Source organism: Elephas maximus, chromosome 2, assembly GCF_024166365.1.
Source record: "Elephas maximus indicus isolate mEleMax1 chromosome 2, mEleMax1 primary haplotype, whole genome shotgun sequence".
Taxonomy (NCBI): domain Eukaryota; kingdom Metazoa; phylum Chordata; class Mammalia; order Proboscidea; family Elephantidae; genus Elephas; species Elephas maximus.
The window spans coordinates 58,638,001-58,759,896 of NC_064820.1; the positions used below are offsets into that span (position 1 = coordinate 58,638,001).

At 40.4% G+C, this 121,896-nt stretch overlaps 5 protein-coding genes and 2 pseudogenes across 6 annotated transcripts in view; 6 read left to right on the forward strand and 1 right to left on the reverse strand.

Moving 5' to 3' along the window:
* Window positions 1-6,955, forward strand: part of LOC126061467 (granzyme A-like) — a 15,106-nt gene extending 8,151 nt beyond the window's left edge. Inside the window, exons 3-5 of the mRNA XM_049858027.1 lie at window positions 709-850; window positions 4,336-4,608; window positions 6,318-6,955. Of these exons, the coding sequence (XP_049713984.1) occupies window positions 709-850; window positions 4,336-4,608; window positions 6,318-6,470 (568 nt within the window). The 3' untranslated portion in view covers window positions 6,471-6,955. The remainder of the gene's footprint in view (window positions 1-708; window positions 851-4,335; window positions 4,609-6,317) is intronic.
* Window positions 6,956-13,820: 6,865 nt separating this feature from the next.
* LOC126064687 (granzyme A-like) lies at window positions 13,821-22,770 on the forward strand. Its single transcript, XM_049863880.1, has 5 exons — window positions 13,821-13,912; window positions 17,439-17,577; window positions 19,437-19,572; window positions 19,764-20,036; window positions 22,548-22,770. Exons 1-5 carry the CDS (start codon window positions 13,843-13,845, stop codon window positions 22,707-22,709), a joined length of 780 nt encoding a protein of 259 aa, XP_049719837.1. The 5' UTR covers window positions 13,821-13,842; the 3' UTR covers window positions 22,710-22,770.
* Window positions 14,853-15,651, forward strand: LOC126064676 (40S ribosomal protein S3a-like; annotated as a pseudogene).
* An 8,783-nt stretch (window positions 22,771-31,553) lies between the features above and the next one.
* On the forward strand, window positions 31,554-41,576 carry LOC126064666 (granzyme A-like). The gene is made up of 6 exons (XM_049863850.1): window positions 31,554-31,614; window positions 32,919-33,052; window positions 36,252-36,390; window positions 38,235-38,370; window positions 38,562-38,834; window positions 41,344-41,576. The coding sequence occupies exons 2-6, from the start codon at window positions 32,953-32,955 to the stop codon at window positions 41,503-41,505; spliced, it is 810 nt and encodes a 269-aa protein (XP_049719807.1). The 5' UTR covers window positions 31,554-31,614; window positions 32,919-32,952; the 3' UTR covers window positions 41,506-41,576.
* Window positions 33,994-34,726, forward strand: LOC126061540 (40S ribosomal protein S3a-like; annotated as a pseudogene).
* Window positions 41,577-49,004: 7,428 nt separating the features above from the next.
* CDC20B (cell division cycle 20B) lies at window positions 49,005-120,788 on the reverse strand. Its single transcript, XM_049867604.1, has 12 exons — window positions 120,576-120,788; window positions 120,235-120,297; window positions 88,291-88,519; window positions 85,892-86,022; window positions 83,919-84,012; window positions 82,013-82,129; window positions 80,759-80,952; window positions 79,039-79,133; window positions 75,940-76,165; window positions 72,292-72,417; window positions 71,673-71,790; window positions 49,005-49,105 (listed from the first exon to the last, which is right to left on the reverse strand). The coding sequence occupies exons 1-12, from the start codon at window positions 120,636-120,638 to the stop codon at window positions 49,005-49,007; spliced, it is 1,557 nt and encodes a 518-aa protein (XP_049723561.1). The 5' UTR covers window positions 120,639-120,788.
* On the forward strand, window positions 104,635-115,619 carry GPX8 (glutathione peroxidase 8 (putative)). Of its 2 annotated transcripts, XM_049863885.1 has the most exons (3): window positions 104,642-105,110; window positions 105,697-105,958; window positions 112,451-115,619. In XM_049863885.1, the coding sequence occupies exons 1-3, from the start codon at window positions 104,907-104,909 to the stop codon at window positions 112,612-112,614; spliced, it is 630 nt and encodes a 209-aa protein (XP_049719842.1). In that variant the 5' UTR covers window positions 104,642-104,906; the 3' UTR covers window positions 112,615-115,619. The 2 variants fall into 2 exon arrangements, with proteins under 2 accessions (XP_049719850.1, XP_049719842.1); XM_049863893.1 differs by lacking the exon at window positions 105,697-105,958 and having other exon boundaries at window positions 104,635-105,110; window positions 112,451-112,615.
* Window positions 120,789-121,896: the final 1,108 nt, after the last annotated feature.

Genomic DNA, 121,896 nt, shown 5'->3' on the forward strand with positions numbered 1-121,896 from the left:
TCACTTTAGCATAAATTGTATGAGCAAAAGAAGAAGCTTAAGACTAGTTTCCCATAGAGAAAATTCAAACAGTTTCACATTATAATGTTTTGTAAAATAAGAATTTGTCAGGTAGGAACTTCAGTACAATTTACCCTGGAAACGAAGTTAGCACGCTTAATTAATAGGCCTGCTTGGTGCAAAGTCTGCCCAGCCAGTCAGGAAATTCTTTTGTTCCCATGTCCATGAGGTGTCAACAACCTAGAAGGAAGGCCAAATTCTAAGCAGGTAGAGAAACTGGCGGCTCTTCGCTCCCTGCCTGCCCCCTACGCCTCTCCCCCACCCCCACCCCCACCCCTTGCCCATGCACTGCACGCCAGAGAGAAGCCCCAAATCCAGGCAAACCTCTTTGGGCAGCACGCAACCGTACTTCTCCAGACCATTATGACTCAATGCTCTTTCCTGTGCCAAAAAGCCTGGGATTCCCTCCTTGTTGCTTCTTCCTTGAAAAGATGTTGTGAAATTGAAGCAATTTGTGATAACAAACATCTTGGGGGTTTTAGGTAAAAGGTGCTAAAACACCAAAAGAGAAAAGCCCCATAAGTTCCTGTCTTCCTGTGCTCGTTTATAAACAGGAAACCTTTTGAAAGAACTGATCAGATATGAATGAAGTCCATAGTTCAATTTCATCCATTCTCTTACATAAAGTATATGTTATTGTTTTTTCAGGGAGAACAGAACTCAGATTTTTCTTGGGGCCGGCTCTATATTCCATAAAAAGAACCATAAGCAAATATTTTCCATTAAAAAGAATATTATCTATCCATGCTATGATTCGCTCACATCTGAAGGAGATCTTCAACTGCTTCAGGTAAACATGGGTTTATATTTATATATATATACATATATACATATGAAATTTAGCAATTTGGTCATTTTAATCTGAAACTAGAGGTTTAGCGCACCCAGCCTCACAGCCAAGATTGGCTAATGCCTGGGAGTATGGGGTAAGAAGCACAGCTGAGACCCAGCACTACGTTCCACAGATGTTCCTTCTTTTAGAATTCAGTTCAGTTCAACAGATGTTGACAAAAGTCCTGTGTTGTCGTAGGACCTGGAAATCCAAAGTACTGATGCCCAAAAATCGAAGACCACAAGGAACTCATCTATCGTCAAACAAAGTTGGGTTTATTGATGGGTACACCATGAGGAATCATGGGGTAGTTCAGTAAGAGCATGTTCCAGTATCAATTGTAGTCAAGTTGATTATGACTCATGGCAACCCCATGTGTATCAGAGGAGATCTGTGCTATATAGGGTTTTCAATGGTGACTTTTTGGAAGATCACCAGGCCTTTCTTCCAAAGCACCTCTGGGTGGACTCAAACCACCAACCTTTTCACTTAGCAGCCAAGCACATTAACCATTCGCACCACCCAAGAACAGCAAGAGGGTGTTAGATCAGCTTATAATAGGATTGGAAACCCTGGTGGCACAGTGGTTAAGTGCTACAGCTGCTAACCAAAAGGTTGGCAATTCGAATCCACCAGGCGTTTCTTGAAAACTCTGTGGGGCAGTTCTACCCTGTCCTATAGGGTCACTATGAGTCGGAATCAATTTGATGGCAGCAAGTTTATGATAGGATTTGAGCTTACAGTAAGTGATTTAGGGAAGGGTTTAAGGAAGTAGGGGCTTGCTCTGAACTGGGTGTTGTAAGGGAGTGGAGTAATTCAATAATTAGGCATCTTCATGAATCTTATTTGGGCAGTGGAAGAAATTGACAGTTGCTACAGCTGTGGTTGGTAAAGAAGTAGCAGTCACTCATTTTAGCCAGGAGCGGGGGTGTATGGACATTTTTGTGGTTTGCACAATGATCTTGTGTTTGCCTATACTCAAACGTAATTGCAGAGCAGCCTTATTTTGCTCTCTTCATTATGGTCACCTTGTCTGATGTTTGTGATCCATAAGATTGTTTATGATCTACAGGAAAAATCACACCCCAGCTGTGAGTGCCGGGCTGGAACTAACACATTAAGGCTTAGCAGTTAGTGCCATTCTTTCTTCTTTCTCAGAAGATCAATAATAATTAGGTCCTTCCCTGAAAGTACTCATGGTCTAGAGGAGGAGACGGCCAAATCAATCAACATCTCTGATCTAGTGGCATTTTACTCATCAATGACAGAGCTGAGAGCGCTATGGGAGCACATGCGAAGTAGGGGCCAGAGAAGTCTTCCTAAAGAAGGCGACTCTAAACTGAGGCTGGAAGATGAGAGAATGAGTGGAGGCCAGAAAGGAGAAAAGGAGGAAGGGGACTTCCAGGTAGGAAGAACAGCTGTACAAGAGGGAATTCTGGAAAATACAAATGAAGGAAGGGGGCAGAAAAGGGAGTTACCATGAGATTCAGGACACAGACCATGAAGCCTGCCTTGCAAACCTGCAGCCATATTCTAATCCCCAGTGAGGCAACTCTCCCCTCCCCCTACCTGCTCCCCACCCACCCCTTACCCCTTACCCCTACTCCCACGCAGCGGTTACTCCCTGGCTCACTTGCTTTCTCATTTTGCTCCATAGCACTTAACATCCCCTGAAATATTCTAGGTTTTATTTATTTGCTTGTCTGCCTCCCCCAATGTAATTTAATGTCCAAAGGATAGGCATTTGTATCGGTTTTATTTACTTTTATGTCCTCCATCATTAAAATATTGCCCAATTCCTAGTAAGCCCTCAAAAAATAGTTCTGGAATAATTTTGAGTAAGAGATGGAACCAAGTCAGGCAGTAGCAAATGCAACTGAGTGAAGGGAAGGGATTCTAGACTCAGGTTTAAGCAACTGGTAAAAGCAGTCAGGTCTACATCAGGGCCTAGAAATCTTACCATTACAGGATGGGTGGGGTGAGTAGGGGAGGTGAGAGCTCAATGCTGTTGGAGTAGGGTCAGGAAAATCCCCATCACCTCTGACACTGTGGCCGATAGTGTGATGCCGTTAGAAAAATCATAAAGAGGGTGTCAAGACTTCACCACGGGTAACCTTCCAGGGTTAAAACCTAATTGTGTGGTCATCACTCCCCTGTGTGCTTGACTATAAGGGAGTTTGAAAGGACCACTCCTTAAAAACGTATGCTTCCCAGAATTCAATTTTGATCAACTCTTTAAGACCCAAAGCCCCTTTCAGGGTTTCTCTTTCCTCCTTATTCATTTAACCAGATGGACAAGCATGAGGGCCATGAGAAAGCGTGAGTGGGAAGAAGGAGGGAAGGAGCACATGGGCATTTGCAGTCATGTTCTCTGTAAAGACCTTCATCTGTGGCCATTTCACCCTCTAAGTGTTAGCATGGTGGGAGTGGGGAACATCAGCCATGCAGAGGGGGCCCTACGTTAGCAGAACAATCTTACAGGATGGGCCTGAGAACAGTACAATGACAGGAATGTGACAGTTGCCATGGCTGCTGCACTCCTGTGATTTTAGAAGGTCCACAGAACCAAGACCCTCTGAGCTCCAAAATGAGCTTGAGGGAAGAAGATAGGAAATAACTGTAATTGTCTCCCTCTACTCTCTACTCAAGGAGCCCTGGGGGCACCATGGTTAAGCAGCCAGTGGGGTAACCAAAAAATCAGTTGTTCAAACTCACCAGCCACTCTGTGGGAGAAAAAACCTGGTGATTTGCTTCCATAAAGATTGCAGCCTGGGAAACTCTATGGAGCAGTTATACTTTGTCGTATAGGGTCACTATGAGTCGGAATCAACTTGACAGCATGCAACAACAATAACAACCCCCTACTCAAACTTGATCATACTCCCTACTCCCTTGCTTTCACTTTTTGGAAACAATGTGGTGAATGCAGAAGAGGGCTTAGGAAATGAAAGGAAAAGGGAGAGGGTGGGTGAACAAGTGAAGGCAAGTAGACCCTCGGGCTGGTTTGGACAAGTTCAGAAGTGGGGAATCCACACTAGAGTGGAAAATGAGGACACTGGGCACTTTCTCACCCTGTGCCACAGCAGGGCTATTTCCTTCGTTGGTCCCCATACCAGTCTATTCACAAACCTAAAAACACCTGAATTAAATAATGATTGATCTCACCACTATAACTTTTCAACCACAAAACTGCCAACCACCACCAATATAATGTTACCATTGACAGGTCAGCTGAACTGGTTTTGCCTAGAATAGCCTAGCAAGATATATCTGAAAAAGTGTGCTGTCATTTTTAAAAAATTAATTACTAAGTAGTCAATTAGGTTGAAATATCTCTTCAGTCATGTTCTTCATAAGCAGGATATATATTCCAATCGGAGATATCTTCTGGGTTTTGTTACTGTGTTCCTTGCCTAAAACTGCATCTCCTATCTACTTTCTAGCTTGACGGTAGGGCAACGATTACCAAAGATGTAGGAATCCTTCAGCTACCCAAAACAGGAGAAGATGTCAAACCCCACACCAAGTGTCATGTGGCAGAATGGAGAAGCACCAGAAAAAACCCAAAAGGAATTTTGGATACCTTGAGAGAAGTCAATGTCACTGTGACAGACCAAAAAATATGCAAAGATGAAAAGTATTATAATTTCAAGTCAGTTATTGACAAAACCAGGATCTGTGCTATTGGCAAAAAAGGTGAAAATGATGCATGTCGAGTAAGTAAATTAAAAATTCAAACCATTTTTTGGCTATAGAAAATAAAGTTAAAATAGAATGCCTAGGAAGAACAAGAGGAGCCCTGGTGGCACAGTGATTAAGCACTTGGCTGCTAACCGAAAGGTCAGCGATTGGAACCCACCAGCTGCTCAGCAGTAGAAAAATGTGGCAGTCTGCTTCCATAAGAATTACAGGCTTGGAAACTCTGTGACACAGTTCTACTCTGTCCTATAGGGTTGCTATGAGTCAGAATTGACTCGATGGCAGTGGGTTTGGGTTTTTTTGGTAGGAAGAACAGGGTAGACGATCGTTATTACTTTTTATGAAGAAGGCCTGCAAGGAATACCGTTTGGCACTGACGTGGTGGCGGTGGTATGTGCACCTTTGTTCAGTGTGAATTCTTCTGTGCAGAGAGAGAGCATTTCTTCTTTAGTAATGGCAATTTCAGTATACCATTTAACCACCATTCATGAATGCTCTCCATAATAATGACAGCTGGCATTTTTCAAGTTCCCGGAACTACCAAGTTCTTTATTATGCCATTTAATGCTCAAATAACCCTATGAGATAACCATTATTATCACCCCTCTTTTGAACTAATTAGTTGCCGTTGACTTGACTCCAACTTACGGCAACCCTGTGTGTGTCAGAGTAGAACTATGATCCATAGGGTTGTCAATGGCTGATTTTTCAGAAGTAGATCACTAGGCCTTTGTTTTGAGGTGCCCATTATGGGTGGACTCGAACTCCAACCTTTTGGTTATCAACCCAGCGAATTAACCATTTGCACCATCCAGGGACTTATAGATGAGGAAATTAAGGCACAGAAAGTTACTTTACTTTCTAAGTTAAATAACCTATCAGGGTGGTAGATCTGGATTTGGACCCAGGCTATCTGACTCTCAACTCCTATACTGTTTTGCCTCTTATGTGCCAAGGACAGGTTTGACTAGGGTGGAACTTATTTAGAGCTCATGGCCCAGAGGCAGTTTTACAAGGTCAGAGAGAACAAGAAATGAAGGCTGATGGATCTGGGAATGAATCTCCAAAGATTGTATGAAATAGCACCGAGTACTCCTTGGTCTGAGAGATGGCTTAGCTAGTGTCATTCATCAGAGCAGGGTATAGTTGAGATCCTACCTCAAGCGTTCTTGTAGCCCCAACATTCATTTCTTACCCTAATGTCTATTAACCAAGAAAAGAACATACAATCAGACTCAGGGAGACAATTATTTTTTCACAATCAAAGTTTTCCTATATTGTTCTTTCTTTGTTTTACTGAAATATAGCTATCTGATATATAGATATATTTGCACATCTTCTCCAGAATTGCCTTTTTTAGAAGGAAAATTATTTGGAAAGATAAATTAATGTGTTAATTGATGCTGAGGGCAGATGGTTATTAAAAGAGATTTTTAAATTAGCCTGTAAATAAGGAAGGAAACCCTGGTGGTGTAGTGGTTAAATGCTACAGCTGCTAACCTAAAGGTCGGCAGTTTGAATCCACCAGGCACTCCTTGGAAACTCAAAGGGGCAGTTCTACTCTGTCCTATAGGGTCTCTGCGAGTTGAAATCAACTCAACGGCAATGGGTTTGGTTTTGGTTAAATAAGGAAAGAAAGAATGAATGAGTGAGTGAATGAATGAATGTATAAATACATCATCTTTGGAAAGCACTCACATTTAAAATACATGACTTTCTGTTCCAGGTGAATGCTGGAAGTCCTCTGATATGTGGTAACATTTTCAGAGGTGTCACTTCCTTTGGGAAGTGTTGTAACCCCCAGAAACCTGGCGTTTATACTGCCCTTACAACAAATTATCTCAACTGGATAAGGAAAACCATTGGGGGTGCCATATGACATTCCTCCTTCCAAGTAGAGAGGTGAGGTAACCACCAGGAGATGTCAAGTAAAGGAGATTTTAACTTGGCCTATCTCAGAAGGACCTCATCAACCGTCTTAACTTGGTGAACAAATTACAGCTTCCCTGGAACAAAACCAGCCAATAAAAGAAATTGCTTTCTGCTTTCACACCTACATGATCGGCTAAAACTGTATCATCACACTTATTCTCTATCCATGGCAGGATGCCTCTTGAGGAAAATTTCCCAATTTAGTGACTCTTTGCTTTATTTAGAATTTTAGGACCGCCACTTTTATGTTTGTCCTCAAAAAAAAAAGTCAATCCGGGGAAAATTTAGAATATTCTTCATTTATCCAAAGGGTGCTTCAAAATATCTGTGGCTCCCTAAATTACAGCCGGATACTCTATTCGATGTCAATTTATACATGCAAGCACTAGCTTAAATCCATGTTTTTCTCAATAAATTGGGTACATAATAAAGAAAAATGGCTTATTTTACCGTGTACTATTTATATCTCGTCTTTTTGTGGTGCTTTTAAACTCCAAAGAGCTGATTTAAAATAAACTCCTCCTGTAATAATTCCAGAGCCTCTGAATGGAACAAACACTTAAACACTCAACTACTGACTGAAAGGTTGGCAGTTCAAACCCACCCAGAGGCACCTCAGAAGACAGTCATGGTCATCTGCTTCCAAAAGGTCACAGCGTTAAAAACCCACACATGCGGTTACCATGAGTCAGAATTGACTTGACGGCAACTAACAACAACAATGTAACAATTCTGACTTGGAAGTCCACTGTGTGCCAGGCATTATGCCTAGCAGTGTAAATTTGGAGGCAACGAAAATGTGATCACTGCTCTCAAAGTGCTCGAACAGTAGTAGAAGACAAGAAGAAAGCCATGAATAAGAGGACATCTACTTCAGGTTCTGAAGAACACATAACAGAATAAAGCTGTCTACTGTGTTAAGAAGTTGATAGAGGAAAAAATAGGTTTCGCACTTCGATCAGCCATCACAATTAGCCCCAATAGTCTTCTTCCTGAGATCTGCACTATATTTAGATTAAAAAAAAAAAAACCAAACTTGTTGCCATCAAGTCAATTCCAACGCATAGCGACCCTATAGGACAGAGTAGAACTGCCCCACAGAGTTTCCAAGGAGCGCCTGGTAGATTCAAACCGCCAGCCTTTTGGTTAGCAGCCATTGCTCTTAACAGCTATGCCACCAGGGTTTCCATATATTTAGATAGACCCATAAAAATTTCAGATTCCTGACTGAAATTGCCACAGACATCACAACAGCCTGGTGGAAAGAGCACTGGCCTAGAAGTCAGAAGCCAGCTTCATCACTACATAGTTTCCAGACTTTGAAGAGGGAATTAGCCTGTCTTTTCATTTTCATATCTGTAAACTGGGAATAATAACAAAAGCGTCTAAAACGAGATGTCCTTAGAATTTGAGGCCAAGAGTTGTCCATTCACAAGTTTTGGTGAGAATGTGGAGAAATTGGAATCCTCATTGCTGGTAGGAGTGTAAAATGGTACATCCATCATGGAAACAGATTCATGAGAATTCCTAAAAATATTAAACATAGAGTACTGTATGGTCCAGAAATCCCACTCCTAGGTATATACCCAAGAGAAATGAAAACACATCCACACAAAAGCTTATACATAAATGTTCATAGCAGCATTACTCATAATAGCCAAAAAGGAGAAACAAAAAAAATGCCTGGCAATTGATGAATAGATAAGTAAAACCTGGTATATCCTTATAATGGGATATTGTTTGGCACTAGAAAGGAATGAAGCACTGATACATACTACAGTACGGATGAATCACATTATGCTAAGTGAAGGAAGTCAGTCACAAAATATACTGTATGATTCTAGTTACACGAAATGTCAAGAATAGGAAAGTTTATAGAGACAGAAACTAGATTAGTGGTTGACTAGACCTGAAAGGGGGAGAGGGGGACGTGAGAGGGAGGATAATGGTGAGTGATTGCTAATGGGTATAAGGCTTCTTTTCGTGATGATGAAAATGTTCTAAAATTAAAATATGGAAATAGTTGCATAACTTTGAATTGCATTATATACTTTAAATGTTTGAAATTTATGGTATGTCAATTATATCTCAATAAAAGTTGACAAAATGGAGGAATAGCAATCACATTCATGTAAAAAGAAACAAAACTGTCAATGTTTCTCCTAAGATATTTTCGGTAGCTATAGTCAACCAAACCAAACTCACCAAACCAAAACCAGAAGCGGGGTATCCCATTTCCATTACTGAAAATGATTAACCTTTGACACAGTAGTAATATCTGGGAAAAGGAAACAATAGGGCTCTCTCCTGCCGGCATTGGATTTCTGAAGAAGCAACTACCAGGTCTGAAGTTGTCAGGGTGTTAACTGTGAGGTTGGTTGATTCAACGCTAAATGTCCTGACAGAATATGAAACCGCGTGTATTATAATGAATAAATAGCACATCCTTACCTCAAAAAAAGATCTCAACACATTTATAATAGAAAGCAAAATTTATACTGTTCCTTCAGCAGCTGGAATTGATACTTCTTAGAGGGAGACATTCCCCAATGTTACAGCAAAACAGCTGTGTCTGGCTCCTGTTTTTCTTTCCCAGCCGATTCTGGAAGGAAGGAATGAAGAAGCAAAGGAAGAAGGAAGAAAAGGAGATACTCTGATTTGTCTAAAGTTGTACTGAACTCTCCTACTATAATTGTGGAGGTTGTCTATCTCACTTTTCAATGCTGTTAGAGTTAGTTTTATGTATCTTGCACCCCTGTCATTGGGTGCATAAATATTTAATATGGTTATATCTTCCTGGTAAATTGTCCCTTTAATCATTAGATAGTGTCCTTCCTTATCCTTTGTGATGGAGTTAATTTTAAAGTCTATTTTGTCAGAAATTAATATTGCCACTCCTGCTCTTCTTTGATCGTTGTTTCCTTGATACATTTTTTTCCATCCTTTGAGTTTCAGTTTGTTTGTGTCTCTAAGTCTAAGATGTGTCTCTGTAGGCAGCATATAGCTGGGTTATCTTGTTTTATCCAATCTGCAACTCTCTGTCTCTTTATTGGTGCGTTTAGTCCGTTTATATTCAGCGTAATTATAGATAGGTATGAGTTTTTTTTATGAGTTTAGTGCTGTCATTTTGATGCCTTTTTTTTGCGTGTTGTTAATTTCATTCTTCCACTTTTTTGTGCTGAGAAGTTTTTCTTTGTAGATTGTGTGTTCTTTTTCATTGTAGTTGAATTTATTTTTGCTGAGTCCTTATGTTTATCTTGGTTTTTATTTTGAAGTATGGAATTGCTAGTCCTCTTTGTAGTTACCTTCATATTTACCCATATTTTTCTAGTTAAAACCTAACTTGTATCACCCTATATCGCCTTGATTTCCTCTCCATATGGAAGGTCTATGCCTCCTGTATTTAGTCCCTCTTTATTGATTATTGTCATCTTTTACATAATGACATCAATGATTCCCTGTTTTGAGCTTTTTTTTAAAAAATCCTATTTCGTTTTTGTGATTTCCCTATTTGAGTTGACATAAGGATGTTCTGTTCTGTGTCCTTGTGTTGTGTTGATATGTAATATTATTGATTTTCTGACCAAAGAATTTCCTTTAGTAATTCTTGTAGCTTTGGTTTGGTTTTCGCAAATTCTCTAAGCTTGTGTTTTATCTGTAAATGACTTAATTTCACCCTCATATTTGAGAGAGATTTTTGCTCGATAAATGATTCTTGGCTGGCAATTTTTCTCCTTCAGTGCTCTATATATGTCATCCCATTGCCTTCTTGCCTGCATAGTTTCTGCTGAGTAGTCTGAACTTATTCTTATTGATTCTCCTTTGTAGGTGGCTTATCGTTTATCCCTGGCTGCTTTTAAAATTTTCTCTTTATCTTTGGTTTTAGCAAGTTTGACGATAATATGTCTTGGTGATTTTCTTTTGGGATCTACCTTGTATGGGGTTCGATGAGCATCTTGGATAGATATCCTTTCATCTTTCACAATGTCAGGGAAGTTTTCTGCCAACAGATCTTCAACAATTCTCTCTGTATTTCCTGTTATCCCTCCCTGTTCTGAAATTCCAATCACACACAAGTTATTCTTCTTGATAGAGTCCCACATGATTCTTAGGGTTTCTTCATTTTTTTAATTCTTTTATCTGATTTTTCTTCAAATATATTGGTTCCATCTCCCCAATTCTGCATTCCAATTCCTCAATTCTTCTCCTCTGACTTCCTATTGCGTTGTCTAAGTCTATAATTTTATTGTTCTTTTGAATTTCTGAATGGTGTCTGTCTACGGATTCTTGCAGCTTATTAAATTTTTCCTTATGTTCTTGAATAATCTTTTTGATTTCTTCGACTGCTTTATCTGTGTGTTCCTTGGCTTTTTCTGTACATTTCCTTATTTCATTTCTGATGTCATCCCTGATGTCTTGAAGCATTCTGTATATTAGTCTTTTATATTCTACATCTGGCAATTCCAGGAATATATCTTCATCTGGGAAAGGTCTTGATCCTCTGATTTGGGGGTTTGTAGAAGCAATCATGGTCTGCTTCTTTATGTGATTTGATATCAACTGCTGTCTCCAAGCCATCTATAATTTATTGTAATGATTTATTTTATATTTGCTCACTAAGTCTGATCTTCTTGTTTTGATTTGTTTCAATATACCCAGATGGGCTGCTAGAGTGAACTACCTTGATTGCTGGAGCCTTTAAATCACTTATGTCCTGTTACCAGGTGGTTAGAGCTATTACCAGGTATATGAGCCTATGACCTCATTCACTGTTCTTGAACAGAATCAGCTCAGGTGTCCTGATAGTGGGTCACCTAGTGTGTGGTGTAGGCTCTCACCTGCTATCTTAGAGGAGTAGTGGTGATGCTTGTATGCACCGGTTTCTAGTAGCTGCAGGGGGTCAGGCTCCAAAGAGGGCAGGGTGCTGACAACCTTCCCCCAAGTGCCAGTGAGGAAGGAGCGTCTCTGTTCTCTAGAGCGCTCTGGTGGGTGGGCTCTGCAGCTGAACCTTAGGCACCCAGTGCTTGTATCTCTGAAGACTGGTAGGCACCACTATCCTCAGACCCCTTTAGGAGGTGGCTAGGTGGTGTGGATGGAGCCTCAGCCCTCAGTTCCCTGCTGTGGGTCAGTGAGGGCTCTGTTTAATAGGTAGAGTGGCATCAGACCTCCAAAACCTACCTGTCCTCTGCTCTGCTGAAACAAATACAGTCAGACCTCTAACAGAATTGCCTTTGCATTATAATAGCCACCTGGTTCCATGTAGGGGTGAAAGCCAAAGACTGTGGATCTCTTATGCCTGGATGGAGCTGCTTCTGTTCTGATCTTCCAGTTTAGGGAAGTCAGAAAAGAATTTTTCCTCTGATTCTTAGTTACTGCTTTTCCCAGGCCAGGAGAATGGGTTAGGGGGAAAAAAAAAAAAAAAAAAGCAGAGCACTTCTCTCTCTGACCCAAGGAATTCGAATGTTAATGAAGCCAGCTGGGGCAGGGAGGGGAGGGATCAGATAGATAGGAGAGAGTAGTGTGGTAGAATAAACAAAATCACTTATCTTGTGTGGTGAGGGCTGTTTTATCTGAGATTCCAAAGGGGTATGTAGCCTGTGTGGTGGGTTGGGTCCCCTCCAAGATTCCCCCCAGGGAGTTAGGGCTGTGTCCCTTATTTGCCTTGTCTCAGGAAGCTACCATCAGCTCCGCCGCACTCGCTCCAAAGCCCAGCACCAAGGGATCTGAGCTGGGGCACTGCACGCACCAGGCTCCAGAACTAGTTCCTGCTTCCGCACGGCCTCTTGTTCCCCTGTCAGTCAGGTCAGTGTGTAGCCTGTGTGCACTGGCTGGGTCCCTGCCGAGGCCGTCCCAGGGGGTTAAGGCTGCATCCTGTGCTTGCCTTGCCTCAGGAAGCCATCATCAGCCCCACCACACTGGCACCAAAGCACTGCACCAAGGGCTCAGGGGTAAGGTGCAGCGCACTGGGATCCGGAACTAGCCGCTGCTTCAGCACAGTCTCTCACTCCCCAGTCACTCAGGTCAATTCCTGAGTTCCGTGTTTTATGGTCAGGGTTTGTAGATTGTCATGTACGTAATTGATTCACTTGTTTTTTTGAGTCTTTGTTGCAAGAGCTTTCAGCAGAAGCTTCTGCCTAGTCAGTCATCTTGGCCCTGCCTCGCCTAAAGTTGTAAAATCAAACAATCAGAAGGCTGGGAAGGAGTAGTTACTACTACTGAACATATTGATCAAAGAGTCTATAGAATAATCATGATCAAAACGGGGAAAATGTGGCACATAATTTCAAATTCTCAAGGAATCCAGACTTTCTGGAGTCCTCGAGGCTGGATGAACCCCCCAAAGCTTTCACCCTGAGATAATCTTTAAACCTTAAATCATCGTTAAAAAATATCCCCTGAAGTCTTCTTTAAACCATAGTTTAGCTTAATTAGTAAAGAATGTTTGCCTTGAGCATTGTTGTCAAGAACTATCTATATGGTATCAAACAACTTTTAAAGAACTATCTATACAGTATCAAATTGACAACAGCAACTTGAAAGGTTATATAGGAAGCTTAGGGAGTAGTGAGTTTATTTCAATGGGGGAGAAACAATTTGGAAAAGGAGGGTAAGAATGGTGTACAGTTTGAAGAATGTAATAAATGTCACTGAATTCTACACATAGCAATTATTGAATTGGTATATGTTTTGCTGTGTATACAGTTGTTTCAACAGCAATAAAAAGAAAGTTGGGAAGGGGCCATACCAGCCTGTGACCCTATACCTGCCATACACTCCAGTCAGGAGCATTCTCCACAAAGCGGGGATGGAGAATCAAGGCAGGAACTTAATAGTAAATAAGGCTCCCTCCTGCTTCTCCACTCATGCTTGCCCTATTAATCCCAGGCGGAATCAATTCAATGGCACTGGGTTTGGTTTTTGGTTTTTTAACTCAAGAAGATAGCTAGAAAGAAATTTGGTTGGTGACCAATTTTTTGGACCTTTTTAAAGCTCTAATTTAAGTCTTAAAAGAGCTTCCCTTCATGGATACTCTTCTTGGGTACCATGTTCTGATGGCAACAAAGTCCCCATACCCCCACCAGCCTGTTGACTTACAAGATTCCACCTCTACCTCCTGGCAGAAGCAAGCTTGCTTGCTGGTAATGAGCGATTATTCACAGTTCTCACTTGTGTTTCGATTTTGAACGCTAACTATGAAACTGCAAAGAAAGAAGAAAGGAAAGGAAACCACATCTTCTGTGCTCTCTATATATAGGTTAGCAGCAGTCAAGAACAAAAAACAGATTTTCATGTTGACTGATGTGAGTACACCAGCCACAATGAGGAGCTCCTGCACATTTCTGGCATCCGTTCTTTCGATTGTCATTTTTCTCCTGCTAATTCCTGAAGGTAAGACTGCTTTTTGTCATTTCCATTATAACCATTGAGCAAACTGGAGCACAGTGTCAAAGAATATTTGGCAATATTAAGTCTACTAAGAGAAGATTCTTTTTTCCCCCGAGCCTTAATACGTTTAGGATTCTTTCTTGGCTTCTAAACATGTATCTTTATTTTCGAAGGAAAAACATTCTCCTTTCTTCCTTACAATTTCTTCTTTACAATGTCTTTGCAGTGGACCATAGAACCACCTGTGTTTATTGCTACCAATTTGTAGCTTGAAAATTGACCAAAAAGATTGTGTAAAAACACAAGCAAAGAAATTTAAAAGGGTCCTTTTGTTGAGAAAACGAATGGTACATTTAGGAAAGGAATAGCAGTGCATGACTCGGTTAAGCCTTTTTTGCAGCAGAAAATGCAGACACATTTTAAAGACAAGACAGACACGACCTCCACACTAAAATGAACCAGGAATGACTCAAATTTTTATAATGATCTCTCTAAGCTACAGTCTCTATGGGAATACATTAGGGAAAGTTCCCATAACAACTCTTTGGGAGCTCTATAGTATTTCTTTTATTAAGTTACATCTTTGTATACTAAATGGTTACTAACATTCCTGGTTTTATGTAAGCTCCGCATGCATTGATTTGAAATGCTGTAAAATTCATGGCATTATCACTGAAAGGGTAGTTCTATGTTTTCCTTGTTGAACCTCCTAAGAAATGAGGATCACTCTGGGACTAGGCTGAATTGGGTTGACAAGCAATGTGGAGCTAGCCATGGTTTTTCTCTGGGATCTGTCAGCTTGTGGAAGTGGGAAGGGTGAGCAGAGATTGACACAACAACCTGTCTTGCCAGAAATTACTGAGGAAGTTCACTGGGTTATCTTGTACCTGAATATGCGGGGAAAAAATCTAAAAATAGCCCTTTTGGCTCTCCAAGCAGCACCATGGCAGTCAGCAAGAATAAGTGCCTTACAAAAGGTGGTAAAAAAGGAGCCAAGAAAAAAGTGGTTGATTCATTTTCTCAGAAAGATTGATATGATGTGAAAGCACCAGCTATGTTCAATATAATATTGGGAGAACACTAGTCACAAGAACTCAGGGAACAAAAATTGCATCTGAGGGCCTCAAGGGTCATGTTTTCGAAGTGAGCCTTGCTGACCTGCAGAACAATGAAGTTCATTTAGAAAATTCAAGCTAATTACTGAAGCTGTTCAGGGCAAAAACTGCCTGACCAACTTCCATGGCATTGATCTTACCCATGACAAAATGTGCTCCATGGATGAAAAATGGCAGACCATGACTGAAGCTCATGTTGATGTCAGGACTACCGATGGTTATTTGCTTCATCTGCTCTGTGCTGGTTTTACTAAAAAATGCAACAATCAGATTCAGAAAACGTTTTATGCTCAGCATCGACAAGTCTGCCAAATCCAGAAGAAAATGATGGAAATCATGACCCGAGAGGTGCAGACAAATGACTTGAAAGAAGTGGTCAATAAATTGATTCAAGACAGCATTGGGAAAGACATAGAAAAGGCTTGCCAATCTATTTATCCTCTCCATGATGTGTTTGTTAGAAAAGTAAAAATGCTGAAGAAGCCCAAGTTTGAATTGGGAAAACTCATGGAGCTTCATAGTGAAGGTAGTAGTTCTGGAAAAGCTACTGGAGATGAGACAGGTGCTAAAGTTGAACGAGCTGATGGCTATGAGCCGCCTATTCTAGAATCTGTTTAAAATCCAGATTTTTAATGGTGACAAATAAAAGATCTTATTTGTGAAAGAAAAAAAAAACTAAAAATAACGAGATGGATATTTGGGCCAAAATCGTGGGCATCTTATAGGTGTGTCATAGTATGACCATGTTCAGGTGTGTTAAATTCTCCACAACAGTGACAACGGGGCAGATAAAAATTCCAATCATATCTTTTCTTCAAAGGGAACAAAAGTAACTTGCTCTGCTCCACTGTGCTTCCTATGGTCAAAGAGAGCACTGTGGGCCCATAAAGGAAACAGACACACAAATGCAAAGGCTGATACTCTGGCCCAGTGGTCTCAACCCTGCCACACATTAGAATAATCTGGAGAGTTTTAAGAGATGGTGACATCCCAGCCCCAGCCCTAGAGGGATTCTGATAGGCACTGGGAATTGTTAGTTTTTTAAAGGCTTCCCACATGCTCTAAACCCTGCCCCAGACCCTTCTAGGAGTGGTTGGTTACAGGAAAGATGGGCTTATTTCTGAAGCTGGTATATGTGCTCACCAAAGATAGGACTCTGCAAAAGAGAATATTCTATTGAAAACTGAGTTTATTGAGTTTATGGTTTCTGCAGAGAAGGTCCAAATATGCACCTTTGGGGTTATCTGTCTACACGTGATTCACCCAAGGAAAAATTGAGATTTGGGTGAAGTTCTCTTAGTTTCCTTGCCCCTTTTATTTCTAGAGCCTAGAATTTCGCCTTCCCAACTCCCTTCTGGAAATGAGATCCCATGTAGTCACTCTCTTCCCCCTTACCTCACCCTCATCAACCTCATGAAAGGTTTCTATATCTATATTGTTTACCTTTCCGAGAATTTGGTAGTGAGTTAGCTTTCATTATGGGATAGCAAGCACTGTGACTTATTCAAGGAACTATGAGCCTTGGCCTACAGTTAGATCTTTTAGGAGAACGCAGGACATTTGGTCTAGGAAGGAGAAGAGCTGAGATCATATCACAGTGGAACAAGGTTCTCTCAGCTGGCATGTATATCCTTTGCCTTGTGTTTGGGTCTTATTATTCTTTAATGATGGGCCTATACTCTTAGTGTATCATCAAGGAAATTTTTACTGAGGCAGAATTCTCTATAGCATCTTCCCCCTCCCCTACCTCATTGCAAAAGACCTTAGATTAAACCATGAGGTTCACTCTGGAGATTCAAAGGTAGCCTCAGGAGCAACAGATGTTATTCTCTCAATTTATGAATGAGGACAGTGTGAAGTTCAATAACCAGAAGTCTCATAATGACCAAAGAACTCATGGCTTGGGTCACAGCTAAAAGGTGCTATTATCAGCTCATAAGGTGTTTTTTGCAAGAACTTTGGTTGAAAAGGGAAGTTCTCAGGCTTCTTAAAGCACTCTCCTCCCCAGATTAATACTATGACACAAGACAGTGGTTGGGGTGCTCACGGTTTCCATCACCACCAGCATCTCCTGTAACAACCGTTACCGGTGTAGACCAAGGCACAGCTCTCTGTCCTTTGCCAGGCTTGAGGCCTGAAGATGGTGATTTGGGATAGATTTCCAGCCTAATAATCCTTGGGATGGCCATTGACACAGCTTCTGTAGGTTAAAGTGCAGGACTGTCTCAGAAAGTCCAACAGGAGTGGGATTTTCATTCAGGTGTCTAAGGTCTACATGAAGTAAAAACAGGAAAAAACGCTTTCACCCATGCTTCCTCTCCACCTGGGAGAATTGTGGCTGGCCTTGGAAACACAACTTTATGTAGAGCTCTTTGGGTGAGTACTGACCTGAATTGCTTTTTTCTATTTAACAGATTTCTGTGCTAAAATCATTGGAGGAAATGAAGTGCATCCTCATTCAAGACCCTACATGGTCTTCCTTAAAGGAAAAAAAATCTGTGGTGGGGCTTTGATTGCAAAAGACTGGGTGTTGACTGCAGCTCACTGTCCCTGGTAAGAGCTTTGGTTTTAAAAAATATTTGTGTATATATTCTAATTTTTGGTGATATTAATAAAAAGAGATAGGAATCAACTCGATGGCACTGGGTTTATTTATCCCACTAAAACCACAGGAGGCTCATGTGTGTTTTCACATCCCTTAAATCTCTGGGACTTTGCCCTACTCCCAAAGTGAACCAAAAACCCATTGCCACCGTGTTGATTCCAAATCATGGTGATCCCAAGTGTTAAGAGTAGAACTGTTCCATAGGTTTTCTTGGTTATAATCTTTACAGAAGTAGATTGACAAGACTTTCTTCCTTGGTGCCACTGAGTTGGTTTGAACTCCCAACCTTTAGGTTAGCAGTTGAGCACAAACCTTTTGCCTTAACTCAGCAGGGAGTTAAGCTCAGACTCTGTCCCAAAGAGGCCAGTGAGGAAGCAGCATCTACAACTCTTTCTGTTTGTCTCCGCGAGAGCCTCTGTATAGGTGCTGTGAGGTTTTACTTCTGGTCATGACTGCGTGACCCATAGAATTCACCACATCATGGTAGGCAAAGACTTTCAGTGCCCCCTCAGAGGCCTGGGCACAACTGTCAAGTTGCTTGTTTGGAATGCCTTCCTATCCCCTTAGGAAGTATCTCTTACTCCTTCAGCTATTTGTTAAGCCCTGTCAACCATTCCCATCGGCTCTCTTCCAGGCCTGGTCTTTTCTCCACCCACATTGGATGGCCCAGGATTAGAATCAAACCTCTAATCCTAGGCCATCCAATATCGTAGCCAACAGCCACATGTGACTGTATAAATGTACATGAATTTAAAGTTAAATAAAACTACAAATTTAGTTCCTCAGTCATCCTAATGCCATTTCAAGCACTCAGTAGCCATGTGTGGCAAGTGGCTGCCATGGTGGACAGTGCAGATTTATAGAATATTTCATCACCAAAGTATGCCCTACTGGAAAGCACAGTTCTAAAGTCTTAAGTGAGACTGAACTCAGCTGATGCTCTGGAAAAACAGAGCGTGAATAGCTGGTTGATGCATTTCATACTAGGATGTGAATCATGACAGCTTTAATTCTTCCCTGGTTTCCAAGAAACCCTGGTGGTGCAGTGGTTAAGTGCTACGGCTGCTAACCAAGGGATCAGCAGTTTGAATCTGCCAGGCACTCCTTGGAAACTCTATCGGGCAGTTTTACTCTGTCCTGTAGGGTTGCTATGAGTTGGAAACGACTCAACAGCAGTGGGTTTGGTTTAGTTTGGGTTTTTAATTTTCCCAGAGAGTATTTTGATTTTGTCTACCAAAATGAACCATTAGCATGGAATAAGATAAGGGGAAACTCCTGGGTCCCTACTTCAGGCCACCATCCCCCCAACATACACGACCTCAAGGCCATGCAACTAGAGTCTTTACTGGGCAGTCTCCTTCTGAAAGTTTTCCCTTTTAAGGTTAAGTTTGTTGCTCTCTTCCAACAATCCCTTTGGTCCATTACTCTACAAATATCATGCTTTCCCAGGTGTCTTTTTCTTCTGTCTCCAGACCACTGAGACCTTTGTTTTCCAGTAATCTGCAGCATAATTCTCTATCACAGCTAAAGGGGGACAGCCCTAAAACCCCAACAGAGACTCGCAACACTTGGCTTAGCTGCAATGGAGTTCAATTGTTTTTCAATGAACTTAGCTTGGTTTATTGTAAACAAACTGGTAATAATGATAAAATTTGTAAACATCTTACTCTCTTATTCTTTAAAGCACGTAGTTTTTGTTTTTTCTGAGCTACAAACAATTAACTTCACAACAATCGATCAGCACATAATATGTTCATCCCCCGGTTAAAACAGTAAGCTCAGTTAAGTGGTGCTGTATCTGTTTCAGTCCTTCTCAAGTCATTCTTGGAGCTCACACAATAAGCAAGAATGAGCCAGAAAAACAAATAATGTCCTGTAAGAGAGAGGTTCTCTATCCCTGCTATGACCCAGAAACACGTGAGGGTGATCTTAAACTTCTACAGGTATGTACCTTTTGATTGTCTTCTTAAAAACCAAGGATCTCCTACAATCTCACCACCTAAATGGAAATTTTCCTTGGTGCCCCTATTAGCTACAGACTCAAATAATGGGATCCCTGAGGGTGGGGCTAGAATGTAAGTAGAAATGTGGATATTTTATTTATTTCATTCTCTTTATTCTTGTCTCCCAACAGCTGAACAAAAAAGCAACACTTAATAAAAACGTGGCAATCCTTCACCTACCTAAAAATGGGGAGGATGTGAAGCCAGGAACAGTGTGTCGAGTTGCAGGGTGGGGGAGGACTCAGAATAATTCTCCTCAGTCTTCAGATACCCTAAGAGAAGTCAATATCACTGTCATAGACAGAAAAATCTGCAATGATGAAAAGCATTATAAATATAATCCCATGATTGGACTGAATATGATTTGTGCCGGAAACGCCCGAGGTGGAAAAGACACATGTAATGTAAGTAAAAGAAGATCTGATATTTTAGCTGCTGTGGGACTGAGTCATGCAGACACAGAAAACATAATGTAATGCTTTGTCTTTTTTTTTTTTTTGTCTTATCGTGGTGTTGGCTTATACAGGGTCCTAGTGCTTTTTGAAAGAGTTATTGATAAAACCCCAGTCAAATAACTTAATGTCCTCTGCTCAAGTGAATTGTTCATCAAAAATAAAAAGTTCACTGCTAATGTGTGGGTTGACCCACTACATCTTCTAGATTTTATACTAGAAACCACTGTTTTAGTTATCTAGTGCTGCTATAACAGAAATATAAGTGGATGGCTTCAACAAACAGAAGTTGATTCTCTCATAGTCTAGGAAGCTAGAAGTCTGAATGCAGGGTGCCAGCTCCAGGTGAAAGCTTTCTCTCTTTGTTGGCTCTGGGTGAAGGTTCTTGTCATCAATCTTCCAAGGAGCTTCTCAGTGCAGGGACCCTGGGTCCAAAGGACCCACTATTCTCCCGGCTCATGTTTCTTGGTGGTATGAGATCCCCATGTCTATCTCCTCACTTCTCTCTTTTATATCTCAAAAGAGGTTGGTTTAAGACACAACCTAATCTTGTAGATTGAATCCTGTCTCATTAACATAGCTGCCTCTAATCTTGCCTTATTAACATGGAAGGTAGGATTTACAACATATAGGATAATCACATCAGATGACAAAATGGTGGACAATCACACAATACTGGGAATCATGGCCTAGCCAAGTTGACACATATTTTGGGGGGACACAATTCAATCCATGACACCACTGAGAAGCAGTGTTTCTCTTTTTTTCTCATTTTTCTTATTAACATGCATAGATCTACACATGAAGATATGTAAGACTCAGGAGAACTAAAGTCAGGGCTCCTATAAGGCCTTCAGTGCCCTTTTTTCTATTCAAATCCCCACCCCCTATCAAATTTCTCCCCCGCTTAACTAGGGCAAGTCTGAAATGCTTGTCATCCCAAGCCTGGCTGAGAATCTGGAGCTGGATCCCATAGGTTTCCAGAGTCAAGCTTAACCCCCAAAAAACAACTTTCAGGGGTGGCCCACTCCATAGAATGTGCAAGCCTCCATATGAGTCCCCTGAAGAGGAGTGGGTAGGGACCTGCTTAAAGGCAGGAGTAGAAAAAATACTTTACACTGTTTTAAGCTATGAGTACTGGCATCTGATTTTTCACCCCTCTGGAGGACGATTTACAGCCTCACCTGAAGAGAAGGGATATGCAATGTGCATGGCTAGGAAGTTATCAGAGATTGAGGTCCTTCAGGATCAAGTCTTAGCAAATCCCAAGTAAAGAGGGAATCTGACTTCAGCACTCTCCCACTTTCTCTTCTTTGCCATCCCTTCTACTCCTCCACCACTCTGGGCAGCTAGGAATGCAGAAGCTTCATGTTCTTGGAACCACATGCAACATCTTAAGGCCACAGCAGCATCCCACAATGCTGGTCCCTCTCCTGCCAGCCACCTCTCTACCATCAAAGCTTAGCAATCCTTTTCCCTTTCTCTCAATGCCCAAGACTCCTTGGAATTGGCTGTTGATGAATTAAACCTAAAGGACTAATTCTGAAAATCCTGGGCACTCTAACAGGCAAGGGAAATACGCTTGTCCAGGGAGGACCCAGATTCTCACATGGTCCCTTACTTCATGCACTCATAAGGCCAACTTTTGTGTGAAACAGAAGGATCATTGGTGCCTTCCCACTGGTAAGGTGGAATTGGGTCCCTCAGAGTCTTGCATTTGAAGAGTTCTACATACATGCCTCTCCAGGGGCCTTCTAATATTGATAGTCTTCCCTGAAGCCATACAGAAGACTCTAGACTTCAAACTCATTTAAATATGCTGATTCTAGAGTTCCAGGAGGGAATACAAGGTCACACACTGGATGACCCAGTCAGCAACTTACCCCTAGCCAACACCTCAGTCCTATGAACTCAGTGAGAGCCTAAGTGTAACCCCTGGTTTCCTGGAGCTTCCATCTAACACCAGAGGCTCAGAGGCGATCTGGGGGAGCAATTTCTATCTACTTGAGATAGGTGAAGGGGAGGGAAAGGTTGCTTTGGTTTTGTTTCTTTGGGAGAAGGGAAGACAATTATCTGCTGGAGGAGCCAGAAAACAGTTTCATGGTTTTCGCCCTTTGCCTCAACATCCCATCTGCATTTGACTATTTTATCCTTTGAGTTATTAAGCATTTAACAGGAGTGTTTTCCTTCTGAAAGCAGAGGATCAGATAATCAGTCTCCAAATTAACTGACACCATAAGCTAGAGTAGAAGTCTCATTTCGATTTTCACTGGTTCATAAATCAACTGAGTGAGCCAATTAAAAATAATAAAATCTTTCCAAACATTTTGGTTTTTTTAAGCACTCATTTTCACTTCACTCAAGATTGGTCTTAACTCCATATTGAATGACATAGAATTTCTTTCATTTCATGAATGGTCATGTTCCACACTGATCCCTACCACCCTTCTTGTTTTCCCATAGGGAGATTCTGGAAGCCCTTTGATATGTGAAGGTATTTTCAGAGGCATCACTTCCTTTGGCCTTTCAAAGAAATGCGGAGACCCTCGAGGACCTGGCGTCTATACACTTCTCTCAAAGAAATACCTCACATGGATAACTAAGACAATCAAGGGGACAGCTTAGATAACTGTATCTCATTTGCTGTCATTTCTTTACTTTACTATAAATAAATAAAATCAATTTGTTTGGCTATATCCACTTCTCTCCTGTAACTTTAGTAAGCAAATCTCCACTTGCAAAGTGAAGCAGAATAATACAGCAAGCTCATGAATAATGCCAAGAAGAGATTAGGGGACCAATGTCACCAGTGTCATCCATGTGTCATCTAACATGGGAATTTTGCCCAAATTATTCATTTTACTTTCTCAGTGGGAGTCAGCAGATGTGACATTAAAATCAGGCCTGTCCAGCAACATGTACAGTGAAGGGCTCTGCAATTCTACAGGAAACAGAAACAACCCATCTGGAGTATTTGGGTTGAAAGAAAATAAGTCTGCCCTTCAAAGCCCATTGTTCTGTGTCAACACCTGCTGCTCATATTTATATCCAAGAACATGAGTTAATGGGAGAAATAGAAATGCTTTACAGTATTTCCCAAAGACAGGTGAGGAATAGAAATCAAAATTCTGAAAAATACAAATAAAACAGTTGGCCAGCCAAGAAAATCATACACCAAAAAGTCAGCCTCCTATATCAGTAGCTTGTACATAAGCCTTGGATTATCCAGGTGATTTCTTGGTTCTCCATGTCCCTGAGCCTGGATAGGTTCGATCAACACGTGGTTACAGTGGCTGCCATCCCACAGTAAGGAGTCTAAGTGCTGAATTGTGACCAGAAAGGTTTCTTTGGAAAAATCCCTACAGAGCTTATTCAGCATTTTGAACTTAGTGGATAATCATCAATGCAGCAGCCACTTCAAGGTGTCACTGTGTGAACTGATTCCTTCAATTTCCATCAGCTCTTTTAGAACACAAATGTATATATTGTCCCAAATGAAGAGCATACAGCAATGCTGTGAGAAAAAGACATTTTCTTTAAACAAAGAAAGAAGCATGGCTTAAAGACTGATCAAAATACCAGCATACTGGTTTTCAACTATGCCCGTCCATTAGACTTACCAGGCTCTTTAAAATTACCAAGACTAGGCCCCACCTCTAGAGATTCTTTTTAATTGGTGTTCGGTACAACCAGGCAGCAGTATTCTTTAATAAGCTTCCTAATAACGCTAACCAAAAGGTTGGCAGTTGGAATCCACCAGCTACTCCTTGGAAGCCCTATGGGGCAGTTCTGCTCTGTCCTGTAGCGTCGCTGTGAGTCAGAGTCGACTTGATGGCAAACAGGTTTGGTTTGGGTGATGATTCTACTGTGATTCCCTGCATTAGAAAATAAGGTCTGGCGCTCATATTTAAAAGAGAGGCTAAGAAGAGCGTGACTGGGATGATTTCTGGTTTTTCTTTTTTTCTTTTTCTATAACCCCTAATTCCAAGTTAGGATTTTAACTTGAATAGAAGGATGGCATATTCCCTGTTGGCAATGCTTATTACAGATTTTGAACTCCACTTAAAAATCAGTGGTATGCGTTCCTCATACATTGCTGATAGGAGTGTAAATTGGAACAACCTCTTTTGAAAGCTGGCAGTATATACACACATCCCATGGTCTGGGAGTTACACTCTTGGCTATATACCAAACAAAAATGGTTGTTTTTGTCCACCAAATACACGTTCAAGAATGTGCATAGCAGCTTTATTCCTAAAAGTCAAAATTGGAAATAGCTCAAATATCCATCCACAATAAAATGGGTAAGGAATTGTTGTACATTCATACAATGGAATACTACAGAGCAATGAAAAAGAACAACATGAATTAATCTTTCAAACTTAATGTTGAATGAAGGAAGCCAGGAACAAAAGAATATATATACTGTATGATTTCATTTATATGAAGGTCAGCATTAGACAAAATTAATCCATGGAGACAGAGGTCAGAAAGTGGAAGGATGTTGACTGGGAGGGGGCACAAGGGAGCCTTTTAGGTACCAGAAATTGTTTATATCAGAATGTGGATGCTGGTGACAGTTATCCATTCATAAATAAAAATTCATCAAACTATACATGTAAGACTCATGTGCTTTATTACATGTGAATTATTACATAACAAAAAAAAATTTAATTACAAAACTTAAAAATCAGTTTGACAAAGAATTCTGTTTTTTTGTATTATCTGGAAGTTCACTTGTTTCTTCTCTAAAACTATATCCCAGACTTCGCACCAAAACTAAAAGCAAGTGAAAGATATATTGCTCTCTTTTTAATGAAAGCTTCTTGTTCACACACCCGTATTAATTGAGAGCATTAATTGGTCTTTGGTCACAATATGGTGTCATGAAAATGAGAAGATACAGGTGCCCACAGAGTGGTGGGGTATAGAGGAAGTAGCCTAATCATCCAGCTTCCTGCTAAACATTTTCTTACAGTTTATACCTGGCTAATTAAGAAGATCAAATTTAAAAGCATTAGCTTAAAGAAGAGTGTACACTGCAGGAACGCATCACATTTGTAGCTTTTGGTGGCCTGAAAGTTTCTAAGAATTACTAGAACTATCAAGCAGATTTTCTATGTTAAAAAAATAAGGAAAGGCAAGGAAGAGAATGTGTTGACAAATGAACAGGGATTTGGACCTTGTATATCCAATTTGATTTTTCAATTAGCAAGGTTTTTGTTTTATGGATTTTTTTTCTTTTCCTTTTTTTGCAGAGTATGGGGGTGGCGTTATATTGGTAAAAGACATTGTTTTATGACAAGACAAACAAATCAATATTTGCTATCTAAAAAAAAGCATATGCAAAACATCCCAAGGAGCACCAAAAAGTATAAGGTGTGCTCACTCAGCTCCATGAGATCCCAATCTAATTGTTCATGGAAGAAATAAGTGTGTTAACCCTAAAATAATCAAATAATTACTATTTACATAGTAATAAAAGATCTCAAAAACAATTACAGTCGTATATGAATATCAAATAGGTGAAACCGACTAATGCTGAGAATCCAAACCCAGGTGACATAATTTCAAAACACTTCTTGGAGAGGTTAGGACTTGCTCAGATGTGCAAGGAAGAGGGGGAGAGGAGCAGGAATTCCAGGCCAGAAGAAAAACTCCAACAAAGGTACCAAAGCAGGAAGTCACAAGATGTAGATAAGCGTTAATGTAGGAGATGGGTGGGAAATAATATTAAGATGACAGAACAGTGGGAAAATGGAGTTTGAAGAAACCTTATTGAAGTTCCAAATTGACTAAATTCAAGTTCTTATTCTTGCAGGTATTGGGATGCACTCAAGGTCACAGAGTTTCTCACAGAGCCAGGGCAAGGACATCAAGTCCCCTAATTTCAGATCCTGGGCTCAGGACACAAGGTGGAGTCCAAGGGGTTTAGGTAATAGTGGGAGCCCTGATGGCTCAGTGGTTAAGAGTTCGGCTGCTAACCATAAAAGGTCTGCAGTTCAAATCCACCAGCCGTTCCTTGGAAACACTATGGGGCAGCTCTACTCTGTCCTACGGGGTCGCTAAGAGTCAGAATCAACTCGACAGCAACGGGTTTTGGGAGTTTATGAGCAGAAGACTGATGGGATCAGCACAGTGCAATCAGAAGTTGAACCTGGCAGTGGTGTAGAAACGAAGAAGACTAAACCAAGACTAAAGAACCAGTCAGAAACAAATTACACCAGACCAGTCATCAGGTATTCGGAAATGACCAGGATGTGGCACAAGGAAAGACAGCAAGGGGTGAACTGAGGAAACATTGGAACAGGATAATCCAGAGGCTCCCAAGTGACCAAATGGCCAGGATAAGGATGGAACCATTAAGAGGAAAAAGAGTCTTAGAGAAGAGCTCTCCCACTCATCTGTCAGTTTATTGTACTGTGGGGGCTTGTGTGTTGCTGAGATGCTGGAAGCTATGCCACTGGTATTCAAACACCTGCATGGTCACCCATGTAGGACAGGTTTCAGCTGAGCTTCCAGACTAAGACAGACTAGGAAGAAGGACCCAGCAGTCTACTTCTGAAAAGAATTAGTCAGTGAACATCCTATGAATAGCAGCAGAACATTGTCTAATATAGTGCCAGAAGATGACCCCTTCAGGTTGGAAAGCACTTAAAATACGACTGGGGAAGAGCTGCCTCCTCAAAATAGAGTCGACCTTAATGACACGGATGGAGTCAAGCTTTCAGGACCTTCACTTGCTCATGTGGTATGACTCAAAATGAGAAGAAACAGCTACAAAAATCCATTAATAATCAGAACCTGGAATGTAGGAAGTATGAATCTAGGAAAATTGGAAACCATCAAAAATGGAATAGAACACATAAAGATCAATATCCTAGGCATTAGAAAGCTGAAATGGCCCGGTAGTGGCCATTTTGAATAGGGTAATCATATGGTCTACTATGCCAGGAATGACAAAGAGGAATGGTATTGTATTTATCATCAAAAAGAACATTTCGAGATGTATCCTAAAGTATAATGCTGTCAGTGATAGGACAATAAGCATATGCCCATAAGGAAGAGCAGTTAGTACGACTATTATTCAAATTTACCCACCAACCACTAAGGTCAAAGATGAAGAAGTTGAAGATTTTTATCAACTTCTGCAGTCTGAAATGGATCAAACATGCAATCAGATGCATCAATGATTACTGGTGATTAGAATTACCCCCTGTGTCTTGGAAACTCTGATGGCATAGTGGTTAAGTGCCACAGCTGCTAACCAAAGGGTCGGCAGTTCAAATCCACCAGGTGCTCCTTGGAAACTCCATGGGGCAGTTCTACTCTGTCCTATAGGGTCGCTATGAGTCGGAATCGACTCGACGGCACTGGGTTTTTTTTTTTTTTTGGTTTGGGTGATTGAAATGCAAAAATTGGAAACAGAGAAGAAGGACCATAGTTGGAAAATATGGCCTTGGTAATACAAATGATGCTGGAGATCTCATGGTAGATTTTTTTTTTTAATTAACTTTTATTAAGCTTCAAGTGAACATTTACAATTCCAATCAGTCTGTCAGATGGAAGTTTACATACATCTTACTCCCTTCTCCCACTTGCTCTCCCCCTATTGAGTCAACCCTTTCAGTCTCTCGTTTCGTGCCAATTTTGCCATCTTCCCTCTCTCTCTATCTTCCCATCCCCCCTCCAGTCAAGAGTTGCCAACACACTCTCCAGTGTCCACCTGATTTAATTAGCTCACTCTTCATCAGCATCTCTCTCCCCCCCACTGACCAGTCCCTTTCATGTCTGATGAGTTGTCTTCGGGGATGGTTCCTGTCCTGTGCCAACAGAAGGTCTGGGGAGCATTGCCGCCGGGATTCCTCTAGTCGCAGTCAGACCATTAAGTATGGTCTTTTTATGAGATTTTGGGGTCTGTATCCCACTGATCTCCTGCTCCCTCAGGAGTTCTCTGTTGTGCTCCCTGACTGGGCAGTCATCGATTGTGGCCGGGCACCAACTAGTTCTTCTGGTCTCAGGATGATGTAGGTCTCTGGTTCATGTGGCCCTTTCTGTCTCTTGGGTTCTTAGCTGTTGTGTGACCTTGGTGTTCTTCATTTTCCTTTGCTCCAGGTGGGTTGAGACCAATTGATGTATCTTAGATGGCCGCTTGTTAGCATTTAAGACCCCAGACGCCACATTTCACATTGGGATGCAGAATGTTTTCATAATAGAATTATTTTGCCAATTGACTTAGAAGTCCCCTCAAACCATGTTCCCCAGACCCCAGCCCCTGCTCCGCTGACCTTTGAAGCATTCATTTTATCCCGGAAACCTCTTTGCTTTTAGTCCAGTCCAATTGGGCTGACCTTCCTTGTATTGAGTGTTGTCTTTCCCTTCACCCAAAGCAGTTCTTATCTACTGATTGATCAATAAAAAACCCTCTCCCTCCCTCCCTCCCTCCCCTCTTCGTAACCACAAAAGTATGTGTTGTTCTCAGTTTTTTCTATTTCTCAAGATCTTATAATAGTGGTCTTATACAATATTTGTCCTTTTGCCTCTGACTCATTTCGCTCAGCATAATGCCTTCCAGGTTCCTCCATGTTATGAAATGTTTCAGAGATTCGTCACTGTTCTTTATCGATGCGTAGTATTCCATTGTGTGAATATACCACAATTTATTTACCCATTCATCCGTTGATGGACACCTTGGTTGCTTCCAGCTTTTTGCTATTGTAAACAGAGCTGCAATAAACATGGGTGTGCATATATCTGTTTGTGTGAAGGCTCTTGTATCTCTGGGGTATATTCCGAGGAGTGGGATTTCTGGGTTGAATGGTAGTTCTATTCCTAACTGTTTAAGATGACGCTAGATAGATTTCCAAAGTGGTTGTACCATTTTACATTCCCACCAGCAGTGTATAAGAGTTCCAATCTCTCCGCAGCCTCTCCAACATTTATTATTTTGTGTTTTTTGGATTAATGCCAGCCTTGTTGGTGTGAGATGGAATCTCATCGTAGTTTTAATTTGCATTCCTCTAATGGCTAATGATCGAGAGCATTTTCTCATGTATCTGTTGGCTGCCTGAAGATCTTCTTTAGTGAAATGTGTGTTCATATCCTTTGCCCACTTCTTGATTGGGTTGTTTGTCTTTTTGTGGTTGATTTTTGACAGAATCACGTAGATTTTAGAGATCAGGCGCTGGTCGGAGATGTCATAGCTGAAAATTCTTTCCCAGTCTGTAGGTGGTCTTTTTACTCTTTTGGTGAAGTCTTTAGATGAGCATAGGTGTTTGATTTTTAGGAGCTCCCAGTTATCAGGTTTCTCTTCATCATTTTTGGTAATGTTTTGTGTTCTGTTTATGCCTTATATTAGGGCTCCTAGGGTTGTCCTGAACTTATTCTTATTGATTCTCCTTTGCAGGTGGCTTATCGTTTATCCCTGGCTGCTTTTAAAATTTTCTCTTTATCTTTGGTTTTAGCAAGTTTGACGATAATATGTCTTGGTGATTTTCTTTTGGGATCTACCTTGTATGGGGTTCGATGAGCATCTTGGATCGATATCCTTTCATCTTTCACAATGTCAGGGAAGTTTTCTGCCAACAGATCTTCAACAATTCTCTCTGTATTTCCTGTTATCCCTCCCTGTTCTGAAATTCCAATCACACACAAGTTATTCTTCTTGATAGAGTCCCACATGATTCTTAGGGTTTCTTCATTTTTTTTAATTCTTTTATCTGATTTTTCTTCAAATATATTGGTTCCATCTCCCCAATTCTGCATTCCAATTCCTCAATTCTTCTCCTCTGACTTCCTATTGCGTTGTCTAAGTCTGTAATTTTATTGTTAATCTTTTGAATTTCTGAATGGTGTCTGTCTACAGATTCTTGCAGCTTATTAAATTTTTCCTTATGTTCTTGAATAATCTTTTTGATTTCTTCGACTGCTTTATCTGTGTGTTCCTTGGCTTTTTCTGTACATTTCCTTATTTCATTTCTGATGTCATCCCTGATGTCTTGAAGCATTCTGTATATTAGTCTTTTATATTCTACATCTGGCAATTCCAGGAATATATCTTCATCTGGGAAAGGTCTTGATCCTCTGATTTGGGGGTTTGTAGAAGCAATCATGGTCTGCTTCCTTATGTGATTTGATATCAACTGCTGTCTCCAAGCCATCTATAATTTATTGTAATGATTTATTTTATATTTGCTCACTAAGTCTGATCTTCTTGTTTTGATTTGTTTCAATATACCCAGATGGGCTGCTAGAGTGAACTACCTTGATTGCTGGAGCCTTTAAATCACTTATGTCCTGTTACCAGGTGGTTAGAGCTATTACCAGGTATATGAGCCTATGACCCCATTCACTGTTCTTGAACAGAATCAGCTCAGGTGTCCTGATAGTGGGTCACCTAGTGTGTGGTGTAGGCTCTCACCTGCTATCTTAGAGGAGTAGTGGTGATGCTTGTATGCACCGGTTTCTAGTAGCTGCAGGGGGTCAGGCTCCAAAGAGGGCAGGGTGCTGACAACCTTCCCCCAAGTGCCAGTGAGGAAGGAGCGTCTCTGTTCTCTAGAGCGCTCTGGTGGGTGGGCTCTGCAGCTGAACCTTAGGCACCCAATGCTTGTATCTCTGAAGACTGGTAGGCACCACTATCCTCAGACCCCTTTAGGAGGTGGCTAGGTGGTGTGGATGGAGCCTCAGCCCTCAGTTCCCTGCTGTGGGTCAGTGAGGGCTCTGTTTAATAGGTAGAGTGGCATCAGACCTCCAAAACCTACCTGTCCTCTGCTCTGCTGAAACAAATACAGTCAGACCTCTAACAGAATTGCCTTTGCATTATAATACCCACCTGGTTCCATGTAGGGGTGAAAGCCAAAGACTGTGGATCTCTTATGCCTGGATGGAGCTGCTTCTGTTCTGATCTTCCAGTTTAGGGAAGTCAGAAAAGAATTTTTCCTCTGATTCTTAGTTACTGCTTTTCCCAGGCCAGGAGAATGGGTTAGGGGGAAAAAAAAAAAAAAAAAAGCAGAGCACTTCTCTCTCTGACCCAAGGAATTCGAATGTTAATGAAGCCAGCTGGGGCAGGGAGGGGAGGGATCAGATAGATAGGAGAGAGTAGTGTGGTAGAATAAACAAAATCACTTATCTTGTGTGGTGAGGGCTGTTTTATCTGAGATTCCAAAGGGGTATGTAGCCTGTGTGGCTGGTTGGGTCCCCTCCAAGATTCCCCCCAGGGGGTTAGGGCTGTGTCCCTTATTTGCCTTGTCTCAGGAAGCTACCATCAGCTCCGCCGCACTCGCTCCAAAGCCCAGCACCAAGGGATCTGAGCTGGGGCACTGCACGCACCAGGCTCCAGAACTAGTTCCTGTTTCCGCGTGGCCTCTTGTTCCCCTGTCAGTCAGGTCAGCGTGTAGCCTGTGTGCACTGGCTGGGTCCCTGCCGAGGCCGTCCCAGGGGGTTAAGGCTGCATCCTGTGCTTGCCTTGTCTCAGGAAGCCATCATCAGCCCCACCACACTGGCACCAAAGCACTGCACCAAGGGCTCTGGGGTAAGGTGCAGCGCACTGGGATCCGGAACTAGCCGCTGCTTCAGCACAGTCTCTCGCTCCCCAGTCACTCAGGTCAATTCCTGAGTTCCGTGTTTTATGGTCAGGGTTCGTAGATTGTCATGTACGTAATTGATTCACTTGTTTTTTTGAGTCTTTGTTGCAAGAGCTTTCAGCAGAAGCTTCTGCCTAGTCAGTCATCTTGGCCCTGCCTCGCCTAAAGTTGTAAAATCAAACAATCAGAAGGCTGGGAAGGAGTAGTTACTACTACTGAACATATTGATCAAAGAGTCTATAGAATAATCATGATCAAAACGGGGAAAATGTGGCACATAATTTCAAATTCTCAAGGAATCCAGACTTTCTGGAGTCCTTGAGGCTGGATGAACCCCCCAAAGCTTTCACCCTGAGATAATCTTTAAACCTTAAATCATCGTTAAAAAATATCCCCTGAAGTCTTCTTTAAACCATAGTTTAGCTTAATTAGTAAAGAATGTTTGCCTTGAGCATTGTTGTCAAGAACTATCTATATGGTATCAAACAACTTTTAAAGAACTATCTATACAGTATCAAATTGACAACAGCAACTTGAAAGGTTATATAGGAAGCTTAGGGAGTAGTGAGTTTATTTCAATGGGGGAGAAACAATTTGGAAAAGGAGGGTAAGAATGGTGTACAGTTTGAAGAATGTAATAAATGTCACTGAATTGTACACGTAGAAATTATTGAATTGGTATATGTTTTGCTGTGTATACAGTTGTTTCAACAGCAATAAAAAGAAAGTTGGGAAGGGGCCATACCAGCCTGTGACTCTATACCTGCCATACACTCCAGTCAGGAGCATTCTCCACAAAGCGGGGATGGAGAATCAAGGCAGGAACTTAATAGTAAATAAGGCTCCCTCCTGCTTCTCCACTCATGCTTGCCCTATTAATCCCAGGCGGAATCGATTCAATGGCACTGGGTTTGGTTTTTGGTTTTTTAACTCAAGAAGATAGCTAGAAAGAAATTTGGTTGGTGACCAATTTTTTGGACCTTTTTAAAGCTCTAATATAAGTCTTAAAAGAGCTTCCCTTCATGGATACTCTTCTTGGGTACCATGTTCTGATGGCAACAAAGTCCCCATACCCCCACCAGCCTGTTGACTTACAAGATTCCACCTCTACCTCCTGGCAGAAGCAAGCTTGCTTGCTGGTAATGAGCGATTATTCACAGTTCTCACTTGTGTTTCGATTTTGAACGCTAACTATGAAACTGCAAAGAAAGAAAGGAAAGGAAACCACATCTTCTGTGCTCTCTATATATAGGTTAGCAGCAGTCAAGAACAAAAAACAGATTTTCATGTTGACTGATGTGAGTACACCAGCCACAATGAGGAGCTCCTGCACATTTCTGGCATCCGTTCTTTCGATTGTCATTTTTCTCCTGCTAATTCCTGAAGGTAAGACTGCTTTTCGTCATTTCCATTATAACCATTGAGCAAACTGGAGCACAGTGTCAAAGAATATTCGGCAATATTAAGTCTACTAAGAGAAGATTCTTTTTTCCCCCGAGCCTTAATACGTTTAGGATTCTTTCTTGGCTTCTAAACATGTATCTTTATTTTCGAAGGAAAAACATTCTCCTTTCTTCCTTACAATTTCTTCTTTACAATGTCTTTGCAGTGGACCATAGAACCACCTGTGTTTATTGCCACCAATTTGTAGCTTGAAAATTGACCAAAAAGATTGTGTAAAAACACAAGCAAAGAAATTTAAAAGGGTCCTTTTGTTGAGAAAACGAATGGTACATTTAGGAAAGGAATAGCAGTGCATGACTCGGTTAAGCCTTTTTTGCAGCAGAAAATGCAGACACATTTTAAAGACAAGACAGACACGACCTCCACACTAAAAATGAACCAGGAATGACTCAAATTTTTATAATGATCTCTCTAAGCTACAGTCTCTATGGGAATACATTAGGGAAAATTCCCATGACAACTCTTTGGGAGCTCTATAGTATTTCTTTTATTAAGTTACATCTTTGTGTACTAAATGGTTACTAACATTCCTGGTTTTATGTAAGCTCCGCATGCATTGATTTGAAATGCTGTAAAATTCATGGCATTATCACTGAAAGGGTAGTTCTATGTTTTCCTTGTTGAACCTCCTAAGAAATGAGGATCACTCTGGGACTAGGCTGAATTGGGTTGACAAGCAATGTGGAGCTAGCCATGGTTTTTCTCTGGGATCTGTCAGCTTGTGGAAGTGGGAAGGGTGAGCAGAGATTGACACAACAACCTGTCTTGCCAGAAATTACTGAGGAAGTTCACTGGGTTATCTTGTACCTGAATATGCGGGGAAAAAATCTAAAAATAGCCCTTTTGGCTCTCCAAGCAGCACCATGGCAGTCAGCAAGAATAAGTGCCTTACAAAAGGTGGTAAAAAAGGAGCCAAGAAAAAAGTGGTTGATTCATTTTCTCAGAAAGATTGATATGATGTGAAAGCACCAGCTATGTTCAATATAATATTGGGAGAACACTAGTCACAAGAACTCAGGGAACAAAAATTGCATCTGAGGGCCTCAAGGGTCATGTTTTCGAAGTGAGCCTTGCTGACCTGCAGAACAATGAAGTTCATTTAGAAAATTCAAGCTAATTACTGAAGCTGTTCAGGGCAAAAACTGCCTGACCAACTTCCATGGCATTGATCTTACCCATGACAAAATGTGCTCCATGGATGAAAAATGGCAGACCATGACTGAAGCTCATGTTGATGTCAGGACTACCGATGGTTATTTGCTTCATCTGCTCTGTGCTGGTTTTACTAAAAAATGCAACAATCAGATTCAGAAAACGTTTTATGCTCAGCATCGACAAGTCTGCCAAATCCAGAAGAAAATGATGGAAATCATGACCCGAGAGGTGCAGACAAATGACTTGAAAGAAGTGGTCAATAAATTGATTCAAGACAGCATTGGGAAAGACATAGAAAAGGCTTGCCAATCTATTTATCCTCTCCATGATGTGTTTGTTAGAAAAGTAAAAATGCTGAAGAAGCCCAAGTTTGAATTGGGAAAACTCATGGAGTTTTCCACTGTGCTTCCTATGGTCAAAGAGAGCACTGTGGGCCCATAAAGGAAACAGACACACAAATGCAAAGGCTGATACTCTGACCCAGTGGTCTCAACCCTGCCACACATTAGAATAATCTGGAGAGTTTTAAGAGATGCTGACATCCCAGCCCAGCCCTAGAGGGATTCTGATAGGCACTGGGAATTGTTAGTTTTTTAAAGGCTTCCCACATGCTCTAAACCCTGCCCCAGACCCTTCTAGGAGTGGTTGGTTACAGGAAAGATGGGCTTATTTCTGAAGCTGGTATATGTGCTCACCAAAGATAGGACTCTGCAAAAGAGAATATTCTATTGAAAACTGAGTTTATTGAGTTTATAGTTTCTGCAGAGAAGGTCCAAATATGCACCTTTGGGGTCATCTGTCTACATGTGATTCACCCAAGGAAAAATTGAGAGTTGGGTGAAGTTCTCTTAGTTTCCTTGCCCCTTTTATTTCTAGAGCCTAGAATTTTGCCTTCCCAACACCCTTCTGGAAATGAGATCCCATGTAGTCCCTCTCTTCCCCCTTACCTCACCCTCATCAACCTCATGAAAGGTTTCTATATCTATATTGTTTACCTTTCCGAGAATTTGGTAGTGAGTTAGCTTTCATTATGGGATAGCAAGCACTGTGACTCATTCAAGGAACTATGAGCCTTGGCCTACAGTTAGATCTTTTAGGAGAACGCAGGACATTTGGTCTAGGAAGGTGAAGAGCTGAGATCATATCACAGTGGAACAAGGTTCTCTCAGCTGGCATGTATATCCTTTGCCTTGTGTTTGGGTCTTATTATTCTTTAATGATGGGCCTATACTCTTAGTGTATCATCAAGGAAGTTTTTACTGAGGCAGAATTCTCTATAGCATCTTCCCCCTCCCCTACCTCATTGCAAAAGACCTTAGATTAAACCATGAGGTTCACTCTGGAGATTCAAAGGTAGCCTCAGGAGCAACAGATGTTATTCTCTCAATTTATGAATGAGGACAGTGTGAAGTTCAATAACCAGAAGTCTCACAATGACCAAAGAACTCATGGCTTGGGTCACAGCTAAAAGGTGCTATTATCAGCTCATAAGGTGTTTTTTGCAAGAACTTTGGTTGAAAAGGGAAGTTCTCAGGCTTCTTAAAGCACTCTCCTCCCCAGATTAATACTATGACACAAGACAGTGGTTGGGGTGCTCACGGTTTCCATCACCACCAGCATCTCCTGTAACAACCGTTACCGGTGTAGACCAAGGCACAGCTCTCTGTCCTTTGCCAGGCTTGAGGCCTGAAGATGGTGATTTGGGATAGATTTCCAGCCTAATAATCCTTGGGATGGCCATTGACACAGCTTCTGTAGGTTAAACTGCAGGACTGTCTCAGAAGGTCCAACAAGAGTGGGATTTTCATTCAGGTGTCTAAGGTCTACATGAAGTAAAAACAGGAAAAAATGCTTTCACCCATGCTTCCTCTCCACCTGGGAGAATTGTGGCTGGCCTTAGAAACACAACTTTATGTAGAGCTCTTTGGGTGAGTACTGACCTGAATTGCTTTTTTCTATTTAACAGATTTCTGTGCTAAAATCATTGGAGGAAATGAAGTGCATCCTCATTCAAGACCCTACATGGTCTTCCTTAATGGAACAAAAATCTGTGGTGGGGCTTTGATTGCAAAAGACTGGGTGTTGACTGCAGCTCACTGTCCCTGGTAAGAGCTTTGGTTTTAAAAAATATTTGTGTATATATTCTAATTTTTGGTGATATTAATAAAAAGAGATAGGAATCAACTCGATGGCACTGGGTTTATTTATCCCACTAAAACCACAGGAGGCTCATGTGTATTTTCACATCCCTTAAATCTCTGGGACTTTGCCCTACTCCCAAAGTGAACCAAAAACCCATTGCCACCGTGTTGATTCCAAATCATGGTGATCCCAAGTGTTAAGAGTAGAACTGTTCCATAGGTTTTCTTGGTTATAATCTTTACAGAAGTAGATTGACAAGACTTTCTTCCTTGGTGCCACTGAGTTGGTTTGAACTCCCAACCTTTAGGTTAGCAGTTGAGCACAAACCTTTTCCCTTAACTCGGCAGGGAGTTAAGCTCAGACTCTGTCCCAAAGAGGCCAGTGAGGAAGCAGCATCTACAACTCTTTCTGTTTGTCTCCGCGAGAGCCTCTGTATAGGTGCTGTGAGGTTTTGCTTCTGGTCATGACTGCGTGACCCATAGAATTCACCACATCATGGTAGGCAAAGACTTCCAGTGCCCCCTCAGAGGCCTGGGCACAACTGTCAAGTTGCTTGTTTGGAATGCCTTCCTATCCCCTTAGGAAGTATCTCTTACTCCTTCAGCTATTTGTTAAGCCCTGTCAACCATTCCCTTCGGCTCTCTTCCAGACCTGGTCTTTTCTCCACCCATATTGGATGGCCCAGGATTAGAATCAAACCTCTAATCCTAGGCCATCCAATATCATAGCCAACAGCCACATGTGACTATATAAATGTAAACGAATTAAAGTTAAATAAAACTACAAATTTAGCTCCTCAGTCATCCTAATGCCATTTCAAGTGCTCAGTAGCCATGTGTGGCAAGTGGCTGCCATGGTGGACAGTGCAGATTTATAGAATATTTCATCACCAAAGTATGCCCTACTGGAAAGCACTGTTCTAAAGTCTTAAGCGAGACTGAACTCAGCTGATGCTCTGGAAAAACAGAGCGTGAATAGTTGGTTGATGCATTTCATACTAGGATGTGAAAGATGATAGCTTTAATTCTTCCCTGGTTTCCAAGAAACCCTGGTGGTGCAGTGGTTAAGTGCTACGGCTGCTAACCAAGGGGTCAGCAGTTTGAATCTGCCAGGCACTCCTTGGAAACTCTATCGGGCAGTTTTACTCTGTCCTGTAGGGTTGCTATGAGTTGGAAACGACTCAACAGCAGTGGGTTTGGTTTAGTTTGGGTTTTTAATTTTCCCAGAGAGTATTTTGATTTTGTCTACCAAAATGAACCATTAGCATGGAATAAGATAAGGGGAAACTCCTGGGTCCCTACTTCAGGCCACCATCCCCCCAACATACATGACCTCAAGGCCATGCAACTAGAGTCTTTACTGGGCAGTCTCCTTCTGAAAGTTTTCCCTTTTAAGGTTAAGTTTGTTGCTCTCTTCCAACAATCCCTTTGGTCCATTACTCTACAAATATCATGCGTTCCCAGGTGTCTTTTTCTTCTGTCTCCAGACCACTGAGACCTTTGTTTTCCAGTAATCTGTAGCATAATTCTCTATCGCAGCCCGAAAACCCCAACAGAGACTCGAAAGACTTGGCTTAGCTACAATGGAGTTCAATTGTTTTTCAATGAACTTAGCTTGGTTTATTGTAAATAAACTGGTAATAATGATAAAATTTGTAAGCATCTTACTCTTTTATTCTTTAAAGCACATAGTTTTTGTTTTTTCTGAGCTACAAACAATTAACTTCACAACAATCGATCAGCACATAATATGTTCATCCCCCGGTTAAAACAGTAAGCTCAGCTAAGTGGTGCTGTATCTGTTTCAGTCCTTCTCAAGTCATTCTTGGAGCTCACACAATAAGAAAGAATGAGCCAGAAAAACAAATAATGTCCTGTAAGAAAGAGATTCCGTATCCCTGCTATGACCGGAAAACATATAAGGATGATCTTAAACTTCTACAGGTATGTACCTTTTGATTGTCTTCTTAAAAACCAAGGATCTCCTACAATCTCACCACCTAAATGGAAATTTTCCTTGGTGCCCCTATCAGCTACAGACTCAAATAATGGGATCCCTGAGGGTGGGGCTAGAATGTAAGTAGAAATGTGGATATTTTATTTATTTCATTCTCTTTATTCTTGTCTCCCAACAGCTGAACAAAAATGCAACACTTAATAAAAACGTGGCAATCCTTCCCCTACCTAAAAATGGGGAGGATGTGGAGGCAGGAACAGTGTGTCGAGTTGCAGGGTGGGGGAGGACTCAGAATAATTCTCCTCAGTCTTCAGATACCCTAAGAGAAGTCAATATCACTGTCATAAGCAGAAAAATCTGCAATGATGAAAAGCCCTATAAATATAAGGCTGTGATTGGACTGAATATGATTTGTGCCGGAGACCCCCGAGGTAGAAAAGACACATGTAATGTAAGTAAAAGAAGATCTGATATTTTAGCTGCTGTAGGACTGAGTCATGCAGACACAGAAAACATAATGTAATGCTTTGCCTTATCATGGTGTTGGCTTATACAGGGTCCTAGTGCTTTTTGAAAGAGTTATTGATAAAACCCCAGTCAAATAACTTAATATCCTCCGCTCAAGTGAATTGTTCATCAAAAATAAAAAGTTCACTGCTAATGTGTGGGTTGACCCACTACATCTTCTAGATTTTATACTAGAAACCACTGTTTTAGTTATCTAGTGCTGCTATAACAGAAATACAAGTGGATGGCTTCAACAAACAGAAGTTTATTCTTTTTTTTTTTAGTCCAGGAAGCTAGAAGTTTGAATGCAGGGTGCCAGCTCCAGGTGAAAGCTTTCTCTCTTTGTCAGCTCTGGGTGAAGGTCCTTGTCATCGATCTTCCAAGGAGCTTCTCAGTGCAGGGACCCTGGGTCCAAAGGACCCACTATTCTCCTGGCTCATGTTTCTTGGTGGTATGAGGTCCGCATGTCTATCTTTTATATCTCAAAAGAGCTTGGTTTAAGACACAACCTAATCTTGTAGATTGAGTCCTGCCTCATTAACATAAAAAAAAATTTAAAAATTAACATAGCTGCCTCTAATCCTGCCTTATTAACATGAAAGGTAGGATTTACAACATATAGGATAATCACATCAGATGACAAAATGGTAGACAATCACACAATACTGGGAATCATGGCCTAGCCAAGTTGACACATATTTTGGGGGGACACAATTCAATCCATGACACCACTGAGAAGCAGTGTTTCTCTTTTTTTCTCATTTTTCTTATTAACATATATAGATCTAAACATGAAGATATGTAAGACTCAGGAGAACTAAAGTCAGGGCTCCTATAAGGCCTTCAGTGCCCTTTTTTCTATCCAAATCCCCCACCCCCTATCAAATTTCTCCCCTGCTTAACCAGGGCAAGTCTGAAATGCTTGTCATCCCAAGCCAGGCTGAGAATCTGGAGCTGGATCCCATAGGTTTCCAGAGTCAAGCTTAACCCCCAAAAAACAACTTTCAGGGATGACCCACTCCATAGAATGTGCAAGCTTCCATATGAGTCCCCTGAAGAAGAGTGGGTAGGGACCTGCTTAAAGGCAGGAGTAGAAAAAATACTTTACACTGTTTTAAGCTATGAGTACTGGCATCTGATTTTTCACCCCTCTGGAGGACGATTTACAGCCTCTCCTGAAGAGAAGGGGTATGCAATGTGCATGGCTAGGAAGTTATCAGAGATTGAGGTCCTTCAGGATCAAGTCTTAGCAAATCCCAAGTAAAGAGGGAGTCTGACTTCAGCACTCTCCCACTTTCTCTTCTTTGCCATCCCTTCTACTCCTCCACCACTCCGGGCAACTAGGAATGCAGAAGCTTCATGTTCTTGGAACCACATGCAACATCTTAAGGCCACAGCAGCATCCCACAATGCTGGTCCCTCTCCTGCCAGCCACTTCTCTACCATCAAAGCTTAGCAATCCTTTTCCTTTCTCTCAATGCCCAAGACTCCTTGGAATTGGCTGTTGATGAATTAAACCTAAAGGACTAATTCTGAAAATCCAAGGCACTCTAACAGGCAAGGGAAATACGCTTGTCCAGGGAGGACCCAGATTCTCACATGGTCCCTTACTTCATACACTCATAAGGCCAACTTTTGTGTGAAAGAGAAGGATCATTGGTGTCTTCCCACTGGTAAGGTGGAATTGGGTCCCTCAGAGACTTGCATTTGAAGAGTTCTACATACATGCCTCTCCAGGGGCCTTCTAATATTGATAGTCTTCCCTGAAGCCATACAGAAGACTCTAGACTTCAAACTCATTTAAATATGCTGATTCTAGAGTTCCAGGAGGGAATACAAGGTCACACACTGGATGACCCAGTCAGCAACTTACCCCTAGCCAACACCTCAGTCCTATGAACTCAGTGAGAGCCTAAGTGTAACCCCTGGTTTCCTGGAGCCTCCATCTAACACCAGAGGCTCAGAGGCGATCTGGGGGAGCAATTTCTATCTACTTGAGATAGGTGAAGGGGAGGGAAAGGTTGCTTTGGTTTTGTTTCTTTGGGAGAAGGGAAGACAATTATCTGCTGGAGGAGCCAGAAAACAGTTTCATGGTTTTCGCCCTTTGCCTCAACATCCCATCTGCATTTGACTATTTTATCCTTTGAGTTATTAAGCATTTAACAGGAGTGTTTTCTTTCTGAAAGCAGGGGATCAGATAATCAGTCTCCAAATTAACTGACACCATAAGCTAGAGTAGAAGTCTCATTTCAATTTTCACTGGTTCATAAATCAACTGAGTGAGCCAATTAAAAATAATAAAATCTTTCCAAACATTTCGGTTTTTTTAAGCACTCATTTTCACTTCACTCAAGATTGGTCTTAACTCCATATTGAATGACATAGAATTTCTTTCATTTCATGAATGGTCATGTTCCACACTGATCCCTACCACCCTTCTTGTTTTCCCATAGGGAGATTCTGGAAGCCCTTTGATATGTGAAGGTATTTTCAGAGGCATCACTTCCTTTGGCCTTTCAAAGAAATGCGGAGACCCTCGAGGACCTGGCGTCTATACACTTCTCTCAGAGAAATACCTCACATGGATAACTGAGACAATCAAGGGGACAGCTTAGATAACTGTATCTCATTTGCTGTCATTTCTTTACTTTACTATAAATAAATAAAATCAATTCGTTTGGCTATATCCACTTCTCTCCTGTAACTTTAGTAAGCAAATCTCCACTTGCAAAGTGAAGCAGAATAATACAGCAAGCTCATGAATAATGCAAAGAAGAGATTAGGGGACCAATGTCACCAGTGTCATCCATGTGTCAACTAACATGGGAATTTTGCCCAAATTATTCATTTCACTTTCTCAGTGGGAGTCAGCAGATGTGACATTAAAATCAGGCCTGTCCAGCAACATGTACAGTGAAGGGCTCTGCAATTCTACAGGAAACAGAAACAACCCATCTGGAGCATTTGGGTTGAAAGAAAATAAGTCTGCCCTTCAAAGCCCATTGTTCTGTGTCAACCCCTGCTGCTCATATTTATATCCAAGAACATGAGTTAATGGGAGAAATAGAAATGCTTTACAGTATTTCCCAAAGACAGGTGAGGAATAGAAATCAAAATTCTGAAGAATACAAATAAAACAGTTGGCCAGCCAAGAAAATCATACACCAAAAAGTCAGTCTCCTATATTGTACATAAGCCTTGGATTTTCCAGGTGATTTCTTGGTTCTCCATGTCCCTGAGCCTGGATAGGTTCAATCAACACGTGGTTACAGTGGCTGCCATCCCACAGTAAGGAGTCTAAGTGCTGAATTGTGACCAGAAAGGTTTCTTTGGAAAAATCCCTACAGAGCTTATTCAGCATTTTGAACTTAGTGGATAATCATCAATGCAGCAGCCACTTCAAGGTGTCACTGTGTGAACTGATTCCTTCAATTTCCATCAGCTCTTTTAGAACACAAATGTATATATTGTCCCAAATGAAGAGCATACAGCAATGCTGTGAGAAAAAGACATTTTCTTTAAACAAAGAAAGAAGCATGGCTTAAAGACTGATCAAAATACCAGCATACTGGTTTTCAACTATGCCCGTCCATTAGACTTACCAGGCTCTTTAAAATTACCAAGACCTAGGCCCCACCTCTAGAGATTCTTTTTAATTGGTGTTCAGTACAACCAGGCAGCAGTATTCTTTAATAAGCTTCCTAATAACGCTAACCAAAAGGTTGGCAGTTGGAATCCACCAGCTGCTCCTTGGAAACCCTATGGGGCAGTTCTGCTCTGTCCTGTAGCGTCGCTGTGAGTCAGAGTCGACTTGATGGCAAACAGGTTTGGTTTGGGTGATGATTCTACTGTGATTCCCTGCATTAGAAAATAAGGTCTGGCGCTCATATTTAAAAGAGAGGCTAAGAAGAGCGTGACTGGGATGATTTCTGGTTTTTCTTTTTTTCTTTTTCTATAACCCCTAATTCCAAGTTAGGATTTTAACTTGAATAGAAGGATGGCATATTCCCTGTTGGCAATGCTTATTACAGATTTTGAACTCCACTTAAAAATCAGTGGTATGCGTTCCTCATACATTGCTGATAGGAGTGTAAATTGGAACAACCTCTTTTGAAAGCTGGCAGTATATACACACATCCCATGGTCTGGGAGTTACACTCTTGGCTATATACCAAACAAAAATGGTTGTTTTTGTCCACCAAATACACGTTCAAGAATGTGCATAGCAGCTTTATTCCTAAAAGTCAAAATTGGAAATAGCTCAAATATCCATCCACAATAAAATGGGTAAGGAATTGTTGTACATTCATACAATGGAATACTACAGAGCAATGAAAAAGAACAACATGAATTAATCTTTCAAACTTAATGTTGAATGAAGGAAGCCAGGAACAAAAGAATATATATACTGTATGATTTCATTTATATGAAGGTCAGCATTAGACAAAATTAATCCATGGAGACAGAGGTCAGAAAGTGGAAGGATGTTGACTGGGAGGGGGCACAAGGGAGCCTTTTAGGTACCAGAAATTGTTTATATCAGAATGTGGATGCTGGTGACAGTTATCCATTCATAAATAAAAATTCATCAAACTATACATGTAAGACTCATGTGCTTTATTACATGTGAATTATTACATAACAAAAAAAAATTTAATTACAAAACTTAAAAATCAGTTTGACAAAGAATTCTGTTTTTTTGTATTATCTGGAAGTTCACTTGTTTCTTCTCTAAAACTATATCCCAGACTTCGCACCAAAACTAAAAGCAAGTGAAAGATATATTGCTCTCTTTTTAATGAAAGCTTCTTGTTCACACACCCGTATTAATTGAGAGCATTAATTGGTCTTTGGTCACAATATGGTGTCATGAAAATGAGAAGATACAGGTGCCCACAGAGTGGTGGGGTATAGAGGAAGTAGCCTAATCATCCAGCTTCCTGCTAAACATTTTCTTACAGTTTATACCTGGCTAATTAAGAAGATCAAATTTAAAAGCATTAGCTTAAAGAAGAGTGTACACTGCAGGAACGCATCACATTTGTAGCTTTTGGTGGCCTGAAAGTTTCTAAGAATTACTAGAACTATCAAGCAGATTTTCTATGTTAAAAAAATAAGGAAAGGCAAGGAAGAGAATGTGTTGACAAATGAACAGGGATTTGGACCTTGTATATCCAATTTGATTTTTCAATTAGCAAGGTTTTTGTTTTATGGATTTTTTTTCTTTTCCTTTTTTTGCAGAGTATGGGGGTGGCGTTATATTGGTAAAAGACATTGTTTTATGACAAGACAAACAAATCAATATTTGCTATCTAAAAAAAAGCATATGCAAAACATCCCAAGGAGCACCAAAAAAGTATAAGGTGTGCTCACTCAGCTCCATGAGATCCCAATCTAATTGTTCATGGAAGAAATAAGTGTGTTAACCCTAAAATAATCAAATAATTACTATTTACATAGTAATAAAAGATCTCAAAAACAATTACAGTAGTATATTAATATCAAATAGGTGAAACCGACTAATGCTGAGAATCCAAACCCAGGTGACATAATTTCAAAACACTTCTTGGAGAGGTTAGGACTTGCTCAGATGTGCAAGGAAGAGGGGGAGAGGAGCAGGAATTCCAGGCCAGAAGAAAAACTCCAACAAAGGTACCAAAGCAGGAAGTCACAAGATGTAGATAAGCGTTAATGTAGGAGATGGGTGGGAAATAATATTAAGATGACAGAACAGTGGGAAAATGGAGTTTGAAGAAACCTTATTGAAGTTCCAAATTGACTAAATTCAAGTTCTTATTCTTGCAGGTATTGGGATGCACTCAAGGTCACAGAGTTTCTCACAGAGCCAGGGCAAGGACATCAAGTCCCCTAATTTCAGATCCTGGACTCAGGACACAAGGTGGAGTCCAAGGGGTTTAGGTAATAGTGGGAGCCCTGATGGCTCAGTGGTTAAGAGTTCGGCTGCTAACCATAAAAGGTCTGCAGTTCAAATCCACCAGCCGTTCCTTGGAAACACTATGGGGCAGCTCTACTCTGTCCTACGGGGTCGCTAAGAGTCAGAATCAACTCGACAGCAACGGGTTTTGGGAGTTTATGAGCAGAAGACTGATGGGATCAGCACAGTGCAATCAGAAGTTGAACCTGGCAGTGGTGTAGAAACGAAGAAGACTAAACCAAGACTAAAGAACCAGTCAGAAACAAATTACACCAGACCAGTCATCAGGTATTCGGAAATGACCAGGATGTGGCACAAGGAAAGACAGCAAGGGGTGAACTGAGGAAACATTGGAACAGGATAATCCAGAGGCTCCCAAGTGACCAAATGGCCAGGATAAGGATGGAACCATTAAGAGGAAAAAGAGTCTTAGAGAAGAGCTCTCCCACTCATCTGTCAGTTTATTGTACTGTGGGGGCTTGTGTGTTGCTGAGATGCTGGAAGCTATGCCACTGGTATTCAAACACCTGCATGGTCACCCATGTAGGACAGGTTTCAGCTGAGCTTCCAGACTAAGACAGACTAGGAAGAAGGACCTGGTGGTCTACTTCTGAAAAGAATTAGTCAGTGAACATCCTATGAATAGCAGCAGAACATTGTCTAATATAGTGCCAGAAGATGACCCCTTCAGGTTGGAAAGCACTCAAAATACGACTGGGGAAGAGCTGCCTCCTCAAAATAGAGTCGACCTTAATGACACGGATGGAGTCAAGCTTTCAGGACCTTCACTTGCTCATGTGGTATGACTCAAAATGAGAAGAAACAGCTACAAAAATCCATTAATAATCAGAACCTGGAATGTAGGAAGTATGAATCTAGGAAAATTGGAAATCATCAAAAATGGAATAGAACACATAAAGATCAATATCCTAGGCATTAGAAAGCTGAAATGGCCCGGTAGTGGCCATTTTGAATAGGGTAATCATATGGTCTACTATGCCAGGAATGACAAAGAGGAATGGTATTGTATTTATCATCAAAAAGAACATTTCGAGATGTATCCTAAAGTATAATGCTGTCAGTGATAGGACAATAAGCATATGCCCATAAGGAAGAGCAGTTAGTACGACTATTATTCAAATTTACCCACCAACCACTAAGGTCAAAGATGAAGAAGTTGAAGATTTTTATCAACTTCTGCAGTCTGAAATGGATCAAACATGCAATCAGATGCATCAATGATTACTGGTGATTAGAATTACCCCCTGTGTCTTGGAAACTCTGATGGCATAGTGGTTAAGTGCCACAGCTGCTAACCAAAGGGTCGGCAGTTCAAATCCACCAGGTGCTCCTTGGAAACTCCATGGGGCAGTTTTACTCTGTCCTATAGGGTCGCTATGAGTCGGAATCGACTCGACGGCACTGGGTTTTTTTTGTTGTTGTTTGGGTGATTGAAATGCAAAAATTGGAAACAGAGAAGAAGGACCATAGTTGGAAAATATGGCCTTGGTAATACAAATGATGCTGGAGATCTCATGATAGAATTTTTGAAGACCAATGACTTCTTCATTGCAAACACTTTTTTCACCAACATACATGGCAGCTATACACGTGGACCTCGACAGATGGAACACGCAGGAATCAAATCGACTACATCTGTGAAAAGAGACAATGGAAAAGCTCAATATCATCAGTCAGAACAAGGCCAGGGCTGACTGCAGAACAGACCATCAATTGCTCCTATGGAAGTTCAAGTTGAAACTGAAGAAAATTAGAACAAGTCCATGAGAACCAAAGTATGACTTTGAATATATCCCACCTGAATTTAGAAATCATTAGCACTGAACACTAATGACTGAAGACCAGATGAGTTGTGCAAGGACATCATACATAAAGAAAGCAAGAGGTCATTAAAAAGACAGGAAAGAAAGAAAAGAGCAAAATGGATGTCAGCAGAGACTCTGAAGCTTGATCTGGAACATCCAGTAGCTAAAGCAAATGGAAGAAATGATGAAGTAAAAGAACTGAACAGAAGATTTCAAGGGGTGCCTTGAGAAGACAAAGTATTATAATGATATGTGCAAAGAGCTGGAGATAGAAAACCAAAAGGGAAGAACACGCTTGGCAGCATTTCTCAAGCTGAAAGGACTGAAGAAAAAATTCAAGCCTCGAATTGCAATATTGAATGATTCTACTGGGAAAATATTAAATGGCTGCAGCAGTATATAGGTAGGGAACTGCCAGAAATTCAAGAGTTTCTGAAGAGGATATGAAACAAGGGATATCATTGCTGATGTCAGATGGATCCTGACTGAAAGCAGAGAATCCCAGAAAGATGTTTACCTGTGTTTTATTGACTATGCAAAGGCAGTCAACTGCGTGGATCACAACAAATATGGATAACATCGTGAAGAATGGAAATTACTGAACACTTAGTTGTGCTCATGAGGAACCTGTACATAGATCAAGAGCCAGTCCTTAGAACAGAACAAGGGACTACTATGTAGTTTAAAGTTAAGAAAGGTATGCATCAGGATTGTATCCTTTCACCATACCTACTCAATCTGTATGCTGAGCAAATAATCTGAGAAGCTGGACTATACGAAGAATGTGGCACCAGGATTGGAGAAAGACTCATCAACCTGCATTATGCAGATGACACAACTTTACTTGCTGAAAGTGAAAAGAACTTGAAGTACTCACTGACAAAGATCAAAAAACACAGCCTTCAGTATGGATTACACCTCAACAAAAAGAAAACAAAAATCCTCACAACTGGACCAATAAGCAACATCATGATAAAAAGGGAAAAGATTGAAGTTGTCAAGGATTTCATTTTACTTGAACCCACAATTAACAGTCATGGAAGCAGCAGTCAAGAAATCAAAAGACACATTACATCCGTAAATTGGCTGCAAAAGACCCCTTTAAACTGTTGAAAAGCAAAGAAGTCACCTTGAAGACTAAGGTGTGCTTGACCCAAGGCATGATGTTTTCAATTGCTTCATATGCATGCGAAAGTTAGGTGATAAATAAGGAATACTGAAGAAGAATTGATGCCTTTGAATTGTGATGTTGGCAAAGAATACTGAATATACCGTGGACTGCCAAAAGAACAAACAAACGTGTCTTAAAAGAGGTGCAACCAGAATATTCCTTAGAAGCAAGGATGGTAAGACTATGTCTCACACACTTTGGACATGTTACCAGAAGGGATCAGTCCCTGGGGATGGGTATTATGCTTGGTAAATTAGAGGGTCAGTGAAAAGAGGAAGACCCTCAACCAGATGGATTGACACAGTGGCTGCAACAATGGGTTCAACATACCAATGATTGTGATGATGGCGCAGGACTGGGCAGTGTTTCATTCCATTGTACATAGGGACACTATGAGTCAGAACTGACTCAACAGCACCTAACAACAACAACAATAGGAGAGCTGATTTTGAGAGGAAATAACATGCATTTAGCATACTTCTTAGCATATAAAAACCAGTTGCCATCAAGTTGATTCTAATTCATGGTGGCCCTACGTGTTGCAAAGTGGAACTGCACTCCATGGGGTTTTGGAAGCAGATTGCCAGGTTTTACTTCTGACGCACCTCTGAGTGGGCTCAATATGCCAACATTCTAGTTAGCAGCCAAGTACTTAACCACTTGCACCTCCCATGGACTCCACTGACATAATGAATGAGTTGTATTTTCCCTGTATCGAGTTTGAGCTAAAAATGAGAATGGTTTCATAAGGGAAATATTCAGAAGCAAATCAGAAATGTGAGTTTGGAGCTTTGGAGAAAAGTCACGGTGGGAAAGAAGTATGTAAGAATCTTTGCTATAAATATTCTGGCTAAAGCAATGAAATGGGTCTCTAAAAAAATAAGATAGAGAGTGAGAAGGAAGAAGAAGTGGAGGAGGAGGAGAAAGAAGAGGAGAAAGAGGAAGGAGAAGAGCTAAGTAGAGCAAAAAGAAAAGAGGGTGAGAGACAAAATCTCTGAAAAAATGCAATGAATGGAAGAGAAGCAAACTAATCTGAGAAAAAAGGTCAGGAAAACAGGCATTCACATCAAGAAAGGTTCTTCATCTTGTTTGATACTCATAACAAGCCCATGGAGAAGACAAGTCTAATACAATTGTTCTCACTTAGAAAGGAGGAAACTGAAGCATAGAGGGTCTGGGTGACTAGCAGCATTTCCACACAGAGGCTGTCCCATCAGCTGCAGCTGAAAAAATTCGGGTGTGGTCTGGACTCAACGCCAGGTGCAGCACTCTGCCACTGTGGCCTGTGGGAAGAAAGACACAGTTCATATTCATCATTACAGGGTTGCTGCTAAGGTCTGGGAAGCAACCTAAAGGGGGCCACAACCACATCCAGGATAAAGGCCTTCTCGATGCCTGCCACAAAGAATGCTACTGTGCCTTTGTGGAGGTAAACACCATTCAGGGTTGACTCTGGGCAGCACTCTAAGGTGGCTGAGGTTTTGCTTCGATGTTTCCTCCTTCAGTATAAGTTTCCTGCGGCTGCCATAAAAAATTGCAACAACCAGGTGGCTTGAAACATCAGAAAATTATTCTCTCACAGTTCTGGCACCCTGAAGTCCAAAATCAAAATGTCAGCTCTAGGGAAGAATCCATTCTCTGCCCCTTCTAGCTTCTGGCAGCTGTTAGCATTCTTTGACTGATGAACTCACTCCAGTCTCTGTCTCTGTGGTCACATGGCTTCCTCCTCTGTGTGTCTCTTACAAGGACACTTCTCATTGGATCTAGGGCCAACCCAGGTAATCCAGGATGACTTCGTCTCAAGAATCTTATCTTAATGACATCTACAAAGGATCCTTTTTCCACATAAGGTCACATTCACAGGCTCCAGAGATTTGAGGTGAATAACTTCAGGGGGATGGGGTATTTCTGGCCTGTCATACCCTTTATGCCTCTTACCATTATTAGTTCTCTAATCCACCAACACCCAAGAATTGTCATCACTGTGCTTCTGCCACTCACTTCACCCCTCCTCTTCCCCTCTTCCAAAAGTTAGCTAACCATTCTCATCCCCTAACGGACCCATGTTCCAAGAAATTAACCAAATTAACTATGTACGTATCTGTTGTATCTGTTATGGATTGAATTATGTCCCTGAAAAATGGGTATGAACTTGGCTAGGCCATGATTCCCACTATTGAGTGGTTTTCCACAATTTTATGATCTGATGTTATTATCCTTCAAACCCAAAACCAAACCCAGTGCCGTCAAGTTGATTCCAACTCATAGCAACCCTATAGGACAGAGCAGAACTGCCCCATGGAGTTTCCAAGGAGCACCTGGTGGATTTGAACTGCCGACCCTTTGGTTAGCAGCCGTAGCACTTAACCACTATGTCACCAGGGTTTCCGTTATTATCCTATGTGTTGTAAATCCTAACCTCTATAATGTTAATGAAGCAGGATTAGAAGCAGTTATATTAATGAGGCAGGACATGAAGGAGTTGGGGCCAAGATAGCAGAATAGTCAGATGCTTCCTGTGGTCCCTCCTACAACAAAAACCCAAAAAACCAAACCTGTTGCTGTCAAGTCAATTCCAACTCAGCTTCCTGTGGTCCCTCTTACAACAAAAACCCGAAAAAAACAAGTGAATCGATTATATATGACAATCTAAGAACCCTGGTCATCAAAGACAAAGTTAAGGAGTCAGACTGAGAGGCAGGGGGAGGGAGAGACACCCTGCAGGCTGGACCAGCTGGCGCACAGGGGCTGAGGCAAGCAGTAGTGCTCGGTGCTCGGGGTGTGTTTCACTACGTCAGGAGAGGCCGGACAATGGAGAGTCTGCACAAACCTCTGAAGCCAGGGGAAAGTGGTGCTAGATCTACAAAAGTTAAGTGCAAATGTCTAACCTACTGCATGAGATCAAAAAAACCCCTCCCCCTCTAGGGCTTTCATAATGGAGAAGTGCCACTTTCCCCTCACCCATTCCGCTCCTCACTCTGTTCTGATACCACCAGTTTGGCAGTATTCAACAATTGCCACACCCTCTAAACCAGAAATAGGAGCTATCTGCCCAGACTAGCCTTGCAGCTTCAGGGGGGAAAAAAAAGAACAGCCAACTCCCCTAAGCCTGATACTCAGGACTAACTGTGCCCAAACCAGTCTCACAACCTTAAAAAGTCACCACACCCCCTAAGCCAGGAACTCAGGGCAGACCTTGCCCCTTTGCCTAGGCAAAGTCCGGGGGTCCATGGACTTTGAATGTCCTTCACTCCTGCCTAGACCTGTGTGGGCTGATTCAACAGCATAGGCCCTCATTAGCATAGAACAACAGGGTATATACCTGAAGCCTATTTTCAACTCCAGCAGCCAAGGGGGAGTTGCAGATTAGTGATATTTGACATCACCCTGCCCATTAAGCAGGGTCCTGTCCAGACACATCAGGGGCCTGAGAACTGGTGCTCTCACCCATTCCACCTAACTACCCACAACAGAAGTCTGAGAATAAGTGGTGCCTCCCAATCCTTACAGTCAACAGCATCGGGTACCCAAAGTCCGGCTGTAAAGCTCACCCACCTATGCGCTCTAGGGGACAGGGACATGCCTTCCAGCTAGGCACTCAGGGGCTGCCATCAACCCCCTACCTTTCTCAGTAAATAGCCCCCTACTGCAGCCAGACACCTGTGCCTGTTCCAATCACCCTTACATAGCCCTGTCCACCTAGGTGATAGTTTGCACCACACACTCAGTGACCAACAACCTGGACACCTGAGCTGAATCCACACAAGACAAGTAAATGGACTCCCGGGCTAACACACCTGGTAGTGGTGCTAACCACCTGGTGACAGAACATGAGAACTTCAAAGATGGCAACAACCAAAGTAGCTCACACGCACAGCCTATTTAGGCATATCAAAACAAAACAAAAAGCTAGGACACAGTAAGCAAACATACAATGTTGTTGTTGTTGTTAGGTGTGATTTAGGAAATAATATTAGAGTCATTATTCCCTGTCCTTAAGCATAGAGAATGTGAACCAGCTGGAGCTGGGCTCACAAGGACTCAAAAGGACACATCAACTGGGCCCTGAAGTATAAAGACAACAGATAGGATAACCTGGAAAATGTAGCGAAATTTTCACATAAGCCAGAACACAAAAGACTTTCCACTCTTATCTTTTTCTATTAACATTTAGTGAATAGAAATTTGTTAGACCAATGAAGGCCCTCCTGACTGTCATTACTGAAACCTGTACCAATGATTGTTCAAAAAGACAATTCAAAATGTTTCTAGCCAATCTGTGAAAGGGTGAAGCTTTCAATGCTTTTGCCCTTTTGTAATGTTAATATATACTAACGACTCTGTAACCTTCCTTGGATTCGGGCAGACATGGCTGTGGCAGCATGCTTGTCCGTTTTTCCACTCCTGCCTATTCTGTAATATTCTCTGGACTTGGCAGACATGCCTGTGGTAGCATGCTTGTCCATTTTCCCATTCTTGCTTACTCTGTAATATTTCCTCAGACTCAGGCAGACATACCTCTGGCAACATGCTTTGTCTGCTTCTGAATTTTGTCCTTCTGAATATAGGCTGAAAAAAACTGTCTTTTTGCCTTACTAAACTTGGAAATGTTTTTTCCCCTACAACAGGTGCCATCAAGTCGGTTCCGACTCATAGCAACCCTATGCGCAACAGAACAAAACACTGCCTGGTCCTGCACCATCCTTACAATCGTTGTTATGCTTGAGCTCATTGTTGCAGCCACTGTGTCAATCCACCTCATTGAGGGTCCTCCTCTTTTCCATTGACCCTGTACTTTGCCAAGCATGGTGTCCTTCTCCATGGACTGATCCCTCCTGACAACATGTCCAAAGTATGTAAGATGCAGTCTCACCATCCTTGCTGCTAAGGAGCATTCTGGTTGTACTTCTTCGAAGACAGGTTGGTTCGTTCTTTTGGCAGTCCATGGTATATTCCATATTCTACGTCAACACCACAATTCAAAGGCATCGATTCTTCTTCAGTCTTCCTTATTCATTGTCCAGCTTTCACATGCATATGATGCGACTGAAAATACCATGGCTTGGGTCAAGCAAACCTTAGTCTTCAAGGTGACACCTTTGCTCTTCAACACTTTAAAGAGGTCCTTTGCAGCAGATTTACCCAATGCAACGCGTCTTTTGATTTCTTGACTGCTGCTTCCATGGCTGTTGATTGTGGATCCAAGTAAAATGAAATCCTTGACAACTTCAATCTTTTCCCCGTTTATCATGATGTTGCTTATTGGTCCAGTTGTGAAGATTTTTGTTTTCTTTATGTTGAGGTGCAATCCATACTGAAGGCTGTGGTCTTTGATCTATTCATAAGGTTTTCACTGGCTAATGCTTTTCAGAAGTAGACTTTTGGGTCCTTCTTCCTAGTCTGTCTTAGTCTGGAATCTCAGCTGAAACCTGTCCTCCATGGGTGACCCTGCTGGTATCTGAATACCAGTGGTATAGCTTCCAGCATCACACCAACATGCAAGCCCCCACAGTACGACAAACTGACAGACACATGGGGGAAACATACAATAAATAAATGTAATAATTTATTGGTGGCTTGGAGACAACAGTCAATATCAAATCACATACAGAAGGAGATCAAAAGAGCTCCAGCATGTGACCAAAACAAAGAACCAGGAAACCTCCCACAGGAAGAAAAGGTTTTGGAATTACCAGAGGTAGAATTCAAAAGATTAATATACAGAGCTCTTCAAGAGTTCAGGAAGGAGATCAGACAAGGCCAAGGAACACACAGACAAAGCAATAGAGGAATTCAGGAAAGCAATACAAGATCAGAACAACAAATTTACAGGCTGCTAGAACCCATAGGGAGTGAGCAAATAGAAATCCAAGAGATTAGCAATAAAATTTCAGAATTAGACAGCTCAATAGAAGGTCATAGGAGCAGAATTTAGGCAATGGAAGTCAGAATTAGTGAGATTAAAGATAAAGCACTTGACACGAATTTATTTGAGGAAACATCAGATAAAAGAATTTTTAAAAATGAAGAAACTCTAAGAATTATGTGGGATACTATCCAGAGGAACAATGTATGAGTGACAAGTACCAGAACAGGAGGGGATAACAGAAAATACAGAGAGACTTGTTGAAGATTTGCTGGCAGAAAACTTCCCTGATACCGTGAAAGACAAGAAGATATCTATCGAAGAAACTCATCAAACCCCACACAAGGTAGACCCTAAAAGAAAGTTACTAAGATATATTATAATCAAACTTGCCAAAACCAAAGATAAAGAGAATTTTAAGAGTGGCTAAGGATAAACAAAAGCTCACCTACAAAGGAGAATCAATAAGACTAAGGTCTGGCTGCTCAGCAGAAACCATGCAGGTAAGAAGGCAATGAAATGACATACATAAAGCCTTAAAGGAGAAAAATTGCCAGCCAAGAATTATATATCTAGGAAAACTGTCTCTCGAATATAAAGGAGGAATTAGGGCATTTTCAGATAAACACATATTATGGGAATTGTAAAAACCAAACCAAAATTACAAGAAATACTAAAGGGAGTCCTCTGGCTAGAAGACCAACAATATCAGATAACAACCCAAGACTAGGACACAGGACAGAACAACCAGACATCAACCCAGATACGGAAGTCACAAGAATAAGTCAAAGCTAAAAGACTGAAAATAGGGAAACAGAGCCGTCAATACTAAACGAAGACAACATTAAAACAAAAAAAGAGGGACTAAATAGTGCAGTCATAGAACTTTCATATGGAGAGGTAGTTAAGGCAATATCAAGAAATAAAGTCTTGGTTTAAGCTTAGAAAAATAGAAGCAAATTTTAAGGTAATGACAAATGAAATTAACAAATCTACCCATCAAAATAAAAAAGAAGAAAACCATAGACTCAGCAAATACAAAAATCAACAATAATGCAAAAAAATGAAAAGAAAATACACAAAGAAAAATGACTCAGCACAGAAAATTAAGTGGAACAAGGAAACTGTCAGCACCACAAAAAAAAATCAAAATGACAGCACTAAACTCATACCTATCGATAATCACACTGAGTGTAAATGGACTAAATATACCAATAGAGAGACAGGGACTGGCAGAATGGATTAAAAAACAGAATCTGCCTGTATGGTGCCTACAAGAGACACACCTCAGACTCAAAGACACAAACTAAAGCTCAGAGAATGGAAGAAAAATATATCAAGCAAACAACAACCAAAGAAGAGCAGGAGTAGCAATATTAATCTCTGACAAAATAGACTTTAAAGTAAAATCCACCACAAAGGATAAAGAAGGGCACTACATAATAATTAAAGGGTCAATGCACCAGGAAGACATAACAATAATAAATATTTACACACCCAGCGACAGGGCTCCAAAATACATAAAACAAACTCTAATGACATTGAAAAGAGAAATAGACAGCTCCACAATAATAGCAGAAGGCTTCAACTCACCACTTTCAGTGAAAGATAGAACATCTAGAAAGGAGCTCAATAAAGTCACCACAGATCTAAATGCCATGATCAGCCAACTTGGCTCACAGACATATACAGAACGCTCCACCCAACAGGAGCCAAGTATACTTTCTTTCCCAACATACATGGAAGATTCTCCGGAATAGACCATATACATATTAGGCTGCAAAGCAAGCCTTAACAGAATCCAAAACATCGAAATATTGCAAAGCATATTTTCTGACCATAAAGCCATAAAAGTAGAAATCGATAACAGAAGCAGCAAGGGAAAAAAAATTAAATACATGGAAACTGAACAACATCTGGCTCAAAACTACTGGGTTCTAGAAGAAATCAAGAATGGAATAAAGAAATTCATAGAATCAAATGAGAATGAAAACACATCTTACCAGAAACTTTGGGACACAGCAAAAGCAGTGCTTAGAGGTCACTTTATAGCAATAAATGGACACATTCAAAAAGAAGAAAGGGCCAAAATCAAAACATTAACCCTACAACTCAAACAAATAGAAAGCAGCAAAAGTAGCCCTTGGACACCAGAAAAAAGGAAATAATAAAGATTAGAGCAGAAACGGAAACCCTAGGGGCATAGTGGTTAAGAGCTATGGCCGCTAACCAAAAGGTGAGCAATTAGAATCCCCAGGTACTCCTTGGAAACTCTATGGGGCAGTTCTATTCTGTTCTATAGGGTCACTATGGAACAGAATTGACTCTGCAGCAATGAGGTTTTTGTTGTTGTTGTTTTAGAGCAGAAATAAATGAAATAGAGAATAGAAAAACAATTGAAAGAGTTAACAAGACCAAAAGCTGGTTCTTTGAAAAGACCAACAAAATTGATAAACTACTGGCTAAACTGACAAAAAACAAAAACAAGAGAGAAAGCAAATAACCCAAATAAGAAATGAGATCGGTGATATCACAATAGACCCAACTGAAATAAAAAAGGATCAAAACAGAATACTATAAAAAATTGTACTCCAACAAATTTGAAAACCTAGAAGAAATGGACAAATTTCTAGAAACACATTACCTACCTAAATGATCATAAACCAAGGTAGAAAAACTAAATAAAATCATAACAAAAGAAGATATTGAAAAGGAAATTAAAAAAAAAAAAAAGAAAACTCCAACAACAAAAAAAAAAGCCCTGGACCTGACGGCTTCGCTGGAGAATTCTACCAAGCTTTCAGAGAAGAGTTAACACCACTACTACTAGTGGTATTTCAGAGCATAGAAAAGGATGGACTACTCCCAAACTCATTCTATAAAGCCAGCATAACCCTGATACCAAAACCCTGCAAAGACCATAAAAAAAAGAAAATTATAGACCAATATTTCTCATGAAAATAGACGCAAAAATCCTCAGCAAAATTCTAGTCAATAGAATTCAACAGCATATCGAAAAATAATTCACCGTGCCCAAGTGGGATTCATACCAGGTATGCAGGGATGATTCAACATTAGAAAAACAATCAATGTAATCCATCACATAAATAAAACAAAAGATAAGAACCATGTGATCTTATCAATTGATGCAGAAAAGGCATTTGACAAAGTCCAATACCCATTCCTGATAAAAATTCTCAGTGAAATAGGAATAGAAGGGAAATTCCTCAACATAATAAAGAGCATTTATACAAAGCCAACAGCCAACATCAACCTAAACAAAGAGAATCGGAAAGCATTCCCCTTTAGAACAGGAACCAGACAAGGATGCCCTTCATCACCAATCATATTCAACATTGTGCTGGAGGTCCTAGCCAGAGCAATAAGCCAAGAAAAAGAAATAAAAGGCATCCAAATTGGTAAGGAAGCAGTAAAAGTATTCCTATTTGCAGATGATATGATCTTAAACACAGAAAACCCCAAAAAATCCACAAGAAAACTACAGAAACTAAGAGAAGTTTTCAGCAAAGTATCAGGATACAAGATAAACATACAAAAATCAGTTGGATTCCTCTACACCAACTAAGAGAACTTCAAAAATGAGATCACCAAGCCAATACCATTTACAATAGCCCCCAAGAAGATAAAATACTTAAGAATAAACTTAACCAGAGAAGTAAAAGACCTATACAAAGAAAACTTCAAGACACTACCGCAAGAAACCAAAAGAGTCTCACTTAAGTGCTCATGGATAGGAAGACTCAACACTGTGAAAATGTCAGTTCTACACAAAGCAATCTACAGATGCAATGCAATCCTGATCCAAATTCCAATGGCATTTTTTAACGAGATGGAGAAACAAATCACCACCTTCATATGGAAAAGGAAGAGGCCTTGCATAAGTAAAGCATTACTGAAGAAGAAGAACAAAGTGGGAGGCCTCACATTACCTGATTTTACAACCTATTATATCACCACAGTAGTCAAAACAGCCTGGTACTGGTACAACAACAGATACATAGACCAATGGAACAGAATTGAGAACCCAGACGCAAATTCATCCACCTATGAGCAGCTTTTATTTGACAAAGGCCCAAAGTCCACTAAATGGGGAAAAGACAGTCTCTTTTACAAATGGTGCTGGCATAATTGGATATCCATCTGCACAAAAATGAAACAAGACCCATAACTCACACCACGCATAAAAACTAACTCAAAACGGATCAAAAACCTAAATATAAAATCTGAAACAATAAAGATTATGGAAGAAAAAGTAGGGACAACACTAGGACCCCTAATACATGGCATAAACAGAATACAAATAATAACTAACAATGCACAAACACCAGAAGAGAAACTAGATAACTGGGAGCTCCTAAAAACCAAACACTTACGTTCATCAAAAGACTTCACCAAAAGAGCAAAAAGACAACCTACAGGCTGGGGAAAAAAAATTGGCTATGACAAATCCAATCAGGGACTAATCTCTAAAATCTACAAGATACTGCAAAACCTCAACAACAAAAAGACAAATAATTCAATTTAAAAAATGGTCAAAGGATATGAACAGATACTTCACCAAAGAAGACATTCAGGTGGCTAACGGATACCATCTCACTCCAACAAGGATGGCACTAATCCAAAAACCACAAAATAATAAATGTTGGAGAGGTTGTAGAGAGACTAGAACACTTATGCACTGCTGGTCAGACTGTAAAATGGTACAGCTACTTTGGAAATCAATTTGACACTTCCTTGAAAAGCTAGAAATAGAACTACTGTACAATCCAGCAATTCCACTCCTTGGAATATATCCTAGAGAAATAAGAGCTGTCACATAAATAGATATATGCACACCCATGTTCACTACAACACTGTTCACAATAGCAAGAAGATGGTAACAACCTAGGTGTCCATCAACAGACAAATGGATAAACAAATTATGGTACATACAAACAATGGAATTCTATGCAACAATAAAGAACAATGACGAACCCACGAAAATACTGCACAACATGGATGAATCTGGGAGGTATTATGCTGAGTGAAATTAGTCAGTCGCAAAAGGACAAATATTGTATGAGACCACTATTATAAGAACTCAAGAAAAGGTTTAAACACAGAAGAAAACATTCTGTGATGGTTATGAGGATGCAGAGGGAGGGAGAGAGGAATTTACTAACTAGATAGTAGACAAGAATCATCTTAAGTGAAGGGAAGGACAACACACAATACACAGGAAGTCAGCACAACTGGACCAAAGCAAAAGCTAAGAAGTTTCCTGAACACAACCAAACACTTTGAGGTACAGCGTAGCTGGGGCTGGGGCCTGGGGACCTTGGTTTTGGGGGACATCTAGGCCAACTGGCATAACAAAGTTGATTAAGAAAATGTCCTACATCCCACTTTGGTGAGTGGTATCTGGCATCTTAGAAGCTTGTTAATGGCCATCTAAGATGCATCAATTTGTCTCATCCCACCTGGAACAAAGGAGAATGAAGAACACCAAAGACACAAGGAAAATATTAGTCCAAGAGACAAAAGGTCCACATAAACCAGAGGTTCCATCAGCCTGAGATCAGAAGTCGATGGTGCCTGGCTACCATCAATGACCACCCTCACAGGAAATACAACACAGAGTCCCTGACAAAGTGGGACAAAAATGTGGAGAACTCAAATTCATGTAAAAAGACCAGACTTAATGGTCTGACTGAGATCGGAGGAACCCCCAAAGCCAGGGCCCCAGACGCTCTGTTAACCCAGAACTAAAGCCATTCCTGAAGCCCACTCTTCAGACAAAGATTAGACTGGACTATCAAAGATAAAATAATACTCGTCAAGAGTGTGCTTTTTAGTTCAATCAGATACAGAAGACCAAACGGGTGGCTCCTGTCCAGAGGCAGGATGAGAAGGCAGAAGGGACAGGAACTGGTTTAAAGAACACAAGAAACCCAGGGTGGAAAGGCGGAGTTTGCTGTCACACTATAGGGGTTGCAACTAATGTCACATAACAATATGTGTATAGTAAGTTTTCGTATGAGAAATTAACTTGAGCTGTAAACTTTCACCTAAAGCACAATAAAAAAATAAAATGGGGCAGGACACAATCTACAGGATTAGGTTGTATCTTGAGAAATAAAATCTCTTTTGAGATATAAAAGAAAGAAGTGAGTGGAGAGGAGAGGGACCTCATGCCACCAAGAAAGAAGAGCAAGTCCTTTGGACCCAGGGTTCCTGAGCTGAGAATCTCCTAGACCAGGAGAAGATTGATAACAAGGACCTTCCCCCAGAGCTGACAGAGACAGAAAGCCTTCCCCTGAAGCTGGCACCCTGAATTCAGACTTCTGGCCTCCTAGACTGTGAGAAAATAAACTATTTTTTTTCTTTTCTTTTCTTTATCCACTTGTGGTATTTCTGTTACAGCAGCATTAGATAATTAAGACAGTATCTCAGTGGAAAAGTACCCAAAAGCTCTCCCACAAAGCATGCACAAGTCTTACTGATGAAATTCTGGAAGCAATACCCCCCCTCCTTTCTAACTCATCATTTCCCAAAAAAACGTTCTTTGGCACAATAGTTAATAGTTCTACATGAAGCTAACAGGTGTTAAAAATTAAAAGAGTATTTGATGGTCAGATTAATTTGCAAAACTCCAGGTTAAGTAAATTAAACAGGTTTCCTTATTTCACAGTTTATTTCAGGACAACATATACATTAAATGTTTAGGAGAAGAAGCTATAATGTGCAACATTTATCACACTTATTTGGTCACAGAGCTCTTTTGACTTCAGCATCAAAAGGAATTAGTGATTCAGAGAAGAAACTAGCCTACAGGGCTAACAGCCTACATGAACCGTGGCCTCATCTACCCTGAGACCAGCAGAACTAGATGGTGCCTTTACCAGTAGTGACCATTCTGATCAAGGCCACAATAAATGGACCCCAATAGAACATGAGAAAAGTGTGGAAGAGAATTCAAATTCTTAAAAAGTCCAGACTTCCTGGACCAGTTGAGACTAGAGGACTCCCTGAGGCTATCACCCTGAGATACCTTTTAAACCTTGAACTGAAACTAGCCCCTGCTGTCAACTTTTAGCTAAATAACAGATGGGCACACAAAATAAGGGATATTATCCATGACTATGGTGCCCCATTAAAAGTCATCTATATGAGACCAACCAAACCAAACCAAATCCACTGCTGTCAAGTCGATTCTGACCTATAATGACCCTGTGGGACAGAGTAGAACTGCCCCATAGGGTTTCCAAGGCTGTAATATTTACAGAAGCAGACTGCCACATTTTTCTCCTGCAGAGCAGCTGCTGGGTTTGATCCACCAACCTTTTGGTTAGCAGCCAGGTTCTTTAACCATTGCACTACCAGGGCTCCTTATATAAGACCAAAAGGTCAACAATTACTCTAAATCAAAGATGAGAAGATAAGGCAGCAGGGAAACTAGAGCACTGGAAATGGAACAACCAGAATGCAATTAAAGAGAATGTTGACCCGTTGTGAAAAATGTAACTTAAGTCCCTGAACAATTTGTGTAGAAATTGTCAAATGGGAACCTAATTTGCCATATAAAGTTTTACCGAAAACACAATAAAATATTAATCTTTAAAAAAGGGGTGGGGGGGCCAATTATTCCTTGAAAGAGACTTTGTAGAACCTAGCCTAACCCACCAGTGACTTTAATGACCAAAACTGCAGGCCAAAACAGAAGAATCTGACTTCATGAAAGAAGGCTAGAGTTGGGGTGGGGCAGGAGTGTAGGCCAGTTAAGTGTTTGAATGGGTAGGTCCTTAGGGGCACAACTAAAATCAAACTAGGTGAGTGTTTACCTCCTCATAGGACCAGTACTGCTTACAATTCTATTGAGAGCTGTAATTTCAGAAATGGTCTTGTACTCTGGTACAATGATTCTCAGCAGCAAGGAGAACATATATACTACTCCACTCCCCAGGGAGACAGATTCAAAACACCCAGGGGCTTTTTCCATCTACGTCTATCACTTCCAATGCTCACTTGTGTGTGTCAGTGCACACATACACACAACTGTGAAAGGTGCCCCCAAGGGGACATGAAATTGGCCCTGGATGCATTGGTGCATCGAAAAAGTTTACAATCAAAAGAAAACAGACGGAATACACAGTCACTGTACCAAAAAGAATTGGTCGACATTCAGCCATTTCAGGAGGTAGCATATAATCAAGAACCAACGGTACTGAAGGAAGAAGCCCAGACAGCACTAAAGGCATTGGTGAAAAATACAGCTCCAGGAATTGGCAGAATACCAACTGAGATGTTTCAACAAATGGATACAGCACTGGAAGTGCTCACTCATCTATGCCAAGAAATTTAGAAGACAGCTACCTGGCCAGCTGACTGGAAGAGATCCATATTTGTATCCACTCCAAAGAAAGGTGTACCAATGACTACAGAAATTATTGAACAATATCATTAATAACACACACAAGTAAAACTTTGCTGAAGATCATTCAAAAGAGGTTGCAGTAGTACATCAACAGGGAACTGCCGGAAATTCAAATGGATTCAGAAGAGGATGTGGAATAAGGGATATCATATCCATTGTCAGATGGATCCTAACTGAAAGCAGAGAATACCAGAAAGATGTTTACCCGTGTTTAATTGACTATGCAAAGGCATTTAACTATGTGAATCATAACAAATTATGGATAACATCACAAAGAATGGGAATTCCAGAACATTTAATTGTGCTCACAAGGAACCTGTACTTACACCAACAGAAGTCATTCAAACAGAACAAGGGGATACCGCATGGTTTAAAGTCAAAAAAGGCATGTGTCAGGGTTGTATGCTTTCACCATACTTATTCAATCTGTATGCTGAGAAAATAACCCAAGAAGCTGGACTATCTGAAGAAGAACAGGAAATCAGGATTGGAGGAAGACTCATTAACAACCTGTGTTATGCAGATGACACAACGTTGCTTGCTGAAGGTGAAGAGGACTTGAAGCACTTACTGATGGAAAGCAAAGACTACACCCTTCAGGATGGGTTACACCTCAACATAAAGAAAACAAAAATCCTCGCAACTGGACCAATGAGCAACATCATGATAAACGGAGAAAAGATTGAAGTTGTCAAGGATTTCATTTTACTTGGATCCACAATCAACACCCATAGAAGCAGCAGTCAAGAAATCCAATGATACATTGCATTGGGCAAATCTGCTGCAAGAGACCTCTTTAAAGTATTAAAAAGCAAAGATGTCACCTTGAAGGCTAAGGTGTGCCTGACCCAAGCCATGGTGTTTTCGATTGCCTCATGTGCATGTGACAGCTGGACAATAAATAAGGAAGACTGAAGAATTGACGCCTTTGAATTATAGTGTTCATGAAGAATGTTGCATATTCCATGGACTGCCAGAAGAATGAACAAATCCGTCTTGGAAGAAGTACAACCAGAATACTCATTATAAGCAAGGATGGTGAGACTGTCTCACATACTTTGAACATGTTATCAGGAGGGACTAGTCCCTGGAGAAGAACATCATGCTCAGTAGAGTAGAGTCAGTGAAAAAGAGGAAGATTCTCAACAAGGTGGATTGACACAGTGGCTGCAACGACCGGCTCAAGCAGAACAACGATTGTGAGGATGGCGCAGGACTGGGTAGCGTTTTGTTCTGTTGCATATAGAATCGCTATGAATTAGAACTGACTCAATGGCACCTAACAACAATTTTATAGGTGACGAAAAAGATTTATGGATGTCAAATATCTTGCCCAAGATCACACAGCTTATTAATGGCAGAACCAGAACTAAAATCCATTGAAATGTTTAACCACTTAGAACATGCTCAAAACCCAGTGAAGAAAAATCTCTTTTTCTATTGAATGCCATTATCCATTATTTTCCTTTAAAAGCATTAAAAATCATGTAAATAAAAAGAAGCCTGATTTACTTTTTTTAAAGGATAAACATGGAACATTACACTTAATGTTTTTAAAATTAAATCTAAGAAAGAAAAATCTATTCAATAAGTATAATACATAATAAAAATGGTTTCATTCTTTACTATGATGTGTTAAGATGAAGAGGGAGGAGGAAGAGAAAGACAAAAAGGAATAAATGAGGGGCAAATAAAGATACAACAGAAATTTTTTCAAAGAAGGCTTTGAAAAATATCTGGACCTAAAAATCAGGTTGTTACTACTAGACTTGTTTGAAAAATGGTGTTTGGACTGGAAGCAAAAGCATTCTTGAAATTTTCCTCTCACTTCAATGACAATCTTAACTCACTAGATAGTGGGGGATCCTACCAACTTTATCTTAGACAATTGTCCTCTTGTAGGGTTTACATCCCTAATTTCTGAGAATACTGTCACTGAAAGCATTGAAAATTTCATTTTCTTTATGCAGCTACAATCATAAATGAGACCACATATTGATACATGCGCTATGAACTCATGAAACCAAGTCAAAGGCCAGATATGGCTTTGAGCCTAGAAAGTTACCTGCTCCTGCTTTAAAGCTTAGAAATTATAGCTCTTTTAGAAGTGGAGGACAATCCTACAGTATCTTTCTTCTGTAGTTAGGTGGGTAAAGCCTCTTTAACTGAAATTTTCCCCCAGAGAATCATAACTGTGGTTAACAGGATGAGGCAGAGTAAAGGTGAGACCGTCATCTAGAGTAGCTTTTTTCCGTATTTTTTAACCACAACCCACAGTAAGAACTACATTTATATACTAACCCCATATATACACGCACGTACTAACCCCATATATACACGCACGTACTGTATAACCAAAAGTTTTACAAAATAATGCCTATCTTTATTATATTGCTTCATTCTGATATTTTCCATTCTATGCTACTCTGTTTCATTTTTTTTAATGCTCATCTAGATCAATTACATTCATAATCCAATGGATCAAACCTCTAGTTTGAAAGACCCTGAACCAGATCTCAGTGACCAGAGTGTATGTTGAAAGATCTGCCCTGACACTGACTCACAATGAAAACACATGGAAATCATATTAAATATCTAAGCAATCCCATGCCATACAGCAGTTCCCTAAAGTGTGTTTATGGAACAAGTCCTTTAGATGCTCCTATACAAGATTTCCCAAATGTGTTTAGGAAATACTGAACACTGTAATCTACTCTTGGAGATCCACAATATTCATTAACATATCAAATGCATTGAGTTATCCTCAGGGGGGAAAAAAATACTTGTTTAACCCAGAATTGTCAAGTTTGTCTGACCCCATGACATGTTTCTGTTGCTGCTGAACACTTTTGGGGAATACTGCATATAGAAGAAACTACTGGGTTAGAAAGGAAAATTAGGTCCCAGCAGCCAAAAGATAGCTGCATCTTTTCCAACCACAAACATTTTGAGAGAAGGAGAAAAGGTTTTGGAATTCTGTCTAGTACCAAAGGAAAACAAAATTCACAAGGAATTAAAACTAAAGTAAGCTATAGCTTGTTAAGATCAGAGAAGTAAGAGAAACTGACAAATGCATCCTTAATATATTCCCAGCATCAACAAATTTGTCAAATACCCACTACGTGTCCCTACACTGAATGTTACAAAAGGCCCTACCTAGCTGCTGTAATTATAGTTTTGTAAAGAACCAGTTTAAAGGCTTGATTAAAAATGTTTCTCTAAATATGGAATAGAACCTCAAATTCCTTAAAAAAAAAAAAAAAAAAAGGACCTACAGGACTGATGGACTGATTGAGACTAGAGGACTCTCCGAGACTATTGCCCTGAGATACTCTTCAAACCTTGAGGTCACCTTGTAGCTAAATAACAAATTGGCTCAAAAAATAATGAATATCTAGAATAAAGAGAAGAACCACATGATCATCTCTATCCCCCCCCCAAAAAAAAAAAACCCCGTGCCATCAGATGCAGAAAATGCATTTGTTAAAATTCAACACCCTTTCTTGATAAAAACCCTAAAGACGTTTGGAATAGAAGGGAAACCCCTCAATATGATTCAGGGCATATACAAAAAGCCAACAGTCAACATTATACATAATGGAGAAAGACTGACAGCTTTCCCTTTGAAATCGAGAATGAGACAAGGGTGCTTACTCTTACTACTTCTATTCAATATTGTATTAGAAGTCCTAACCAGAGCAATAAGACAAGAAAAAGAAAAGGAGGTATCCAGATTGAAAAAGAAGTAAAATTATCCCTATTTGCAGATGATACAATCTTATAAATAGAAAATCCCAAAGGGCCCGCAAGAAAACTTGTAAAGCTAATGGGGGAAGTTAGCAAAGTTGCAGGGTACGAGGTCAACAAACAAAAATCAGCTGGGTTTCTGTATAGCAGCAATGAGAAATCTTAAAGGGAAATTAGGTTAACCATTCCATTTCAATAGCATCTAAGAAAATACAATACCTAGGAATGAATCTAACCAGGGATGTGAAGGATCTTTACAATAAAAACTATAAAACACTGCTGAAAGAGATTAAAGAAGACTTAAGCGGAAAGATGTTCCATGTGATGGATTAGAAGACTTAGTATTGCTTAGATGTCAATACTACCCAAAGGAATCTGTAGATTCAATGTAATCCCAATCAAAATTCCAATAGCCTTCTTTACAGAAATACAAAAACTAATCCTCAACTTTATATGGAATGGCAAGAGGCCCCAAATAGCTAAAGTAATGCTGAAGGAGAACAAATTAGGAGGACTCACACTTCCTGATTTTAAAACATACTATACACCTAAAGTAATCGAAACAGCCTGGTAGTGGTATAACAATAGACACAAAGACCAATAAAATTGAATTTAGGGCTCAGAAATAAACTCACATATCTACGGTCAACTGATTTGTGACAAAGGTACTAAGTCCATTTGATGGGGAAAGAAGAGTCTCTTCAACAAATGGTGCTGGGAAAATTGGATTTCCTCACTCAGAAAAATGAAACAGGACCCATGCCTCACACCATACACAAAACACAAATTCAAAATGGATTAAGGACCTAAATGTGCAAAATCAAGCCACAAAATCTTAGAAAAAAATACAGAGGCAACACTGTCAAACCTAGCCTTTAAAAATGGACTATCAAACATACTAACAAAAGCACAAACAGCAAAAGACTAAATAAATGGGATTGCTTAAAAATTAAAAACATTTGTTTACCAAAAAGTGAAAAGGCAAGTTATCAATTGGAAGACTATTTTCTGAAATCATATATCTGACAAGGATTTAATAACCAAAATATATATAAAACTTTGACAACTTAACAACTAAAGGCAAATCACCCAAACGTAAAATGGGCAAAGGAACAGACATTTCATCTAAGAGGGCTTATTCCTTCAAATAGCCACCAAACACATAAAAAGATGCTCAACATGAAAAGATGCTCAGCATCATTAGTCATCAAAGAAATGCAGATCAAAACAACAATGAGATAGCATCTCACTCCCACTAGAACAGCTAAGATAAAAAAAAAAAAGAAAAGAAAATAATAAATGTTGGTGTGAATGTGGGGAAATTGGAACACTTACCAATGCTGGTGGGACTGCAAAATGGTACAGCCATTGTGGAAAACAGTGTGGCAGTGCCTCAGAAAACTAAAAATAGAACTACCATCAGATCCAGCAATTTCACTCCTAGTTATATACCCAAAAGACTTGAAAGCAGAGACTCAGAGACTTGTATACGAACGTTTACTAAGTACAACAATGTTCACTGTTCATAATAGCCAAAAGGTAGCAACAACCCAAATGCCCATCAATAGATGAATGGGTAAACAAAATATGGCCCATACATACAATGGAATACTACTCAGCCAGTAGGAGAAATGAAGTTCTGATACATGCTATAATATGGATGGAGCTGGAAGACATTATGCAGAGTGAAATAAGTCAATCACAAAAGGACAAATATTGTATGACCTCACTTATATAAAAAGACAAGAAAAGGCAAATATATGGAGACCAAAGATTATTAGTGGTTACCAGGGGCAGGAGGGAGGGAAAAAGGTGAGATTAACTGTGATGGAAAAATCTCACTGATTAAGGGAAGGGTTGCACAGCTGATTATTGTAACTGCTGTCAACAAGCTATACACCTGTAAAAAGTTGAACAGGCAAAAGTTGTGTGAGTGATACATTTAGAATGATGCCAAAAAAAAAAAAAAAAAAGAGTGCTTGCTGAGGCTGCTTATGTACAACCTAAAAACTTCATGGAATTGGTTTCTTGGTCTGAAGGTTTAGGGTCATGATTTCATAGGACATCCCAGTTAATTGACCTAATAACGTTTAGTGCTTCTGTTCTACCTTCTAGTTCAATGTGTAGTGGCTGAGGTCTTAAAAGCTTACAAGTGGCTATCCACGGCACAACAATCGGCATCTATTTACCTGGAACATCAGAGGAAGAATGAGGGTCAGAAAAAAGGAGGAAGATATGGAACGTGTAGCTAATTGCCTCCATGAACAACTGTCTCCTTTGCTGTGAGAACAGAACCAGATGGTACCCAGCTACCATTACTGAAAATTTTGATCAAAGAGTCCACAGAAGAATCCTGATCAAAAAGGGGGAAATGCAGAACAGAATTTCGAATTCTCTTGCACTCTAGGATTCCTGGAGCCATGAAGGTTGGGTAAACCCCTGAAACTATTGCCCTGAAATAGCTTTAAACATTAAACCAAAAACATCCCCTGAAATCTTCTTAAAACCATACAATAGTTTAGCTTAACTAGTAGAAAACGTATGCCTTGAGTGTTATGATGTTTTAAGAACTACCTATACGGGACCAAACTGATAATAGCAACTTGAAAGATTAGATAGGAACCTTAGGGGATACTGAATTTATGTTAACAGGGAAAGAACTCAGAAAAAGAGGGTGAGAATGGTTATGCAACTCAAAAAATGCAATCCATGTCACTAAATAGTACATGTGGAACTGTTGAATTGGCATATGTTTTGCTGGGCATATTCTCGACAACAACAAAATAAATAAAATCATGTATATAAAAAATGAATATTACCCATAAGTACTTTACCCTTTTAAAAATCATCTATGTGAGACCAAACAGTCAGACCAAACTGTCAACAATTACTTTAAAACAAAGATGAGAATGTAAGCAGCCAGGGAAACTAGATTAATGGAAACAGAACAAACAGAAATGAGAACGTTCAGGCATTGTAAAGGATGTAACCAATGTCACTGAACAACTTGTGTAGAAACTGTTGAATGGGAACCTAAACTGTTACGTAAACCTTCACCAAAAACACAATAAAATATCTTTAAAATAGATAGATAAAAGAACTTCGGAATCAAAAAAAAAAAAAAATTTTTTTTTCCTCTAATCTGGAAAAGGGAAGAGAATTACATGTCTTATGATAAAAATATGCAAAGGATCAATTCGTCTTCCTCCTACACTCATACTGGCCCCTGAAGTAGTCTGTCAAGAGTTGCCTGTATTCTTATTTACCAAAGCACATAGTGTAACAGCTAAAGGATGTAAAGGGTGACCAGGATATATGAGGATGACCAGCGGTGAGAAGTCTTTCTGACTAAAGTGTCTTTTTATTGCCAAGGGGTACCCAGGTGGTACAAACAGTTAACACATTCAGCCACTAACTGAAAGAATGGAGGTTCAAGTCCACCCAGAGGTGCCTTGAAGGAGGGCCTGACAATCTACCTCCAAAAAATTAGCCATTGAAAATCCCATGGAACACTATTCTACTCTGACATGCATGGGGTTGCCATGAATCAGAATCGACTTGACGGCAACTGGTTGGTTTACTTGGATTTTTGTTGGTCTCCTTACACAAAAGCATAGGTTCCATGAGGCCAAGAACATCGTCTGTTTTGCTCATCTGTGCATCTCCAGTACCCCAAACGGTGGCTGGCACACCGTTGTTGTTGTTGTTGTTAGGTACCGTCAAGTTGGTTCCGACCCATAGCGACCCTATGCACAACAGAACAAAACACTGCCCAGTCCTGTGCCATCCTTACAATCGTTGTTATGCTTGAGTCCATTGTTGCAGCCACTGTGTCAAACCACCTCGTTGAGGGTCTTCCTCTTTTCTGCTAACCCTGTACTTTATCAAGCATGATGTCCTTCTCCGGGGACTGATCCCTCCTGACAACATGTCCACAGTATGTAAGATGCAGTCTCAGCATCCTTGCTGCTAAGGAGCATTCTGGTTGTACTTCTTCTAAGACAGATTTGTTCATTCTTTTTGCAGTCCATGGTATAGCCAATATTCTTCGCCAACACCACAATTCAAAGGCATCTATTCTTCTTCAATCTTCCTTATTCATCGTCCAGCTTTCACATGCATATGATGGGATTGAAAATACCATGGCTTGGATCAGGCGCACTTTAGCCTTCAAGGTGACATCTTTGCTTTTCAACACTTTAAAGAGGTCTCTTGCAGCAGATTTGCCCCGTGCTATGCATCTTTTGATTTCCTGACTGCTGTTTCCATGGCTGTTGATTGTGGATCCAAGTAAAATGAAATCCTTGACAACTTCAATCTTTACTCCATTTATCATGATGTTGCTTATTGGTCCACTTGTGAGGATTTTTGTTTTCTTTATGTTGAGGTGCAATCCATACTGAAGGCTGTGGTCTTTCATCTTCATTAGTAAGTGCTTCAAGTCCTCTTCACTTTCAGCAAGCAAGGTTGTGTCATCTGCATAACGCAGGTTGTTAATGAGTCTTCCTCCAATCCTGATGCCCCGTTCTTCTTCATATAGTCCAGCTTCTCGGATTATTTGCTCAGCATATGGATTGAATAGGTATGGTGAAAGGATACAACCCTGACACACAACGTCCCTGACTTTAAACCACTTGGTATCCCCTCATTCTGTCTGAACAACTGCCTCTTGATATATGTACAGGTTCCTCCTGAGCACAATTAAGTGTTCCGGAATTCCCATTCTTCGTAATGTTATCCATAACTTGTTATGATCCACGCAGTCAAATGCCTTTGCATAGTCAATAAAACACAGGTAAACATCCCCCCACATGTCATCAGTTTGTTGTACTACAGGGACTTGCATGCTGCTGTGATGCTGGAAGCTATGCCACCGGTATTCAGATACCAGCACGGTCACCCATGGGAGGACAGGTTTCAGCTGAGCTTCCAGACTAAGACAGACTAGGAAGAAGGACCTGGCAGTCTACTTCTGAAAAGAATTAGCCAGTGAAAACCTTATGAATAGCAGCAGAACATTGTCTGGCACATAGTAGGTGCTTCATAAACAAATGCTGAATAAAAACAGTCCAGGGACTGGCCAGGAGGGAAGACTGAGTGGAGAGAGGAAGAACGCAGACTGCGTAGTCAGGGTTCTACAAGAGATCCGATGCCAGTGTACTGTTCCTTCATCATCAACCACACCTTCGTCTTTCTCTTTCCCAGGGCTGGGTGCACCACCTTGAGCATTTCAGATTGCACCCAAGAGGATTCAAGTCCCTTGAAGACAGTGTCTGGGTCTTGTTCTCCAACTTGGGGGCTTACTCTCAAGAAGTACTCAACAAAAGTTTGTAAGATTAGGTTGAAAAAGAACAGCAGCCTGCCTTGAAAGGGCCAATGCTCACCAGAAGTCTTGGGATCTTTCGTGGTCTCTCCACATACAACAATGTCTCTCCCTTCCACACTTTCTTGTCTCCCACACATTCCAGCACTGCTGATTTTCCTCAGAATGAGGTAAGATGGGTTATGATGCCAACTCCAGAGTTCAAAAACCGCCCAAGAGCATCACTGCATCATCCGTACACATATGCAAAGAGGAACAGACTTGGAGATTTTAAATGATAAACAAACTTAGTCAAACTCAGAAACACTAGTCTATGCCCTCCCTGAGGTGGGGTGGGTGTAGGCCTTTTTCCTCTGATGAAATATATACTTCAAAGAGCCACAGGGGTAAAATCTTGCATTCTCAGCTCTTCCTGACAATGAAAGATTACTTTGCCATAGGTACGCGGCACCCATTTACTTTTACGCACCCATTACTTACCAAAAAGCTCACCCGACCTGGCCAGAGTGGGACAGGTCCACACGGTTATGTCATTCTTGGGAGCACCTTGGCCAGTCACTATCTCCTTTGTCTTAGGTAGCCAGATAAGGGAGCAAATCTGCAGTAATGACCAAAAAATGCAGAACTGTGGGAATTTCTGATTCATTGTGAATATACTTTGAACTGTTCACCACCCATTCTCCAGTCCACAGCTGGGGTTAAGGTGTTTTAGGAATTAATACTAGTTCTAGGGAAGCTCACCCCAAGAAAACAGAGCACTAAGTATGCTCCAGGCTTAGGTGCAATAAACTTACAAATTTAAGTAGACTGTGATCATTAGCCAGGAATGCCCAGGCTGCTCTCAAGTTTCACAGTCAAAGCAATGGTAAGAAAGGAGGAAATTGTGAAAAGAAAGAAGGAAAGAAAGGAAACACAACTTAAATAAACCTCGAAATCATAGATGAAAAGGTTTTATAAAAAGAAGTTCTTGAGAACTGAAATTCCTTATGGATTCAGTAGGCAAGGTCAGGTGTGTTTGGGTTCTACGCTATATCACAAAATATTTTCACAGGATTCTAGAAGAATCAAAATGGCAGTGAACTTCAGAGGAGATGCGTACCTGTGAATTTGTGCTTGGAGACTGGATGCTCTCCCCAGTGTTTAGATCCAAGATATGTAAGTGTCCATCTTTCATTCCTCCTCCAACAGCAAGTACTGAAGACTTCCAGGGGCACCAATCCATGGCCTTTAAAGTTCCAAGAATAAAAGAGCAGGTCACCCTTGGAGGAGATGAACTCCTGAATGTGATGTACCCAGGTGAGCAGGAATCCCAGAGGTCTGCACCAATGGTGGGTCACTTGGAGCCTCCGATCCAAAGGCAGGAGCAACAGTATCCTCCAGGGATTACTTCTCGGGGTCTAGAAATCACTTCCAAAAGTGATGGTACCTAACAAAACTCTTCCTCAAATTATGACAACAATTGTTTGTATTTTTAATATAGAAAAGTCACATAATAATATGGCTGGAAACTATGTTCAACACATCCTACAGGGCAAAAAACTGCTGCTAGAGTAGCTCACATGCACGCCTAGAATCTGGTTATGAAATGCAGTCTTTCTTTGGTTTACCTACCTATGTCCTTAAGTTCTAGGTGGTCATCATATAAAAGAATAAAAGAGAAAGTTTTATGCAATTGCTTACAACTCAAAAACTCCCAGGCATCTCAGAAAATAAAATTGCCTTTTATATATATATATGTTACTACAATTAACTCTGAAAAATAGAACTTAGTATAACTGCATATTTATACTGATAATTGAAATGACTAATAACAATAACTTTAAAGAACATTTTAATAAATATTTCAATTATATTTTTCTGTGGAGTCCTGGTGGTGCAGTAGTTAAGAGCTTGGCTGCTAACCAAAAGGTCAGCAGTTCGAATCCACCACCCACTCCTTGGAAGCCCTATGGAGCAGTTCTACTCTGTTCTATAGAGTCGCTATGAGTCAGAATCGACTCAACAGCAATGGGTTTGTTTTTTTTTTTAATCCGTACATCCTTGTCAATCATCACAGTAACTACTCTCATTTTTGTATATTATCTTCTATATGGAAAAATATGTATATACTGTTTTGTTTTCAATTTTAATTATTATATAAATAATTTTCATGTTTAACATACTTTTCAGAATTACCACTTTTAATGATTCCATAATATTCCATCATGTTGTTGTATTCTAATTAATTTTGGTTTTTCTGTTGCTAGATTTAGGTTGGTTTTATTGTTTTGGTTTGGTCTGGTTTGCATTAGGTTGAACTGGCATGGCAGGGCGTGAATTTTTGGTTTTTGTGTTTTGTTTGTTGTTGCTTGCTGTTGTAAAAAACACTGTACTAAACGTATTCTTGAGTGTCTTTTGTTTCTTACAAACTATTTTTTAGGTAAATTCCAAGGTTCAAAATTGTTGACATACTGGCTCGAGCATTGTGCTTGTTGGGGGACAGCCCCAGCAAGGAAAGACCCTCACTGTGCATCCTGGCAGATAATCCGAAGAACTGACACGTAGCCCTTTCCAGATTCATGCGTTCAGGGAAACTTACTGACACGGGTAAGTAGTTGCTCTCCGGTGGCGGCCGGCTGGAGTGTTTTCCGCAACCACCTAGCAAGGAACCCAAGCTTGTATACCATTCCAGCTGGGACCAAGGCTCATCATTTTTCTCCCACACCCTTGGGTAGTCAGCGTACCCAGGGACTTCACGTCCAGGCCCAGATGTTTTCCTTCTTGTTGCTAAGGCATTCCGTGGCCTTGGCCACTGGCCTAGTCATGCCACCCTCGGCCTTGTACCTTAGTCCGAGTCCATCCCGAATTCATCTCCAGCATGCTTTGGGGAATAACAAAGCTGATTCCATTAGGGAGGGGATGCATATAGCTGAATAGCATTACCCTATAGTGCTCTTTTAAAAACTGTCTATATGGGATCAAATGGAAAACAGCTCAACAGATAGAAAACAAAGAGGGCAATGAGTTTATGTTAATGGAGGGAGAAATAACTCAGAAAAGGAGGGTGGGAATGGATACACAACTTGAACATAATCAATGTCACTGAATTATAAATGTACAAATTGTTGAATTGGTGTATGTTCTGCTGTGTATATTCTCACCAACAACAAATAACTTTTTTTAAAAAGTGTTGACATAGGCAACCAATGTCACAAAACAGCATGTGTTTTGTTTAATGAGAAACTAATTTGCTCTATAAACTTTCATCTATAGCACATTTAAAAGTGTTGACATGAAGTTTTATATAAAGAGTTGTAACTTTTTACATCACCTGCATCAAATGAGTACACTAATTTCATCCTGAACTAAGATTACTTGGAGTTTAAAATGTTATTTTATAGCTAGTGAAATTGCAGTAAGTACAAAACAGATTATGTGGCAGAATGTGGAGAGTCATTGCCCTAGTGACTGTTCTTGTGATTCCCCAAGTTTTAGCTTCCCTGAGACTTGGTTTGCACCAGTTTCCAGAAACTCTGTCTTACTGAAAAGGACTTTCATTTAGTAGTTCAATTCATTCAACTGCTGACAACAAGGCATCTAAGAAGTTAACTTGTTTTGCTTGGTTTAGGTTTTTATCTGTTGGTTTTTTGGTTTTTTCTGTGCTTTTTTTTTAGACATAACCATGTGCTGATCTCAGGGTGTATTAAAAACAAGATTACTGTCAGAAGAGTAATGACTTCAAGTATCTTATGTACATTTTCCCTAGATTTTTTTCAATTACTAATAGTGGAAATTTGGACCTAAAATCATTCTCAATGTCCTATGTACATTAAAAACCACAAGCCAAAGCTATTGGGCCAGCACCACGCGGTAGCAGCAGCACTACGTATTCCATCCTCTATTAGGAAACTCTGTGATAACTTTTAAGTTCTTATATTGTTCATAAATTTGCTTATCATTAATAAAGCAGAATCATTTCTTTGCATTATTAGTGATAAATATTCTGGGACTATGTTGGGGCCAAGACATATATATATTTGACACCAAAAGCAAGAAGGAAAGTAAGGATATGTTTTACTAGAAATAAGAATTTAATATATTAGGAAATTATTGTGTAGAACATAGTGGGATATTGGTTTAGCTTCACAGCACTCTCCTCCGACTTCTGGCAATGGAATCCAGGCCTGACCAGTCAGAGTGCCCATTTCTGTGCCCATAGTTAACAATTCAGAGATGAGAATTTGACCAAAGACAGAGCAGCATCCTCCCTGGGACTTTGATCCTAGAGTTGTAAAGAAAGATGGTCTCTTACTCATCTCCCATCTGGGAGAATGTGAATCTGAGGCTGCCAAGAACCATCTTGTCCACAAAATGGAGTCTGACTGAAGAATGAAACTAAACAGAGACAAGCAGATCCAAGAGATGATGAAAAAGACAGGGATCTGATGACATTATTCAAGGTCCTAGATCCAGCCAAGACTGAAACAGCTGTACATACCCTAGCACTCCCCAATTGCATGAGAAAATTAATTTATTTTTTTGTTTAAGCTCAAGCTTGACTTTGGTTCAGTCACTTACAGCCAAAAAACTCTGACTCAAGAGGAGTATAACGAGGATTGCCTTTCAGGTGAGCAATGGCAAAACCCTAAACAAATTCTGGGGGAAGAAAAATCTCAAAATATTGGCTTAATGGTTTCATTTTTGTATGTGAAGGATACACAGTAGTCTCTAAGTAAAAGGACACCTAGAAAGCTGTTGCATTTCTTACCTTGACTGCTGTAGACTGGGATATGACTTTTAGTGGTTGACCCTGTGCATTCGCACCAGGATCCTGGGGCCATATAGTCAACAATCCGTCACTACAGCCACTAGAAAGCAGCTTGCCATCCGGTGACCACTTCAGAGCACACACAGCTTGCTTGTGGTGAAGTGTTCCAACATGATGCTGGGCTACCCGAACATCGTGGTGATAAACACGCCCCAGCCTCGATCCACTACACAAGAGGTAAAGGGCAGGTTTACATGACAGAAAAATTTAGTCATCTGACTACATAAGCACTTGAGAACATGGGGGAAATCACAGATCAAAGCAAAACTACTGAAAGATCCCTTCTGACAGATTCAAAACCCAGGTGGAAATTCCTGGGGTTAAAAAGGACGGAGTATTCTCTCTGGGTGATTCTGTCCACGAGTTAAATAGATTTGTCTGACAGAGTTTCAGATAAAAGACTTTGAGGATATCCTTGGACAGATATATCTAATAATTTTAATATGATTCAGGCAGCCATGAGAAAGATAAATTTAGATTACTGGATTTTTCCAGGTAGTGGTTTGTATATTAGACCTAGGAAATACCAGCTTCCTGAAACTCAGCATATTTTATATTAACTCAGTTAAATGGTTTCAGTATATATTTATAGTAAAATGTTAGACATAAAACTTTATTATTTCCTTTTTCTAACAGATTAATTCCTGTTAATCTGTAGATTCACTACTAGTCTTGCTAATGCTACTAATATGTAAAAAGAGTATAAAATTATCTGAACGTACCAGCAACTGCAATATGACCCAAAATCAGTGGATAATGTCTCTATCCACTCTTAATGATGAGAATTGTATCACTCTTTCAAAGACAAGGAACTCATTCTGAACTAATTTAATTTTCTCCAAGAATCATGTAAATAACTTGCTACAATAAAAGTATTTCTGAAGTTTCTCAAAGTCCAGGATCGTATTTTTAAAAATTACTGAGGCACAACACTGAAGAGCATCCTGGTTAACAATATGGGCTCTGGACATCTGGGGTATTAAAAGCTTGCAAGCGGCCATCTAAGATATAACTATTGGTCTCTTCCCCTACGAAGCAAAGGAGAGTGAAGAAAACCAAAGACTCAAGGGAACAATTTGTCCAAAGAACTAATAGACCACGTGAACCACAGCCTCCTGAGACCAGAAGAACTAGATGGTGCCCAGCTGCTACTACCGACTGCATTGGCTAGAATCACAGCAGAGGAACCCAGACAGAGCAGGAGAAAAACGTAGAACAAAAAAGTTAAATTCATAAAAAAGACCAGACTTACTGGTCTGACAGAGACTGGAGGAACCCCTGAGGCTATGGCCCTAAGACACCCCTCTGACCTGGAACTGAAGCCATTCCTAGAGACCCCCTTTCAGCCAAGCAATAAACAGGCCCATAATATAAACAAGAAGAACATGCTCCTTAGAACAATCAGCTACACAGATCAAAAGGGCAACATTTGCCCAAAAGCAAAGATGAGAAGGCAGGAAGGGGTTGAAAATCTGGAAGAAAAGAAATGGGGAACCCAGGCCAGAAATGCAGAGAGTGCTGATACATTATAGGAAATGCAACCAAGGTCATGAAGCACTTTATGTACAAACTAACAAATGGGAAACTAATTTGCTCTGTAAACTTTCACCTAAAGCACAATAAAAATTTAAAAGTCAAAAAACTGTATGGGCTCTGGAGCTAGACCACCTGCATTCAAATCCTGACTCTTCCCCTTACTAACTGTGTGATCTCAGGCTAATGTCTTAGTTTACTTATATGGAAAAAACATGGAGCAGGAAACCACGTAATAGTGTTATTACAGTGATTAAAATGAGATTATACATGTAAAGAGTATAACAGTGCACACAGTAGTCCATAAAAAGTTAGCTGTTATTATTATAAGAAAGGACCTCTTTATATTCCTCATGGAAAATGGAACAAAACTTAACAGTGCAGACTGGAAATGAACTCCAGCACAGAATTGACTTGACTGCAACAACTTCCCAGGGTGAATACTTAGACCTTTATAGGCCTTTTTGCTTAAACGGTAAGTTTGACCTATAACCACAGGTAGTACTAAAATATCAAACTTACATTTGGGCTAAAGAAGCTATAAAAAAGGCTTTGGAATTTAACTTAAATCTACCTAAAGAAACATAGTATAAAGATGAATGGCTGTTATTAAAAACAATACATACTTAGACCAATTTTAGACCTGAGTTCTCTCGGGGACCTTTGTACCCTTGACGTTTCTGTTTCCTCTTCTCTAAAAGGAAGAAGTTAAACTAAATCAGTTATTCTCAAAGTGTGGCGCCTGGATCAGCAACATCAACATGACTTGGGAGATTAGAGATGCAAATTGTCAGGCCCACCCCAGACCTACTGAAACAGAAACTGCCAAGGTGGGGCCCAGCTAACTGTGTTTTAACAAGCCTCCAGGTGATCCTGATGCACACCAATGCACTTAACTAGATAAGGAGCCCTGGTGGCACAGTGGTTAAGAGCTCAGGCTGCTAACCAAAAGGTCTGCAGTTGGAATCTACCAACCCCGCTCCTTGGAAACTCTAGGGGGCAGTTCTACCCTGCCCTATAGGGTTGCTATGACTCGGAATCAACTCCACAGCAACCGGTTAGGTTTGGTTGGAACTGGATAATTTAAAAGATTGAATTGGAAATGTGCCTAGAAAGCTTAATATATTCTAAAATTATCGGTACTGATAGCAATAAATACTTGATTTCAGCAAAATATCCCTTTAACAGGTAATTACTTGGTGAGAGAGAGATTTTTGCTTGGAAAGAGTTTCACATTTTATCTGGACAATTCAGTGATTCTTGAGCCTCACATTCCAGTCCTGGCAGGTGTTGGAGGCACCGTGGTTTGTGTGCCTCCCGGCACACTTAGGTCAGCAGAAGAGCCAGACACCTGAGAGGGTAGGATCATAATGGGTACTAGGTCTAATGTCCTATTTTGTTTCATTTTGGCTTTGGTCCTTGTTTTAATATTATTGTTCTGCCCACTCAGCACCAGTAGTCAATAGCTGATACAAACATAAGTGTCTCCAATAAGATACTTCTTACCTGCTAAGGAAACAGTGATTCCAGCTTAGAGCCCCAACGACCGATAAATGGCCAAGCATATTTCTCAGCTGATTTTTAGTTACTACATCCCATAACTGAAAAAAAAACAAATGGGCAGAGTTATGCATATTGGTATTTTCACATCTCACTGTCTTCTCAAAGGTGATAGCCAATTAATGTTGATATAGCCAGACCTTGTATTAAGGGAAAGTTCAGAACCATTAACTTGAACCAGCAGTTCTCAATTCTGACTGCATATTAGACTCACCTTGGTGGCATAGGAAACCCTGGTAGCGTAGTGGTTAAGAGTTTGACTGCTAAACAAAAGGTCATCAGTCTGAATCGTCAGTTCAAATTCACCAGGCACTACTTGGAAACCCCATAGGGCAGCTCTACCCTGTCCTATAGGGTTGCCGTGAGTCGGAATTGACTTGACGGCAACAGGTTTGGTTTTTTGTTTGTTTTTTGTTTTTTGGTTTGGGGAGCATCTAAAACACTATGGCTGCCAGAAATTCTGATTTAATGGTGGGGGTGGTATCCTGGTATTTATTGTAAAGCTCCCCAGGCAATTCCAATTTGCAGCCAAGGGCTGGGAACCACTATCATACCTCTAAAGCCACCAGCTGCTGTCAAGTTAATTCTGACTCATGGCGACCCGATGTGTGTCAGAGTAGAACTGTGCTCCATAGGGTTTTCAAAGGCTGATTTTTCACCAGGCCTTTCTCCTGATCACATCTCTAGGCAGCAGTGGATTAGCCAGTATGCAAGGTACACACAGGCTTGCTTGTGGTTACTTACTAAGCTGTAGTGCACAATTTTACGTGGATTTCTTTCACCACATCTTTGATGTGGTGAAAAACAGGTGAAAATCTGTACTACACATTAGTAAGTAAGCCCGTGGATACCCTGCTTATTGGATAATACATCCCTGCCTCTGGCTCCTTCCAAATTGTGGTAATACCAAACCTGGAGGCCCACCTACAATTACCAACAAATATATTAGTAAAATTTGGGTGCCTGGACATTTCATAGAATTGGAAATTTCATTTACTGCTAAGATACTGCTTTCCTGCCAGCTAGAAATGATATTCTGACTCATATGAGAAATGACAACCTTGTGAAGCAAGAAATTGTGACATAACCTTCACGGTATCCAATAATCATTGCAGAGATGAGGTACAGTGAGAGTTATCTGTGGCCCTCTAAAGCCACCTAACATATGGGAAATATTGTTTACACTATTGCTTTAATATGTAATAACAATAATAATAATAATCTGAGAAATTAGATCGAAGGGAACTTGAAAAATCTCCAGCTCAGAGGCCTCGTCAGAACAAAATTCCCTCATTTTATAGAACTCTACTCCTGATCATGGTTTGAGATGCGAAAGGAGAACTAGAAGATTATCTTCCTCTGTCCAAAGTTCCAAAACTGGGGCTTCTACAAGCCCAACTGTAGTTTGAGAGAAAAGATTAAAATAAAAGAGGATAAAAAAGACAGGGAAAAAAAATGAAGAAAGATAGCGGGGGAAAACTTAAACAGAGTATCTTTATATCTCATTCATAAAGAGCCAGAATGGTGTATCCTCTCATTCCCCATGGCTTCAAATACCAGATCTAGTTTCTATTTTATATTAACCTGTTATTAAAAGTTGATTTTAGCCCAGTAATTTCAGAGAGCACATTATGAGAAAAGAAGAAAAAAAAAAACTGTCCAGTACTTGCACTTCTCCCTCGCTGGTGCCAACTGCCAAGCAGGTCCCTTCTTTTATCCAAGACACAGATGATATATAGTTACAAGTGAGACTTAAGTCTATGTTTTCAATCTTGCTGTTTTCCCCATTCCAGATATACACAGAAGATCCAAGGGCTATAGCAACAAGATTTTGAAAATTCCAGTCTAAGATATTCAGATCTATAAGAAAAGCACTTCAAATTAGGCCCATAATACAGTCAAATTAAAATATTTTCAAATAAGTACGGGAGAAAAGTTAATACCTTCCCACAGTCAGTTGGAAAATAGAATTAAGGGTCCAAGCAGATTGCCAGAAGTTCAAAACTGAAAACTGAAATAGAATCTGGTGGCAGAACTCCCAGTCTAACAATAAGCAATAATGCTTGTCCTTTATGCCCAAATATACTTATTTAAAGGCATTTATAGAACTTAGCAACTTCATCAATCATTTATTAGGATACATGGAATTCACCCAAAAGATCACTAAAAATTAAAAGCATGTGATTTTTATGGAGATATTCTTGGACCTAGGCTATCTCTTTGGTAAATGTCACCATCGCTTCTAACCAAAAATAATACCCAACTCAAGTATACCTAGAAGAGGTGGTCACTGGCTCATTTATGACACCGAGAAGTGTTTGTGCTGTTAACAACACCAGAAATGCTTTTCCTTCTCCCTTCCACCCTCCCCCAAGTACTACCCATCTATAAAGACCTAGCTCAAGTCTGAATAACTCCATGAAGTCTTTCTGACAACTGCAGAGTTTGCTGAGCTCCTTACAGTTATACCCCACAATTCATTATTCGTGCTCTGCCTTGGCATATTTGCCCTTCCAACTACATTACAAGCTCTGCAAGCAGCAGGAATTTATTTTGTGTGGCCAGCATTCCCTAACGCAATTCTAGGCATATAAAAGCAGACTCATCATGGTTGTTTGAATGATCAGATTTACCCATGTTCAAACATGTATGCATACGAATAGGCCACCATCAGTGCAATTCATTTTAACATAGTAAAACAAAATGTATAGTTCTCAAACCCACCACCAACACCACCACCCATCCCTGAACATGAAAATTGCAGAAGAAAAAACCAGCTATATAAATCGTATTTGCACAGTACATCATTTGGACAAAGGACCATCTGGTTCTTCCAGAATCAAATTTCAAATTCATGCCAGAGCACAGGGTATATTTCAACATTTCTACTTTCCAATTCACTATCTAAACAATAACTTACAGTAGTCATTTCGAAGACCAGTGAGATGAATCTTCACTTCTGGTTGGAGTATGGAATAGTTTATATCACTGAACCTTTTAAGATGGAAGCCTTCATCTCTGACTCCATCTCTGCAGCCTACAAGAAGCAAACTAAAAACAGTTCCACATATCTCTGTGATCCTGGAAACATAATATTTATCCTTGCAGGTACGAAGAGATATCTGAATGGAAAAGAACATGATCACCGCGAAAAAACTGATTTACAAAGAGCAGGGGAAGAAAGGGAAAAAGAGGACTTTGGTAATAATTTAAACAAGAATATTGAAAAATTATTCAATGGCATTTTCTAATAAAAAATATATATGTGCCAGACCTAAACGTAGGTGACAGATCTTGTGAAGAACACACACACGTACTACATCGTGCTTTGAATATTTAATATGTCATTTGAGATTTTAAAACCAAAGTGATTTTTGCCCATATGTCTGTCACACCAACACTTACTTGGTAGACCTAAGCCCTACTCTGAATCTTTAGCAGTAAATGTTTGTTGTTGATTTATTGATTGTGGCTCTTTCCTCACAGTCTCTATACCAAAGCACACAGAGTTCTACTTTTGGCTAGCTTTACCCATGACTATCTGAGGTCAGGATTATATCTTCTGCTGAATTTTAGGTTCTCATCAAAAGACCCTGCTAAGTGCAAACCACAGGCCACTGCCTTTTCATCTCTCCAACCACTCTACTTGTGATCAAACAGGTCATAACGTGAACAACAGGAACCAAGTCCACCCAAGTGGCTTGTGGTCTATCATCAGAGGGCTTCTGATAAAAGCAAGAGAGGTTCCCATAAATTCCTGCCTTCGTGATAGCTGTGAAAATCAGCAGTTGTGTGCAGAACTACAAGATTACTAGAAATACTCAGCTGAGCACTACAAAAAAAAAAGATCACTGAGGGCTAAAATTTAAAAAAAAAAAAAAAGCACCATTCTCACCAACTCTTAACTCTTTCAAGTGATGATTTAATTGAAATGTTGCAATAGAAACATTCAAATCATTCAGATTTCCAAATAATTAGCTCTTAGAATAAAGGTGGTTGACAATTTCAGCAATATTTCCTCTCTTTAAATGTAGATTTTCTAACCTTGTTTCCTTATTTTGGCCATTTGCCAAACTGGCACTACATGACATAACTAGAAGGGATAAGGTAGCCTTAATAAGGTAATTAATTAGAATTATTCAGGTCAGTTTCTTCCAGTGAAAAATATCTTAGAATATTGGAATAATAGAAGTACCTTCTCTATTAGCATTCTCTGTTACAGCTGAGAAACAGGCATGAAGAATAAATATGTACGAAGTTCTAAGAGGCAATTTATGGAAAACATTAACAGTTTCATAGCTATCTAGGCAAATAAAAAATAAAGCAACTTTAAAAAATAATAATAATAAAGCAACTTTTAATTCCAGGAAAAACAAAGAGTTATACTAGAAAACTGGTGTAGTTACAGTGTACTATTTGGCATGAATAATAGTTACACAGTAATATAGTGTGACCATTGACTACTAATGTTACTAAAACAGGTGGGATGTAACAATCTCAAGAGACTGAAAAGGGGAAATGAGGCAGGACTTTCTATGCCTTGGTAAAGTCTAAAATTGCAACAACAACAACAAAAAAAGGCAATTTACAAATATTATTTAGAAAATAAATGTAAATACCAGAGGAAATAGCTGGAAGAGGTAACGGTAGATGCCTCTAGGAAGTAGTGAGTGTGGGAATGGTTAGGGCAGAGGACCGTGAGAATTATCTAAATTTTACAATTATGTTGGTTTAGTCTGATAAATGCAAAGATTAATCTGTTTAAAATAAGACAGAAATAAAGGAGGCAGGGAGAGAAGGACAAACAGGAAACCTTTGCCCCATACCTTTCCAAACACAATGTGATTGCTCACAGAGCTGCATTTTTCCCTTATCCTGGTGAGCCTGTTTCTGGATGGAAAGTAGCTGATTTAAACATTTCTGCAAACAAACACATACACATAAAGAGAACACTTCTTTAGAAGAGTGTACATTTCAGATGTGATGCGTGATTTAGAGTTAAAACGGATAATTCACTTAGAACGTTAAAGATTCCACCTAGTCAAGACCAGCACGATAATTGCTGCTATGTAGTAAGTAGCCACTCTGTACCAAGCAGTGCTGGGCATTCTATCTATGTTTTCCCTAATCTTTCCAACATAGAGCAGGTATTACCCAGCTAAAATAAAATCCTTTTTTAATCTTCTCACCTAAAAATCCTTTTAGCCTGGAAACCAACCATAAACCAAAACAAAAAAAAAACCTGTTGCATCAAGTCAATTCTGACTCATAGGTACCCTCCCTATAAGGCAGAGTAGAACTGCCCCACAGGGGCACTAAGAAGCAGCTGGTGGATTCAAACTGCCAACCTTTTGGTTAGCAGCTGAGCTCTTAACCACTATACCACCAGGGCTCTGGAAACCAACCATAAGCCAGTAAAATACTCAAAATCTGCAAGAATTGAAAACCTCGTGATATTTCTAGTACGCTCTGAAATTATAAGGCCTCCCCAAAATAATAAAGCTGAGTATTACTAAGATCGCTTGCTGCAAGAAAAATTCCTTTCAAAGACTGTCTCTCAGCTCTCCACCCAGAGATGTTCCCTCAGTTGGCTTCTAGAATTTTCTCTGGGTCTCAATATTCCTCATCTGTAACATGTGGGATTGGACTAATCATCTAAAAGGTCTTTTTTAGCAACTCTACCTATTTAGAACTGGGGACACCGAGTCACAGAGAGCCTAGATAACTTGCCTAAAGTATAATGCACATAAAAATCTGATTACTCTTTCTATGGGCCAATATATAAAGGGCACTTCTGACATTTTTACATCCAATCTCAATCACAAACAGATAGAAATATTAATAATAAGTGGAAAGAAAAGTACTTATTGTAATTTTCTAAAAGCGTACTAGAGAGTGATTAAAGCGCAGATTTTTTTTCTCCTTCACAATATATTTGATCTTAAGTGTACAATAATCACTGGATCACCGCAGCTCGGATCGTATGTCTCAGTCAATTCCAACTCATAGCAACCCTATAGAATAGAGTAGAACTGCCCCATAGGGTTTTAAAAGGGTAAAAGAATTAAAATTTATTTTCATAATATTGTATTGTTCCTCTAGCACGATATATATGCCAAACACAGAAGGAGGCACACACTGAATAAGTAATTGCCTAAACTGAGAATTTATGCATTTTCCAGCTCACAACTTTCAAAACGAAATATTGATCCCTTCAGAAGCTCTCCACTGGATCTGATAAATCGGAAAATATGCTTCTGATACTTAATACGACAAAAGAATTTAAGGCAGGACCCTAAGATCCTAAAGCTGTTACCAATAAGACGTACCTAAAAAAAAAACTAAACACACCTAGTCAGGAAATAAACAACAAGAACAACAAAGACTTAAGAGACATGTTTAAAAGATGATCTTACAGAAGAAGAATTGAACTTATCCTGAGAGACCACAAAGGACAGAACAAGTCACCAAATAGCTAGAAACAACCACAGCAAAAGATCTTGTGGTTGAGACGAAGGATGCCATAGCACGTATAGCTATATTTCCAATCTTTACCTCTTTGATAAAAACAGTGTTTCAGGTCTATTCTCATTTTTATTTTTCGATTGTTAGTTTCTCTTGCATTCATCAGACATTTTCATTCTTTTATGGCATGCCTCTATTCACGTCCTTCACTCACTCGTTTATTTCTATCAGGAATTCATCTTTTCCTTATTGATTTGGCAAGGCAGCTAAGCTAGCTCTTTCCTGACATTTGCCACTCAGTTTGCCTGAGATTCAGTTTTCTGTCTTTACCAACCTGGCCTTTGGAGGCAACGTTTTTCTTCCAGCTTCTGTCCAGTGAATGAGGTGTCTTGCAAAAATGGAGAACAGAGTTATTTGTTTCAAAGCTCCCTTTGATGGGGGTCTTCAAGGGCTCTTCGTAGGATTCTACAAGAGAAAAATTTAGCTTTCAATTTGGTTTTTGAAACAAGATAACACTCTGATTGGAGGTTTGCCTGTGGCATCTTGTCCAGTGAGCAGACTATGAAGGCTCAGGCCTTGTCTCTCCAAAATCCTTGTGGAATGGGGGCTTGCCCTGAGCGCTGGGTTCGTAAGTAAAGAAACTGGTTCAGTGACCTCTAGACTAGAAAGTAAATGCGGCAGCGGCAGAAGTGTTTTGTCTGCATGCACAGACCAGATTTGTGCGTTTGAAGTACAGCTGGATACAAACTGTTGCAAATGTTTTAAATGAGGGAGCAACCAGCATCTAGCTTGCCCGCACTACCTTCATGTTACCAGGAAATCATTTGGGAAAGCTTGCTTTATCAATCCTTGACTTTCACTATAAGATCAAGAGCAAATCACATTGCCTCTCCACCTTCTTATTGCAGAAAGATGTTGTAAGAGTAGTTTGAGGTGACATCAATGGAGTACTTTCCAAGTTAAAATACCAGGAGAGTCAATGGTGTTCACATCATCATTATTCACATCTACTCTCTTCTCATCATTGAGAACGCCCTTCAATGGTTTTGCATCCTTTGCCAGACCTTTAACTGCACTGAAAACCTTGTGGAATCATCGTCTGAAACCCCAGTATCTGCATATCACTCAAGCATCAGAGGAACCTGGAGACCACTGGAAACTCTTGGCCTTTTGCCATGTGACAATCACTTCTTAATTTGGACAGAATGGGCTTGATAACCTGTCACCGGTGTTCCTGGGGCCTAGCACATCAAGCCCTGAGCTATTCGAAAGCTAAGAGATATGCCTTCCATCAAGAAAGGGGGATGAAAACATGAGATGTTCTCCAAAGTTTTGGATCTTGCTCTTTGTCTTCAGAAAGTATACATGCTGGCTTGTGTGTGTGTGTGTGTGTGTGTGTGTGTGACACTTCTAGAAGAATATAAAACAGAAAAACCAACTCTCAGAACTTCAAGTGAGAAAGAAAAGGATGCAATTGGATGTTAGTACTGACAACCATCCCAATTACAAGCAAAGAGAACAGGTCTACCAGCCTAAGGAAGCAGGGGCCTCTCAGGTTTTGTCCACGAAGCATGGCTGTAAGTGAACATCTTTTAGGATGGAAGGATCTTTAGTACTCACTCTTCTGAAACAAAAAGAAAGAAACCCCACCAGCAAAGCCCTGAGAAACTAATGTACCTGATTAATACCCAATATCAACTTCAGTAGAAAATGAGATACTTTCTTGTAAAACTTTTGACTGATGTCTGCCTTTTGGAATTCTGAATTTTTCATGTAATGCCTTATAAAGAGGACCAAAAAATTAATTTAGGGCCAAGAAAGGAAAAGGGAACCCCTAATTTTAGCCAGAAATTCCTCTAAAACAATCGGCATGAAAACTGCCCCTTAATTACAATGAGATAAAAAGATTTCTTTCGGAAGAGAGCCATAACAATGATCTTTCATATAACCCTGATCTCCCATGGCTCCAGTCAGCTACTTTCAGTATGGCTACTTATTGCTACCTGGGAATTGTACTGGTTTAAAACTGATTCAGGGCTCCATTTCAAGCTGCAGAACTGCAAGGCCTTGTGTCTCCTGTCACTGAAGTAGACTACTGTGAATAATAATTGCCTTAGCTAAACACGCGAATAGTCAAGGAATTAGGCTGCCAGGGATATTTAAAGAGAAGAATTGCCTGGCATTTTTAAAGAGAAGAATGGGAATTAAATCACAAGATGACATGCCTTACATCAGGTTTTGCACCTGAAGGATGGGAAGTTTTACACCTGAAGAATGGGAATAAAAAGGTTGTTTGTGCCCAAGTGAGAATTACATATTTCAGAAAGAGAGCTTGTATGTCAAGGCTCTGTCAGGATGGTCCTCCATCCCTGCTCATCAGGCCGGGGTTCTGTGCCCATTCCCCATCCCTGCCCACAAGCAAAAAATTCTATACTTTGCAAACCAAGGAAGTGCATACGTATATCCATGTATACTTACCTATCTTTATAAAAGCAATTATCTGCCATGGAGGTCTCAGGAATGTACATGAAACACAACAAACTTTCTTTTGTCTTTATTTCACACACACACACACACACCTCTTTGGAAGTTTCTTATTCAAAAGGAGGAAAAAAAGAAAAGTAATCGACTAAACGTGACACTAAACAGTTCTACGAGACAGATTGTCTCAGGAATACATCCCTTTTTAACATCTCGGAAAAAGGCTGTGGCATTATATTCCTAACACCTCACCTTGAATCAAGGTCTCTTTCTCAACAGTCATCTTCAGCACTGATTCAGGAGATTCTGGGAGGTCGGTGGTTGAATACCCTTCCCCAAAGGAATAGGCTGCCATATCCTTGGTTTGGCTTTGCTGCCATCTTGTGGAAATTGGGCTACTGGCAACAGGAACCTCAGCTGACAGCCTCTTGAAAAAGTCGCTCTTAAAGTTAGAATATGTAGTATTCGTTGCGTCAAATACCTGTTTGACAACAAAAAGAACCACTGGTAGAGGTTCTAGTAGCCTCAATGATGCAAAAGTAAAAATTCCTTAGAGGAGAATAATAAACGACTCACCTAGTACAACACAAATAACAAATATATGAGATTTTTAATTCTTGTGACTTAGGAGAATTTTATTAAATTTAATAAGTGTGTGTATCATATGATGTGTGTGTGTGTGTATGTCACATATAACTCTTTCAAACAGCATTACCTACTGAGAGCCTATCTGCTCAAAGGTCTAATGTCATACCAAAGTAGCTTAACCCACCCAAAAACCCAAAAAACCAAATCCACTGCCATCGAGTCGATTCCGACTCATAGCGACCCTAGAGAACAGAGTAGAACTGCCCCATAGAGTTTCCAAGGAGCGCCTGGTGGATTCGAATTGCCAACCTTTTGGTTAGCAGCCGTAGCACTTAACCACTACGCCACCAGGGTTTCCCAAAGTAGCTTAAAAAGTAGCTTAGAGAATAATAATTGTATAACTAATATATAATAATAATTACATATAATGATATTATTTTCTTACTATCTTATGTTCATGTAAAACGTGGTGTGATAAATAACAGTGTAACATTCAATATGTTTATGTAAAATCGTAACATTTCAAATCTGGAAAGAGACAGCAATTTTCCAATCCAACCCCTTCATTTCCCAGTGGGGAAACTGAGACCTAGAGGATTTAAGTCACTTGCTAAATACATGGCACACAGCTTTGTGAAATTCAAATGCAAGTGATAAACTGGAAATGAATTATTTTTGACATAAATGGCAAATACATTTGCTTAATATCCTTTTATAAAGATTCTTAGAGAAATAAAGAAGAGTTTACTAACCCAATATAAAACTGGGCATAAAAAGTCAATTCACAAAGGAAACATAAAATGCCCAATAAACCTATGGAAAACATTCAACCTCACTAGTAAGCAAAGAAATGCAAATTTAAAACATGGAGCTACTAGCAATGTTTTTTTAAACAATAATCCCCAGTGTTGAAGGTACTAAAAACAGACACTTGCGTATACTATTGATGGGGTATAAACTAGTATCTAGAAAGGACGATTTGGCAACGTGTGTCAAAAGCCTTCAAATATGTGCATAACCTCTATTGACCAGCAATGTCACCTCTAAGAATTTAAGGAAGAAATCAAAGATGTAGGCAAAGATGGACAAGAACAGCCAGCATTTATGGAGCGTTTACCATGTACGAGCCCATGCGCTACAGGTTTTACACACATTTGTACTTAATTCTCAAAAACACCTTAGGATCCCATGGCATCTTGAGCAAGGAGAATGACAGAAACCAAAGACACAAGAGAAAGATTAGTCCAAAGGACTAATGGACCACAACTACCACAGCCTCCACCAGACTGAGTCCAGCACAAGTAGATAGTGCCAGGCTACCACCAGTCTGAGAAGGATCACAACAGAGAGTCCCCGACAGAGCAGGAGAAAAGTGTAGAGCAAAATTCAAAGTCACAAAAAAAGACCAGATGTACTAGCCTGACAGAGGCTGGAGAAACCCTGGGAGTAGGGCTGCTGACACCCTTTTAAGTGAGTACTGAAGTCACCCCTGAGGTTCAACCTTTAGCCAAAGATTTGACAGGTCTATAAAACAAAAAATAACACACATAGTCAACCATGTATAAGAGATTAAATGGGCACACCAGCCCAGGGGCAAGAACAAGAAGACAGGAGGGGACAGGAAAGATGGACAAATGGAAATGGGGAACCCAAGGTCGAGATGGGGAGGGTATTGACATATCATAGGGTCAGCAACCAATGTCACAAAATAATACGTGTATTAATTGTTTAATGAGAAACTAATTTGCTCTGTAAACTTTCACCTAAAGCACAATAAAGTAAATAAATAAACCTTCTGATGCAGGTCTGTGATTTATTCCCAATTTACCGATGAAGAAAATGAGGTTTAAAGGTTAAGGACACAGAGTAAGTGGAGATGCTAAACCCTAAACCCATGACTCTGACTCCAGAGTCCATGCTTTCTACTGAGTGCATGAGAGTGTGTATTGCAGCACTGCTTTTTGTTGTTTTTGTTGTTGTCGTCATTGTTGTTGAGTACCAACAAGTCATTTTCGACTCATAGCAACCCCATGTGACAGAGTAGGACTGCCCTATAGGATTTTCTAGGCTGTAACACTCAACAGAACACTACAACAACAACAATCTTTATGGAAGCCAATTACCAGGTCTCATCAGGTGAAAACTGAACGGTCTCTGGGTGGGTTCAAACAGCCAGCCTTTTGGCTAGCAGTCTAGCACTTAACCATTTATACCACCAGGCCCCCCTCAGTACTGGTTATAGGGGCAAAAAGATCAAGGAGGGAACTAAACACTTGACAATGGATAATTGACTAGGTAAACTACGTACCATCTATATAAGAAAACACTCAACATTAAACCCATTGCCATCAGTTCAGACTCGTAGCGACCCTAGAGGACAGAGTAGGATTTCCAAGAAGCACCTGATGGATTCAAACTGCCGATCTTTTGATTAGCAGCTGTAGCTCTTAACCACTACACCACCAGGGTTTCCATCTTAACATTAGCATTGCTAAAATGAGGACATAATATTCAATGATGACTATGAAAATGCTTATATATATTGCCAAGTGAAAAGTAGAGACTATAAAACAGTATTCCAATCCCGTTTCCTGTACATAAATGAAAAATAGGCAAGAAATATGCTAGAATGTTGAGGCAGTAAATATTGGGTTTGATTGTTCTTTAGTAAGTACACCTGGAGGTGATCTTCCCGCACCATTTGCTGACAGTCAGTATGGGTTTACTCTGAACCCAGATGCGAAAGGAGTTCTCTCTTCTCGCTGCTGCCCTCTGTTATTCCAGAAACTGCACTTTCCCCAGAAAAAGAGAAGCCAGAGGCCTGAGACCACAGTTGCAAACAATGTTGTTTTTAGTCAATTGTCTTTGCGTTTTCATTGTTCTGCCCTTGTTCTTGGTTTTTGAGTAGGAAGGGAGAAGCTAAAAAGCAGGAAGGATACAGCTCCACAAATATGAGTCGAGACACGAAAGCCTAGACTAGGAAGAGAAGGTAAGGTGTTGAGTGGAGCAGGCCTGGAATGAGAAACATGACCTACTTGGGCTTTCCTCTTCCCACTTTTGGTTTCTCTCCTCTAAGGAAAACCACCACATGGGGGAAAAAAAAAAAAAAACCACTGCCATCTTTGTGTCCATTTTTTAACAGTGCTGTTGTTTGGAGCCCTGATAGTGCAGTGATTAAGTGATACAGCTGCTAACCAAAAGGTCAGCAGTTAAGATCCACCAGCCACTCCCTGGAAACTCTACGGGGCAGTTCTACTCTGTCCTTTAGGGTCGCTGTGGGTCACTATGGGTTGGAATCCACTCCACAGCAATGGGTTTTTGGTTGTTGGGTGCTGTCAATTCTGACACATAGCAACCCTATAGGACAGGCCCCATAGGGTTTCCTAGACTGTAACCTTTACGGAAGTATACTGCCACATCTTCCTCCTGCAGAGCGGCTGGTGTGTTAGAACTGCCAAAGTTTTGGTTAGCAGCCAAGCTCTTAATGGCTGCACCACTAGAGCTCCTTAAGGAAAACCACAGTGCCACCTAATGGCCACGGAGATTCTGTCCTAGAGACAGGGAAACTGGCAGTGGGAACCTTGTGAACTGGAACACTGTCGTTTCAGCCTGAGCCAGAACACAAGTCAACGGGGACACATTGTCTCATTTTCAACAGAAGTTGGGAATTTAGATTTTTTTGTATTAATTTCCGGACTTTTCTAAAGTTCTCAACAGGTTTCCGTTTTTTAAAACACTGCAGGACTGAGCAGAGCACTGTGGCCCACATTCAGACCAGGAGCTACATTCACAGCCCCTGTAGTACTAAGTAGCCCTTATCCTTCTAGGTGCCAAGAAAGGGAGGATCTACCACACTTAAAAGACATAGGTCATTTGCAACAAACATGACAGAGGAAGGAGACACCTGCTCAAAGTTATCCTTGGAGTTCCAAAACTTAAATAAACTTTAGAAAGTAAAGTAATTCTGAGTTTAAGAAAGGAAAAATGAGCAAGAATAAATTCAATGGTGTGACAGCTAAGGAAAATAGTCAAGAAATTTTACTTTTGCCAACCAATGTCACAAAACAATATGTGTATTGATTGTTTAATGAGAAACTAATTTGCTAAGTAAACCATCAAAAGCACAATTAAAAAAAAGAAACTTCACATTAACATGAAATGTTGGGGGGGTGTGAGATTTGGTTAATGGGAAGAGAAATAATGAGAATATTGATACAATGTGAAGAATGTAACCAATGCCACTGAGTAATACATGTAGAAACTGTTGAACAGGAAGTCGTTTTGCTATGTATGCTTCCACCAAAAATACAACAAAATACTATTTTAAAAAATTTTTACTTTAACAATCTCACCATGCCTTGGCATGTCTTGGTTTCTCTCGCTGTCACTCTCTTCATACTGCTTCCCCATCTGGGATGCAAGGGTAACTCCTAGCTCACCTTCACAACTGGGTTTCGCAATCAGCTCCTTTGGGAAGGTGTCTCTGACATTCCCTCTCCCACTCCATTCCAAACTGGGTTAAGCGGCCTGCAGTGCCCCCAAATAATGGCCTCCAAAGATATCCAGGTCGGAATTCCTGGAGCCTGTGATTGTTAGCGTATACGGCAAAAGAGGCTTTGCAGATGTGAATAAATTAAAGATTTTGTGAGGGGGAGATTATCCTGGAATATCTGAGAGAGCCCTAAATGGAATTATGTGACTATACACAAAAGAGAGCCCTGGTGGTGTAGTGGTTAAGCATTTAGCTGCTAACCAAAAAGTTGGCAGTTGGAATCCAGCAGCCACTCTTTGGAAACTCAATGGGGCAGTTCTATTCCGTCCTATAGGGTCACTACGAGTCGGAATCGACTTTATGGCAACGGGTTTGGTTTTTTTTTTTTTCTTCTTTTTTTTGAATTGTACACAAAAGAGGAACAGACAATGTGCCACAGAGGCAGAGATTGGAGTGATGAAGCCATAGGCCAAAGAACGTTGGCAGCCACCAGAAGCGGAAAGAGGAAAGGAATGAATTCTTCCCTAGAGAGTCTGCAGGGATTGCAGACCTGCCTACACCATGGTTATGGCCCAGTAATACCCATTTTCGGCTTTTGACATCCATAACTGTAAGAGGATAAATGTGTGTGTTTTTTAAGCTGCCCAGTTTGTGACAACTTCTTATAGAAACCGTAAAAAACTAATGCACAGCCCTCCTTGTGCTTCCATAGAGCATTACCATGTTAATTTAATGGTAATTAAATAAATTTAATAAAAACTCTTTTATTATTAATAATGACATTTTCAAGCATTTAATATGTGCCAGGCACTGGGATAAGTACATTAGGTGATTATTTATTTAAACCTCATCACAGCCTTATGAAATAGATGATATTTCTCTCATTCTACAGAGTTGGAAGGTCCCTCAGTGGTGCAAATAGTTTGCACTCTACTCTTAACCTAAAGGTTGGCAATTCAAGCCCACCCAGCTATACCAGAGAAGAAAAGTCCTCGCGATCTGCTTCCATTAAGATTACAACTAAGAAAACCCTATGGAGCAGCCCCTCTCTGTAACACATGGGGTCGCAATGAGTTGAAATAGATTCAACAGCAACTAAACGAAGTTTTAATGGGCTTAAGTAACTTGAGCAAGGATAGAGAACTAATAAACAGTGGATCCAGGATTCAGGACACTGCATACAGCTATACAGATTGTGGTCTCTGTGAACAGAACCTCTGTGGAATGCAGTACACAAATTTTACAACCAACCAGAGCAGCCCTACCTAGGTTTGAGCTCTGGCAAATCTATGCAGTCCCTGTGCTTTTAGCACCTCTGCTCATATTCCACTTTTCTGATTATTTTTATTTCTCTCCTCCTATATTAAACTACTTAAGACCAGGAATTTTTATCTTACCAACCTCGGGGCATACATAGCATCTTTATTGGCACCTGTTGTTGTTGTTAGGTGCCATCAAGTGGGTTTTGACTCATAGCAACGCTATGTACAACAGAATGCAACATTGCCCAGTCCTACCGCATTGTCTTAGTCAACCAGTACTGCCATAGCAGAAATACCACAAGTGGACAGCTTTAACAAAGAGAAATTTATTTCTTCACAGTAAAATGGGCTAAAAATTCAAATTCAGGGTGTCAGCTCCAGAGGAAGGCTTTCTTTGTCAGGCTTCTCATCAATGTTCCCCCAGACTAGGAGCTTCTCCAAGCAGGGACCCCAGGTCCAAAGAACATGCTCTGCTCTCAGCACTACTTTCTTGGTGGTATGAGGTCCCCAACTCTCTGCTTGCTTCCCTTTCCTTTTTATCCCTTGAGAGATAAAAGGTGGTGCAGGCCACACCCCATGGAAACTCTCTTTAAATTGGATCAGGAATGTGACCTGGGTAAGAGTGTTACAATCCCACCTTAACACACCTTAACATAAAATTACAATCACAAAATGGAGGACAACCACACAATACTGGAAATCATGGACCAGTCAAATTGATACACACATTTTGGGGGGGACATAATTCAATCCATGACAACCATCCTCACAATTGTTGTTATGCTTGACCTCGTTGTTGCAGCCACTGTGTCAATCCACCTTGTTGAGGGTCTTCCTCTTTTTTGCTGACCCTCTACTTTACCAAGCATGATGTCCTTTTCAGAGGACTGTTTCCTCCTGATAACATGTCCAAAATATGTGAGAACGAAGTTTCGCCATCCTTGCTTCTAAGGAGCATTCTGGCTGTGTGTGTTCCAAGACAGATTCGTTCATTCTTTTGGCAGTTCATGGTATATTCAATATTCTTTGCCAATACCATAATTCAAAGGTGTCAATTCTTCAGTCTTCCGTATTCATCATCCAGCTTTCACGTGCATATGAGGTGATTGAAAATGCGAGGCTTGGGTCAGGCACACCTTAGTCTTCAAGGTGACTTCTTTGCTTTTCAACACTTCAAAGAGGTCTTTTGCAACAGATTTGCCCAGTGCAATGTGTCTTTTGATTTCTTCACTGCTGCTTTCATGGGTGTTGATTGTGGAGCCAAGCAAAATGAAATCCTTGACAGCCTCAATCTTTTCTCTGTTTATCATGATGTTGCTCATTGGTCCAGTTGCGAGGATTTTTTTTTTTTTTTTTTTTTACTTTGAGGTGTAATCCATACTGAAGGCTATGGTCTTTGATCTTCATCAGAAAGTGCTTCAAGTCCTCTTCACTTTCAGCAAGCAAGGTTGTATCATCTGCATAACACAGGTTGTTAATGAGTCTTCCTCCAACCCTGATGCCCCATCCTTCATACAGTCCAGCTTCTTGGATTATTTGCTCAGCATTCAGATTGAATAAGTATGGTGATTCACACCTTTCCTGACTTGTCTGTCAGTTTGCTGTGCTGTGGGGGCTTGTGTGTTGTTGTGATGCTGAAAGCCATGCCACCGGTATTTAAATACCAGCAAGGCCACCCATGACGGACAGGTTTCAGCTGAACTTCCAGACTAAGACAAACTAGGAAGAAGGACCTGGTGGTCTACTTATGAAAAGAATTAGCCAATGAAAATCTTATTGGCATCTAAGCCCAGGAGCCCCATAATGAATAAATCAATGAACCTCTTCCCCTAGAGGCAATTAGTGTTAAAAAAGCACAGGGGATTTAAGAAAGAATCCAGGGCCAAGGAAATAAGTTATTCTCTTTCTTTTTTCTCCATTAAGAAGAACAATTATGAAATTGGACAGGGTAAAATAAACACTGGAGCCCTGGTGGTGCAGTGGTTTCAGCGCTCACCCGCTAACCAAAAGGCCTGCAGTTCAAACCCACCAGCCATTCTTCGGGAGAAAGATGTGGCAGTCTGCTTCCCTAAATATTTACATCCTTGGAAACCCTATGGGGCAGGTCTATTCTGTCCGGTAGGGTCGCTATGAGTAGGAATTGACTTGATGGCAATGGGTTAAAATAAACATTTTTTGCAGAAACTAAAAAAAAAAAAAAATTTTTTTTTTTTTTGAAACTAAAGAGTGGGATAAATGAGGCCATAAGAGTACATTGGGGCATTTTAAGTAAGTTCAGGTCTCTAGGGCCAGGTAAATGAAATCCCACAGTACAGACAACACTTGTGAAGTGATCCCTTAGTGATTTATGAGGATAAAAACATGACAAATGAGAAAAAAGCCCCTCCAAAAAAAATTAAATAGACAAATGTTTTTCTGGTTTACCAATAGGAGGAACAAGCAGCTAGAAGTAATAAATTAAGTTTGCTGCCAGTGCCCTAGATGGCACAAGTCTCAGTGGGTCAGTGTTAGCCTGAACAAGTCCTTCAGTGACACACTATAGTTTTATTCCTGGCCTTATGCTGTTCAGCTTGTTCTCTTTCAGTGGCTCGAAAAGAGATATATACATCAAAATTGTTGATGATCAGCCCTGAGAAACCAAGCTACTGGGCTGAGGGCTGGGGACCGTGGTCACAGGGGACCATCCAGCTCAACTGGCAAAAACACAGTCTACAGAGAAAATGTTCTACTTCTGACTTTGGTGAGTAATGACTAGAGTCTTAGAAGCCTGTGAGTGGCCATGTAAGATGCATCTACTGGGCCCATCCTGGCTGGAGCAAAGAAGAATGAAAGAGACAAAAGACACAAGGGAAAGATTAGTCTAAAGGACTAACAGACAACAACTACCACAACCTCGACCAGACTGAGCCTAGAACAACTAGATGGTGCCCTATTACCAGCACCAACCACTCTGGCAGGGATCACAATAGAGGGTCCTAGACAGAGTGGGAAAAAAATGTAGAAAAACACTCAAATCCCCCACCCCCCTGCAAAAAAAAAAAAAAAAAAAAAAAACAGGCTTGTTGGTCTGACAGAGACTGAAGAAATCTCAAGAGTATGACCCCCGGATACCCTTTTAACTCAGTACCAAAGTCACTCCTGGAAACCCTGGTGGTGTCGTGGTTAAGTGCTACAGCTGCTAACCAAAGGGTTGGCAGTTTGAATCCGCCAGGTGCTCCTTGGAAACTCTATGGGGCAGTTCTACTCTGTCCTATAAGGTTGCTATGAGTCGGAATTAACTCGACGGCACTGGGGTTAGAGTCACTCCTGAGGTTCACCCTTCAGCCAAAGATTAGACAGGTCTGTAGGGCCAACAATAACACACATGAGCGATGTGCTTCATAATTCAATCATGTATATAAGATTAATGGACACACCAGCCCAAAAGCAAAGATGAGAAGGCAGGAAGGGAAAGGAAAACTCTACAAATGGAAATGGAGAAACTGGGGTGGAGAAAGGGAGAGCGTTGACACATCGTGGGGTTGGCAACCAATGCCACAAAGCAATTTGTATATTACCTGTTTAGTGAGAAACTAATTTGCTCTGTAAACTTTCACTTAAATCACAATAAAAAATAAAAATACATTGTTGATTATCCTAAATTGAAAAGATAGTTGAAATATTAAAGGACAGAAAGGAAAGAATAAAATTCAGAATAAAGTCTGAAACAAGGATCAAAATCAGAAAAATTAAATTCAATGAGGATAAATGAAAAATCTTCTATTTAGATTTTTTTTTTCAGTGTGCAGCCATGACATGGGAGAGGACAGACATTGAAAAACCATCACCAAAATATGAGTCAACAGTACGATGAAATTACTTTTTTAAAAAAGCAGTACAATTTTAGATCATGTTAGGATTAAAACAGTGTCGAGAAAGAGATGGGGTGAAACCCCAGGGTCTCTGCACAGGTCAGAACTCATCTGGAGAACTGTGAACAGTCCCTTTAAAGGGAGACTGATGAGTCAAGATCCAAAACCTGAGTCCATGCAGAGGAAAGAGACTGCAATGAAGCCGAGGGTGGGGAGGTGGGGAGGGAGTTCAGGAAACACGCAGGAGTGGAGCCACACCTAAAAGGTGAAGGAGCTCGAGGTATTTAGTGCAGAGGGAGAGAGCCCCAAAAGGAACTGTCTTCAAATATTCAAAGAGGTGTGATTTGGCGGGGGGGAGGATGAAAGGAGTCCCTGGGTGGTACAAGCGGTTAAGCACTCCACCAACTAGTTGAAAGATTGGTGGACTCCACAGTAATGGCTTTTTGGTTTGGAGGTGCCTCGGAAGACAGACCTGGCAATCTGCCTCTGAAAGGTCACAGCCTTGAAAACCCTATGGAGCTGTTTTACTCTGCACGTATGGAGTCGCCATGAGTTGTAATCCACTTCACCGCAACTAACACCGACAACAACTTCTGAAAAGAAGAAAACCTTATTCTGTATTGCTCCTGAGGGTAAAACTAGAACCAATGAATCAGAGGAAGCAAATTTTTATTCAACATAAAGACCTTTGAAACGTAAAGTTCAGTTCCCAGTCGGTCCCTCCAGTAGGGGCACATGGTTTGTGGTGGTACAGATGAACATTTTTAATAGGTATATACTTTAAGGTGCATTTTTAAATGTTTCAAATTTTTCAATGCTGATATAAACTTTTCCCTAATAAAAAAAATTAACTGCATAAAACAAATTATACCATTTAAATAAAAAATGTTAAGTAAATAATAGCTGATATGCAGATGCCATGGCAAAAAAAGATGACATGCAAATGCCTACAGCTTAGGAAACAGTGCCTTAGGTTGTGCTATTTCATCTTTAATGCCTTTAAACTTTTGTTCCAGGGTCTTTCTCCTGCTGAGGAAATGCCTGTCGCATAGTTTTAAATGACTCAAGTATTTATAAATAGAGAGGAAGAGGAAGATAAGAAAAATAAGACAAAGAAGGGAAAAGGGATGAATGACTCGCTCCTCCAAGCACATCAGTTTGGCATGTTTATCCTTAGAGTTCACATCATACATATCGACACTAAATCGGGAGGAATTCAGGGCACCAGCGCCAAAAAATAAATAGAAAGGAACCTAGAGAGGTTAAAAATAAGGCCAGGAAATAACAAAAAGAAACAACTGGGAAAATAGAAACAAGTGTATCTGGTGATAAATAACCTGACACACAAATATTCAGTGGGCGGGGAAAGACTGGACGAGCCAAGGAAGGCATGCTGGTGATACCAGGATCTTTCTAGAACTACCAGAGTACATGGCAGAGACAAAAGTAACAAGATGACCCCGTTAGGGCTCAGGCATATCCTCCCAAACCCCCTTCCTTAGCCTCTGAATGTCTTCCTCCTCCATTCACCCTACAACCACCAGCCCAAAGCAGCAGCATTCTGTCCACAAGACATTTCAAATTTAAGGTCTCAATGCTATTTCAAATTAATCATTGTTATGGATTAAATTGTGCCCCCGAAAACGTGTTGAAATCCTAACCCCTGTACCTGTAAATATAACCCCGTTTGGAAATAGGGTGTTTCGTTTTATGTTAATTAGACCATACCAGAGTAGCATGGGTCCTAAACCTGATCACTTTTCAGATATAAAATGCAGAATAGACACAGACACACACACAGGGAGAACACAGGTGCTAAGAAACACCAAGGAACTCCAAGGAAGGACCTCCCCCTAGAGCATGGCCTGAATTTGGACTTCCAGCTTCCTGAAATGTAAGAAAATAGATTTCTGTTCTTTTAAAGCCACCCACTTGTGGGTTTTTTTGTTAAAGCAGCACTAGGTATCTAAGATAATGGCGAAGACCAAATTGTTCATCTCATGCTTGAACCTCCAATGCCTCTGAATCCTAATGGGCAATACAACCCAAGCAAAAACTGTCAAGGTCATTTTCAGGTAGACATTTCCTTTATTCTCCATGGCCAACCCTTGCCATTGGGGGCTCCAAGTGTCTTAACTATCTATCCTCTCCTTCTATTGAAGCCCTGGTGGCACAGTGGTTAAGAGCTCAGGCTGCTAACCAAAAGGTCAGCAACTCTAATCTATCAGCCACTCCTTGGAAACCCTATGGGGCAGTTCTACTCTGTCCTATAGGGTTGCTGTGATTTGGAATCAACTCAACGGCAATGGATTTTCTCCTTCTTTTGCTTTGACCCAGGTTGCCTTCATTAAGACCCTGTCATCTTTCATCTTGACTTGTTGCTCTGCAGACTTCTTGAACCCCTTCCAGATAACTTCAGTATGTATGACCAAGCTCTTTTGTTGTTGTTCTCTACTCTCGTTCCTCATTGGACCCTTAGAATGATTTCTTATAAAACTGTCTTCTGATGAATAAAACCCCTTCACCAGAGTACTAGAGCAATCTCAACTCCCATGTTTTCTTCTTAGTAAACCTGCTCTACCTATTAGAAAGAAATGGTTTAATGTAGTTGAAAAAAAAAATGGTTATAAAGTTGGAAGTTCTAAATTCTAGTCTTGCCTGTTCCACTTACTAGTTCTGTGATATTGGACGAGTTATTAACTTTTTCCTGCTTCAATGAATTATTGAATTATTGTGAGGAAAATAATGTATATACTAAAAAGGGGTTGTGTGCAATAATATAAAGCTCTCTACAAACTTAAGTCGCTTGTTTAGCACTCGGTTATTTACTACCTTATCATTCTTCCATAATTGTTTCATGTGTGTTCTCTTATCTCCAGAATTGATTTTGAAGTTGTGTAAGCCTGGCTCCCGTGCTTAAACTTCACTTGTATCCTCTACAGTGCCTAGATTTGGTTGATTAACTGAATCAACTGCTTATCCCATTCTTGATCTAGTCGCTTCCCCCAAGCTTGACCTTCAACTCATCAATCTCTCCTTTTCCCCTCCTTTGAGAAGTCTTCCTTGATCTAATGAAAGCGTGCTGGTGGTTTTTCTAACATAATATCTCTTATACAAAGATATCTGTAATTTTGATATATTTATAGTCTAAGAATAGTTTTAGTATAGACAGAACACGAAAACAATGACAGGATGATATCAAAACATATACAGAATCAATGTCAATGAATTGTACATGTAGAAATTGTTGAATTGGTGTATGTTCTGCTATGTATATTCTCAACAAAAATAAATTATAAAGAAAAAACAGAGAAAGAATCTATCAAATGAACAAAAAAGATGTCTCTAAAGGGCCAAAATCTGTGTTTATCCAGCACTGTCCAAAGCAGGAGTTCCCCTAAATGTTGTCTTGAATGTTTGATTAATGGACCAGTATAGATATTTATATATCATGCTTTTGTTGTTTGAAACTCTTAAGAATCATTAAATTAACAAACCGGATTTGATTTCATCATGGGCTTATTTAAGCTTTCAAAGTAGTTTTCATGTACCAAAAAACCCCACTACCGTCAAGTCTATCCTGACTCGTAGCAACCCTATAGGACAGAGTAGAACTGCCCCATAGGGTTTTCAAGGAGAAGCTAGTGGGCTTGAACTGCCAACCTTTTCGTTAGCAGCCAAGCTCTTAACCACTGCACCACCAGGACTCCCAGTTTTCATAGAGAGGGAATTTTTTTTTTTAATAATTTTTATTATGCTTTAAGTGACTCGATGGCACTGGGGAACTGGGGGTAAGTGAAAGTTTACAAATCAAGTCAGTGTCTCACACCAAAACCCATATACACGTTGCTTTTACACACTCCCAATTACTCTCCCCCTAATGAGACAGCCCGCTCTCTCCCTCCACTCTCTCTTTTCGTGTCCTTTTCGCCAGCTTCTAACCCCCTCCACCGTCTCATCTCCCCTCCAGGCAGGAGATGCCAACATAGTCTCAAGTGTCCACCTGATCCAAGAAACTCACTCCTCACCAGCATCCCTCTCCAACCCATTGTCCAGTCCAATCCATGTCTGAAGAGTTGGCTTTGGGAATGATTCCTGTCCCGGGGCAACAGAAGGTCTGGGGGCCATGACGAGAGGGAATTTTTTTGTCAGACCAGCCTGAACATCAGGCCTGCACAATTGTTTTAGTTCTGATTATAAAAACTGGCATTCTGGTTCATAAAGTTGTTTCTTGTAAGTGTGTACATCATAATGTTGGCCTTTCCAATCCACTCAGCTCTGGAACACTTGGTGAAAGTCTCTGTATTTACAAAACAACGACTAAGAACTATCACCATAATTTTATCAGAATAGTATCACCCTATGGGCCTGGCCTGGAGGGTGGTCAACCTCCCTCCCAGAGGTATCCACCCTGCTCCACTCCTCATCTGAAAGCCCAGTAATAATGGGCTGGGATTACATGGCTCATATTACAACAGGTATACTACAAATTAACTCTTAGAACTCAAGTTCCTGAGCCATTTGCTTGGACAGCCCAAGGAGTTAATTAAAGGGTCTAGTGTAGACAGCACTGGGTTTTGGATTATTGTAGACAGAGAGACATGAAATATTTCCACTGTGAAAGACAAAGGTAAACCAAAGGGGGAAAAATATTTCGGTGTAAGGAGGGCTTCTCAGACTTAAAAGCGCATATGAATCATCTGGGGATCTTATTAAAATGCAGGTTCTGATTCAGGAAGTGTGGGGTGGGCCTGAGATTCTCCATTTCTGACAAGCACCCAGGTGAGAGCCTTCTGCAGGCCCAAGAATCACTAGAGTTTAAGTACAACAGCAGTATTAATGTTTAATATAAACACAGGGCCTTTGGGTTTTTAAACGACTCAGCCAGAGCACACCGAATAGAATTATCACAGTTGCACATTTTTGTTCTCTACTAGAAATTATGTTTAAAAGGGAATTCTTTCTGCATAATCATTTTTTAATTGTATCTATTCTTATCAGGCCATGAGACTGGGAATAAACCCTGGTGGTGTAGTGGTTAAGTGCTATGGCTGTTAACCAAAAGGTCGGCACTTAGAATCCGCCAGGTGCTCCTTGGAAACTCTATGGGGCAGTTCTACTCTGTCCTATAGGGTCGCTATGAGTCGGAATTGACTCGACGGCACTGGGTTTGGTTTTTTGGTTTTATCTGTTGCTCACACACTTTGCAACCTAAGCGGTGGGCCTTGCTCAGCTATCCCCCACACCACTCCACCATGGCTCCCTCTCCCCACACACACACCACAGTGGTAGCTGCTGGAGTACTGCCAGACAGCCTGCTAGCACATCTGCTGAAGCTCCAACAATCTAATAGGGATGGAAGGGGCACGGGCACCAGCTTCTTTATTCATTCCATGCACTTTCCTAACACTCTCTGGAAACACATCATGACACCAACAGTCGAGCTCAAGTGGAACAAAGCATCTTAATTCAGAAGTTGCCTTATGTCTTAAAGAAGACAAATTCTACCGTGACTGAAGAAACCATGGGTTTCAGGATGTTCAGGCCTCGAGGTGGGATATGCAACCCTCCAGTGCCTCACCCATACCTATCCTTAAAGTTCGTGATCTTTAGCAGCAGCACAGTTAGGCCTCTAGGGCAGGCAACAGCTCAGGGGAAAATAAAGACACATAAAAAAGAAAATTAGGTGATGCACCCCAGTGAGGTGTTCTGGGTTTTTGTTTTGGTATAATTACTATATTTAACTGTTAAGTTTCCTACTTGATTATAGAGTTCAGTGTTTTTCTGTCTTTGAGTTGCAGCCTATTGGTGAGTCATGAAATCATTTTAGTGGGTCAGAATCAGGGTGCATCACAGTTAAAGGGGAAGTATTGTTTCATGAAACTTCTCAGTCATTGTGTTTATATGTATTGTGTGTGTGAGTGCATGTGTGCGTGTGTGTGTCTGTATTGGGTTATATTGTAAAGTGCATTTCTTACTGCAGATCATGATCAAAAAATGTGAAAAACACAGACTTTGCGCTAAGATAGAGGAGAGTTTTTTAAAGCCTGAATTGTTTTTAATCTATTTATTTTTACTCTATTCACCGGGCATTTGGTTGCCCTAGCTGCATGCGTCCAGGGTAGTTTTTCAGGTATTTCACTGCTCTTTACACTATAAATTACTTGAACCCATTTGGCATATTTAATCCAGACATATAATAATAATTCTCTAAGGTTATGCATCATTATTAAAAAAAAAAAAAAAAAACTAGTGCCATCGATTAGGTGACATTTAATCTGCATTCGGAACCATTCCTGGGTATCCCGCACCCCACCCTCTACATCCAACCAATCGCTTGATAAATACACACTAAGCAGTTCACAGCTTTCAAGTTACAAGCGCGCCATCTTCTGGTCAAATACTTTCTATGTTGGATATTAAACCGAAGCAAGAACGACTTGATTTTTCTAGCTACAATTGCAATTGGTATCACAAGTAAATTGTAATTATTTCTATCTCTTTGTTTCTTTCAGGAGTTTCACTCTATTCTCTTTCTAAGAGCCTATTTAGTCCTTAGCAGTGACAAGGGCTAGTCTGTCCGTCCTGGTTTTCCGTTAAAATGCACCGGTTTCAAGTTTCAGCTCCTCCTTGGAAATTCCAGCTCGCTGAGTCTTCCCTCTAGAATCATCCAAAATGGAGCCTCTTACGGCATATCCTTTAAAATGTTCGGGCCCCAAAGCAAAGGTATTTGCAGTCTTTTTGTCTATGGTTCTGTGCACAGTATTGCTATTTCTTCTACAACTAAAATTCCTAAAACCTAGAATCAACAGCTTTTATACTTTTGAAGTGAAGGATGCAAAAGGAAGAGCCGTTTCTCTGGAAAAGTTTAAAGGAAAAGTAAGTGCATCTTCTGATTGTTCTATCGTTTTTCCATGTTCTATATTCGCTTAATACAATCGATTTTAGCTATTAAGTGGTCGTATTAGAATTTAGCCTTCAGAGTAATATTGCTAATATATCACTTTAGTTTTTAGAGCTCTGATAGTTTATGTACTTCTGATAAACTGACTATTCATTTGTTTTCTTTGAAGTGTTTTACCGTGTGTTGAATTAATACTTTAATATGTTTAGAAAACGCTTATAGTTAGTAATGTGTATATGGAGGCCCTTATTAACAAACGTATTAATTGTGTAATCTAACAACATTTTTAAAAAGCATATTATCGATGATCATATAATTATGTCTTATTTTAAAAACTTCCATGAGTACTTGATGTTTTTTTATGGCAGTGATCCTTCAGGGTCCTAACTCAGGCATCTGGTTATGATTTTTAATAAAATTGGCCATGCCTAAAAATATAAAATCACCATCAGAAGTTGCATTCTCAAAGTGGTTTAGGTTTTTAACTACTTGCAGGACTTTTTTTTTTTTTTTAATCTTTTGCTTCACTTTCCGGTTGGATTTTTTTTCTTTTTCCGGGAGGTTTCACTAGTTGTAAACGTGGCTAGTGACTGCAAACTCACAGACAGAAATTACTTAGCACTGCAGGAACTGCACAAAGAATTTGGACCGTTCCACTTCAGCGTCTTGGCTTTTCCGTGCAATCAGTTTGGAGACTCGGAACCACGCCCAAGCAAGGAAGTAGAATCTTTTGCAAGAAGTAACTACGGAGTAACATTCCCCATCTTCCACAAGATTAAGATTCTAGGATCTGAAGCAGAACCTGCATTTAGATTTCTTGTTGGTAAATATCTACCTTGCCTCACCAATATAATGTTTTTAGTTGCTTTTCGTTTTTAAAACAAAGGTACGGGGACCATACTTTCCTATTCCATTTGAAATGTTTTGTTGGGAAAGTTTTATAAAACTATCCAAGACCCAGAATCTTATCCTGTGTAACTAACTTTCCAGACGTCATGCACCCCTGGAATTAATATTTTAACTTCTTGGGTGTCAAAAGAAATCTACTCCAATGTGTTTTATCCCTTATGACCGTCATCCTGAATAATTTACTTGAAATGTGCTTATGGCTATTTTCATAAATATCTCAGTCTTCTCCATTTAAGTAGCTTCTGGGGAAATGTCCCTCCTCATAATTAAATCTGTACATCTCATGAATATTGCTGAACAGTACTAGTTAAGCATATCTTTGTGGTTAATTTTATGTTGCCTTACTCATCTGAGATACTATCGTCGAGTATGAATAATATCTAGATTTACCAGATTTTTGCTAAATTTCGAAACAGAATATAACTCTTTTTTTTTTCCCCAATGGGGGCACTGTTAGGCAGTGTCTACAATTAGGCTAGCTACAGATACCTATTTAAGACTTTCCAAGGTTAATCAACAGAACAGCGGTGTTATATAGCAGTTAAGATCATAGGTCTTTGCCCCAGACTGCCTGGGTTCAAACCCCTGTTCTGTCGCTTTTGCTGTGTGGCTTTAGGCACATTACTTAACTTCCCATGCCTGCTTCTTCATTTGTAAAATGAGCATACCAACAGTATCCATCTCCTAAAATTGTTTGGAGAATTAAATGTGTTAAAATTAAATAGTAAAAGTAATTAAAAAACCCAGACCCGTGTTAAAATTAAATACCAAAAGTCACGTATTTATATACTGCTTATTGTGCCAGGCACTGTGTTAAAAGACCTTCAGCTAATGTCCCCGTTCCCAACTTATTCTGATATTCTCAGTCCTATTTTCACTGTAGATAATCTGAGTTTTGACCCCCAAAAGAAAAATTTTAGGCAATCAAGTTTCCAATCCAGCCAGATTATGATGCTCAACAATACTTCATTAAAATAGGAGCTGAGAACTTTCTAGAAACATTGTATTTAATTTCTAGGGAAAACCGACGTGCAACACCTAACACCATGAATGGAAGTGATGTTTTCACGCCTTTTATTTCCGGGGTGCACTGAGGAAAGAAAAGCCAGAGTACGTGCACTAGAACTCCTAGGCTCCTCTACTTTGTCACTAAAAAACTTCTGAAATCCCACTTACCCTGTGTAGTCCAAACCTGTTGTTCTTGTTCTTGTTAGGTGCCATCAAGTCGGTTCCGACTCATAGTGACCCTGTGCACAACAGAACGAAACACTGCCCGGCCCTAAGCCATCCTTACAATGGTTATGCTTGGGCTCATTGTTGCAGCCACTGTGTCAGTCCACCTCATTGAGGGTCTTCCTCTTTTCCACTGACCCTGTACTCTGCCAAGCATGATATCCTTCTCCAGGGACTGATCCCTCCTGACAACATGTCCAAAGTATGTAAGACCCAGTCTCGCCATCCTTGCCTTTAAGGACCATTCTGGCTGTACTTCTTCTAAGACAGATTTGTTTGTTCTTTTGGCAGTCCATGGTATATTCGATATTCTACGCCAACACCACAATTCACAGCCATCAATTCTTCTTCGGTCTCCCTTATTCATTGTCCAGCTTTCACATGCATATGATGCGATTGGAAATACCGTGGCTTGGGTCAGGCGCACCTTAGTCTTCAAGGTGACATCTTTGCTTTCCAACATTTTAAAGAGGTTCTTTGCAGCAGATTTACCCAGTGCAATGCATCTTTTAATTTCTTGACTGCTGCTTCTATGGGTGTTGATTGTGAATCCAAGTAAAATGAAATCCTTGACAACTTCAATCTTTTCTCCGTTTATCGTGATGTTGCTCATTGGTCCAGTTGTGAGGATTTTTGTTTTCTTTATGCTGAGGTGCAATCCATACTGAAGGCTGTGGTCTTTGATCTTCATTAGTAAGTCCTTCAAGTCCTTTCCACTTTCAGCAAGGAAGGTTGTGTCATCTGCATAACACAGGTTGTTAATGAGTCTTCCTCCAATCCTGATGCCCTGTTTTTCATATAGTCCACCTTCTCAGATTATTTGCTCAGCATACAGATTGAATAGGTATGGTGAAAGAATACAACCCTGACGCACACCTTTCCTGAATTTTAACCAATCAGTATCCCTTTGTTCTGTCCGAACAACTGCCTCTTGATCTATATAAAGGTTCCTCACGAGCACAATTAAGTGTTCTGGAATTCCCATTCTTCGCAACGTTATCCATAATTTGTTATGATCCACACAGTGGAATCCCTTTGCACAGTCAATAAAACACAGATAAACATCCTTCTGGTATTCTCTGCTTTCAGCCAGGATCCATCTGACCTCAGCAATGATATCCCTGGTTCCATGTCCTCTTCTGAAACCAGCCTCAATTTCTGGCAGTTCCCTGTCGATATACTGCTGTAGCTGCTTTTGAACAATCTTCAGCAGAATTTTGCATGCATGTGATGTTGTATTGTTTTATAATTTCCATATTTGGCTGGATCACCTTTCTTGGGAATAGGCATAAATATGGATCTCTTCCAGTCAGTTGGCCAGGAAGCTGTCTTCCATATTTCCTGGCATAGATAAGCGAGCACCTCCAGCGCTGCATCTGTTTGTTGAAACATCTCAATTGATATTCCATCAATTCCTGGAGCCTTGTTTTCGCCAATGCCTTACAGAGCAGCTTGAACTTTTTCCTTCAGTACTATTGGTTCCTTATCATGTGCCACCTCTTGAAATGGTTGAACATCGACTAATTCTTTTTGGTATAATGACTCTGTGTATTCCTTCCATCTTCTTTTGATGCTTCCTGCATTGCTTAATATTTTCCCCATAGAATCCTTCACTATTGCAACTCAGGGCTTGAATTTTTTCTTCAGTTCTTTCAGCTTGAGAAACACTGAGCATGTTTTTCCCTTTTGGTTTTCCATCTCCAGCTCTTTGCACATATCATTATAATACTTTACTTTGTCTTCTCAAGACGCCTTTTGATACCTTCTGTTCAGTTCTTTTACTTCATCACTTCTTCCTTTTGCTTTAGCTGCCCGATGTTCGAGAGCAAGTTTCAGAGTCTCCTCTGACATCTATCTTGGTCTTTTATTTCTTTCCTGTCTTTTCAATGACTTCTTGCATTCTTCATGTATGATGTCCTTGATATTATTCCACAACTCGTCTGGTCTTCGGTCACTAGTGTTCAGTGCGTCAAATTTAGTCTTCAGATGGTCTCTAAATTCAGGTGGGATATACTCAAGGTCATATTTTGGCTCTCGTGGACTTGCTCTGATTTTCTTCAGTTTCAGCTTGAACTTGCATATGAGCAATTGATGGTCTGTTCCACAGTTGGCCCCTAGCCGTGTTCTGACTGATGGTATTGAGCTTTTCCATTATCTCTTTCCACAGATGTAGTCAATCTGATTTCTGTGTGTTCCATTGGGTGAGGTCCATGTGTATAGTCGCCGTTTATGTTGGTGAAAGAAGGTATTTGCAAAGGAGAAGTCGTTGGTCTTGCAAAATTCTATCATTCGATCTCCAGCATTGTTTCTATCACCAAGGCCATATTTTCCAACTACTGATCCTTCTTTGTTTCCAACTTTCGCGTTCCAATCACCAGTAGTTATCAATGCATCTTGACTGCATGTTTGATTCAATTTCAGACTGCAGCAGCTGATAAAAATCTTCTACTTCTTCATCTTTGGCCCTAGTGGTTGGTGCGTAAATTTGAATAATAATCGAATTAACTTGTCTTCCTTGTAGGCATATGGATATTATCCTATCACTGACAGCATTGTACTTCAGGATAGATCTTGAAACTTTTTTTTGACGATGAACGCAACACCATTGCTCTTCAAGTTGTCATTCTCAGTATAGTAGACTATAAGATTGTCCAATTCAAAATGGCCAATATCAGTCCATTTCAGCTCACTAATGCCTAGGATATCGATGTTTATGCATTCCATCTCGTTTTCAACGATTTCCAGTTTTCCTAGATTCATACTTTGTACATTCCAGGTTCCGATTATTAATGGATGTTTGCAGCTGTTTCTTCTCACTTTGAGTTGCAACACATCAACAAATAAAGGTCCCGAAAGCTTTACTCCACCCATGTCATTAAGGTCGACTCTACTTTGAGGAGGCAGCTCTTCCCCGGTCCTTTGAGTGCCTTCCAACCTGGGGGGCTCATCTTCCAGCGCTATATCAGACAGTGTTCCGCTGCTATTCATAAGGTTTTCACTGGCTAATGCTTTTCAGAAGTAGACTGTTGGGTCCTTCTTCCTAGTCTGTCTTAGTCTGGAAGCTCAGCTGAAACCTGTCCTCCATGGGTGGCCCTGCTGGTATCTGAATACCAGTGGCATAGCTTCCAGCATCACAGCAACACACAAGCCCCCACAGTGAGACAAACTGACAGACACGTGGGGGAATCCAAAAACTAATAGTGATTTAAGCTTTCACTGAAGTTAAGATGGAGCTCTAGAGTGAAAGACTGTGAAACCATGGCCAAATGAAAATTAGATCTTTTAAAACTGGCCAAAATGGACAGTAACTGCTCATTTGGCTGTGAACAGGACCACCGTGTATGTACAGGTGTGCAGGTTGTTCACTAGCCACGGGCATCCAGGTGAGGAGGCAAAGGGGACCTGAAACCTTGTCGAGTTGCACTTGCCAAGGTGTGTGCTGTGAGGATGTGCCCATCTGGAGAAGCATCTTCTGATTTAGTCAAAGATGTCACATCAGCTAGAAAGAGCCCTGCCCAGAATAGGCATTATTTTTAGGAAGATAGTTCCCATTGTAGAAAAAATTGGCTATTTTTCAAAATGATTTTAAGAAAGCTTTAATGTAATAATATGATGCTCATGTTGAGGCTTTGATTTTTTTTTCTAATTAGAAAAATTAGGAAAAAAATCAGCAGTACTACTTTCTAGTAATGAAATAACAAATTTAAATGTTCACAATACCCAAAGTAAAGCAGATATAATAATGGCTACTTTTTATTTTAGTTATTATCTTTAACCTATACTTCCTTATTGGCTTTTTTCCCGTTACAAAGCAAAGTATCACCAGCTTTAAAAACTCCAAGTAGCGTGTTCCTTCTGCCTACTTCATCACTATTTTTTAAAGAGTTTTTAACACTTGCTATCTTGGCTTCCCTGAATCCATTTCCTTCTTGGACCCCTATATTTGGCTTTTCATTCCACAGTTCCCCTGAACCTGGCTGGCAAGGGTCCCAATGACTTCTTTTCTGGCCCCTTTTCATTCTCCTTTGCAGGTTCCTCTTTTTCCATCAACCCTTAACTCTGCTGATCCCCAGGACAAAATTTTCCCATAATCCACTTGGGCTCTTCTTATTCCACCCTCTTTGAGTGAGCGCTCTCCTAAGCTCCAAAGCCATATACCCAGATGTCTGCTCTGATTTGGGTGCCCCCAGAGAAATCTGAACCCCATCGTGTACAAAAATGAATCTGTCATCTTCCTCCTAAAATCTGCTTGCTCTGCCATGTTCCTTGGGGAAGAAGTACAGCCTAGAGGTTAAGAGCATGAGCTCTGGAGTAGGAAAGCCTAGATACTACCCTGGAGCTACCACTCATTAATCATATGACCTTGAGTCTAGGCCTTCATTTTCTCATCTGCAAAATGAGGATAATAAAAATACCAACCTCATAAGATTGATGTAAAGTTTAAATAAGAGGATCCATTGAAAGCACTGGACACATTACTAGGCACATAGTAAGCACTTGATAAATTTTAGCTATATTTATATTTATACACATATTTACATATATAGTCTCATGTTAGTGAAGAATGTGAACATAAGTCCTATATGATATAAGTGATTAAAAAAATCTATAATTCTTGCATAAATTTACCAAAGGATATCATAATTTCTCAAAATAAGATAATTTAGAATTCCTTAGTTTTCAGCTATGTAATATGTAACAATACAGAGAAAACCAATATATTTAATATAAAAAGTAATCCATACATTTTTATTACCAAACAGTATGAAAAATATCAATATATTTAATATGAAAAGTGATCTATATATTTCTGTTACCAAGGACATTTTAGAGCATCATTTTCTCTAAAAGAAATTTTTTAAACCGAAAGTTTTGAGCTGGTGACAAGGTAGAATTTTTGTTGTTTAGATCAGCAAATCCAAAATAAACAACTTTGTTTCATTTCATGATTCTAGATCAGTAGAATCATCAGTGACGTTACCCAGTATATCAAGATTTGGTTACTCAAACTTTGAGTTTTGCTTCATTTGGGTGTTTTGTTTTGTTTTATACTTGACATTATGACAGTCGTCGAGTTTGACTCTAACGGTATTATTTATGGAGATGCTAACAGAAATGAAAATCTTGACAAAGAATAAAGTTATGCTCATGAAAATATGTTCTGATATTTTAGATTCTTCAAAGAAGGAACCAAGGTGGAATTTTTGGAAGTATCTGGTCAACCCAGAGGGCCAAGTTGTGAAGTTCTGGAGGCCAGAGGAGCCCATTGAAGCCATCAGGCCTGACATAGCAGCTCTGGTTAGACAAATGATCATAAAAAAGAAGGAGGATCTATGAAAATGCCCTTGAACCATTCTAATGCAATAGTCAGAATAGAAATGTCTCCATGAGGGTTTGGTCTGACAGTTAAATGTGGCACTGAAGGTTTTGTTTTGTTTTGTTTTAATTATCTTCTGCTCATCAGTGGTGATAAATGTCCCCAGGATATAGATGTTACTCAAAGCAAAAATAAAGGGTAGGCAAAAATTCAAAATGAATTATATTAAGTACTTCATCTGATCACTAAAAAATTCAGGATACACAGTCACCAATGGGCTTCAATACCCTATTGTTCAACTTAACACTTTCTAGGATTCCACTTGATGGCAATGCTAACACACTAAACCACTATTGGGATTCAGGAACACTGCACATGACTGAATTTTTGAAGTAACTAACTGTTAATGGCTATTTTGATAAACACAAAATGGCTATTTTGATAAACACAAAATGGCTATTTTGATAAACACAAAATATTAAAAATTTAAAACATCTATTACAGATTCATGTAGAGTTTTGTTTTGTTTTGGTAGAGTTTCCTAGTGCATTTTACTACCTTTGGCCAAATCATCATTTTTAAATGACACTTAATATTTGAAAAGGCCTTCACCAGTTTCACCCTGGTGGCATAGTGATTAAGTGCTACGACTGCTAACCAAAGGGTCAGCAGTTCAAATCCACCAGGCACTCCTTGGCAACTCTGTGGTGCAGTTCAACTCTGTCCTATAGGGTCGCTATGAGTCGGAATCGACTCGATGGCAACTGGGTTTGGTTTTTTTTTTTTGGTTTCATCAATTTCATTATTTCCCTCCCTATTATTTTCCAGAAGCAACTCAGATTCCACAAGTGGAATATTAACAGTTGAGTCACAGTCTTTATTTCTGTGTGAAAATCCCAAGTGTAGGAAAAAGGCCTTGGGAATAATATCACTTACCTTTATTCAGTCATTATGGGTTGATTTTTGTTAGTATATTCAGACTAGATTAGCCATCTGGAAAGAATTCAGTGCTGCCATCATTCTGATGGCTGAAATCATAAGAGTCAAACAGTCAAAACTCTAATGCAAAAAGAGGATGACTGCAATTACAGACTCCTGCAGTGTAAATTGACAATCACTGAGCATCCTCTGGGAGAGTCACGCTATACTTTTTCTCCCAACGTCATGACCTTTATATTTTGTCAGCCTTATAGTTATTGGCTAACAAAGCAATTGTGCCAAATTGGTGCAGGGACTTTGTTACCCCACAAAATATTCACTGCATAAATGAAATAGGTCTGGAGCAAAAAAATATATATGTGACAATACAGTCATGTAAAATGCGGCTAAGAAGGAAGACCCAATTTAAAATACCTGTGACTTGGTTCCAAATTTTCATCTGATCGGTGAAAGTGAAGATGCTTTTTTCTGGTGAATTCCGTTAACACCACTTCCGTGTACAGTTCTACGTAATTGCTTTGTAGCTCTTAAGAGAAACAAAAAATGTTTCCTGAAGCAATTTGCTTTGAAATGTCCAGCTACCCAGCTATGAATTTATTTAATAAGATATGTGGTAGGGGTGGGAGGACAGTTTCAATCAGAGGTCAAGATATTTGAAATGCCCCAAAGAATTTACAGGGATGTAGCACAGAGCGCCGGTGGTGCAGTGGTTAAGAGCTACGGCTGCTAACTGAAAGGCTGGCAGTTCAGATCTACCAGTTGCTCCTTGGAAACCCTATGGGGCAGTTCTTCTCTGTCCTACCGTGAATAGCCTCAAGGATGCCTGATACAGTATGTCAACAACCCTGGTGCTACCTCTAACCAGCTGCATGACTTTGGGCATGTCACTTAACTGCTTTTATTTTTATTACATTTTTTTTTTCCACTTAACTTTCTTTAACTTCAGTTTCCTCACCTGTACAGTTAAGGGGGTCAAATTGAAAAGCTCCTTGCAGCTCTAAAAGTCAATGGAAATACCAAAGTGTTTTAAGTAATCAGGGGAGAAAATCTGAGGACTAACCTAGATTGTTAGTGAATTATCAGAAGCCACCTAACAAACCTATCTATCCTTGGCAATTTTGCCCTGAGAAACTATTAGCAATTTGAATTCTGGGCCTCTAAGCAAAATTTTGTCCCAGGGCAACTGCCTCCAAGTATTGCTTCCAGAGCACTGTTCCAAGAGCTCATCCCAGTGCTGGGGGGTGGGGGTGGGGGGGTATTTGTATATGCTTACATTAGGTGTGTGAGCAGACCTGTATGTGCCAGCACTGCACAGGGAATGTAGTCTCCTCACTGCCAGACAGACGTAATGGAGCTGCCCTGGAGCCAACCAGGACTGTCCAGTGGACAAAATTCATATGGACATCCTGCCTAAAGTCATGAGTTCTCGCCAAAGCCGTATTAAGTGGATTTCTTCACTTATATGTCACAATCGTGGTTCCCTTATTCAACTGAGAATCCCTGCTCTCATCTGTGCTTGGTTCTCCTCGCTTGCCCTCTGTGTATACGAGGCAAGCAGATGAGGTTTTCAAAGTGTGCCCATGTATTGGCCTGAGGGAAAGGAAATTTGCATGTTCTGTAACAATTAGGCTATGTCAGCTGAAACAGGGAATGGAGCAATTTGCTGACACGCTGCCTCCGCAACTTCGGTGTCTCAGATGAGTACCATCAGGCAAATGCACACTGAGAAAAAAATGCATCTTTCTTGAATTGAGCATAATGACTTCCCTGTCGCCACATCAAAAAGTCTGAGACATAAACTGCTACAGGCTGCCTGAACTGAGGGGTATGACAGAAAAATACCAAGGGTCAGTCACATAAAAGGGTATTCAGCTGTTGTCCTCATGACAAAGGAAAACAATAAAATCATGTGCATTTTAATTGTGGCAAATAATTTACTGACTTGAAGTTTGTTTTGTTTTGATTTGAGGGTGGAGGGGAGTACTTCATTCTGACTCCTGGTCATCATCTCATGGTAGATGTCACAGTAGAGATTGTCAGGTTGGAATAAATATGCATTTGCCTGAAATATACCTTGAAAGTTGTACTTCATTTCTGAAATGCTTTATAATTATAGTGTATATACCATATGTGAGCCGGAATCGACTCCATGGCAACAGGGTGGGTTGGGTTTGGCCAATAAATGTTTAACAACCAACTCTGGGCGGGGAGCCCTGACTTGCTGCATTTGCCAATTTCAGTGGTGTAAATGCTCTCACATAGCCAGTTTCCAGCTGCAGTGGTTTAACAACTGACTTGCAAAATTTTTTAAAATTTATGTCAGTTCTCACAAATCAGTACGAGCTGGCTCCAGCACACCAGAATTCTTGGAAAAATCAGACTTGATCAAGTTATCATAAGGATCTCCAGAGAGAAAAATCTAGAACAAAATACACACTCTTTATTTTTACTGTATACTATTTTGATGGAAGGTTATGTAAAAATGTATAAGTATATACAGTTGCTGAGTAATGAAAAGCCACTGGCAGTATACTGCCTAATCACACTAAAATCTCATGACCTAACTCAGTTATTTGCGGATGATCTCAAACAGGAAAATACTTAAGAAAAAAAGACGTGTAAACAAAATCCATGAAGAAAAACAAAAATTATATTTCTCTGAAAATTAGTTTCTTTAAAAACATTAACCATGTTTCAAAATACTGCCTTTCATTAGCTGAAAAGTGTCACGTGGTCCATGTACAAAATACCATGTTAATTAGTGGTGCTCCTTCGCAAGAAAAATGATGCATTTGGGCGGAGCTGATAAGGGGACACTCTGTCCATACTTAGCCCTCAGCTTGATTTTCTCTTTCCAATAATAAAAGTCTAATAACTATTACACCTAGAAACGAACACCTATCTCTTCCCTTCCCCTTCCCCAGGCAAACATGGGCCACACCTTGTAGAGTGAGGCATTATCTTTTAGGGGGTACAAAGGACAGGAAGGAATTTGGAAGCCTTTAAGGGCTCAGTGATGGGAAGCACTACGTGCCCAGGCCCAGTGAACAGCACAGCGGCTGCCCCACCAGAAACCACCTGGGATCCAGATGCTTCACAACCAGCTGAGCCTCTTCCCTGTCTTTTTTAACTCCCTGTCCTCTCCGCTTTTCTATTGAATTCCCAGATGTGTGCCCCTCTTTCCCTCCCACTCCCATGGGAACAGATTCTTTTATATCTTTGTTTTCCTCCTTAACCCACTGATCTCTTTAACTTGTCTTTATTTCATTCTATTCTTTGCCTCCCTTTCTCGTTTCTTAATAATATGGAGGAGGCCTGGTGGTGAAGTGGTTAAGAGCTCAAGCTGCTAACCAAAAGGTTGGCAGTTCAAATCTGCCAGCTGCTCCTTGGAAACCCTATGGGGCAGTTCTGCTCCATCCTTTAGGGTCGGTCTGAATAGAAATTGAGTCGACGGCACACAGCAATAACAATATGGAGCTGAAGAGCAGCTTTCAGTATTTGATTTGTTCTTTGAGTATGGATGTTGGTGTATTTTTAATTTTAAAAAGAAATTTAAACACAAAGGCCAAGCCTTCTATATTAAGTAGGTTTTATTTTTTATCAACAGAATACATTCTACAAAAAATAACATGTTGAAATTTAACCTTTAAAAAAAATTTTTAAAAAAGATGAAAATAATATTTACATAGAAGGGACACTTAAGCACAATGATCCTGAAACTGGAATGATATTGGTCAAGAGCAACAATAACAAAGATGAGTTTTAAAAATAGTCAAATGACGAAGAGTCAAACTATAAGTATCTGTTTAACCCAAGTTCTAGAAATGTGTTTAAATAGGGAAGAATAAAACTTATTTTACCAATAACTTCTCACCCAGTACGGTAGATAGTATGATAAGTTTTCACACCCCACTTCAAAAAAAACCAAACCCACTGTCGTCGAGTCAATTCTGACTTATAGTGACCCTATAGAACAGAGTAGAACTGCCCCCATAGAGTTTCCAAGGAGCACCTGGTGGATTCAGGCTGCTGACCTTTTGGTTAGCAGCCGTATCTCTTAACCACTATGTCACCAGGGTTTCTATACCCCAGTCAGGTGCAACTAATTGACCAGAGATCAGAGTCAGTTACACTAGCCAACTGCAAATGTCCACATGAGCGCGCTGTATGGCTGGGACCCAGCAGCATGTGACACCACCAAAATGGCCTCCAAGTAAACGAGAAGATGTTTAAAATCATGTTGTATGGTCAGTTCTTCCCACTTCACAAGTTAAATATGCTCCCTTCCAAACATTTGATGAGCCTATGATTTTACAGAAAATGAATTAAAGCAAATCTTCCAAACAATTCAGCCCCACACCCACAAAAAAAAAAAAAAAAAAAAAATCCCCAATTTTCTTGATATTTCAAGGGAAAATGTTTTAGCTGACTGACTCATGTAGAAAGTTACCTCAATTCTCTCTTCAGCTGGTATACACACATGGTTATACAGACCTATTCTAATGCCGTATTAGGAAGCCAATAGCCCAGAAAGAATATTAAAGACAGTAGAAAATCTGAGGAAACATTTTAGGCTTTCCATTCCAAATTGTCATTATTTTCTAAATTTTAAATTAAAAAATAAATATATAATTTCACAAATACTTTAATATCTACCCAAAACTATTATTTGGAAAATCTAAAAATAATTGGAGTAGTTTCTTCACCATTATAAAGCTGTCCATTACATTATAATTGGGTAACAGGAATACCAGTCACAACTATCACGGTAAATAGTGCCCTGGTTCATAGCAAAAAGTATCTATTTATATAAATTGCACATTTAATTGTACTCTGATGTTCACAGCATATGCAATAAGTTAGCAGCTGCATGTTAGCTGATGCCACTTATCAATTCGACCAGCTAACAATACACTGCCAACCCATCACACACAGATAACCAATGCTCTTCAGTAACAAGATGAATTTATCCGGAAGCAAGTGGCAGCGTAGTCGTGGCTGCTGAATTGACCCAAAGCAGCCAGCTAACAATACACTGCCTACCTGATTCAGGTCATCGCTCCTTTTCATGGTGTATGAAGTCACTGAGGCTAAATTTCTAACGTGAGACATACTGCCAGAACTTTAATCTTAATAATCACATTAAAGACAAGTTATAAACAAAACTGATCCCTCCAAAACTATTGAGTGAAATAAAATCAGTATTTGCTTAAATCAAAACCTACAAGCTTTCAGAATACTTACCCTTCCATTTTCCAATTTCAAAGCTTGGATAATAAAAATATGTTGTAGCAGTACAAATGACTTAACAAACTTAGTTAAATAAATTGTACCTCTTCAAGTTGCTTCTATTTACTAACCAAAAGATCAGCTGTCTGTATTTGGTAGTAAATATCTAGGTGTCGTGGTAATACATAAACTGGGCATGAGACAAAACTGAAATAATGTGTTGGAAAGAAATCAATACTAAAGTATTTAGGGAATTTAAAGGACTTAAATGTCATTGAAGGAGTCCTGGTGGCACAATAGTTAAGCTCTCGGCTGCTAACCAAAGGGTGTCAGTTCAAACCCATCCAGTGCCACGGTGGAAGAAAGACCTGGTGATTTGCTCCTGTAAAGATTACAGCCTAGAAAACTCTATGGTGCAAATCTAGTGTCACATGGGGCTGCTATGAGTTGAAATCCACTAGACGACACCTAACAACAACTAATGTCATTAGTTTTTCCCCACTAAAAATGGCATTAGTCATTGTGTTCTAAAGGTGCAGTTATGTATTCAATTTAAAAGGTCACTACTTGAATATATAAAAAATTAGAGAAGATCTAGAAAAGGCTATAAAAATGGTGATGTATTTGAAACTAGAGTCTATGAATAAAAGTTGAAGGAATGTGGACTACTTAGCCTAAAGAGGGGTAAGATGAATCGTGATAATAACTTAAAGCATATGAATTCTGTTTATGCAAAAAAAATTTAAGAAAAAAGATCATTTAAATTTCTTTCATTTTTACACTGATTACAAGAGAAGGTAAAGGCCTTGGGTTTTGGTGTCAAGGAAAAAAAATACCACATAGAATCAACTTTTAAATAGCTAAACTAAAATCCCTAGATTATTCCACTTCTAAGCATTGTCCACAAGATGGCACCATTTCCATTTCTTTTGGGGAAATGCTACGAATGCAACAGACCAAACCCAACAGCCGGAGAGTTGATTTGGATTCAAAGCGACCCTGTAGCAGACAGTAGAACTGCCCCATAGGATTTCCAAGGAGCGTCTGGTAGATTCGAACTGCTGACCTTGGAGTACAATTAGAAACTGTGAATTGTCCCCAGGCGGCCCAAACAGTTAGGGCTTGACTACTAGCTGAAGGTTGGAACCTACCCACAAGCGCCTCGGAAGACAAGGCCTGGCAATCTGCTTCTGAAAGGTCAAAGCCTTGAAAACTCTATGGAGTAGTTCTACTCTGCACACACGAGGTCACCATGAGTTGGAATCAAATTCAAAAACAAAATTTTTTAAAATTTGTATGTTTTTCAATATTTGGAGGAAATCACAATTAGTGATATTACAGGAGAGCACTTTTTTTTTCTAATCCTCATATTTTCAGACCAGTCTATACTCCCTACAAATACCTCCTTTGGCAAGGATTAGTTTGTTCACGATGGAAGTAAAACAGAACAAGAGCAAGCACCGGATGCTCACCTGAGAGGAACCTTGACTTCTCTTCTGCTTCAGGTCTTTGGCGAGCACTCGCATGACATTCTCCTTTGAAAACATAGATAACATGTTGAGGGAGAAACTATTTAGGAAAATCAGCATGTTAGCTGTGGAAGGTTTCTAGATGCTGAGCTTGTTAAACTACACTCACTTTTTTAAAGCAACCAGGCACCACCTAGAATGTAACTAAATTTACACAACTCAAAGTTAAGATCGGAGTCTAGAGTTTCACCCCACCTCCTGGTCCTAAACAGGTATTACAAACCGTGGCTGCGGCAAGCAGTCCCATTAAGGAGTCGGGTGAGTAAGGGAAAGGGCGTCCTCACCCACAGCATCTCTTCTTCGGTGCGGACCCTCCGCGGGGCGGTGCGCTCCAGTTTCCACTCCATCTTCCGCGCACTTCGTTCGGCCTGCCTGGAGCTTGGTCTCTCCTCCACCGCCTCTGGGTTTTCCCGTCCCTGATCTAAGCCAGCCTTGACACTGAATCGTCAAGCCCCTAGAGTCCCTTCCCTTAGGGCTCTCCTATTCTACCCCCAGCCTCCACTCTCCTCCACTCCTCCGCGTGCTCCTGGACAGCGGTCCCCAGAGTCCAGTTTAAAAAGCCGGCTGGGCGGCCGCGGGAGCGGGAATCCTCCTCCCCGGCTCCTCATTGGCCGGCGCTCTGGTGACGTCAGAGCCCGGGGGAGGGCTCCCCCAGCGCGCCGCGGCCCCGCCCCTCCGCGGCCGCCGGCTCTGTGTGGCGGAGGCGCGCACTGCAGCGCCAAGCTTTGCCGCGAGCCGTGGCGGGCGCGAGGCTGGGCCGGGCGGGAGGGCTGGGCCAGCGGCAGGACGCTAGGGAGCTGGAATCTCCCTCCCCGGCTCCTCATTGGCCGGCGCTCTGGTGACGTCAGAGCCTGGGATGGCTCCCCGCGGCACGCCGCGGCCCCGCCCCTCCGCGGCCGCCGGCTCTGTGTGGCGGAGGCGCGCACTGCAGCGCCAAGCTTTGCCGCGAGCCGTGGCGGGCGCGAGGCTGGGCCGGGCGGGAGGACGCTAGGGAGCCGGCGGGCGAAGAAGCGGGCTCTGCAAGCTCACATCCTTTCCATATTCAGGAAACAGAGATGTTTCGTTACACCCGGTGCTGGTTCCCTCTCCTGAGCCCCCATTTCCCCTTTCCATCTCCATCCTACCTCTGAGAGATCGGAAGGGTGCCGTAACTTTCCAGCTTTCTCTTCACTGGTAGCGATCATCGTGTGTGTGTTGATTTTAGACCTGTTTCCCTAACATTTCATCAGCTCTTCTTCAAGCACGCAGGGAAAACGTGGCAGGGTTTCTATGCTGCTGAAAAGGAACAGCACTGGCGTGTTTCTTCCCTGCTTTTTAGAAGTGGTCAGGTTCTCTCACTTGAGCTTCTGAGCAATCTCCCTAAACAGGTGGTTGGTGAAGGAGCTGCAAGAAAGAGCCAGTGACAGAAGGCCCTGGTAAAGAGAGAGCCAGCAAGGGAGCCAGGCAGACTAAGTGATAATGGAGGAGAGGATAATATGGGGATTAGAGGAAGGGGAAGGGGCTTGGGGAGAAATGACATTTGGGGGAAAATGACAAGGTGCCAGATGGGCTGTGCAGCCCTAGCGGCCCACCTGAACTGCCAAAAGAGGCGAGTTGTGCCATATG

Excerpts from the sequence above, each read along its gene's own strand:
- LOC126064666 (XM_049863850.1), top strand. The coding sequence starts at position 32,953 with ATGTTGACTGATGTGAGTACACCAGCCACAATGAGGAGCTCCTGCACA. Across the intron at positions 36,391-38,234 it reads ACTGCAGCTCACTGTCCCTG|TCCTTCTCAAGTCATTCTTG; the intron begins GTAAGAGCTTTG and ends TATCTGTTTCAG. Across the intron at positions 38,371-38,561 it reads ATGATCTTAAACTTCTACAG|CTGAACAAAAATGCAACACT; the intron begins GTATGTACCTTT and ends GTCTCCCAACAG.
- GPX8 (XM_049863885.1), top strand. The coding sequence starts at position 104,907 with ATGGAGCCTCTTACGGCATATCCTTTAAAATGTTCGGGCCCCAAAGCA. Across the intron at positions 105,111-105,696 it reads TGGAAAAGTTTAAAGGAAAA|GTTTCACTAGTTGTAAACGT; the intron begins GTAAGTGCATCT and ends TTTTTCCGGGAG. Across the intron at positions 105,959-112,450 it reads TGCATTTAGATTTCTTGTTG|ATTCTTCAAAGAAGGAACCA; the intron begins GTAAATATCTAC and ends CTGATATTTTAG.
- LOC126064687 (XM_049863880.1), top strand. The coding sequence starts at position 13,843 with ATGAGGAGCTCCTGCACATTTCTGGCATCCGTTCTTTCGATTGTCATT. Across the intron at positions 13,913-17,438 it reads TCTCCTGCTAATTCCTGAAG|ATTTCTGTGCTAAAATCATT; the intron begins GTAAGACTGCTT and ends TCTATTTAACAG. Across the intron at positions 19,573-19,763 it reads GTGATCTTAAACTTCTACAG|CTGAACAAAAAAGCAACACT; the intron begins GTATGTACCTTT and ends GTCTCCCAACAG.
- CDC20B (XM_049867604.1), bottom strand. The coding sequence starts at position 120,638 with ATGGAGTGGAAACTGGAGCGCACCGCCCCGCGGAGGGTCCGCACCGAA. Across the intron at positions 86,023-88,290 it reads GAAAGAGACCTTGATTCAAG|AATCCTACGAAGAGCCCTTG; the intron begins GTGAGGTGTTAG and ends TTTCTCTTGTAG. Across the intron at positions 71,791-72,291 it reads CTCCAAGCACAAATTCACAG|ATTTGCTCCCTTATCTGGCT; the intron begins GTACGCATCTCC and ends TCATTACTGCAG.